The sequence below is a fragment of the Rattus norvegicus genome, chromosome 7 (assembly GCF_036323735.1).
Source record: "Rattus norvegicus strain BN/NHsdMcwi chromosome 7, GRCr8, whole genome shotgun sequence".
NCBI lineage: Eukaryota > Metazoa > Chordata > Mammalia > Rodentia > Muridae > Rattus > Rattus norvegicus.
This window is the reverse complement of record NC_086025.1, coordinates 21178208-21322386: the sequence shown is the minus strand read 5'-3', so window position 1 is coordinate 21322386 and position 144179 is coordinate 21178208. Positions and strand designations below refer to the sequence as shown.

The window sequence follows — 144179 nt, the reverse complement described above, 5'->3', positions numbered from 1 at the left end:
CTCAGACCTCACCCTCACCCCACACCCACAGATGTCTGATAGAATGTGTTGTGAAAGAGTTATTAATATTGTTACTGTTACAGAATACATGGAATAACTTAAAAGAGGAAAGATATATTTGGGTTTATGGTTTTAGAGGCCTCAGGTCATGGTACAGCAAAACACAACATGAGCAATTCTGTTATGGGGGCTCTGGGAAAGCCTGCAGCCTTCAGACAGCCCATCAGGGAAGGAGAGAAAAGGAGAGATGAATGAACAAATTCAGGTCCCACTCCTAATTTAGCCAACCAAATCAGGGTTTCCTCATCTCATGGGGAATAACCCAATGGGCAAAATATATGAAGTATATCACCCTCTGGTACTTTGGCCTCTGGAAAAGTGGGACAAAACTTCTCCCATTTTCTTCATGAAAACAGGAAAACCACGAGGGGAGTGTCTTCTAAAGTCCTGTTGGGTCAAAGCTTCCAACTGCTCATGGTTGAGTAAAGATTCCTACCGACCTCACCGCGCACTGATGAGAGCAAATGTCCCTTATTGGCTGAGATCTCCTCTCAGAACTGACCCACAAAAATGTCCTGTGGGGCTGGCACTGTGTGCAGTCAGCATTCTTTACATATCTCTCTGGCTTAGTCCACTTAAGTATACCTCAACTCCTTTGAAGGGAAAAGTTTATAATTTTAGCTACAATTTCCCCCCCTACCCGGACTCAGTAGCAAAATGAATCTTTAGCCACTCCATACTAAGACACAGTGATCGGGAAACTTAGCTGCTACCAGAAACCTCTCAAGGAGATCTAGGAGCCCTGGAGAACCGGGGTACCCTAATAGTATGTCCCGCCGACAGCCAGACTCCCCCCCCCTCCTCTTTCTCTTCCCCCTCTTCTCCTCCTCCTTTTTTTCTCTTCCTCTCCTGCTCCAAGGAAGATACATAAGTTACCTTTGATGAAACAAAATATCTTCCGAAGAACAACGTAACTGCTAGCTCACAAGTTGAGGTCCAGCTTATCAAGGAGGGGAGGATGTGGTGTGGTGGTATGTTGACGTATGCTGGCCAGGTTGCATGCACATTCGGGAAGCAAAAAAAGATGAACATTCTCGTGGAGAGAGGTCATGAGATGAAGCCAAAAGTTCACCCAAGGAGACGATGGAGCCTGGCTGTCAGCAGCTTTGTACTCTGGGTCATTTGCTCAGGAAGCAATGGAAACTCACAGACACACAGATTAATGAGAGATTCTCACTGACTGTATTCATCCCCTCTTCTCCCCAGGACAACTAGCAAACTATACTAGGAGTATTGAATTAGCCACAACTTAAAGCAGATGCCGAATGCCTGGGCTGAAAAGTCTGTTAATGGCTTCCCGCTGCACTTAAAAGATCGCCTTATCTTGGTAAGGGGCCCCCTGTGGCCGTATCAAGCACACCTGCAATTCTGAAGTTTCCTTCTTGCATAGCTGAGGTCCGAACAGGTGTCTCTGGTCAAAGGGGCAGCGCCCCTCCAAGTAAGGACACCGAGATTTAGCTTCCCGCCATCTGCAGCTCTGTCACCTCAAACACACTGATTCTAGTGGAACCATATTGGAGAAAGAACACGCTGTGCTGTGACGGGGGCAGGGAGGGAGTACCATTGGCTTAGAAGCCAATCACATAGCCATATATGGATGCAAGGAATGATGGGAAATATGACTTTGTGTCTAGGAGGGTGAGGACAGCTAACAGGTTCTGTCCTCTGGTTGTGGCTTTTCTCACAATGTGGTTCTTGTTTACATCTTTTACCTCATCTACCTCCACTCCCACCGCCCACCCCAACTTCACTCAGGCACCAGCTTGCTTCTGCTTCTTAAATACACAACCTTGACCTTCTGCACGTTCACCTCCTGTAGAAACTGTGTACTTGTTGACCCTTATCCTAGGGGGCTATGAGTGACTGTTCTCCCAGCCAAGCAATCACCATCTTGGGGAGCCCCCTTTACAAAGGGATTGTTCCGGCTGGGGTCATTCATTCTTCCTGTTCTGTCATGGAAGGTTGGGGAGAGTCTCATCTGAGTATCTAGCTGCTGTCACCACCTATTGTAGTATGGAACTCTATCTTCATTGCCCTCCCAGACCTTCATTGTGGCCTGGGGAGCGAGGCTACAGTATTTAGGTAGCAGAGGGACCACGGCATAAGACTGGGAGTTTTATCCATGTCTGGATAAATCCACACCCTTGTAAGTAAGCCACCGACTGTGCTCGGTAAGGAAGCCAGATAAGGTCACTGATTCCCGAAGTGAATACCGTAGTGGAGTTTTGCCTTGATCTGTCATTCATTGTGACCTTAGGAGAAGGAGTGGACATTGTTTAAGTCCTCCCTGGGAAGGAATTTTAACAACAGAGGCTCTTCCCCAAACCCAGCAAGAGATAACATCTTATAAACATGGCCCCCACACCTCAACTTTCTTTTCTTTTTCTGTTTTTTTTTGGGGGGGGCTGTATTTTTTATTTTTTCTCTCACATATTACATCCCAACTGCAGCTTTCTTTTCTTTTTAAATTTATTTAATACTTAATAATAATTCTTTGGTTTCCGGGCAAACATCCCCCTCCCCTTCCTTATGGGTGTTCCCCTCCCAACCCTCCCCCCATTACCGCCCTCCCCCCAACAGTCTAGTTCACTGGGGGTTCAGTCTTAGCAGGACCCAGGGCTTCCCCTTCCACTGGTGCTCTTACTAGGATATTCATTGCTACCTATGAGGTCAGAGTCCAGGGTCAGTCCACGTATAGTCTTTAGGTAGTGGCTTAGTCCCTGGAAGCTCTGGTTGCTTGGCATTGTTGTACATATGGGGTCTCAAGCCCCTTCAAGCTCTTCCAGTCCTTTCTCTGATTCCGTCAACGGGGGTCCTATTCTCAGTTCAGTGGTTTGCTGCTGGCATTCGCCTCTGTATTTGCTGTATTCTGGCTGTGTCTCTCAGGAGAGATCTATATCCGGCTCCTGTCGGCCTGCACTTCTTTGCTTCATCTATCTTGTCTAATTGGGTGGCTGTATATGTATGGGCCACATGTGGGGCAGGCTCTGAATGGTAGTTCCTTCAGTCTCTGTTTTAATCTTTGCCTCTCTCTTCCCTGCCAAGGGTATTCTTGTTCCCCTTTTAGAGAAGGAGTGAAGCATTCACATTTTGATCATCCGTCTTGAGTTTCATTTGTTCTAGGCATCTAGGGTAATTCAAGCATTTGGGCTAATAGCCAATTATCAGTGAGTGCATACCATGTATGTCTTTCTGTGATTGGGTTACCTCACTCAGGATGACATTTTCCAGTTCCAACCATTTGCCACGAATTTCATAAAGTCATTGTTTTTGATAGCTGAGTAATATTCCATTGTGTAGATGTACCACATTTTCTGTATCCATTCCTCTGTTGAAGGGCATCTGGGTTCTTTCCAGCTTCTGGCTATTATAAATAAGGCTGCGATGAACATAGTGGAGCACGTGTCTTTTTTATATGTTGGGGCATATTTTGGGTATATGCCCAAGAGAGGTATAGCTGGATCCTCAGGCAGTTCAATGTCCAATTTTCTGAGGAACCTCAAGACTGATTTCCAGAATGGTTGTACCAGTCTGCAATCCCACCAACAATGGAGGAGTGTTCCTCTTTCTCTGCATCCTCGCCAGCATCTGCTGTCACCTGAGTTTTTGATCTTAGCCATTCTCACTGGTGTGAGGTGAAATCTCAGGGTTGTTTTGATTTGCATTTCCCTTATGACTAAAGATGTTGAACATTTCTTTAGGTGTTTCTCAGCCATTCGGCATTCCTCCCAACTGCAGCTTTCTATCCCTTCCCCCTCCCTAGTCTCCCCCAACTTCCAAACCTACCCTTTCCCCCAGATCCACCCCCCTCTGCCTCCACTCAGAAAGGTGCACACCTCCCAGGGTCATCCACCAGACATGGCATAAGAAGGTACAATGGGACCAAGCGACACACCATCACATCAAGGCTGAGAGAAGCAACCTAGCAGGAGGAGAAGGGTCCCACAAGCACCAGACCTCAACTTCCTACCCTTTCCTGTCCCCTTATCCCACCGTGTTCTCCTTTAAAACAGTGGGAATTGCACACAATTGTATCATTTGTCCTGTTATTGTCTGTCCCACCTGTTAGGTGCAAACATCACAAGCATGGAAATGTGGTATTGTCCTACACCAGAGCACACAGTAAGGATTCCATAGAGAAGTAATGAAAAACATCAGAAAAGACTAACCCCAGGGTTTCACCCAGCCAGCATTCTCCCAGGGCAGCCTGGAGCAAGAGTCAGGAGCAAGGTTTGCAACCAACCGGCCCAGGTCCAAATTCATTTCCATGTGCCCTAAGAGAGTAAGTTACTTCTTAAATCTCGATAATCATAACTCTAAGATGAGGGTTCTTCTTAAATCAGCCTCCTTTGTTGTGGAGGTTAGGAGTGATGTCAGTGGACTTTTTAAGAGTTCCAACAAACCAATGGCAGCTGCCTGGTATAGGCAGACTGTGTAGGTTTTCTTGGGTAAAGACTTACGCTGTACCAAGTCTCCTGCTAGTGACAGTCCTGAGTGACTATAACCATTGCACTGGAGTCATGAGACTCCATTACTTTCATTCTTGTGGGGCAACCCACAGAGTCTATGCTGCTGTGGTAATAAAACTATACCATGGGACGCCGACCTAAATTTGAATTTCAAACAAACAAACAAAAAAAAGGAATTTTCTCTCAATTTAAGTGTATCCCATGCACTATTTTACACAGTGACTCTGGCCTTTTTGTTTTTTAATGGTGTAAAATGAGAAAGTGTGGTTTACACTGAAATGTGTATTGTACCCCTAATAGGAGCCAGCCCTCACCACAGTGAGCGGAACTGATAAACTACAGTCCCTGCCTTCCTGAAGAGACCTCGGCGACATTAGCAACTGACCTGACATCTCACTCCACTGGGACTGGCTCAACCACAAATGCTTCTCCTCTGTCACAATGGCTAGGAAGAGGAAACAGCACAGATCCCCTTCTGTTGAATATATATAACCTTCTGTTATATATATATATATATATATATATATATATATATATATATATATATATATATATATATATATATAACCTGGAGTAGCTAGAGAAACAAGGACATTGAAAGGGAACTGTGGGGGGCATGAGAGTGTGGGGACAGGGTAGTGCAGAAGGGAATAGTGTGATATAAGTGGGATAAAGGAGGAAGGGGAAAACCAGGGGAAACTTCAATTGGGGGGGACAGAGAGAGAGGGCAATTCAGGAGAGAGAGGAAGGAGGGAAAATCACACTAAGGATGTATGAAAAGATCTCATTTTCCGGATGATCAAAATGTGAATGCTTCACTCCTTCTTTAAATGAGGAAAAAGAATACCCTTGGCAGGGAAGGGAGAGGCAAAGATTAAAACAGAGACTGAAGGAACACCCATTCAGAGCCTGCCCCACATGTGGCCCATACATATACAGCCATCCAATTAGACAAGATGGATGAAGCAAAGAAGTGCAGGCCGACAGGAGCCGGATGTAGATCGCTCCTGAGAGACACAGCCAGAATACAGCAAATACAGAGGCGAATGCCAGCAGCAAACCACTGAACTGAGAATAGGTCCCCCGTTGAAGGAATCAGAGAAAGAACTGGAAGAGCTTGAAGGTACAACAATGTCAAGCAACCAGAGCTTCCAGGGACTAAGCCACTACCTAAAGACTATACATGGACTGACCCTGGACTCTGACCCCATAGGTAGCAATGAATATCCTAGTAAGAGCACCAGTGGAAGGGGAAGCCCTGGGTCCTGCTAAGACTGAACCCCCAGTGAACTAGACTATGGGGGGAGGGTGGCAATGGGGGGAGGTTTGGGAGGGGAACACCCATAAGGAAGGGGAGGGGGGAGGGTGATGTTTGTCCGGAAACCGGGAAAGGGAATAACACTTGAAATGTACATAAGAAATACTCAAGTTAATAAAAAAAAAAAAAAGAAAAGATCTCATTTTCAATAATACTTGAAAATAATATTCCAGGGTTTTTTGTTTACTCCAAATTACATGTAAGTATATATGTATAACTATACATACAAAATGTAAATGACATTAAGCCCCTTGGGCTGACAGAGTTTCCCCGTAGACTACCTAACAAAAGACTCCATGCCAGGTGTGAGAAGCTCCCTGTTGAATGGTTGGTCAGGCGAGTCCAAGAGACTCTAAAACCAACACAGGCTATCGCATCACCATTGCCTCTGGCTGTCTTCCAGAGGCTGAAGCCAACCTCTTGCTGAAGACATCAGCACTGTGGACAAGGAACTCAGAGGATACAAGCTGGATCTGACCTGGAAGCCTCTTCCCTGAAGACTCGTTTCCATAGTCATGTCAGGGAGGTGCTGTGTAAGCTGGCAAGAGAGAGAAGCAGCCACTAGTCTCCCCCAGTTATGAACCACAAGGACAAGCATGGCGGTGTGCTCTTAAAGAAGCAATAATAGCACTCCTATCTTGGCAGCAGTCAACAGCTCTCCCTTAGACATTCGACAGCAGGGAAGCACGCACAGCACTGGAAAGAAAGTCAACTACCTGGGGCAAGCGGGATCCTGAATCTTAGAGAACCTACAACTGCCGCTTTACTAACCCAGCCTCATTTCTAACCGCATTCTAAAGACAGAGAGAGAGAGAGAGAGAGAGAGAGAGAGAGAGAGAGAGGTAGCTCTCACCCCTCATTAAAGAAGCTTCTCTTTGCAGCAGACAGAAACAATTACAGAAAACCATAATCATAAGAGTCAGGATACATAGAAGAGTGTGGATGGGTACCCAACCCCGACAGGTACAGGTAGAACACAATTCCTACACCAAAGGCTGGGAGAATATCGCAGAAGAGGGAGGGGAGCAGGAAGATGGTAAAACATTAAGCACCAGTTAATCCTGCTGTGAGGGTGTCTCCTCTGAATGACATGGAAGCTTCTCCAACATCGCCTCAACAATATGACTACCTCAACGAGACCGGAGCAAGAACAACACCAATAAACACGCTAACACGGAAGGAGGAAATATCCCGGGGCTCCACCCACAGACAAAAACAAAACAACACAAAAACAACACAACGACAACCAAACGACAGAGAGCGAAGGGATTCTGAGAGCAGGGCAAACAGCCATTTTTCAGGAAGGAGCCCCTGATTCAGTTGTACAATACCAAGTGGTCAGTCCTGAAATGATGGAGATACAAGTATCACTGACCAGACTCAGCAGGGTGTGTGTGTGTGTGTGTGTGTGTGTGTGTGTGTGTGTGTGTGTGTGTCTGTGTGTGTGTGTGTCTGTGTGTGTGTGTGTGTTTGTGTGTGTGTGACAAAAACAAGAAAGAGGAAGTCAAGAATGTTAGCAGGAGACATGGGAGGAGCTAGAAAAAGAAAAGAGAATGGAGGGAAATGTTGAAAGTATACTTTAATAAAAAGAGCATCTTTCTTTCCCCGGATGTACTGTAAATAGTAACCAATGTCAGAGCCCTTACTGCACGTCTTCTGTTTTGTTTGCCCAATAGACTACGATCACAGAAATAAAACAACCAGTACCTCTCTCAAGATATATAAAGAATAAGTCATGAGAGCAAATGCCTTCGCAATGTTGGTTGTGAATATTATGAGTTGAGAGCTGTGTTTTTTTCCTGCCGTGTGAACTTCTATGGAAAGGGAAGCACCAACAAGAGTTTGAAGACAGTCTCCACAGAGACAGTCAGGTGTAAAAGCAGTTGTGGTGGTAGGCACTAATCTGATGTGGCCATTTCCTTTTGTTTATGATTAACTATTCTCGTTCAGAACTCTGAGAACTGTTCCAGTATAAACGCACTGGGACACAAGGGAAACCTGGTGCATAAAACAAGATTTTTCTTGCCTCTTGTTTACAAAGAAAGAGTGTGGAGTCACACTGACTGTGTTCAAGCACTCATTCTGTTCCTGCTGTATCACCCAAATTAGCCTGCCCTAGACTTAGTGTCTTCATCTCTAAATTGAAGAATGATAATAGTAATTCCCACCTCGTAACAACCCCCTGTTCCTAAACCTCTCAGGGTTGTAATGAAGCTCAAGTGAACGGCAACATATAAAAGCATAGAATGACACATGCATGAGGAAGGCCTTGGAAACATTCCAGCTAACAGCGCTAGCTGGATGCCATGGGTGTCAATAGACATCCATGTGTCTATATATGTGTGTCTATGCATAATGTGCGTGTGCATGCTTTTGTGTGTGTGTGTGTGTGTGTGTGTGTGTGTGTGCATGTGTGAAAACACAAAATTCCTAAAAAGTAAGCCAGGATTCATCCTGGGTAATAGGATCACAAAAAGCTTCCTATTTTTTCCTTTTGTTTATAGTCACAAGCTACTACATGAGGGCCCTGCATGGCTTGCTTTATGAGTTTTTAAATGCTATTACATTAGAAATATTGAGTTTTTGACATCCTTACAACTGTCTTGCGACACAGTGGTCTAAAAAGATTTGATTGGCAGCCAGCTAACCAAAGAGCATTCTCATCCCAGAGGTAGGGTTCGGACTTTAAGGTTCAGGACACCTGCAAGTGGCTGAGCTGAGCAGTGGCTATCGCTGCTTAGATGGCCTTAGTGACGCACTATAACCTTCACACATAGATGTTCATAAAGGAATATATTATATACATTTCTGCATAAGTATTTGTGGGGAGATGGGCTAATTATACTGGTAGCCTAGCAAGGATATACTTTCATCAGAAAACAAGGGGTGGATATGTTGAATAGATATCATAGGACAGAGAATGCCTCAGCTGTGAGAGCATTCTCTGTTATTCCACAGGACCCAAATTCAGTTACCAGTACACACACTGGGCAACCCACAACTGCCCATAACTCCAGCTACAAGGCATTGACAGTCTGCTTCTGGCCTCGTACACACATGGCATTCACTCACACAGACACATGCTTTGAATGTACATTAAAAAAATATTTTAAAAGATACATTCTATACATGTATACATTTTTCAAAGAATAAATATAAAATAAAAGCAAACCAGAAGAATGTCTTCCCTTTGTGAGACTGAATGCTATCTGTTCTCAGAAGTCTCGCTTCCTCTCATTTGCAGGGTATCATAAATATCAAAGGACAAAATGTCGCTCAATCATGATACCTGAAGTGGTCTGTAAGGAACATAGGCTTCCCGTAACCTCTAGCACTTCTAATCACCTCTAGTTGACTTGTAACAGGATGAACGTTGCAAAGAGCTTGTCAAGAAACTTCTAGCATAACACTAAATTGCTTGTACGCCTGTGCCATGCTTAGTGATAGTACTGGCTGTTTAAGCAAGAACCTCTTCAAGAAAGCACCTCTCCTCAAAAGCTCGCAGCATGCTGGGTTGATCTGATATGCCTCTCATCTCACTGGGTCCTTTCCTAGTCTACAAGAAGGGCCAAGGTTGTGCTGAGGACACTTCATTCTGTTTGCGCACTCAGCAAAGCACAGGGAGCCGGGCATGCACGATTACAAAGCATTTCAGCCCCACAGAAATGCAAACAGTTCCCTTTTCTGACGCAGGTGTTCTCCTGCCAGGTTACTGAGGAGTGGCTAATGGACGAGAATTGGTGAAGCTCTTGGCAAACTTGATAAAAGAGATCACAAAAGACCCATAACCCCACCAAGCGAGCGTCTCAGGCCTTGAGCCAAAGCAAGTCCACCGCTGCAAGCCCTCATCTCCCACAGGCCCTGACTTCAGGAGACTGAGCAGGCCCTCTGCAAGCTTGACCAGCAGCTGGTCTTTTGCAACCTACCCAGGATGATATTTCTCGAACTATTTACTGTGTGGCCTGGGGAAGGGGAGAACTCTGGTGCTGAGGCAAGCTGGAAAGAAAAACAAATCTGAAGCCTGAGAAGGAGACTATCAGTGAGTTCATGGCGCCTCCGTCACTGTCACCATCACTATCACCATCATCATCACCATCACCTTCACCATCACCATCACCACCATCACCATCTTCATCACCATCACCATCATCATCACCTTCACCTTCACCATCATCATCACCATCACCATCACCACCATCACCTTCACCATCACCATCACCATCACCTTCACCATCACCATCACCATCACCTTCACCATCACCATCACCTTCACCATCACCACACTCCTTTGGGAAATGTCAAACATCTGCGTGATGCCAGGCACTGGGAACCCAGCAGGAGTCACACAGAAGTTTCTGCCCTTTGAACACCTCCATCCCTGTGATCCCAGCATTCAGTGGGGTGAGCATAGGAAGACTGTGAGTCAGTTGCCTGGGCTACACAGTCAGATCTTGTTTTCCCCTTTTAAATCAGATATTTATGTCTGATACTAAAGGGATAAAATGAGGTTGGATGTTGGGTAAACTTAACTCCTGAGAACTGAAGGGAAACTTCCTCAGAGGTGAGAGTCAAGCAACGAAAGAAGCTCTGAAAGACCCTCCCCCCACAACCCCTGCACAAAACAAGGAACACCACACACAGAGGCTGTGGATGGAGAACCGGGTAGGGAAGCAGAGGGGTGAAAGGCACTCCAGCCAGGCCTCTGTGTTGTGGGCCAGGGAGAGCATGAGGCGAGAGACAGGATAAGGCAGCCCACATAGGACTTGTGTGCCATGTTGAGGAGATTGGGTCTTGCTCATACATGCCCTTTGTTGAGCATCTATCATGTTCCAGGCATTTACAAACACTGTTTTCATCCCCACGATAACCACACAAGATGGCTGACGTTTTGTACATAGAAATGGATCGTGTTCTAAGACTTGGTGTTTCCGCCAACGGACGCTTTATTGGATAATACTCATACGGTATAGTAAAGAGATTTCTGGAAAAAAGTTGGTGTGTGGGGAAAAATATTTAAAAAATAAAAAAATAAATAAACGATCTTGTTCAAACTGAGGAAATTCTGGCCCCTTTCTTGTCCTGCTAGATGGAGTCATAGGCTAAATGCAAATACTATATCATTTCACTTTTTTAATGGCTAGTCCATGTTTTTAAAAAGAATTTATTCCATCTTTTATTTGTTGAGATTGTAACGGACAGTCTCACCAATGTGGCGGAACATACACTGAACAAGGACAGCAACAAACAGGCTAAATACGCAGGGAAGGCCTCAATGCAAGATGTCAGCCATCTTGTGTGGTCACCATGGGGACAGAAAAGAAAGCACTAGGGCTGTGGCAGAAAGAACACATCACATGGCTACTCCATATCAAATGGTCAGTCCGGAAAACCAACATATAAGTAACACATACAGACTGAGTGGGCTGTCTTTAGGAAGATGTATGTATTTGCATTTATTCTCTCTCTCTCTCTCTCTCTCTCTCTCTCTCTCTCTGTGTGTGTGTGTGTGTGTGTGTGTGTGTGTGTGTGTGTGTGTGTGTTTTCATGTGAGTACGTGTGTGTTTGCAGATGCACATGGACTTTTTTCACATGCATGTGGAGGTTGGAGAAAAACCTCTGGTGTTGTCCGTCGAGTGCTGCCCACCTTGTTTTTAAGGCAGGATCTCTCACCGCCCTGGTATTCACTAAGTAAGCTAGAGGGACTGGCCAGCAAGCTCCACAGGAGGAGTCTCCACTGTGGCTCTCCACCACAGCTCCCCGGCACTGAATTACTATGCATTTTGTCACACCTGTCATCTTAGCTTGTGTTCTGGGGATCTAACCCAGGTCCTCATGCTTCTGCAATAAGCAGTTTACCAACTAAACTATATTTCCAGCCTATACCAAGTCATTTTATAAGTGTGAGGTCTGGGGATCCACAGATTTGGATTTCTCTAGAGGACCTTGTTCCCAATAGGAGTATATACAGAGAATCAGAAATATGGGTTCTGAGAAGGTTTTCTTTCTTTTTTAAATTCACTTTACATCTGATCACTGTCCCCTTTCTAAGCCTCTCACACACAGTCCTTCCCTCCATCCTCCTCCTCTGAGAGGGTGGAGGTCCTCCTTGGGTTTCCCCCAGCCTGGCACATCAAGTCTCTGCAGGGCTGGGCACATCCTCTCCCACTGAAGCCAGACAAGGAAGCCCAGTTAGGGGAGCATATTTCACAGACAGGCAGCAGCTTTAGGGATGGTGCTCACTGGGGAGACAGGAGAGAGGGCCAGAGGGCCAGGAGAATGAATGAAAATCTATAGCTGGCCAGGGTGGGATGGGAGGGCATCTTAAAGACATGCTGGAGACCTGGGATGGGGAAGGCTCCCAGGAATCAATGGCGGTGACCTTAGCTGAGACTCACAGCAGTGGGGCTATGGAACCTGAAGAAGCCGTATCCTATAGGCAGGCAGGAACCTCATTGGACTGAGCCATAGGTACATCAACCCATCCATAAAACTTCTGACTCCAAATTTATTGTCTACAAGAAATGCAGGGATGGGGCATAGAGCAGAGACTGAGGGAATGACCAATGAATAACTGGCCCAACCTGAGAAGTTTATCAATATTGGTAAGGTCTATGGCTCTGATTCTGAACGCCAACTATCCCACCTTGATTATAGCATTTGCTCACTGGAATCTCTAATTGGCTACCAGAGTCATCATAAAACTCCCGAAAATACAACTTGTATTTTATGTTATGTAATAAAAATATTTATTATCCAAGTAGTCATACTTAGCACGAAAAGAAAATTATTACTTAACAAATACATTGTTCAGAAGACAACGGAGAAAACATGGAGAAAAAAGAAGTGACAGACTGAGAAGTGTGTGGCCCTGCTCCTGTCTGCCCTAGTTGCTTTCCATAAAGGCAGATGAGTATGGGAGACAAGTTGGTCAACTCCGTAAAAGGAACAACTCCATTTCCCTCAATACACATCAGAAATAGCCCCAGGCCAACTCCTGAGGAAGAGGCGTTGATTTCCACTGACTCTATGTGGACTGAGCTTTGCAGAGAGCATCTTGGAAGACCAGATGGTTGCCTAACATCTTCAGATTTAGAAATACTCTTACCGAGACTCATTAAAGTGAGCTTGTAACCAGTAGGGAATAGCTGAAGAGAAAGCCACCAGATCACTTCATCCTGCTGAGAACTGGGCAGAGTGGGAAGAGCAGACTCGGCCAGAGCACACAGCCTATGGGACATATGCAAACTTGCTAAGGAAGACTGGACTCTCACTGTATCACCTATGTCCTCAGCTTCACAGTTCAATACCCTGATCTCTTTTATTGCTTCTCCAGGGCCCACCACCCACCTGGCCATCCAGTAAGCGCCTTATAAAGGTTGACTTGATACAATTCAAGTCAACTGATTGGTTTTATACAAGAAAACAGTATTCAACGATGTTTATGGGATTAAGACGGACATGAACAGCCAGGCTTCAAGTCCTGGCTCTCGTCCCCTCCTTGCGTGGCCCCGCCCCCATCAGTGTTCTCATTTCCTTATCTGTGAAGTAAGTAAATTCTAAGCAAGAAATCTGAGGCCCTGTTCGTGGAAAGACAACTGCCGACATTTCAAAAGATACATCAGTGGATTAAATGTGCACATCTCCTCCCGGGTGTGCACACCAGAGAAAGTCTCTCTCCCTGTGACTTATGATAGTGAGAAATGCTGGAGAAGCAAGTAAGTGAAAGGGAACAGATGCGGTGTGGGGGCTGCATCTAAGTGCTGGGGGGCAAAGTGGGCAGACACAGAGCCTGAGAATAGAACATAAAGAGTCACACTCACGTGCAAAACAAATAAGAATCCTTAATAAGATCTCCAGCTAAACCTGTTGTGTTTTATAAAAATGAAAAAGAAGCCAGGGATATGTTCGGTGGAAGCACTGTATGGTCTGGGGGAAGGGGTGCCTCTGAGGGTCAAATGCTGAGCGATCCCTTCCCCCTGAGGTACCAACTGCAGGACAGTATAGTAATAGAATAGAGTTTATTTAGAGTGTGGGGAGAGGAGTTGAGGGGGTAGTAGAGTCAGAAAAAGGCAGAGAGAGAGAGAGAGAGAGAGCAGAGAGAGAGGGAGAGGGAGAGAGAGAGGAGAGAGAGAGGAGAGAGAAAGAGAGAGAGAGGAGAGAGAGAGGGGAGAGAGAGAGAGAGAGAGAGAGAGAGAGAGAGAGAGAGAGAGAGAGAATAGAGGAGTAGAGACTGGCCATGAACATGTGGAGGGAGGGAAGGGGAATGAGGAGAGAAGAAACAGAAGGGGAAAAGAGTAACAGAGGAAGAGAAAGAGAGTGAGGAGGGGGCAAGCAGCCCCTTTTATAGTGAGTCAGGCATACCTGGCTGTTGCCAGGTAACTGCGGGGCGGAGTCTAGACAGAAAGCCAACAAAACCCATGCCAAGATACCTACCTACTCTTGCCTGTTAGCTTGCTAAGACTATGACAGTTCTACTCCCCTCGGTGGGCAGACATGGATAAGCATATGTCTTATCCATCACTGAAGGGGTGCAAATGATAGAAGCTCTGAGAGTGCATTCACTACGTTTCTGACTCTGACAGAAACAACTTACAGGAGGGAGGATTTGCTTCGCCTCCCAGTTTGAGAAAGAAATCAGACAGATAATAATAAAATAAAATAAACATATTTGAGTGACAGCTAAGGTTTCACCTACCTCTTAAGTTTTAAAAAAAGTTGGAGAAGACCATAGGCTGACCTTCTTTTGTTCCCAGAACACACAGTATATTTCTATAATTGATGCTCGTTGAATGTTTATTAAATAGATGTGTGTCATCTATGGATTGCATTTGATTATTACGAACAAGGCCAAACTAATTTTTCTCATCAAGAAAAAATATAAATAAAACAACAAACTAAAGAGTCTAGTGTTGGGGTGTGCTGATGTATGCCTATAATCCCAGAGTTTGGGAGATCATGGCAGGAGACCGTGAGTTCTGGTCTAGCCCAAGCTACACACAGAGTGAAACGTGAAAAAATCCAAACGGACAACAAAGAAGAGTTCGTCCTTCTCCCTTTAAGAGCAGTTCCCCAAGCTTTAAGATACAGAAAGTAGGGCCAAGTCTGGAGTCTAACTGCCAGCATGCATGCAAATTCCCAGCCATATGACCTTGAACTTGCTTGGTCTCTGGCTTATGTATCAGTTTTCTACCATGGTAACAGGAAAATAACAATAGCTTCCATCTCTTAGGGCCAGTTGTACATCGTTAAAGATGCAATGTGCTAGTCGGTTTTATTGCCCTTGCAAACAAATAACCTGAGAAAGACAACTTGTAGAGGGGAGTTATTTGTTCGGCTCTCTGAGATGTTTCAGTCGGTGGCCATCTGGCTCCACGGTGAGTCAGAACGCCATGGCGGTAAAAACATGTGGTAGAGCGTGTTCACCTCACGATGGGGAAAGAGAGGAGGGAAGGAGGGAGGGAAGGAAAAAGGGAAGGAGGGAGAGATGGAGGGAGGGAGAAAGGGAGAGACAGAGAGAGGCCAAAAGTACATACGCTCAATAACCGTATCTATTTAACTAACCCTCATCTCCTGTTCTCCATCATCTTGCAATCATGATGGATTCATCCAGGGATATTAATTGAGGATTATGTCAGAATGATGGAGTCCTTGTGGATTATGTCAGAGTCTAAGGGCTCCCCAGAAGCCTATCAGCTCACAACCAAGCCCTAACCTGAGCTTGTAGCGATGCAACATTCAAACCCTCACATATAGGGACTGGGTTTGGATCAAGGGGTAGCCCTGATGGTGTGTTATCATCCATCCATCCTCCTCCAGTTATTAATAATACTAATTCAACTCATAATGACAGAAATTGGGATCATCCACATCTGTATTTCATAATGTACGGAACAATCTCTCTCACTGTCTCTGCCTTCAGTCCCCATTTATCATCTCGAAAATAAAATCAGAGGTGTCCACCACAGAACCTCAGAGGTTAGCGAGGGCTGCGTAGATGGCTCAGTGGGCAAAACACTTGCCACACAAGCACAAAGACGTGCCTTCGGGTCCCCAAAGTCTACAGAAAGTTGGTGTAGTAGCATGCATCCATAATCCTGGCACTCCTATGGGGAGAGGGGGAAACCAAGCCAGGAGAATCTCCAGAAGTTCAGGGGCCAAGTAGCCTGGAGTACATAGCAGAGAACAAGAAGAGGCCATGGCTCAAAGGAAGCAGAAGTCAAGTACCAACATGTGTGGCTGCTCTCTGCCTTCCTCAATAGGTATGCCATGGCGTGCACTCACACATGCATACGCACAAACATATATCATATGTGTCAGGTACCCACCAAATAGGAGGTGTGCAACAGTATGTGTGCGTAATCCTATACTCCACTGCATAGCCTTAGGTGCGTGCAGCAAATGTCAAATATTTACACATTCGACATTTTCTGTTTGGATGGCGAATGTCCGTGCAGAGTCTGTATTTTGCACATTACCGCACAGAAGAGGCTCATCGCCGAGACACTTTGTGAGTGGGTTTTCCCTACTATAGCTTAAAACTCCCTCTGCCCGGTGAGTCCCCTCTGCTCTCCTTACTGGCTTGAATCAGATCGTCTCTGGAAGTCTGATTCAGGAATAAGTTCCACACTGGGGTGTATTTTCTTCTGTCTCTTATGCCTGGCTCAAAGCTGGGGAGAGCAAGGGCATGAGAGGGGAAGTAAGTCAAGGACGCTAAGTGAGCCCAGAACAGAGTGTACCAGGTAGGTCCCCCTGCTCACCCACAGCTGCAATGTGTGCCCTGTGTGGCCAAGTAGAATCCTAGGCAGGCAAGACCGCATTTCTTTGCATTTCTTTTCTGCATGGGTAATTAAAAGTTGTTTCATGGGCTAGAGAGATGGCTCAGTGGTTAAGAGCACCGTCTGCTCTTCCAGAGGTCCTGAGTTCAATTCCCAGCAACCACATGGTGACTCACAACCATTTATAATGGGATCTGATGCCCTCTTCTGGTGTGTCTGAAGATAGTGTAAGCGTATGAATAAAATAAATCATTTTTAAAAACGTGTTTCGCATTGTTTGCACTTGAGGGCCATGCTGGGTGCAGCAGTCTGACAAACTTTCTGTGTCTGAGCAGCTACAGTAGACAGTGTGTCCTGATGTTCTTCCCAGTCTTCTATTTGTATTTAAAAAACTGCCAGAGCAAAATGCTACAAATTCACAGGCTTTAACAGCAGTGAGCCAGTGACATGGCTCGGCAAGTAAACTACGTCGGCCTGATGACTAAGTTCTATCCAAGAACCCACAGTGGAAGGAGATAACTAAGTCTCAAGAGCTGTTCTCTGGCCTTTACATGTGTGCTATATCATGAGCACATACACACACACACACACACACACACACACACACATACACACACACAGGCTCACACACATGCTACACACACACACAAGCTCACACACATGCTACACACATACACACACACACACACACAGGCTCACACACATGCTACACACATACACACACAGGCTCACACACATGCTACACACATAGGCTCACACAGGCTCACACACATGCTACACACACACACACTCTCACACAGGCTCACACACATGCTACACACACACATACACACACACACTCACACAGGCTCACACACATAGGCTCACACAGGCTCACACACATGCTGCACACACACACACAGGCTCACATACATGCTACATACGTTTATACACACACACAGACACACAGGCTCACATACATGCTACATACATTTATACACACACACACACACACACAGGCTCACACACATGCATATTTGATACCTCCCAGGTCTACAGTTCACAAATCTAACTCAATCTGACTAAATCATGTGCTCCACATCCATCTCTTAAGGCTAAAGTCAAGATGTAGTAACAGCTTATTCTAGTTTGCCTTCCATTGCTATGATGGACACCATGAACTAAAGCAGCTTGGGATGGAAAGGGTTTATTTCACCTTGCGTCTTACAGTCCATCGGGGAAGGAACTCCAGTTGAGAACCCGGAGACAGGAGCAGAAGCACGGGCAACGGAGTAGTAGTGCGGCTCACTGGTTTGCTCCCCATGGCTCGCTCAGCTGCCTTTATGATGCACCCCAGGACCACCTGGTCAATGGACTGGACATCCCCTTATCAATCTCAATCGAGGAAAAAGCCCCCACAGACTTCCCACAGGTCAATCTGACGGGTGCAATTCATTCCCCAGATTTTCCAACACGCAGCTACATTCACTCCAAGCCCTGGGGTAGAGCTCATGCCTAAGTTGATTGAATTATTAGCAGAATTCATTTCAAGACTGTAGAACTTGACACGCACGCCTCTTTGACTTTGGGGGGGCCCCTGTGGTAGTTGGTGTGACTACGTGAATAGGTGACTGTGACTGGCAAACCACACATCCGTGTGATTATTGTGAAGGAGACTGATGGATGCCAATGTCTGGGAATAGACAAGACCAGCCCTGAACAGGGACAGAAAGCAACTTAAGGAAGGAAGAGTTTATCCTGAGTCATGGTTTGAGGGAACAGACCATCACAATAAGGAAGGCACGGCAGTAAGAAGAAGGAAGTCGGTCACACTGTGACTATGATCAGGAAGCAGAGAGAGAGAGAGAGAAAGAGAGAGAGAGAGAGAGAGAGAGAGAGAGAGAGAGAGAGGAATGCTGGTGCCCAGCTCCTTTTCTCCCCTTTTCCTTTTTATTCAGTTTAGAAGTTCTGCCTACAGGGTGGTACCACCCACATTCAGTCTTCCCTCCTTAGTTGAACCGTTCTGGAGAATCCTCACTCACAGATGAAGAGGTGCGTGTCCTACGTGACTCCTACGAGAGTCAAGTTGACAGTGAGAATAGCCAGGTCAGCCTGAATCAGCCGGTAACTTTGATAGGCTGTAAATGAGTCCCCACCTTGCTTCCCAAAGACACTCCAAAGTGATTTGACTTTTCTCCCGTTGCTAAATCTGGTAGTATCCTCTAGTAGATGTTCTTAAAGTCCAACCTACCAGAATGTGCCAGAGGGAGAGGAGAGAGATGGCACAGCGGAAACTCAACTCGGAGAGTCTTTGATCCCAAGTGGCAGCTGCTGTGGGAGTAAAGGAGGTGCTGAGAGCTACGGGGAAGAAGGCCAGTGATGGGGGGGTGGGAGTGGAAGTGAGTCTAGGAGCAAGGTTGGTTCCTCCCGAATGTCTGTTCCTAGCATTTGATACAAACCAACAGAATGAGAAACCGAAAAGGAGAAACAGGTGTGGTGGGTGGGAAGAGAGTGATTGAACTTGGGACGCCTGAAGATAATTGGAATAGAAATTCATCCCCATGCCCATCAAAGCAGCAGAGGGAATTTGAGGAAATGGAAGGTTTAGTTAAAAAGGAAAGCAAGGAGAGAGGAAAAGGAAGCCACAGAGTAAGTACCCGGAGGGAGCAAATGCGAGGAGAGGCATCCCCACTGACAGCCTGCAAAGGGATCAGAGTCTGTCTGCCTCTGTACCAAGCACATGATCCCAAGCTCCCCTCTGCCTCATAATCATCCACCCCAGCTTCAGCTTCCAAGGCACAGGCTGCAGGCATCCTTGTGAGTCTGCAGCCCTTTGTGGGCCTGCTGTCCTCATTTTGCAGTAATAAAGCAACCCGGTGATATTATGAGACTCCAGATGGCACTCTGGGCTTCCTGCCCACATGCCTTATGCTTCCTCAACCCAAGAAGGGCACCGCCACCTGGGGCCCTCTCTATTTCTTCCACACACGGCCCACGGCAGCGTCTCTCTTCCTCTTCGTCAGCACACCCTTCCTCTCCCTCCTCACACCTCTGTCCTAGAATATCTTGGAAAGGTCACAGGCTGTGGAATCCCATAGACCTAGGCTAGTTATTTGGCTTTTCTGAAGTTCCAAATACTTCATGACATGCAGAATGCAATATGTAACAGCCTAACTGAGCACTTGGCACGAAGTAAAAGCCACATTGGCATTAGTCTGGGCACACAGAACTGCAAACATCTTTTCAGAATCTAACAAATCTGTTGGGGGAGATGGGTATGATGTCAGTCAAAAGGAGAGAGCTGATTTTGCCACTTAATTGTGTAATTTTAGGCCAGTTAGTCATGTGACTTCTTTGAGCCCTGGTTTCTTCATGTATAAAAATGAGGCTACAACTCGATTATCCTTTATTCAAAATGCTTAAGACCAGAAACATTGAACTGTAGACTTTTACAAATATTTTAGATTTTACATAAACATAGTGAGCTATCACTGGGAAGGGACCCAAGTCAGCACATGGGGTCGTCACACCAGCCTGAAAATAAGCTTACACTCAATGGCCTTGCCTCCTACGGAAACTCGTCACATGAGCCTTCTTGATAAACCTTGCCCAAGTTGTGTCCCCAAGTGTCATGTCTTTGTTCTTGATGTCCTGGCCTTAAACTTGACCTTCCCTAATATGATCAACATGTGACTTTCATTCTATTCAGATCCTTTGAATGTCCTTCCTGTGTCTAAAGAAGTCACCCATCTCAAGATGCTTACTACGAGGTGGAGGTTACTATGGAAACCCTATCCTAGGAGTACAGACATGTGGCCAAATCTCCAATTAGACAAACCCTGGCCTAGCTCTGACATGAATTCAGATCCTACATGCAATCCATTCTAGGAAAGTCAGTTTTCAGAGTCAGCCCCAACAAATGTACATTATTAATGTTCAGTCCTCACCACCCCATCACATGTTGGCAGGGCATGGGACAAAGTCTGTGACCACTAGTGCTGGATGTGAGGTCTCCACCCAATCAGTTTTATAGTTGGGTTTTGGTTCTATACCTGGAGTCTCAATGACTTGTCCTGATGCAAGGCTCCATGTTTATAATGAGCCTTAATGATTTCCGTCCCTATTGAAAGGGCCTGACATTTTCTCCCAGTATTTGAGGCTAAGAACTTTGACTGGCACAGCCAGTGAAGTGATCTCTCTCTTGGACCATGAACAGAATGAGAACAGAAGCCAAATTTGCCTTCATTAGCATTGAGTTTCTTAACCTTTATCTCGTGTGCTCAGGATCTAGGTCAGTTATGAATCCTTCTGTTGCAAGATGACAGATGACCAAATCCAACAAACGGAATCCAATAAGGGAATGTCCTCTGCCCCAGGAAGCCTTCGTACTCGCTTTAGACAGATGGACTCAGAGAGACAACGAGGTTTGCACTACACGCTGCCCCCCAGGCCCGGTGTTCAGCTCATTCTCTCTTTGACTCTCGTTCAACTCATCTCTTTTCGGCTCTCGAGGATAAAATCTGCCACCCAAAGTGACTCTAGGTTGCCTTCATTTTCATTGAAATACAGAGAAAGAAAATGAAAGAAGGGAGGGGCAAGGCTGAGGAGAAGAAAAGAAGGAGAGAGAAGAAAGAAGGATGACCACTGTAAGTCTCTCCAGCTCCCCGACTTCAGTCATATGCGACTTTCTTCATTACATGATGCAGACCTCTGTAAAACCTTATCATTCTCAAATAGGACTTACGCTTTAGGAGCTGCAGGAAGTTGTCGTTAAGACCTCTTACAGGGACATGAATAAAGGTGAGAGAAGCAGGCCGTGCAATGGTAGAGGCTGCAAGAGACAACAATACATACTGCTAGTGCTGACCTTCCCAACTCACCCTACCCCAGGCCTGGAACTGAACCATCCCGACGAGCCAACAATATTATTCCAAAAATCAAAAAAGAAAACCTGCCAGACATTCCTGACATATTACTTTTATCGAATGATTATCTAGTTGCAACCTTAGAAATAAAATCATGGACAGGCAGGAAATGTGGTGATTTCATTAATTCATCTAGCGCTAATTTTAGGCCTGTTCATTCCAGGAGCAATAAACCTCACCACAGATCATCATTTGATTCGTGCTTCTCCTTAAAAGCCCTTTCTCTGCAGTTCGGTTGCCCAGAAGTTGTGCAGAGCGTTAAGAGTCTATCTCCACAGCCTCAAGTTAGTCATCTCCTGGTCTTCCAGGCGGTAGCTGGCCTGACTTCCTTGTTGACTCTCATTCCAATCAACAGACCACGATGGGGAAGTAATCAGCCCAGAGCTGGCAGTCAACATCTGGATAACATGCATAGAGTCCAAATGGCCTTGGACACAAACCCCAGTGCTCTGTGGAGGGCTCGCACATGCAGAATGCTTAATCGAGAGCAGCAGAAATGAAGACAGAAACCATTTGGTCATAGCAAGCAAGTTTCCATGCTGGGATGACAAAATAAATTAGGACCAGAAACTCAGGAGGTAGGAAGCCCAAGTTTAAATTCCGACTGTGTACTTACCAGCTAAGTGACTTGAATTCATGACGTTCCTTCTCCCAGGATCTTCACCATTTCCTAAGAAGTTAATGTTGTTTTTCCATTCTTTTTTTTTTTTTCCGGAGCTGGGGACTGAACCCAGGGCCTTGCGCTTGCTAGCTAGGCAAGCGCTCTACCACTGAGCTAAATCCCCAACCCGTTGTTTTCCGTTCTTAATCCTCGATGATATTCACAGGGATGTGGTGGTCCTTCCTACTGCCGTCTTCTTGATTATTGTAAAATTGTAAAAGGCGCCATCTTTTACCACCACTAGATCTGGCAACACAGTGCCCCAAGATATCTGGTAGCTATCTTGCCAGAAACACACATCCCAACTCCACGGCGACCCAGTGTCTCTGTCGCCACACACTCTCCCAAAGTCAAATCGCCACAAGAAAGAACACACAACTCAATAACCTTTGATCCCATCGATAAGATATAGTTGCCCACCTAAACATACAAAGCCCTGTACATATCTATCCCTTGAGAACATTCATAACAACCTGTAAAGGTACAGCATGGAATCCTAACACCAGCCTCCATGTTCTCTCAGCAACTCTCCTGCGGTCTCCTCCAGTTTCCCGTCCTTTCCGTTCCCGTTTCCTCCTCTTCCCTCAAACTTTTCTCCCACCCATCCTTCCGTCTTGCCCAATCACAGGCCTCATTCTATCTTGTACCTGCCTCACCTGTATGACGTAATCCCACACTTCTTAATCTCAATTACCAACTTGGTCAAATCCAGACTTTAATAATCCATTTCTTCTAGGGGAAGCACTGTTTGCCCATGCAGGGGACCTGTGTTCCAACCCCTCTTTTATTATATATTTTAATTAGTTTACAAAGGGCTTCCATAAGGGTTTTTCATACACTCCTAGTTTTGGTTAGCTTCCTGCCCTCCTCCTACCCCTTATTCATGAACCTTTAATCTCCAGCATCACCCCTCCATTTTGAAGTCAGGTGACTACATCTTCAACTAGATTAAAAGCAATGCCAATACCCAAGTAGACACCATCTATAGAAGCCTGTTCTAAATATAAAAATCCAAATCAAACATAAATAAAAAATAAAAAAGTTACGGCAACACTAATAATAAGTGTTAATGGCTACTTTATTACTTTACTTCATTCTAAGTAGTATTATTAATGGAAAGAAGAATAATTTATGGTATTGAAGTTCTTATGTCAACAGGACACCATGACCATGGTCAGTAATGCCTTTAACAAGTGAGCTTCAGCATACATACAGAAGACTCTGATTAAACAAATATTGACATGGGCAAGTCTATAGGAACAGGTGCTCCAAAAGGTCTTCCTTGTGTTTACAGACTTGGCCAAATTTTGAAAAGGTATAGTAGACCCAAACAGTGCTATCAACTATCTTGACTTCATTAATATTAATTAGAACGACTGATCCAAAACCACATGGATATTTTCTACTCTACATGAACCATCCACCAAGGTAAACCAGACAGTAAGCATTAAACTAGTCCCTCAAAGCTAGAAGGGTTGAAAGTAAAAAATATGTGTGTTCTCTGACTATAGTCAAATTGAGTTAAAAATCACAAACAAAGTCGTCTGGTAGAAAAACACTAAATATGTTTAAATTAGGCTGTATAATTATAAATAACCCAATAAGTGAGTTTAGATGATTGGAAATAAAAGCATAGCATATCAAAAATTTTAATTAGGGCGTTAGCAGTTACCAAAGTACACAGCTTTCATTGTTGATGTGTGAAGAGAATAAATGATCAAAAGTCATGGCCTAAGTGTCTAAAATTCTGAGACAAAAAGGAGCAAATTAAACCTAAAGAAAGTAGGGAAAATAACCAAAATCAGATTATCACCACCATCCCCAAAAACACAAAACAGAATTTAAGGACAGATATATCTGAAACTATTCTTTGAGAAAAAAAATTAAACAAAAAAAGATTAACTATTAGGAAGACAGTCAGGGAGAGGGGAGAAGAGAGAAGAAGAAGACAGAAAAATTAAGGCTAAAAGAAAAATCATCGCTAGGGATCCTATAAAACTTAAACCAACAAACCAGTGAGCTATTAGGGAACAAATGGCACACACACACACACACACACACACACACACACACACACACACACACAAAAACAAAAACAAAAAAAAACTGATTAACCTGGATGTTATGAACTACTTCCTTGAAAAAGATAGGTTTCCCAAAGTAACTCAAGAAGCCAAAAATCTATGTAACTTTGTGTGGGGTGAAGAAATTAAACTCCTAATTTGAAACTTGTTTATATAAAGGAAACTCCAAGTTCAAGTGGCTTCGCTAGTATGTTAGTTATCTCACTGATAAAAACCAAACCAAACCAAAGCCTGGTCAAAGCAGCTTAAGAAAGGGGGAGCTTTTTCTGGCTCACAAGGGCATATAACCAATCAAGGAAAGGACCTCAGGAGCTGGTGTTAGAAGTGTCCCGTTGGGGTTGGGGATTTAGCTCAGCGGTAGAGTGCTTGCCTAGCACGCGCAAGGCCCTGGGTTCCGTCACCGGCACGTTGGTGCAGCCACAGTTGGGAAAGAAAGGGTACAGCTTGCTTTTCTCATTACTCAGAGCAGTTACAGGTGGGTCTTCTGACTTCATTAAGCCTAACCTAGAAAAATATGTCGAAGTCATTCTCAGAGACTAGTGCAATCTACGTAATCTCTCACCCGCAAGCCTGGAGGCTTGCCTCCATTGTGGTCCTCTTAGTAATCAACACCGACTATCATGGCTGATGAGCTACGTCAGATATTTAATGAAGGCATGACAGCTGTCCTACACAAAACTTTCAGAAAGGAGGAGACTATGTCCCAACGTATTTTATGACCAACATTTCCTGATTAATAAAACCAGATGAAGACATACAAAGAAAGAATGAGAAAAATGGAAAAACTGAGAGAGGAGTTGAGAGGGGGAAGTGGAAAGGAAAAGGGAGGTGAAAACTAGAAGGAAATTTTCTGTCTATTAAAATTCATAAATACAGAGGAAGGACAATATAAAACAGATATGATGTAAATTATACCAGGAAGGCAAGGTTGGTTTAACATTTAAGAATCAAACGAAGCTGTCATCATTTGAAGGCAGTCAAGGAGGAAAAAAACACAATTAGCTTAATAAATTCAATAAAAATACTTGCCAAATTTATAAGCCAATTATAATAATAAAGACAGAACGCTGCCCAGCAGTCTAGGGAGAGAAGGGAGCACGCTCAGTCTAGCTGAAGGCATAGAGAGCTAGCAGTTTTAATAACGAAAGTCTAGATGCTATCCCTTTAGTTCAGAAACAGTCAGAGACTTTTGTCTCAATCCCAACATTATACCAGAGGCTTTAGAACAGATTTGGCTGCTCTGTTTGCTGCTGCATCTTCTGCACCCATAGCAGGGCATGAGACGACCATTGATTACGTTAACAAAAAGGGACAAGACGTGCTTCCTTTCGAAAGAGTTTCTGGTGCCAGAGTCAACAGGAAACAATGTTAGGAAACATATCAAATACATCTAGATGGTGAAAACCCCCAAGACACAGTGTGGCTATTTCTCTGTGAGTCTGTATCACTCCGAAAGGTAACTTTGTGTCTCGAGCTTGCTCAGAGTTAAGCCCAGGGCTCCAGCATGACTAGACAAGTACTCTGTAAAGATACTGTACCCCTGACCCACGCACGTGCCTGGCATTTGTGAAAACCAACACAATAGCAGAGGACGCTCAGACGCAGTGGGCCATTCTTTTAGATTTCCAGAACCTCCTGTTTGGGGTTCTACTAAAATTGGCTCTGATGGGAAGATTTTCACCACAGAAATTGGTAAAAGCCATTGTTCTCTTCAAAGGTTTCTTCTTGACTCATGTTAGGAGGACGTAATTTAAATATCCCTGTTTCAGCGAAGCCCCTCTCTTTGCCCATGAGGAAATGAAGTCCATAAAGGCTAAAACAGGATTAAGGTCACGAACAGTAAACTGGCCAATACTTGACTCTTCTGCCCGGGCATCCATGTTGGGTCCCATGCCATGACTTCTTTGAGTTTGAAAGGATAATTCTCAAAGGAGCCACTGGGTCAGACAATGTGTCCAGCGCCACCAGAGAAGGGCAGGTTGTTCCTTCGAGGTTCATGCTAAGGAAGTCACATGGAGATGACATCCATGCAAGGCAAAAAGTTCAGGGCCAAGGAAGGGCAGAGATGGTGTGGCAGGAGGGGAGTGGGAAAGGGGCACGGTGTGGAGGTTCTAGGCGTTGCCTGTGAGCATTGTGGTTGGCAAGGAATATGAAGCAGGATCCTGGGAAATCAGCCCAAGTGGAAAGTTACAGGCCAGGAAGACCTCAGGTGGAACCCCAATGATGTATAACTCCTGGATCCTTAGAGGATGTTCGGCTTTTTGATATGTTCACTCTGGAATCTTCCTCTCTGTGTAGAACCAACTCAGCCTCGTGGGCAACACGAGTCACCAGTCCAAACACCCAAAGTGCTCCAGTGTGTGCTTATTGATCATTTCTCTAAAGAAGCAGTTCGTTCCCCACCTCCTTACTTCATCATCACATGTTGTCTGAGGAGCCAGCTCAGGCTGGGCCCACTTCCAGGGGCCCTCTGTACTTCACAGAGATGGAACCCACAACCAGAACCCCTTTGGAGCAAACCAGCTGGCTAGCTCCGAGGTCCGCATCTGGCTTCCAGCTTTGTGCGCATGCTTTGTCTGGGCTCCAAAGACGGTCAGCCGACGCTTCTGGAATGCCGTAGGCATTGCTGAGTCAGATGTTTTTCAGCTTCAGTGATTCACAAATTCCGACGTGCAGAACATTCCTGGAGCAGCTATTTTTCCGAAGCCCCCTTTCTTTTGCTGCCTCCAAAGTGCAGTGTCCTCTGGGCCCGGTTTCATCTGACAGTAAGACCTGACTTGAGAGAATGCTTGTGCTGACTCCAGCACTATCCCAGGGCTCTGAAGACGTTCTGCCCTGATGTCCACACGACGGAAGTCACTTTTGTAGCACTTGACGCCAGGCTGGTCTGTGAAGCACATTCTGGCATCTTGAGCTTCTACATGACTCCAGGCAGCTTGTTGTAAGTTCTGGGGTCTCTAGGACCTCCGGAGGGCCAGCCACACAGGAAGAAAGCCTGTCTACCTGCCAGTGCTGACAGTTGTGAATGGCACCTGGCCACCAAAGGCCTCCTGTCCCCACCCTGGAGTTCTGAGCAACTCGGCAAAGAGAATGGCGGATCCCTCTATCCTGCTCTATACTAGAAGAGTTAGGGCATTTGAATCATCCTATGTTTCCCATCTCTAGAGACTGGATGTTCTAGAACTTGACATCAATGAGGAACTGGGCAGGGTTGTTCTCTTCTTCATATTTGAACAAGACACTGACCTTGGCCTGTGTCTTCCTTCCTGATGACATCTAGCTGGGTTCCTGCAGGGATCTAACTGTGTGTGTGTGAGTACGGTGCTAAGGAGTCTGAGTTCCAGATGAATTGTTGTTAAGTGACCAATGGAGCAAAGGGCGTAAGCTCAGAAGCCAGGCAGCCAGGCCCATGTTGGAACTGAGCTTCATAGTTTCACAGTTGGGTGAGTTAGACAAGCTATTGACATCCCCCCCCCCAGTCTCTTCCTCTATGATAAGAAAGATAAGGGAACATGGGAAGCATTAAAAGATGACAGACGGGGTTGGGGATTTAGCTCAGCGGTAGAGCGCTTGCCTAGCAAACACAAGGCCCTGGGTTCAGTCCCCAGCTCCGGGAAAAAAAAAAAAAACAGACATGAAGGATGAGAACATAGGCTACTTCATAATTTCTTGGTTAACACTGTAATTCTCCTCCTTGCCCGGAGCTCCTCATAGGGAGAAGAAATGAGTCGTAATGGAAATGCTGCCGTGAATTCACCTGACCCAATTTACGCTCTGCTTTTAAATGACTAGCTACTCAAAGACTATCCATGATGGCATGTTGGGGTCAGGTGACTGAGTTCTAACCAATGGGAGGGGTGGGCTTAAAACCTGTATACCCTATCAGGCCCGGTATTTGCAGATGCTCACCTCTGCTCTCTCTCTCATCTATATAGTCAGGAATAAAGAGCTCCAGGATGTCAAAGCCATAGGGTGGATGCAAGAGTCTTAGCTTGGAGATGGTATAGAAGAACAACTGCCCAACCTGTGCTGGCCAGAGAGGCAGATCCAACTATCTTGAGCCACTGACCTGTCAGCGGTTACTTGTTACTTTGGCATAACATAGTTTATTCCAGACTAATTCAGGAACAAAACCAGGCAGACAAGCGGACCAAGGAGCTAGTTGGTCAATATACAGTGAATAGTCTGAAAGAGAGGCTGATGTATTTTTTGATGTGAGTTGTTCCTCTTCCAGGCTTGTGTTGAATTGCTAGTCCCCAGTTGGTGGCACTATCTGGGTAGCTGGGCCTAGCAAGAAGAACTAGATCAACGGGAGACATACCTTTGAAGATTATCCCCAGTCCCTGGTCCCTTCCTCTCTGCTTCCTGTCTGCCAGGGGAGGGGGAGAGGTCAGCATCCTTTCCTCTATGACTGACTGGAACTCTAAGCTAAAATACACAATTCTCTTCTTAAAATTGTCCTGCCAGGATTGGGCCATCGTTGTGGAAGGCTAGTGTACATGGGCAGTGTACTTTTTCACCAAGACGAAAGTAATTGTGGGAACCATCAAACAAAACTGACTGCTAACTTCTTGCACCTGTTTCTGTTGGACGCAGATAGCTATGCTGGCATGGGGCAGGCCTAGGGACAGGAAAACCTGAGCGTGTAGACCATAGCATTCAGACGTAGACTCACAGCCAGTCCACTTCCACACCCAAAGTGTCGCACGATCCTGTGAATTAAAAACATCTCCATACGTTTCAGTAAGTGGCGGTCAATTTCTGTAGCAGAACAATATTCTCATTCAAAGCGGCACTTCACAGCATGTGTTGTGTCTGGGTGCCTCCTGCAGAAGGATGCAGTCATTTGTAATGAAGGAAACACACAGTTATAAATGATCACAGCCAGCCCTTGTTAGGATATGGACACACATGTTTAGACAAACACTACAGTCCCTGGCCCATGGTTGTCCTATGCCAATGGGCCAGAAACTGATGCTTTGTTGTTTTTTGAAGACCCCAGGCCCTTTGCACATCTACTGTCCTCTGTTTGGAATAAATATGAATGCTCACACTTCCAATGGCTAGCTCTTTTAGTTCTGTTTTCTTCTGCAAGTGTCTATGTTACCCAAAAGAGTTGACGTTTCCCCGGGGTCACCCTGCATTTCCTCACTAGGTGGGTTGTTTATGTCACTTCTGCTCCAGCCTCTAAGTCATGCGCATCCCACCCCTTCTCTGTGGGTACAGATTCACATATTTCCAAAAGGTCCCACTCCTAAGTTCCAACTTAGCTCCTCCCTCTGCAGTGTCCTCCGTTTGTTAATGGAGTCAGGGCCTGCAGCAAGAAGCAAGAAGCAAGAATCATCGGGGCAAACGCTCCCTGAGAATGTCCTATTTTAAAACTCCCTGGAGGGCTGGGGTGTATGCAGAACAGCAATCATTAACCAAGAGCTTATGAAGCAGTAGTCTGCATTCCCATCATTCATGCTTGTCATGCCCTGGGTACTGCTAGAATATCTCCAGTGTGACTTGAAAATATGTTACATGAAGAAGAAATGGATAAAGGCTGACGGATACTGCTCCACCAAGAAGGGTCTGTTGTTTCCCATGGAGTTTCACATTCAATATAATTTCATAAGAGCTACCTCACCCTTCCTCTACAGCTGTCAGAGCTGTGCAAGAAGGCTCACAATAAAGCCAATGGAGACCAGGGAGATGGTTCCGTGGGTAAAATGCTTATCCTGCAAGCAGCAGACCTAAATTCAAGATCCAGAATCCATGTTGGAAAAAAGGCCAGGTGTTGATGACATGTTTATAATCCCAGCACTGGGGAGGGGCGAGCAGAAGGATCCCTGGGGCTCACTGGTCAGCAGCTGAGTCTAACCAGATTCCCTCGGACCAGCAAGAGACCTTTGTCTCAAAAAACTAAGGAGGGTGATGTTTCAAACATGACATCCAAGATTATCCTCTGGTTTTCACATATACATGCAAACATGTTTGTATAAACAAGCACTTGTGTCTCCAAGCACACACTAAATAAATAGGAAGGAAGAAAGGAAGGAAGGAAAAGTCAGGTAGACAGACAGACAGACAGACAGACAGAAGGAAAGAAAGAAAGAAAGAAAGAAAGAAAGAAAGAAAGAAAGAAAGAAAGAAAGAAAGAAAGAAAGAAAGAAAGAACGAACTTAGAAAACTTGAGGTCCAAGGAACAGTGGGTAGCAGTTTGACTCAGGAGCAATTATCAAGTCCTGACTGGAGTTGGAATTTCTCCATGATAGCCTGACCTGAGAGGTGTGGTGGTTTGGATGAGAATGAGCCCTATAGGCACATACGTTTGAATCCTTGCTCTCTAGTTTGTGGAACTGTTCGGGAAGGATTAGGATGTATGGCCTTGCTGTGGGAGGTGTGTCAGTGTCTTGAGCTTTATTTACAAGTTTTAGGTCAGGTGTGAGCTCTCAGCTACTGCTCCACTACCATGCCTAAAGTGTGCCACACCTCCTACCATGATCAGGGACCCTCCCTCTGAAACTGTAAGCCAGCCCTCAACTGAATGCTTCTTCTATAAGCTTCAGGCTAGAAGCATCCATTTATCCACCTCTATGATACCCAACACCCACTCAGTTTAGCCAGTGACGTCCCACCCAGTACAACACAGGATGCTAATACAGTTAAATGCAGCTAATCTTGAACTTCAAGTGATATATTTTAAAAGATACAAACATGGCCCAAATGTGGGGCATCATGGGCCACACACTGAACATCATCCTGGTGTTTATCTGGAGCTCAAATTCAATTGGGCATCCTGTTTGTTTTTATCATGCGCTTGTATACACAAGTGTGTGTGCGTGAATACAAACGTGTTAACCGTTCTGTTTGCCAAGCGAGATGGTTCTACCTGAGGTTCTTCCTGGTCAGAAGGCCTCTCTTATATGCCCAACACTGCTCTTGGGCTCTCTAAATGTTCTATACTCAGGTAGGACTTAACCGCCACTTAATTTTATGGCCAGGATCCAGGAACTCCTCAGTTTGCCTGATTATTCATCTCTCTTTCCAAGAGTAGTCAGATGGGGCACAGGGGTGGTGGCTGCTTGTGGAAGACACCATGACAAGACAGGAATCACCAGATGCCATAAGCTGGGCAGTGGCCTTCCCATTAAAAAACAGTAGCCATTGATCTTGGCCCTAATCAACCACATTAGCTGTGCGACACTGAGGTGTACAGGAAGACTGAAGCACAGAGAAGAGGTAGCACAGTGGTTAGCCCTTGGTGACATCTCCACCCCAGATGGGAGAAACCTGGTCGTCAATCTCCTATAGAAAACGATGGCTAATATGTGGATTTGGAGCCTGTGGCCCTGGGAAGGTGGGCTGCACAATTAGGGAAGAGATATAAAAATGACAGCCACGCCCAAATCCTCCAGAGCATCAGAAAAGCTGCAACAGCAACTGCTCTGCAAAGTCACTTTCCTCAATTGAATCTCATGCCAACTGTGACGTGCTGGCCAGTGAGAGATGCTGCTCCAACAGCGACTGAGGTAGCTCTTGAGAAACAGCAGCCAAGGCCGTCCTCTGGCCTTCACACACACACACACACTCACTCATACACATACTCATACACATACACACTCATACACTCATTCACACACTCACACACACTCACTCATACACTCACTCATACACACACTCATACACACTCATTCACACACTCATACACACACTCACTCATACACACACACACTCATACACATAATCACTCATACACATACTCACTCATACACACACTCATACACATACACACTCATACACTCATCCACACACTCACACACACTCACTCATACACACACTCATACACACACTCATACACACTCTCATACACACACACTCATACATATAATCACTCATACACATACTCATACACACACTCATACACATACACACTCATACACTCATTCACACACTCATACACACTCACACACACTCACTCATACACACACTCATACACATAATCACTCATACACACACATACTCACTCATACACACACACTCATACACATAATCCTCATACACACACTCACTCATACACACACTCATACACATACACACTCATTCACACACACTCATACACACACACTCACACTCACACACTCATACACACAATCACACATATACTTACATATACACACTCACACATACACACTCACACACAGACACACACTCACATACATACACACTCATACACACATTCAAATATACTCACACATACATACTTGCTCACTCACACACAGTCCCTCACTCACACACTTGCACACACACACTTGCTCACACTTATTTACACACTCACACACTCCAATGCAAGGAAACACAGGAAAATAAGCCCACTTATCTCAGGTCCCACTCATAGGCCTCAGTTCCAATGCAGTGAAAGCCAATGTCCCCTGGGTGTTTAGACCAGTATGGGCACAGCCCCTGGCACCTGTCCCTTATGTGTTACTCATTTGACTAAGGAAAAACAACCAAGGAAACAAGGCCCCAGTTAAGTTCATCGCAATTTATTTAATTTAAAATAAAAACAGAAACAAAAATGACAAAAAAATCATTTTCCAATGAAAAATTAACACTTTGGGTAATTAGCCAGCTTTTCTCTTCCTCTCCTGTAGGCTGTTCTCAGACCAATCAATTTGACTGGAGCCCATAAGGCATGCTGCACCAATAAAATTACACCAATATATTATTATAATACCTTTGAAATGCCTTTCAGACCAATAAATAAAAAAGACAAATTCAAATTAAAAAGTCAACTTTTTATTACCAAAAAAAATATAGAAATTAAATAAAAGTCACAACATGGATTTAAAAAAAAAAATGTGCAGTCAAGTTTCTCTCGCTCTCCTGCCCCTTTTTCTTTTTTTCTTTTCTTTTTTTTTCCTTTTTCCTCTTTTTTTTCCCTCTTCTTCTTCCTAGGAATGATACCATGCCAGTAAACCCCTACAGAACATTTCCAGTTTGGCAACAAGCAGTCAGTCCACCATTCACATTTGTACTCAAGACAGCAGGCCTGGGCATGAGGCGCCTGAATTTCATCCTGCAGCGTGCTCATCTGATAAAGAGCGCCCTGTAACAGAGACTAAAATTCAGAGGGAACTGAGAACTGTCATGTTGCCTAGGGTCTTGAAGCACTTTCTTAAAAACTGATTGTGCCTTGAAATTTACCTGTAAAACGAAGTACGGTTCCACCCCCTTTGGCAGACGTGTAAACGAAGACAATGAAAGGGCCCCAGAAGCAAACGAAGGCCCAGGAGAGCTCACGGAGACTCTCCCACTCTGCCCATGGGGTCATCCGTGTCTCTCACTGGTGACTCCATGGAAATTGAGTCAAGCATCCCTTCTTTGGCTGAGGATTAGCTGACAGGGGCAACAGGGCTTCATTGGGAAACTGCTTCTGTAGGGCTTTATTCTCCATTCTAACTCTTTCCCTGCAGGGACAGTCAGCATCTCAGCTAGACGCAGGGGTCAGAACTGAGCAGGGCCCTTAAGAAACCACTCGGCCACGTCTCCAGCCTCTACATGTGGGAAGCAGCTCTCACAGCCACTGCAAGCACCTGAGACCTCCAGATCAAGGCAGACCTGGACTCGACTCAGTGTCAGCCCTGGAACGGAGGACAACCAGAGCCTCTCTTCTGGCTGTGAAACATTTGGTTCTCCTTTCCCAATCCCTTGTCTTTGAGAGTTCCACCAAAAGAGAACACACGGGTGACCCCGGTGATCGAGAAGGAGAGAAAGCGGAAGGGGGTGGTTTTCCTAACGAAGTCATCTGAACAGTGGGGAAATACTAAACAGCACTATCAGCTGGCCAAGGGGGAAAATCCGATTAGCCAGTAATGGCTGGTATACCTGAGACCAGCTGCCTGCTCAGGGGCCAGCAGTGTAGCAGCAGGGGCTGTTCACAAAAGGAGGCAGGGAGGCGGAGGATTCGGAGGCTGCAGTCTACAGCCAACGCTACCAAGGCCAATTCTCCACCTGTAGATTTTTCTCCCTTTCAGCCCCTGCCAGAGTTCAGGTAGGAGGTGAAACCAAAGGAAAGGAATCGAAGGGCATCCCACCACATCCTGCTCAGCTCAGCCCAAAGGAAAGCGCAGGCCCAAACCCAGAGATGCGGAACAGCTTCCTCCCTTGGAGAGAGCAACATCTCCCTGACAACTGTCCTCAGTGCTGTGACATATTTCGGTTTTCCCAAGGTGCATCCTCCCCCACCCCTTTTCTGAGAGGCTCTCAGAAGGCAGCCACCTTAGAAGGAGGATTCCAATTTGACTGAGCCAGTGGATTCCGCGGTCAGCCCAGAAAGACCATTTCAACCACCCCGCCCCACCCCCAGCGTCCCCAGGGTCCCCTCCATGGGGATGATGTCACCTGTAACCTTAGTATTCGGAGATTAGATAACTAGCTGGAACATTTTTAAGCATCCTGCCGCCCCCACACACCTCCTTTCTGCCTCCTCCAGAGCCATCTGGATGGTTCCCGAGGAAGCGTCCCCAAGCCTCCCCACAACACTCTGCTCTTTCAACTCTTATTCCATGGATGGATGGATGGACGGAACTTGTTTTCTCTCCCAAAATGAGGACGATCAAAACCACGAGACAGAACTAGCCTGAGGAGACTAGACCTTCTGTCAAACCAGACTTTTCCTCAGCCACGTACTTCACCTACACACCAGCTCCCCAGAGGCAACTCGTCAATGGTTAAGGCTCCACACTTGTGGGTGAATGGGGCCTACAGCTGAGTCAGGGATGTCTTGGAGACTGAATAGAACCACGTCCAACTAAATCATTTGTGTAGGTGAGAAGCCAAGAGGCAGGGTTCCAGTTAATACTGAGACATCTAAGAAAGCGACGTCACCCCTTGCCGGCCTGCCTCGCGGTCCATTCAACTGTGCAAAGACCCCAGCAGCTCTTTTGCCCTGTCATGCACCAAGCCCTGGCCTCTCACACTGCCAAGTATCTTCCTGCTCACCTTCAGAAGGTCCCACCAAAGAAGAAGGCAAGAAAGAGGAGGAGAAGAGGCAGCTCCCGGGAAAACAGAAAGTTAACCGCCACCAGACTATTCCCCTATCAGAGTTCAATGCATTTGCTTTCTACTCAAAGTCCAGGAGCAAATTAACATGTCATGCTGTGCCAGGAAAGAGTTAGCCTTTTTTCTTTTAAACAGGGTGCTTTCACCTAAGTCCCAGGTCCTAGCAATGGCAGGTCATGCTGTTGCCCCCATTCCTGATCCCCTGGCAGTTACTGGTACTCGATCACTGCTCCCTGGTGTGCCTGGTCCACTAAATTCAGACCGCAGTGCGGACATTACCAGTTGATCCCCAATTCACACTCAGGTCGCTGGCATCTTGCTAGCCCCTACATAGCCAGACCAGGCTCGCTAACCTATTCACCCAAGGCAGATGGTCTCAGTCTTTCTTGCCCTCCTCCAGAAACACCTAGATGACTTCTAGGAAACCCGCCCCCCTTACCCATAATGCCCCTTCCCGTTTCAGGCTGGCCAACAACCACCTTCCCTGTGAGATGCCATATGGGAATGCCAGTTAGGACCCATGTTCTGACTGGCGGCTGGCAGAACTGGTAAAGAACAGTTTCCGTCCCCTTTAGGTGCTGACTCAAGGCTGCGAAAGCTGGCCGGGGGCCAGACGTTACTAGTCTTTTCCCAGTCGGTTGCCATGACCAGCAAAGAGGTAACCAGCCTGCAGGCTGAGTTCTGTTCCCCTCGTCCCTTGGGCTCTCCCACCCACCCAGCCCAGCCTCGGAGGGCTAGTTGAGCTTGCTGCAGATCTCCAGAGCCTTCTTATACACCTGAGTCACGTCGTCCATATCAGCAAGAAGGGAGAAGCTACTGTCTGCCAGCCGGTTCCGGTACCGCTTCAGGTACTGGGGCCGGGGCCGGTTGTGGGGAGTCTCAAAGTCCTGAAGCTGGAGGAAGTTTTCCGCAGAGACGCAGCTGCGGATGCGCTGGCGGGCCGGCCGATTCTCCTGGAGATCTAACAAGTCGAAAGAGTCGCTGGACAGGACGCTGTCGTCACTGATGATACTGGACGGGCGACTGTAGCTCCGAGAGATGCCATCGGAGGGGACACCGGGAGGCGACAAGGATTCCAGTGTGGGTATTTCGGGGCCGGTGAGGGCAGGGTCTGTGGCACCATCCGAGTACCTGCTGCTGTGTTTCAAGATGCCCTTCCTCCGGCAGGACAGGCTGTGGGACGTTCCCCTGGCTGGGTCTGGGGGAGGGGAGGAGAGGCCACTGCTGATGATCACATTGTTACTGTCCAGCAGCTCTGAGGACTCGCTGCGCTCTGGGGACGAGTAGTAACCAGATTCTCTCTGCTGGGTCTTTTTCAAGATGCCTTTCTTGGGCATGGTGGCAGACTGTTTGAGGCTGAGCTTCCCTGAGCTTCCCTGCGCCTCGGGGGAGCCGGGGAGGGGGATGGCAGTCCGGCACAAGTCTTGCTCCATTTTGAAAGGGGATGGTAAGGCGGGGCCCACGATGCCTTCGATGAAGCCAGTGCTGTGGGAGCGATGTTCACTGTTGCTCCGCTTCTTCAGGATGCCCTTGGGCCTCTTGGAACTCAGCTTGGATGGGCTTTCAGGCAATGAGTCCTGGCCAGACTGGGGAAAGTCGTTCTCTTTCTTGGACTTCTTCAGTGACCGTTGCCGCTCCAACACAACCTCCGAGGCCCCGGGCTTGGCCTTCATCTTGGCGTCAGCCTCAGCCTGCAGCCCGGTGGAGCGGTGATGCCAATCAATGATCCGAGCCAAGAGCGGAGACTCGGAGTCGGGAAGGGCATCGCAGTCACAGACGCTGCTCTTGTAGCCCCAGTTCACCCACCAGTGGTTGGCGATGTCCTCGATGGTGGCCCGGCGGTCAGGATTCACCATCAGCATCCACCGGATGAGTCCCCGAGCATCTAAGGGGTGAAAGACAAAGAGAATCAGGCTCTGTGTGGGAGCTTTCGGTGGGGTGACTTTCCACAAATGCCTAGAGCTGTGCTCACTCCAGGCAAAAAGAAAGAAAGGCAAAGGATCCATTTGTAGTGTCCCAGCTTCGTGCTCAAGCAGAAAGTCTTTAGACTGTACAGCAAACGCCTAACCAAGGCTCAGAGCCACGAGACACAGAGGTTTCCTTCTTTTCATGGTACACACAAGTACACACGTGTGTTTGCTGGTGCATATGGACATCTGTGTGTATGTGGACACCACAGAAAAACTTCAGGAATCCTTCCTTAAGCCTCCCTCAACCCTTTTCTTTTAAGACAGGGTCTTGCACTGTCTGTCAGCTGGATCCTGTACCGCTTCAGTTATTAGGATGCGTGCGGTGCATTCTTAGGACCAAACTCATGTTTTCACGACTACAAGGCAAGCATCTATCCTCTGTGCTACCTCTCCAGTCACAATCTGGTTTTCCACAAATAAAAAGATGTCCTGGAACTACTGACCTCCCTGTCATCCCAGATGTGCATCAAGTACAGAGGCCAGGTAGTAGAGGAAGAATTCAGGCTAAATCTCACTATTGTTTTGGTCAATAGCATTCTTACCAAAACAAAAAGCAGGTGTTCATCGGTAGCCTTGTAGGTATGCATAAACACATGGTGTCAGTCCCTTGGAAAAGGTGCCAGAGGCAGAGTACTAGAGACAGAGGAGCTCACCTGTGTCAGTATGGCTCTTACCCGACACACCTGGGCAGGGAAAACTGCCACAGCCATGGCTGGCCCCACTCTCAAGGCCTTAGCCACGCCCAGCAAGAGCCACGCCCAGTGAGTTCACCTCCTGTTGTTGTCTGATGTAATCATTATTGGTATCCACCAAACTGAGAGCTGATCTTTATCTGCCCTCCAGGTGGCCACAACCACCTCTCTCCCTCTCCCTCTCCCTCTCCCTCTCCCTCTCCCTCTCCCTCTCCCTCTCCCTCTCCCTCTCCTCCCTCTCCCTCTCCCTCTCCCTCTCCCTCTCCCTCTCCCTCTCCCTCTCTCTCTCTCTCTCTCTCTCTCTCTCTCTCTCTCTCTCTCTCGTGTTTGTGTGTGTGTGTGTGAGAGAGAGAGACAGAGAGAGAGACAGAGAGAGAGACAGAGAGACAGAAAGAGAGACAGAGACAGAGAGAAAGAGAGAGAGACAGAGATGGGGGGGGGAAGATCTGGGAAAAGCTCCAAGAATGCTGAGGAAGCCACCACAGGAGCCAGCTTCACAGCTGAGAAAGTGACTTTCAGTACCAAGCTGTTCCCTGTACCTTACCTATCCTGGGAGGATGCCTTCTCCCCTCAGCCACTTAGGAAGGCTGATAAGAGCTGGTGGAGGCTAGCAATGGGGACAGAATGATCACTCCTGCGAAGGGACATGACAGTTGGTCACTTGGTAAGGATTTCCTGGACTCATACAATGTGCCAGGAATTTTACTGCACCGGTTAGTGAGTAAAAGGTCACCACCAGTCTACTGTCTGTCTATCATCTATCTATTATTTATCATCTATCTATCTACCTATCTATCTATCATCTATTTTTTTATCTATCATCTATCATCTGTCTACCACCTACCTATCCACCCCTGTTAGTCTACATTGTCAAGTTTACCTAAACTTGTTCGTAAGCCCCAAGTCAATCCCACAGCTCTTTTGCAAGCATCCTGTGTGCACGGAGCACTGAAGAGGGCACGTCTGGCTCTCTGGCTGGGCTGTCAGACTGGAAATAAGCAGCCCTTTCTCCATCTGTCTACTTGTGTTCCTCCTGCTAGACACCTGCCATTTAAACTGGCCCCACACATCAGTCAGAAGTTCTCTATACTGCCCTCGAGTGTAAGAAGACCATGGTGGACCTTCAGGAGAAAATGTGTGGCAGATAAACTTCATTCCGACATGAGCCATCGGCTACTGCGTTTGAGGTTTGAGGGACGTTGAAGAAAAAAAGCCTTTCCAGAGCTGTAGTTCATAGCGGAGAGCTGGCTGGCCACATTTTATGCAGCATATAAAAGCAAGAGAGGCTTTTGTCTGTCCTGGAGATCATCTCACCAGCTTTCCAAGAGCTGAAGAGAGAAGTGAGGAGGAGTAGGTGATGCCTTGTAAATCTAATGTGAGCTGGGGCAGACAAACCAAGCCTTCTCCCATCGACCCCCAACCTCATCGGACACGCACCTGAGGGTTGTGTGGGCTCCCGGTACTCTCCACTGCTGATCTGTCGGATGAGGTTTTTGTGATCAAAGCCATCGAAGGGCATTGTTCCATAAATGAGAGTGTAAAGCAAGACGCCCAGGGCCCAGCTGTCCACCTGGAGCAGAGAGACAGGACATTTAGGAGAGAGTATACAGACCGCAGATGCTTTCCAAACCACTGACATTGTCGTGTGTAATCATCTACCCATAGCGCTCCCAGGTATCTGAACCTGGAAGGCAGATCCCCCAACAGCCTCACAATGGACAACGCAAGTCTACCCTATTTCAGAGCACTCTGACGTGCTTACTGCCCCAGGGCCTCAGAATGATCCCATGAGACAGGTAGAGTTTGAATTACTTCCAGCTCAATTTGAAAAGTGAGAATACACCTGAGAGAGGTTGGGAGGGGAGAACATCACTAAATCTCTTCCCCCAGAAAAGCCCTTTCCAGGAAATGCAGGTAGAGCTGAGGTGCAGGGTGCCTCCTGGCTAACACAAGAACCAGGTCCTTCCTTCACCTCCTCAGAAGGCTCAGGGGTTTCAAAGTCAAATCCTACCAGTGCTGGGCAGATAAGAAATACAGAGACAAAAGCTGAAAGATCTTGGGGTGTGGACAAGGAAAGTTGGGGACAGAGACAAACGGCAGAGTGCATTCGCCTATCTCAGGCAGGCAGTTTCTTCATCCTTGTAGCACCAGCGCTTCTACAGAGAAGTCAGTGATATGACTTGCCTGTGGAGTCTCCCAGCTATTAGACGTTTGTTCAGTGTTTTTTGTTTGTTTGTTTGTTTGTTTGTTTGTTGTTTTGTTTTTTTATGGAGATGGACGAGGCCAAATGAAGTGTGTTTGCTGAGTAGACCTGAACGCCAGAGTGCGACCCTAGACACTAACCACCGAAGACCAGAGGGGCATTCGACGATAACTTATAGGGCGGATTCTAACATTTTTCCAGGTCAATCCCTAAGCTCATCTCTTATATCTTAGCTTTCGAAGGTCTTCTCTTTACTGTAGTTGTTAGTGACTCCAGGCCCCCTTCCCTTTGTCCCAGCCCTGCCACCAAAACACTCTCAGTTGGATAAATATTTGGAAGGAAACACTTCTACCCACCAAGCAGCTTCTATTCAAAGGGGAAGGGGTAGATGAACTCCTAGAAGGAGAAGTTCTTCTTTTAAGAGAGCAGTTCCTAACTCATAGTTTTACAGTTAGTTTTGGGTGTTTGTTTGTTTGCTTGTTTGTTTTGTCAATTTGACACAAGGTCACCCAGAAAGAGGGAACTTCAGGTGAGAAAAAGTCTCCTTCAGATTGGCCTGTAGATGACTCTATGGGCATTTTCCTGGTTAAAGTGACATGGGAGGGTTTGACGCTGGCAACAGTGCCAAGCCTTGGAAAGTGGCCTGGGTTCTATATGGACTCAGGCTAAGTGAGCCCAAGTCTTCCATAACAGTGATCCTCCACAGTCTCTGCCTCAGCTCCTGCCGCCTGGTTCCTGCCTTGAGGTCCTGCCCTGATTCCCCTCTCTGTAGACGGTGAGCTGTAAGATAAAGTAAACCCTCTCCTGCTCCAGGCTGCTTTCGGCCAATGGTGTTCATTATAAATATAATATATTTACATATATTACCATATAAAATGAACTAGGACAGATGTATAGCACTGGCTGTGGAAACTCTCTATGGCCTATAATGGAACACATTTGTCATAAAAGAGAGGATGTCGTAAAAATTTATTCTCTTAAATATAAACACCATCACAAATATGGGCAAAGGAGATATACACTGATAAGAGTTTTGCTTATTCTGCTTATTTTGATAAAATAGGGGGAAATTAAGTGCCTAAAGCCAGGGAAATTATTAAAAAATATAATAGTATATGCATAAAAACAAGATGATGTGTGATCATTACAAATCCTATGTTAACAACAAAATAATTGACTGACAGAAGACCTCTGTGTGTGTGTGTGTGTGTGTGTGTACGAGTGTGTGTATGTGCATGCATGTGTGCATGTTTGTGTATATGTGTGTGTGCATATTGTGTGCATATGTGTGCATGTGTGTGCATGTGTGTAGATATTTGTGTATATGCATGTGTGTGCATGTATGTATGTATGTATGTATGTATGTGTGTCCATGTGTGTATATGTGCACTCATGTGTGCATGTATGTGTGTATGTGTGTGTATGTGTGACATATACAGGGCACATAGCTTGCCCTTTACTGAGTTGATCTCAGTTATTGTCAGATGATCTCAATCATTTCTAAAGTCTTACCTTTGAAAATTCTAAACCAAAAAAGGAAGAAAGAAAGGAAGGAAGGAAGGAAGGAAGGAAGGAAGAAAGAAAGAAAGAAAGAAAGAAAGAAAGAAAGAAAGAAAGAAAGAAAGTGGGGTTGGGGATTTAGCTCAGTGGTAGAGCACTTGCCTAGCAAGCGCAAGGCCCTGGGTTCGGCCCCCAGCTCCGAAAAAAGAAAAGAAAAAAGAAAGAAAGAAAGAAAGAAAGAAAGAAAGAAAGAAAGGAGGGAGGGAGGGGAATAGAGAGGAATGGGAGGAAGGAAGGAAGGAAGGAGGGAGGGAGGGAGGGAGGAAAGAAGGAAGGGAGGGAAGAAGGGAGAGAGGGAGGGGGAGGAGGGAGAGAGAGGGGGGAGGGAGAGAATCCTAAGCTGCCCTGTCATAGAAACAGACATCTTTATCTCCTGTTCTCCAAGGCTTACTAAGGCTTCGCACATCTTCTCCCTGGTCTCTATATTAATGTTCCTATAAATCAAATGCAGGCAAGTTTTCTTTGGCCTTTGGGGGTTTTAAGAACTTCCCAAGATCTAGTTCTTGCCCCCCTCCTCCTCCTTGTCCCTGTAGCTCTCTGATCCCCTACATCAGCAGTCTGCTCACCTCTGGCCCCCGGTAAGGCCTGCCATTGACAATCTCGGGTGATGCATAGAGTGGGCTCCCACAAAATGTTTGCAAGAACTTGTCCTTCTGGTACAGGTTGGAAAGCCCAAAGTCAGCGATCTGTAAAGAAAAGAGACCCACGGAGATCTGTTAGAGAGAAGTCGCTAGTGTCTGCAAACAGATTTGAACTGCCCGGGGTGAATGAGAACACTTGGGCCGCCACTGTCTGTCTAGTCCAATTTCTGCATCAAACGAATGTCTCCCACGGCCGTCAAAAGCATCCAATACCAGTATAGCTAAAGTATAAAACATCAAAGTCCTTAATGACCCACTTCCTCCCCAAACTAAACCACCAACTGGGGACCAAGTGTTCAAAAACAGGAGCCTTTGGGGGACATTCCTCATGTAAACCAAAACATCCCAATAACAACAGCTTCCACGAAAACCACCACTTGATGCTTCCTACAAGCACTAAAGTGCAGAGGAGACCTTATTTACGGATTGTGTTCCAAGGCTGCAAAGAGATGCTTGAAACTTCCAAGAGCACTGTCTTCTCTATCTGCTATGGTTTTTCTTTTTTTTTTCTAAACATGTCTAGGGTAATTTACAAATCAAAACAGTAAGAGATTAGCAATAATAAATAACAACAAAATGAAACAATTATAACAACTTACTTCATTGCGATAAAATTGGCAGGCAGTATCCTTGTCCCTGCCCTTTGTGTCAGAAGTAAGTAAAATAAGGTCACCTGAACTCAGGTACTATGGTAGACAGTTTGATAAATGGGCACTAGTAATGGTTGGGTGGGTAGCATATACAACTCAGATATGCTGGTCCAATATATGATTCCCTTCCCATCACACGTATCATAATAAGAAGAAAACCATCAATTGCAATAAGGTAGAACAGGCAAACCACAGCACCTGGCACGCACATCGTGTAATGTTTGATCTAACCTCACTTCCATATTGCGCTCACTGCCTTAAGTTTTGTAAAGGGCTTTATGTCACACCCTTTAGAGCAATGCTGCTGTACCTGCCCATATATAGCATATGCACACACATAGAAACGTAGACACATCTGTGCATACATGCATCTACGTCTGCCTTCTCTACCAGACTCTGAGTCCCCTGTGTCCGGTTCCACATTTTTGTGCCACCCTCTCCTTAGCAGCTGCCCCTGGCCAAGAAATAACTTGTCACTGAAACAGGCATTTGAGTTTGAAAAGTATATGGAATGAATAGTTATATAAAATGATAATCCAAATCGCCGTGTATCAGAAACTCCCAATTATCCAGTACTATTGAATTCTGTAATCCAATGTTATCAAAAAGAAAACTGCATTCATAAAAAATATAAATATATTTTATGCCCAATGTCATAAGAACACCTAATTAAACTTAGATTTAAATCTTTTTACTGCTCAAAACGGTCAACTTTATGTTATGTCAATTTTACCACAGTGTTTGAAGAACTCCGCTTAACAAACAAGGGAACAGATTCTGGAGTTGAAGGGATGTGAGCAGTGGGCAGCCGTGCGCATGCGTGCCTCTCACACTTTGAGCACTGCCCTGGGAGGGTCTGTGGAGAGCATCAGTCTCAGCCAGCCTTGTAAGGTGAAGCCCCTGTGTGCTACACTATCCCCAGCCCGATGTCCACTCCAGTGTTAACCATCCACATGCCTGGGGACCCTCTGGGGCTGAATGCCACAGAAGCTGTTTTGAATGAAGCCCCTCGAATAAGCCTATTTTTGTTTAAAAAAAAAGGCATCCTTGGATGAATGGAATGTCATTCAAAGCAGCTGGGCACAGCCACCCTCAGAAAAGGCATTCCTGGGGCTCAGATTGCACTTAGGCTCTGAATCCCACTTGCTTATCAAGGCCCCCAGACTGCCTTGCAGGAAGTTGGTGGGAAGCTTTTCAAAGCTCGCCCTGTCAATCAAAAGAGTGGACCAGCTTCAGCTCTCCCTCTGGCTAAGGCTGCACCTCTGCTCAGTCACAGCACCAGAGAATGCACTCAACAGTGCCAGTACCTTCTGGGGTGTTGGGAGCTTTCAAAAGCATGTGTGCAAGCACACCCATTGCGCGTGCACACAGTGGACAGCCCCAGGAGCTTCCAGCCCGGGGTTGGGTGTCTCTGCCTGCTATGCCAGCAGTCTAGAGAAGTGTGTTTATGTCTCAGCCCATTCCCATCCTCCCAGACTGATGCTTATCAGCCTCCCTGTAAAACTGTCATTGCTGCGGACACAAGATTAATAGAAATCCAGATTAGGCCGTGTTCTTGGCACTTGGACGGAAAAGCAATATTAATCAACACACACTCGGCGTTCTCAGACTCTGAGTCGCTCAGCTCTAGGATTTTCAGTGCCACATGGAGCTTCTGTCAAGTGTTTCTAGGTTAGGAGACACTACGGGGTCTGAATCCACTACTGCTAAGTGGGGAGATACAATAGGGTAGGAATCCACTCAGAAGCCTCAGTTCTCTCATCTGTAAAATGGGGATGAACATCTCTGCTCCTGTGGGGTCATGACAATTAAATGTCATAAAACACATACGACAGTAGTGGCACGTTTGTCTCTAAACCCGGAGAAGCGACTCAGAAAACGCGTCTTATGATGCCAGGGATGGTCAGTAGAGAACAGAAGGTCAAGGAGCCAGTTCTGCAAGTGAATTAGTATGAATCACAAAATAAAGAAGTTATTCTCTTCTTTGGCATGAGTCAGGGAGGTGGTAGGCCACATGGGTCTAATTAAAGCATTTCCACATTTACCAGAGAGAACCAACTGGCCTTGGGCTCACAAACCAACATCAAACAACAGCAAAAAAGCAAGGTGGCCCTTTGGTTTGTATTATTTCACTCTCGAGCTTTTCTATGGTTCATGGCACTAGCTTTCCACCAAGTGCCATCACTTAAGGCTTCCTTCCTAAATAAATACTACTCTACAAAGAGACCCAAACTAAATACAAGCACCAGCAACCTAAGAAAAGGCAAAAGGCATAAGAGTGCACGGGGAAAAAAAAAACGAAATATGTAAGGGCTAAATTTAAACACAACTATGTAAAAATCATTGTGCCTTAGAACCGATCTCTGTGTGGAAGAGACCTGAACGGCAGGAAAGGAAGCTGGTGAAGGCTCAGGGCCCTAAGATGATTTGCTGACGATCACAAAGAAAAACAAGATACGTGGGGTCTCCACAGACAAGATACATGGGGTCTCCCCAGACTAGATACATGGGGTCCCCCCAGAAAAGATACATGCAGTCTCCCCAGCTGCCCAACTCTGTAAAATAACACTTCCACCCATCAGTCAACTCCATTTCTTACAGAACCCTAATGGAGGCAGCCAGTCAGTCTAGGCTTACTCCTATCTGGTCCTCCAGCCTGTATCATCAGCATCACCTCATAGCAATCTTAGAAGACATCTTCCAGCTCCTCCCCAGGACCTTAAGAGTAGCTCTTCCTGACAGGCTGTTAAGCTTTGGAGAAAGAGGCCCACTGGGTTCTGGGGCTGACGGTTGTTTGTTTCTTTGGTTGGTTTTTTGATTGTTAATTTGTTGTTGATGATGACTGTTGTCCTGCCCCATACTGCATCAGACCCACCCTCTGATCTCACACTATAGATCCTGCAGCTCAGCCTCCACTCCAAAAGGCATCAGAGAACATAAATCTTATGAGTTCAATTTGGACCATCTGTGTAACTGTATAACGCCTTCCGAAGTGTGTGTGCCCTGCTGAGTGAAAAATCAGAGTTAAAAGGATAGATTTGGGGGGTGGGGGATCACTCAGATGTCAGCAGGATTAACCCCACTTCAACTCAGGCGAACCCTGGAGGCATGTGTGATATAAGCCAGGCACAAAAAAGACACTCACCGTCTGATTATATTATATACGGTCCCTAGTGTAGACAGATCATAGGAAGGAGAACGGTAGTGATGGCCAGGGCCTGGGGACAGGAGAGGCCAGAACGGAATGGGCAGGGAGAGCTGGGTGTGGAGTAGGGCTGCAACTGGGGGCTGGGCCTCTACAATGCTGAGACTGTTCCCTGCCTCTGTGCTAGACACCCAAGTACAGCAGGCTTTAGATTACACACACTATGCATATTTTGGCATCCTCCAAAAAGCACTAACCCCAAGGTCACTACGGATAAGAAGCTCCCGTGATGGCAAAGGGGGTACCAGTTTGTTGACTTTAACTGCTTCCAAAGGAGGCTTATGGCAAGGACAATTAGGAGCGTCTGCCACTCCCTGGCAGTGTCTAAGAGCCCTGCACTCAAAGATCAGAGGCTTGGGAGTGGTAAGAATCGGGGCCAGACTTTGACTTTGTCATTACTAGGTAATAATTGGTGGGTGCCACCAAGCCGCTCAACTCGTCTATCTGCACGGTGGTCTCAGAACTCTCCTCTACAAAGTCGTTAAAAGGACGGGAGACTACGAATTACAGGCATCTCCATTAACACCCGGAGGCCATCTCAGACGGGAAAGCCAACCTCTGAGCCAAGGGAAGTGATCTTGACCTAGGTACGAAAGGGGCGTGTCCAGTGTGAGGGGCAGCAATCACAGGGAGGAGGAGAAACCAAGGCAGGTAGAACTTCTGTATGCTAGTTCTAATCCCGCCTCGATCTCTTTCCAGTTCTGAGGCATGCCAGTCAGTCTAGCCTTACTCCTGTCTGGTCCTTGAGCCGACATCATCGGCATCTCAGAAGATCTCAGAGAGCAGAGCCTCAGGCCTGCTGAGCGGTTTCCCTTGTACTACAGCCCTCTTGAGCCTGAGACTATTGCCTGTAAAATGTGGCTGATGGTGACACCATAGTCCACTAGGAAGGGCTGTTGAGAAACCAGATTAACAGGCTCATGGGCAGTGTGAACCCCTGGTCTAGCATGTAGCGTGCCTTCAATAACAGAACTGTGACACTCCTACAACCATGAGTCTCAGTTGCTAGGAAACGGATCCACAACAGTACTGACGGGTGCTCCGAGAACCAAACTCAGTGGGCAAGAACTGTATTGATCACAGCAGCACAGCTACGAGCCAGTCGGAAGGAAGGCAGCAAATAGAACAATAAGCCGTAGGGACGCAACTGGCTTTCATCTTCAGAAGAATTACTTCTCGAGACCAGTAATCACCAATCACCGGGAAGCTCTTAATAGAGGCTGTGGCAAGGGCTACCTTGCAAAGGACGCCAACACACAGCCAGCGCTGCTTAGCTGCACACGCGTCTCCACAGTGACTCGCTCAGCTGGTCACCGCCTACTAGAAGCACTTGGAGATTCTCTCCCAGGGACAGCTGTCTGCAAGTCAACAGCACTCAAGATAAGAGACTGTGAAAGGCTCGTTGGATAACTGTCCCTCAGACAGAAGGCAAATCTTAGGGTTGGCAGTGAAGAATGGCCTAGAGTGGAGTGGGAAGACGTTATAGACAGCCTCATTCCCGAAGAAGTACTTGGTCCCACCCTGGTAAGGGCATTCCAAAGACTAAAGGAGACGATACATGGAAGGTCTGGCCCAGGCTCTGGCTTCCAGCAGGAGTTCAGCAAATGTACTTCCACTCTTCTGTTTCCCTTCCTCTGCAAGCTCATCCTGGGATCTCTCCCCATCAGACCCTTCCCTGGCCTTCAGAACTCTGCCTGTCACCACTTCCCCCTCAAAGGCTTTCTGCTCCAGCTGCCTAGACAGACCCACCCCTTCCTGTTTAGCACGTCCAGATGGCACGGGGGCAGCTGGCCCGCTGAGGGATAAGGAAAACTTTCTGGAGGAAGACCCCCTAAAGGACAGACAGACAAGGGGGAGTGGGCAGGACATTTGGACAGAGGGAGCCGTGTGTTCCAAGGTCAGGAAGGCAGAGAAAGCTCTGTAGATTTGAGGAGTCCAAATGCAATGCAAAGGAACCTTCCTGGACCAAGCTCACCATCCCCACCATCCAGGCTCTATCCCCACCCTAACCAACGTCCTTCACTGAACAAGTGGATTACACAGTCCTTTGTTTATTGGTCTCAGCCCCAAATTCACTGGGGGGAAGGGGGTACACCTTATCTTCTTTGCCTTCTTAACATTTGGTGGCTTGTTATCACTACTAGTAAAATGACCACCAGACTGGGAGCTCCGAGACAAGAGGGACCTGGCCATCAGACTCAGCATTAAATTCCCCAACGCCCAGCACAGGACTACAGACGTAGCATCTGACACTTGGTTAAGTAATTTATGATCAAAGAAATACTAGATATTCAGCTCCTGAAAAGGATGGAAGAATGACTTCGGGCAGCACAGGTAATCTGTGATATAAATAGCCCCACATGTACACATGTGCACGCCGGATGGGTAAATGAACTAGTTAACGGAAGACTACAAAGTTCTCACACTCCAAAGCCCAGAGGTCCGTGATCCCGAGCTTCGCCTGGCTAAGCTGCCAAGATTTCTATCTCATCTTGTCACTGCCATTCATAGCGTCTCTCTTATCCACAGCAGCCATTGTCACAGGGGCAGCGGAACATCTCCCCTCTGTTCCTCTCCCCTGAGCGCTGGGAGCTCAGCAGATTCCCAGCCCTCCGAGAGGAGGTCAGCTGACCCGGGGGCCGCCTGGCCCTCTTCCGGGGAGGCTCTTTTACAGGAGCCTTCTCTGGGAATGGTCAGCATTCCATTCTCCCAGAGGGTGGGAGGTGAAGCTGGCCCGTTTTCATTAATTGCAAATTAATGCTAGGCTGGGTGCTATTTTAGTCCGCCCCGCTTCCACAGAGGACAGAATGCGATCCGAGGCAGCACATCGCACTCATTCCTTCTGCCGTTGGACTGCAGGAATATTTTTAGAAGCCGCACCCTCATGCCGTGGCCAGATAAATAATTCCCGAAACCAGATGTGCACTTTGCAAATCAGCATAAGGCACAGAAGGGAAGAGGAACCGGTCACGCAGCTCACACCAAAACTGCAGCAACATCTACCGCGTTTAAGCCAGAAGCATCTTTAGAGACCCCCACACACACACAGGAGAGGTGGACCCACAACCTGACAACCACTCCTCCTGCTTTTAGGACAGAAGATTGTGCCACTCGCATCCCATTGGTTGGTAGTACCTCAGTACCCACCGTCCCCCTTGGCCAGGCAGTGAAGGCCTTTCATTCACGCAGAGGCCAGCTTGTGGCCATGTGTGTGACTGCTTCTGTCAGCAACCGTCCCTTCTAAATATGCTTCCTCAGAGTGCTGAGTCAGGAAGAGTGGAGCCCATACAGCCGGAAGGCAAATCAACCCCAGCTGAAACACGCTTTTAAAAACCCTTGGATGTGGGTGCAAGAGGATGCAGTCTGCCCTGCCCGGAAGTCAAACACGGGAGTTTTAACCCTGGTTTGGCACTCCTTTGCCCACAAATCAAACAGATCTAAGTGTGCCAGGCACCATGGGGTGCTCTGGGAAAGGAGAGACGGAACAAACTACTGATCTCAGGCCCTTAGACATTATAGGTTGGAAAACGACTCTCTCTCTCTCTCTCTCTCTCTCTCTCTCTCTCTCTCTCTCTCTCGTGTGTGTGTGTGTGTGTGTGTGTGTGTGTGTGTGTGTGTGTTTGTACATGCACATGCATGCCTGTCCCCACCCTGGGAAGTGTCACCAGCAGGAGCAGAGATGCCTAAGAAAAAAGACAAAGAAAAATAAATACATGACCAGCGTTGACTTTTGTAAAGTACTATGCGCCCTACTTGGCTGCAAACACAGAGGATCCCAGGTGGAAAACCTGGTCCCCAGGAGCTGCTGCGGGAAAGTCGCTGCTCTGTTGCATTTCCGAAAGAGCTGTCCTTCCAGGCTACTGCCCCATTGTCCCCTATACAATTCCTCTCTGAATTCTGGCCATTCTTCTGCTCCTTTAGGGAATTCTATGACTCCACAGGAAGCTATGCACCTTATCAGTTCTGGGACTACACCATGGGACCAAGAGGTCATACTGTACCACAGAACCCGATCCCCAGGCAAGAGGCTCACATTCCAGACTTGCAAAGACTACATTTAGTTCTGAGGGCTCCCGGCGACAGGTGGCAGGAAGAATCCGGACAGAGCCTCAGGGAGATCAGTAGATGGTATAAAACCCTTAGAAGGCAAGGGTGCAAATTTACAGCAGGCCCGACCACCACCCCCAGAACCATTTTCCCATGGCTATACATGCACTCCTCCTTCCACTTAGGCAAGATCTTGGGATGAACACAGCTAAGCGCCATCTCCTCTGACTGCATTTTTAGCTATTTTCCCATCTGTTGCCAATGCCTAGAACTGGGGGATTGCCCACACAAACTCTTAGAAAAAGATTAACTGGAGAAAATAAACAAACAGTAGACAGCACTTCTTCCTACTTAACAGGCAAAGCTAAGTTCAATGGGTAAGAAATTTATCCTAAACCCTGACATCGGCAGGAAACAGAGCTGCAGCACAAACCTGGGCTATCCAGCTCCTGAGTCTCTAGTCCTAGACGGGACCCATTTGTAGACAGGTGATTCCAACGGTTTAATTCTGAACACAGAGAATATCTTGTAAAGGCTCTAGAGCACGTCTGTGGCTGTTGCTATTACCTATTGTGCAACGGAAGGAACTGGTGTGTGTGTGTGTGTGTGTGTGTGTGTGTGTGTGTGTGTGTGTGTGTTCAATGTCGAGGAGCTGGGAAGCCCTACAGCCAGCCCATAAGTTGGCTTGACTTTTTGGGTTTTTTTTTCTCTCTCTCTGTCAATACTAGGGCTGAACCAAGAGCTTCCTACATGCTTAGCAAGTATTCTGAACTCTGAAACACAATCCCAATCCATAATTTTTGAACTTGATAGTCAGTGCTCCTTCTAGAATCATCCAGCCACTTGTTAGAAAAGGATTTGAGATTTCACTTCCTGTTCCTAAGGAGAACTGTTTCAACCCATCATTTTCACCAGACTCTACAGACTGGACAGACATATGTAACTGAGGTCAACTCTTCTGTGAGTAGCAGGCCATGGGGATGTGTCTCTCACAGGATACTCATGACTAATGGTTGACAGTCACGTTCTATAAACCCTAAAACAGCTCTATCCTTCCAAGCAAGGATGTGGTCCGTCACACATCCACTGACTGACAGCAACGGGCGCAACAAAAAAGGAAGACGTGAGAATGTTGCTAGGCCTCGTCTAGGGAGCAGGGTCCCATTGGAGGGTTTCGGAAGTGTTGGGAGTCCTGAGGCTTTCATAACGAAACCCGCACAGTAAGCTCCGTTTATTTTGAAATGGTGTTTGCTTATTTTGCGGCCGTGGTCTAAGGGACATTCAGAGTGCACCCAAGAAGGCCCTTGAACCCTGGAGAGCTTCCTCCAGCTCCAGCAGCCTCCAGAAATAAATGCAAACTCCACCCCTCGCCCTTTAAGATTGATTTTTATTTCTAATGATGTGTGTGTGGTATGCGGACCTGTGCACATGTGCGTGCAGGCGTCCTCAGAGGCCAGAAGAGGGTGTAGGGTCCCCTGGAGCTAGAGTTATGGGTGTTCGTGAGCAGCCCAACATGGACACTATGAACTAAACTCGGGTTCTCTAGAAGAGCGGCAAACGGTCTTAATCGCTGGGCCATCTCTCCAGGTCCCAATTCAACCTTTCTGAACGACCATTCTTTTTATCCAGCTCTCAATTCCAGAGCTGGTTCAAGTGTGAGACGGTGAGGAGGGAGAAACAGAGATGTGGGGTGGGAAGTCACGGCGGCACAGTGGCTAGGGAAAGGCTTCTAAGTTGGGTGTGAATTGTTTGTAGGGAAAGGCTTCTATGTTGGGTATGAATTATTTGTAGGGAAAGGCTTCTAAGTTGGGTGTGAATTGTTTGCCCATAGTCACAGCACTTAAGGAAATAGAGCGATCGAGGAGGACCACCTGTTCAAGGTCATCCTCAGCTACATCACAAGTTTGAAACCAGCCTGGCCTATATGAGACGCCACCTCAAAGACAGAAAAGTGGGGAGGCTTCTAGGTTTAAAATATTCTGGGGCCCTTCTGGCACATTCTGCAGAGTGGTGTGAACTTACCTTTATATGCCAGCCACTGTTATTACGGATGTGCTATCTAATTTGTCTATGCCTCAGTTTCCCTACGGGTGCATGAGTTATAAGATGAAGAGTGCCCATCTCCTATGCCGTCTGAAAGAGTCATGTATGAAAGTATCAAGCACACGGGGACTGAAATACACATGAAATACAAGTGTTACTTTTATGGTAAGAATTCCAGATTGTGAACTTTCTGAGGGCAGGGACTGAGTGTCAGTCATTGTCCCAGCAGGGAGAAGAGAGACTGGTAGGCTATAGGGGACTCCTTAATGCCTGCTGAAAGTAAACTGTTTGGATGAGCCTTTTGCTGGCAGTCTTTCCCAGAGCCTGTCTACCAGCAGAGGGAGAGGCTGCTTCAGATCCGGGCTACAGGGGAGCCACGCCCACCAGCCACGCCCACCAGCCACGCCCACCCACCATACCCAGGCCCCCATCTGAGTTTTACCTTAATATTACAGTTGTCATCAAGCAGTATGTTCTCCAGCTTCAAGTCCCGATGGACCACGCCATTCTGCAAAGACAAAACGGAGGAGTTGAACAGGAGCGTGTGAAATGACAGACAAGAGAGCTCTGGGGAGGGGGGAGGGGAGGCCGGGCACAGGGAACAAGTCTGACAGATGAAAGAAATGCACCAGCCAGCCCCGGTGGTCTTCACCTCTATCCTTCAGTCCTGCTCTCACTGCCAGGACGCTCCCCAGACAGCAACCAGCGACAGGACAGCATTAGTCACTTGCTGTGCGGTTAAAGGAAAAATGACTGGAATTCATTCCCCCCACCCCCAGAGCCTGTAAACCAGCAGGGGGATTCTTTGTGGGAATGTAATTCCACTGTGTCTGAGACAGGGTCTCTCAGATACAGCAGACATCTCAGCTGGTGACTCGGAGCATAGGGCTCCAGGGACAGCCTGCCTGACTGCCTGCCTGCCTGTCTGTCTGTCTGTCTGCATCCCTCGTGCTGGAAAGAGGCCTGACCCAGTCTCCTAAGCTTTGTCTTAAATACTTCCTAAGCAGCCAGCTGGAAAGACTTGAAAGCCCCTCTCCACTCTGCAGGACTCAGGGCTGATGAAAAGGGTTTGCAGGCCAAGGAGACCAGAGCCACTGGGAACTGTTATACTGTGTGACCTTTTCATTCAGGCAAACGCTGGCCAATTGGGAGGCTGGACTTGAGAGCAGCCCCGCCAGCTGACGGGAAAGGACACCAAGGACACCGATGGGCTGGGGAGAAGGTTCTGTCCAGCTGTAACACCAAGCCTGCTCATGTTTCTTAGGGGTGGGTGGGCAGAGTCAACTGAAAGACGTGCTTGGGGGCTGTGTCGGCTGTACATGGGGGAGTGGGTTCCCAGCATCACGCTGCATACATGGCTTCTGTGGAGAAAGCTACTGTGTTGAGCAAACGGGCGAGCATGCCTGTAGCTGGCTCTTTGAGTTTGTTTTCTTTTCCCTGTGACGGCTTCTAACATCTACGCAGCCACCAAGTGGAGAGAGGTGCCGCGTATTCGTAATCGTACTACTGTTTTTGCTAATCCGAGCTCTCAGGAGGTGTCCGGAGACTCAGAAGTGCCCCCCAAAACACATATCCCAGAGGAGGGATATGTTGAAGAGGAAGGATTCTGTTTGGCTTTAAATGAAATACTGCAAGAAGCTGGTTTCACATGGTCGCATTCCTGGCTGACATAAGAAGATGGAGTGAGTCTAGGAACATCCCATTCATACAAATTCACACACTCCAGATAACGGAAGGAGACTGTGGTGCTTTCCAGCATTACTTGAGGAGGAGTCACAGAAGGCTTCGTGGTCTGATTGGGACTGTCTTTTGGGCCCACAGAGAGGTCAACCAAAGGTTGTGGGTGTGCACATCCATCACCCTAACACGGATCTACAGAGACAGCCAGGTCCTGACGGCTCACTGGCAAGCCAGCCCAGTGGAACTAACTGGTAAGCGCCAAGTTCATGAGAGACCCTGTCTCTAAAACGATGGTGGGAAGTGATAGGTACACCTGACAATGACCTCAGGCCTCTACATACACATGCACAAACACACACACACACACACATGCACACGCACACACACACACACAGGCAAACACATGCATGCAATCACACATGCACACACATGCACACACAAGCACACACACATGTAGGCACACACACACAGGCAAACAAATACATGCAATCACACACACACACACACACACACACATGCACATGCACACACACACGCAGGCAAACACATGCATGCAATCACACACACACACACACACACACACACACACAAAAGCATGGGATTTGGATAGGGGAATTTTTCTCACCCTAGTCTGTAACGTCTCCACACACTAACCGAGGCCGTACCTTGTGACAGTAATGCACGGCAGACACGATCTGCCGGAAGAAGTGCCTGGTCTCCCTCTCGCTGAGGCGTCTCCGCTCACTGATGTAGTCATACAGCTCTCCTTTGCTGGCATATTCCATGATGATCACAATCTTATCTTTGTTCTCAAACACTGTGGGGGCGGGGAGAGAAATAAACAAACACTCCGTCATCCAGCCGGACCAATGACGACCGCAGAGATGGAGCAAGGAAGACCGCGCCGGAGACGCCACTGAGCCGGATGGAGCTCAGGGAACAGGTTGCACAGCTATGCATTCAGCATCAGGGGTGCTTGGGACAATGGTAGCTTCTCTCTGTCCCCGCACCCGCCTTGAACAGTTGAGCGAAACATACCAGGACCTCACTCCCATTAATAAAATCACCTCTCCCAGTCCCCTCTCACCCCTGCGTCCTAGTTCTCTGTAGAGAGAAGAGAATTAACAAACACAAGTATAGGGCTGTGGAGACAGCTCAGGAGGTGAAGCGTTAGCTGCCCGGATATGAGGACCTGAGTTCTGAAAACCAAGCAAAAGCCAAACACAGCAGCATGACATGTCTGTGATCTCAGTGCTCCCATGGGTGATCCCAATGCTCCCATACATGATCCCAGTGCTCCCATGCATGATCCTAGTGCTCCCATGTATGGTCCCAGTGCTCCCATGCGTGATCCCAGTGCTCCCATGCATGATCCTAGTGCTCCCATGTATGGTCTCAGTGCTCCCATGTGTCATCTCAATGCTCCCATTCGTGATCCCAGCGCTCCTATGCAGGGACTGAGAGGTGGAGACAAGGAGAGTCCCAGAAGCTCCATGAGCCAGACTGGCTTACACAGCACCAAATAAAGGAGTGTTAGGGACAAGGCGGGTCTGGAGGGCTGACAACAGAGGTTGTTCATTGACCTCCACGTCCATGATGGCTCACATGCACACACATGCACTTCCTAGATGCACACACACACACACACACACACACACACACACACACTGCTGCTGCTGCTGCTGCTATTGCTCCTCCCCCTGCCCCTGCCCCTGCCCCTGCCCTTGCCCCTCCCCTGCCCCTGCCCCTGCCCCTGCCCCTGCCCCTGCCCCTGCCCCTGCCCCTGCTCCTGCTATTCATCAACCATTTGATGCAGACAGGGTACCATATCACTGACAGAGCTTCTCTGGCCCCCATCCTTTTTATCTCTTTGCTCATTTGTACTCGACAGTTTCAAACACACCTTAATGTATTTCATCACATCCTACACAAGCTGATGGCCCTTCTTAGACCTGCTTCACTCATTTCAAACTTACAACTCACCCCCAGGGAATATGTGAGATTTTACCAGTCAAAAAGGAGCCTGACGCGGATGGCCCTGGAGGTCGTGAGACCTGCAGAGCCTGCAGCCAGTTACTACTTCCAGGATCAAGTGAGGGTGCACTCAAGGAGGAGGTTTCCTAAACAGCTAACCAGAACCAACTTAGCTCTGGTTCTGGGAGTGCCCCAGAGCCAACCCTGGAATGGAATCAGGACCCCTGCAGCCCTCTGGAGCTCGGTGTCTCTGCCTGCAGCCCAGTCCCTTCTCACTCAGTTTCCATGATGTTTGTCAAGGCCCTCTCGCCAACTCTGCTCTCCAGCTGTTACGATCAAACTCGGGGTCACAAACTGACAGCCAAGGCCAACACAGGGGCAGAAGAGAAAAGACAAGGAAGAGAGAAGGTTCTAGGTGCTCAATCCCACTTCAGCCACTCACTCCACTGCCACAGAGCCTTAATTCAGGCTGTCATGTAAGGTGCCTTTAACTGTCTGGAAATACATCCTTCCTAGAAGCTACAGAGAGAACCCCGGCCCTCCTTCTGCCCATGTCTACTGTATCAGTTCCACTGTTCCCGCCTACTTCCGTGTCCAACGGTACAGAAAGAGCTGTCAGTCATACATGTTACTCACGTTTACACACGTGCTGCTGTCTCCACCTCCCTGCTCTCCCCTCCCCCCCGCCTCACCCCTACCTACCCCTGACAGGTGTCCATCAACAGAGCCTCCACTCACACATATCTGCACGTCACATGCCTTCAGCCTCCTACTTCCTGGCCCATCCATGCCTCGTCATAACTTATTTCCTGGTTACATACCCATTTTTCCTCTGCCTGGAGGCAGAGTTTGGGCTGGGAGAGTTAAAACCTAGCCTTCTGTCCTCGCTGTGTGACTCTAGGAAGTTGCTTACCTTCCCTGTGCTTCTGTTACATCAAATACAAAAACGGGAATGATGTTAGAATATCGCATTTCAACGTGTTTCATAGGACTGTTGGGGGGACGGATTGATTACAGGATGGCAGATGCTTAGAACGAAGCCTGAATGCGCAGCCTTCAATAAAAATGAAGATATTATTTATCTTAATATTATTGGACCCCCAGGGTCTGGCACCAAGACAAACATTCGATAAGCAACTGAGTTGAACTGGAACCTGACTGCGGCCTGGGCTCCCTGTCCTCCCACACCTTGTCACTGGCAGCCAGAAGGACACCCTCCCCCCAGTTCCTTTTTGGCTCCTTCCAGTCCAGTGACTCTCTCTGATAAAATGAAGGGGAAGGCGATAGGAAGGGAGAGGGAGGGAGAGGGGACAGCCAGATAAAACTGGCTGCTCGGGAGTCTGCTGGCCTCTCTGTACCCAGCCACTTGGGCTCCTACCAGGATTTCTTTCTGGGTTGGACTTTTCATTAATTTAAACTCTGGGAAGTAGGAAGGCCTTGGGACGTACGGCTCAGGCTGCAAATGTCAGGGAGTGATATATATGCCCTCAGGAAGCCATTGGCTGTTTTTTTGTTTTGTTTTGTTTTGTTTTGGTAGGGAGAAGGAAGAAAAAGTGCACGCACGCGCACACACACACACACACACACACACACACACACACACACACACGTGCACACAAATAAACAAGCACCTCACATCCCAGACTCTGGAGCATCCTTAAAGGAGATCAAAACTCATCTGAATATCAGGGGCACACCTCCCCACAGACAGGACCATCAGAGGCTGGCTCCTCCCTTTTCAACTGTACGTTTCCGCTGGCCTCAGTGTGACCGGTGCTTCACTAAGCAACTTCTGCTGGCACAGCCTGACACTCTGGGTCCATCCACCTGCGTCACCCCTCACTGGCTTCCCTGTCACCTCACTACCAAATGCCTGAGAGGCAGAACAGCTGCAAACAATCCTGCTTCCTGGAGCAGGCGGATCCTGCAAGGTACTCTGGGAAAAAAAAAAAAGACTTGGTGACTAAACGGATGAACTATTTGGAAAATGCTCACACCTGGACTTGGCTGCCTTTGGTCAGCAGGCTTTTCTCTCAGGCTCTGCAGGTGAACCGGGGGAATTCCATGTCCCTACTCATTCGCAGAGGAAGGAGTGCAGGAAACAGGGGATTCAGATACTGCGATGGTATCTGAATAAGACTACCCCCTTGCTGTCATGGGCCGTCAGCGGGGCTGCAGAACTCTCCCTGTGGCCAGGCCTGGCTAGGGGACACCATCTGCACCCTCTATAGGAGGCAGGCCAGGTTCACAGCCAGCGCTTGAATCTCACAGTAGATGAGCTAGCTAACTGCCAATGAGAATTCTGCATTTGGAGACCGTAAGGACCTGTCAGGGAGGCTGTTGGAGACTCCAGTTGTTAATTAACAACAGTGGCGAGTACAGTGGGCCTACTATGTGGCAGCCCTGTGCTCAGAGGCATTCTATGTGAATGGTATCATGTGGGTGTGGCCCTTTAAGCCGTTTTATTCTGTACGAATAAACAGCTGATACCCCAAGGTTTAGAACAGTCTCCATGATCAGAAAGCCCAGGCAGGGCTGCTCTAGGCTACACGATCAGCCTTCAGGATCAAAACTCAGTCTCTGTTACCATCCATACGCACCAATCCCTCTGGCCTGACTCTCATCACATGATGAGGCTGACAGAGTTTGGGGGTCAGGATCGGTGAGCTGACCTTAACACTGTGTCTCAGTGCTTGAATAATTTTACCCCATCTCTTAGGGCAAGATGGCCCTAAGACTTTCCTTGCCAATGTGTTTCTTTGTACCACATCACAGCTACCCCAGACGCTCAGGGTCTTTGAACAGGAAGGAACCACAGATCACCTTACTTTGTCCAGCATAGCCCGGTATTCATGGTGGCTAAGGTTAAGGTCTTGGTAGTCAGTACTGAGGAATGACTGGCTTCTGCGTTCTAGGCCTGAGGCTTCTTACCCACGAATAAGGTCACTAACGGAGAAGCGGTAGGCATCTCTGTGACCATTCTTCTCACAAAATGGGCTGTTCCCCTTGAGCGCTTTTTACAACTGGTTATTTATAAGCCCAGAAATCTTGTCTGTGTTTATGTTATTAGTCACTGAGCAAAAGCTTATTTTCCATCACTTGGGAAGGGTTTCCTTTCTGAAAAATGAAAGCCTGTGTCTCTTGGCCAGACACTTTTACCCAGAAGCCGGGTGGCTCCAAGATGGTAAGGAAAACTGTGGCCCTTGACATGCCTGCCAGGCCTACCAGGAAACTGCAGGCCCTGAATAGAAACTTAGCTCAGATTGAGTCAGCCCACTGCACCGTGCCAGGACCCTGCGCTGCCCAGCCTGGGTTTCAGTAAAGCAACAGAGTCGAAGAAAGCACCTACTATGTGGATGGCATTGCGGGTAATTAAAAAAAGATGTGGCCAACTCAAGAGAGGGAGTGAAGACAGACAGATGCCCCAAAAAAGCTCCCGGGCAGCCAGGCAGGTAAGAAAACGTCGCTAAGGCAACAGAAAAGAGAGAAATGGAGGGCAGAGTAGCATCTGGAACCCTGGACCTCTAAAACAGCCCAAGACTCACCCCCTCCTTCCCTCTCTCTTCACCACTGACTGTGTGTCACAGACCCTGCACTGACAGGTCACAGTGATCCTGTGAAACCAGTACAGGGACCAAGGGTATGACTTCCATGGGTTCTGGAATATCTGCATCTACATAGGGACATTCACCGGGACCCCAGTCTGGTCAGGGTGTTCACTTAGGTTTCATATACATCTGGCACAAAACGGCTGAAGGCACTGGAGCTGGTTAGTTGACACAAAGTCAAGAGACACCAGAGAGGGATCCTCAGTCGAGCAATTGCCTTCATCCTATTGGTCTGTGGGTGTCTGTGGGTGTGTCTGTGGGTGTGTCTATAGGTGTGTGGGTGTGTCCATAGTGTGTGGGTGTGTCTATAGATATATCTGTGAGTGTGCCTGTGGGAGTGTCTATGGATATGTCTGTGGGTGTGTCTGAGGGTGTGTCTGTGGGTGTGTCTGTAGGTGTGTCTGTAGGTGTATCTGTAGATGTGTCTGTGGCTGTGTCTGTAGGTGTGTGGGTATGTCTATAGGTATATCTGTGGGTGTGTCTGAGGGTGTGTCTGTGGGTGTGTCTGTAGATGTGTCTGTGGCTGTGTCTGTAGGTGTGTGGGTGTGTCTATAGGTATATCTGTGGGTGTGTCTGTGGGAGTGTCTATGGGTGTGTCTGAGGGTGTGTCTGTGGGTGTGTCTGTGGGAGTGTCTGAGGGTGTGTCTGAGGGTGTGTCTGTGGGTGTGTCTGTGGGTGTGTCTATAGGTGTGTGGGTGTGTCTATAGATGTGTGGGTGTGTCTATAGGTATATCTGTGGGTGTGTCTGTAGGTATCTGTGGGAGTGTCTATGGGTGTGTCTGAGGGCGTGTCTGTGGGTGTGTCTGAGGTTGTTCTGAGGGTGTGTCTGTGGGTGTGTCTGTGAGTGTGTCTGTAGATGTGTCTGTGGCTGTGTCTGTAGGTGTGTGGGTGTGTCTATAGGTATATCTGTGGGTGTGTCTGTAGGTATCTGTGGGTGTGTCTGAGGGTGTGTCTGTGGGTGTGCCTGAGGGTGTGTCTGTGGGTGTGTCTGTAGGTGTCTGTGGTTGTGTCTATAGGTATATCTGTGGGTGTGTATTTGTGGGAGTGTCTGCGAGTGTCTGTGGTTCTCTGTTGGTGTTCTGTGGGGGGCATTTTCTTTTTAGGTGATATAGAAATGTGAGTGGTGTCACCCCTGGGAAGGTAGTCCTGGGCTGAGAGACAGCCTGAAAGCAAGCCAGTGAGCAGCACTCCTCCATGGCCTCTGCTTCAGTTCTGTCTCCAGGTTCCTGCCATGAGCGCCTGTCCTGGCTTCCTCCATGACAGACTGTAACACGTGAGCTGAAGTAAGCGCTTTTCTTCCCTTCTGTTTGTTTGCCTTGTTTGTCATGTTGTTCACCGTCCAGAGTTAAAACAATAACCCCGTGTTTTTAATACTGTAGGCGTGAAACAAAGTTTCACGGTGTGAGACTTTCCATGTGTGTTCTCTCACACTGATGCTCATCTTAGACTTCTAGTTTCTCAATCAGAGACACTCAAACTGTGTCAACACCGTCCCACCTCATGATTGGAGAACCATTACTCCCTCCAACGCACAACACTACCAACTCCAGTCGCCCCACTCAGAGCTCCCAGACACTAAACAGCTCCCTGGCTTATAAACAAAGCATAGTAAGTTGACTATAAGCCAGTCAGGAGCATGAGTTTTGCTTCTTCTGAAGTTCTTAAACAATGGACTGTGTAGGGTATATTCTTTTGTGTGACTTCAATAACCACAAATACTGAGAATAATCCGTTCTGTTCTGTGTCATTGAAGAGGCTTCGTTCATGCTGGGAACTCTTTACCATACAGGCGTTGTGCCGGCTTATTCATTCTACCTCAGAAAATCATTGGGCCATTTCCGGCTGAGGATCCTCATGAGCAGAGTTTCTGGGAACATTTATTATTGCTGCTGTCTCTCTGATAACTGATTTTATTTTTCTGTGTATGAGTATTTTGCCTACATAGATGTACATCCACTGGGTTTGTGCCTAGTGCACTAGGGCTGAGAAGAGGGCATCGGCTCCCCTGGAACTGGAGTTATGGTTAGTTACAAACCATCATGTGTGTGCTGGGAACCGAACCTAGGTCCTCTGCAAGAACAAGTACAATTACCTATTGAGCTGTCTCCCCGGCTCAATTGGAAACATTCTTGCATATCACATGCCTTTTGCTGTTGCTGCAGACCTATGTGCACTGTTGTTAGACGGATACCTAATAAGACTTTGAATCCAAATTTGTGAGACTAGAAAAACTATTCATGGTTTTACTATGACTCTTCCCCCCACCCCCTGCCTCCATTCATTCATTCTTCCTCCTGTCTCCATTCATTCATTCATTCATTCATTCTTCCTCCTGTCTCCATTCATTCATTCATTCATTCATTCATTCTCTCTCCACCTCCATTCATTTATTCCCCCCTCCATTCATTCATTCATTCCCCCACCTCCATTCATTCATTCATTCCCCCACCTCCATTCATTCATTCTCCCCCCACCTCCATTCATTCTTCCCACACTGTCCTCAGCAAAGTTTCCTCTTGATGGAGTCTAACTCTCAGCCTTTCCTGAAAACCATTTATCAGTGTATGAACTCTCTGGGCGCTCTGCTATGTGTTAAAGCTCATCAAACAATATAAATCATAACCTCTGCCTTCAAGAAGTCATGTCCTACTTGGAAATGAAGGAGCCTAGCAAATAATCCACACGTCAAACTGTACAGCTCGGACTCCAAGCATCCAGAGGACAGGGAGGAAGGACCAGTGAGGTAAAGCTGCAAGAGTCCGAGGAGTTTCCTAGGGGAAGCAGGCATGGAAGCCTGCAGGCCAAATGCCTGGGGGTTTGCTTTAATTGGGTACCACTGCTACTGTTCTGCCTCACCACAGAGCATCCAGGCAGTGCCCTTTCTTCTATCAGTGTCTTGCAACTTCCCAGAAACCAACTTAGACCACTTTTCTCTCGTGTTCTGTTTATTTTCTATTTCAGGGGAGAGAGGGGCGGACTGGTTGCTATAGCAACAGCTGCATCTCCACATTAAACCTTAGTTTTATCAGATGCCTGCTCTGACACTTCACTTCCGACTTCTGATCTTCTGACTTTCACAGCCACACTCTTGGCAAAGCTCCTAACGATTCCCCTCTGCTGCCCCCCCCACACACACACCAAGGTCAATAACACTGCCTGTATAGCCCGAGGGAGCGCATAACCTAAAAACCCTGGCCTGGGAGAAACACTGAGGAGGAGGGCATCCTGGGATTTTAACCATCCATAGGCCATTTGGGAGACAAGTACACCAGGCCTCTTAGCAGGAAAGTAAAGTGGGAATCAATTTACAGGATGCTCTAGGTGGAGGTAGATGGTTCTGGAAAATGGAAAAATCTCTTCCCGTGGAAATGGAGGGTAGCTTTTGGATCACATGGACTCCCAAGGGAGGAAGACTCTTTGCTGGTTTTAAGCAAAAGGAGAAAGGGCTTAGGAGGGGGCTGGCCAGAGTTCTCAGCATGGGTTGGATTCTCTCTGTCCAGGGTACCTCCACTCACGCTCATGCCAGAGAGTGTTTCCATTGATGTCCTCAAACTGCCAGAAGCACCTTTGCGCTCCCAGGGGGACTCACTTTTATTAAAGATGAGGACGATTCTCACAGGAACCCCCAGCCTGCTTTTCATTTCAGAATCCCAAGAATATCTTCTTGAAAGAGTCGGCTGCCACCTAATTAGTCATTGGGTCAGTCAGTACCGGATTAATTCTTCAAAAGTATATTCCCAAGAACTAAATTGCAAATACCTCGGGGGCCCATGGCTTTACAAAATATTCCTGTGAAGTCTGCAAGGCACCCGCCCCTGGTAAGGGTGAGAAAATACAGCTAGACTAACAGCTCCCATTGTCCACGGGGTGGTCAGAGCTGAATCACGGGCAGGCACTTCCCAGTTTGGACAATGGAAGGCTTTTTGGCTCACACTTGTCTTACAATACACCAACACGGGGGATGTTGGCTGGAATGCTTAAGGAGAACCATACCCAGCCTGGCCACCCACCCAGTCCAAAGGCCTTCACAGAAGCCAGAGGGAATCAAAGTATAACTGGCTGTACTGGTGTATCAGGAGACTGGGGTTACAGAGACCTGGGGTCGGAAAAAAAATCAAACAACTAGGAAATAAAACAAGGTATGGGCTCTGTCTGAGGAAGAGAAAATACAGCAGGCTCACTGAAATTTTCTTCCCTATGTCAGAGTTATATATGCTGGGGAAAGGGATAACACCAACCTCTGGGAGGGCAGAGGAGAAGGCTAAGATAGAGAGAAGAGAGGTCTCGAGGACGCCAGGCTGGACTAGGCACTGGATTTCAGCTCCCTAAACTGCTCCTGGGGAGGGGGGTATCTCCATGGCAATTTAGCTGGGCCCTAAGGTGGACCAGGCTCCATATGTACCATCACATGCACACATGTGCACACATGCACATAAACACACCAAAGAAAGAGAGGGTGGTGGGGGTAAGGTGGGGTGGGGTGGGGTGGGGTGGGGTGGGGAGTGCATACCAGTCACCATGAGACTTTGAGTTTCAGTCAGCCATTATCCCTGCTAATGATCTGAACGCTCACAACCAACCACCCCAAGTAGAAGGAAAGGCCCCAGACTGACAGTCCGTTTCCTTAAACAAGCATGGACCCAGCAGTGCCTGGGATACAGAGACAGCCTTGGTTCCTCTTCCACAACCTTCAGCAAGAGCTTGGCTGGGGGCTTGGCTCACCCCAGCCACCTGGCCAAGGAAGAAAAGACCGGTCAGTACCCTCCCTCTGTGCAGCTAAGGAGTGACCCTCGGAGCAGGGCCGAGCCTTTCTGCAGAGCTTGCCACTCCCGATTGCGGCCTCATTGTAGAGACTGTGACAGCGCACGCCACTGCCACCACGGACAGCAAGAAGAAGGAAGATGAGCCAGGGTACAGCCATATCTGCCCTGGGGTGCGTGCTTGTGTGTGCGTGCATGCGTGTGTGTGCGTGCGTGCGTGTGTGTGTGTGTGTGTGTGTGTGTGTGTGTGTGTGTAAGAGAAAGAGAGAGGGGGAAGGAAAGAGAGAAAGATGAACAAACAGACACACAGACAGACAGATGGACGGATAGGTGAACAGAGACAGGAGGTGAGAGGGCAATGATACAGGGAGTGGGTTCACTTGTACAGACATTAGACTCCAGTGACCCCCCTGCAAAGTTAAGTGCAACCCTCTCCCTTCTGTCTCTCTTATCAAAGATGTTTACTATAGGACACATGTATGTGCGTGTGTCTATGTGTGGCTATGAGCTCGTGAGTGTGGTACTTGCCGAGAGGAGGATGTTGGATCCCCTGGAGTTGGAGTTATAAAAGTTTATGAGCTACTCTGTGGAGGTGCTGGAAACCAGGTCCTTGGTGACAGTGGGAAATGTTCCTAACCACTGAGCCATCTCTTTATCCCTATACCCAGCTCTCTTAACCAGGGACCCTGTTTCAGTCCCTGGTTGCCAGTTGGCCATCAGAGTTAGAGTACAGTGAGATTGATACAACAACAACAACAACAACACAAGTAACAGTTAAAGAATGAGTTCTCTGTTAGAATTCATGGAGGCACTGGGGAAAAGCACAAACCCTCCAGTCAAGTGGGCCCAGACTTCTGCAGGTAGAAGTTAAAGGTCTCCAGTCTTCCTTCAGGCAGTCACATATAAGGCTGCTCCTGGGGGTTCACGACCCTTCCTTCCTAAATGCATGCTCTTGAGGATATAAGCAAATGATTAAATGACTCCAGTTCATCTCAAAAGTCCCTGTATTGAACACAATATAGTCTCATTTATTCTTTGAAAAAAAATCAGCCTCCAGTATAAGTGGCATTATTTAAAGCACTAGAAAATATTGAATTGCAGGAAACTCAGGAGGGCGAGGCAAGACAATCAGGGAGAAACATTTGTTTTTTATTTGTTTTATTTCTAATCTCCGGCCTCTAGAAAAAAAATGGCTTGGATGTAATCAAATGAAAATAATACACTCGAAGGCCAAGGAGCTAATTTCACAGGAAACATTTAAAATGTGGTCGCACCGACATACAGCTGAGACGCTCGCTCCTGCAGTTAAAGTGAGGCGTGCCCTGGGGGACTTGTGAACAGAGATGGACCATGCAGTTGGGCCCAGCCTGCAAGGATTTCACTTGGAACTTGTGGGGCTGGCAGCAACGGAGTGAAATAAATCAGCACTCAGCAACTCTCCATAGGTTCAAAAGACCAAACAGAAGGCCACGCGCCGCATTGCCACGCTCAACAGTCTCATGGTGCTCTGAGGTCCCTGGGGAGGGTGGCATCCACGTGGCTTATGAAGTCAACCCAAAACTAAAGGCGTCACTCGCTGCTCTTTGGTGACTGTGGCCTTTTGTGACTCTTTGATGACAGATGATTATATCAAGACTGGTTTCAAGAGTAATGTTTGTCGTCCTCTTGGTTTCAGGGGTCACTCCATGTTTCTCAACCTGACCAATTCGATCAGAAGCCTTGGGGTTGTGGGGTTTGGGGTTGTCATGACATGAGAGTCACAAATTTGCCACGGGAGTATCCACATGCACCTAATATGAAGAACCATGGCCTGGGGAGTATGGCCTCAGCCCACCGCCCACCCGGTAAGTTTCTATCCAACCAGAAGGGCATCTCATGTCTCCCTAGATAGTATAGTCATAGTAACCAGAGGAAGAGACAGCTCAGTGGGTAAAGTGCTTGCCACAGAAGCATGAAAACTGAAGTCTGAATTCCCAAAACCTATGTAAAAGCCAAGTAGGGATAGGTCCTGCCTGTAATCCCAGTAAACAAGAGACAGAAATAGGCTCAAATAAGGGGGTTCTGAGTTTGAATGACAGACCCCACCTCAATATATGAGGTGGAAAGCAATCAAGGATAACTAACATCAACCTAGGAACACACATATACACACACATACACATGCATGCACACACAAACACATGCATGTACACACACATACATGCACACACAAAAACACATAATGTACACACGCATACTCCTACACAAATGCAAACACACACATGCTACATACATACACACACACACACATGCTACACACACAATACAATAAAAAGCAATTCTCCAGTGTTTACTAAGCAGACCCCAACACATGTCTAACAGTTCATTTGCACGTGTAATCCTATATGGACAGTGACTTTATCTAAAGTGCCTTATGGGAGGAACACAGAGAACACAGGCCCCAACATCATCTCCAGAACAACAGACAAGAGCTCACAGGCAGGGCAAGAGATTGGCACGTTTACCAAAAGTTTAACTATTTCGTTCCTTCTTTTTTTGTTAGGTATAATGATCATTTTTTAAACACTCTTATAAAGAGAATGATCAGCTGGGCAGTGGTGGCGCACGCCATTAATGCCAGCACTAGAGAGGCAGAGGCAGGTAGATCTCCATGAGTTCGAGGCCAGCCTGGTCTACAAAGAGATCTAAGACACTCAGGACCCTCTCTTGAAAAACCAAAAATAGATAGGTAGACAGACAGATGGACAGACAGACAGACAAACAGACAGACAAATCTATCATGGGTGATGAATACTGATAAGCCTTTCTGTGTTTCAGGAAGCCAGGATTCCCCTGATCTAAGATGAAAGGAACGAAGGCCATCCCTCTCCAGCACATGGAAATACAAAGAGTAAAGTGATGCAATCAAACAAGGCCAGGAAGCGAGGCTTCCAGAACCCCAGACAGCACACACATGCAGACTCAGGCTGCTGCACGGCCCCCACACCCAACCTTTTTTTGCTACGACCAGATGGGAGGCTGGATTCTCAAGCCTTGTGCTGTGCAGTAAAGATACTAGTCTCCAGAGGGTTTGCGGACAGGGTTTCCTAGGCTCTCAAAGGGGAAGTGGGGGTAAAACATGCCGCCTTTGATGTCTGAACCCAGTCCTGAAATCAGAACCGCAGACAAAGTTCGTTTTTATCTCTCCCATTCTGGGCGACCGAGTTGGACATTCCTGTACTTCCCTTCTCTGCTGCTTTCCATATTGTCAACTGCCTCCCTGCTGAGAGAATAGGATTCCTCTGAGTGGGAACCAGGGGTCCGCCCTGAGATGCAGCCTGAGGTTTCCCTCTAAGATTCGATTCCACCAGCATCACACAGCCAGAAAGCACACGCTTCTTCCCTTATTAATGCAGCAGTGGAAGCCTGTGGTGGTTTGGATCTACACACAGTTGACAAATTTGAGGGTAAATCACCCTCACTGGAAGGTCAACAGGACAGTTCACCCCAGAGGCTGCTTCCCGGAAAGACACGCTTGAAAGCAATCACGTTTAAGTACCGGCGAATAGCGGAACTGAATGAAGTTATCATTTCGTGGGCCTGAGAGTAAACAGCTTAGAAACCACCTGGCCTGGGAGCCCGCAGGGGTGGGCCACAAGCTTCTTCTCAAGATGGTGAGCAGAAATGTTGCTGAGCATATATCCACTTGCACTCCCTTCACCTGCAAAGCCCAGCTCTCTCAAGGGTGTAGACCCTGCTCCATGAGGCCTCCTCTCAAAAACTAGGTTGTCAGAATTCACTCAGCTCCTTTGCTCTTCTGTTTAAGGATGATGGGGCCTTGGGCACAGTGGGTTCTTGAGCCCGCCATTTTCCTCTGAGACTACAATGCTCTGATATCGCCCTTAGAGCCAAACAAGACGCTCCTTCCCTCAGGAGAACCCGAAGCTCACTCAACGGGGATAGACGCAGTATTGTTTTATCATGCTGAAGCCAGTGGTGTTGGTGGATCTCTGTATGTGTGTGTCTGTGTGCACATTGACATACACATATGCACACAGACACACGCACATGCAGATGTGTGCACAGGTTGGTTCTAAAGGTCCTTATTGAAGAAGAAACTGTTAAGCATTCTTCTAGCACCAATTCACTTGGCGAATGCCCAAATGACCACTTAGGCGAGCCACTAAGCAAACAAACTCGTTGTCCACACTCCACACAGCCTCCTGGTTCGCCTGTCATCCTCTCAGTCCGTGCGTCGCAGAAGACTGGCACACAATCTCCCAGCCGTGCAAACCCTCACCTCTGCCCTCTGCTGCCACTACCCTTCTCTGCCAAACTTCAGGCCTGAACGGGTAGCAAGGTCAGGGAAAAAAGGCCAGTCGGAGTGGCCACAGAGCCAGCAGGGCTAGGCATGAGGTCAGAAAGCAGGGTGAAGGCACGACTGAAGAAAAAATGCAGTCGGGGGACCCAGTGTTAGGGCCACCAGCCAGTGGCGTGACCAGCTAGATTGTGTCCCCTGCTCGAAGCTCAGGTTGAAGTCCTAAGGTACTCTGCATATCAAGACTCCATCTGCATGTCCTCTCAGAGATAATTAAGTTTAAATGAGGCCATTAGCACGAACCCTAATCCAGCTAGAAGATTGCACCTGCATGGGATATAGGGAAGGCTTTTTGAAGGTGACCTGAGAAGGTGGCCTTCTAGATGCCCAAGGGAGAAGCTCGAGATAGCCCTGGGAAGGAGCCTCAATGCCATCAGCTCGAGCTTCAACGTCCAGTCTTAAGAACTAAAGGAAACGGTTTTTTTCCTTTTCAAAGCTATCGCCCTGAGGAGCTGCATTACGATAGCAAACTAGTATACCCAACAAATAATGATTTACCCTTCCAGGGTCTCAGTGTCCACATCTGCAAAATGGGCACACCTGACCTGCCCAGATCACAGATCTGCAGTGGGGATCCAGGGAGAAATCGATGGTGCCCAAGCTTGCCGAGCCCGCAGACTGCCTGGCCCTAGTGTGTTCCGCTCTGTGGTCCCAGATAAGGACCTAACACTCGTCTCTACTCATCTCTAAATGACGCTGAGGCTGCTGACCCTGTCACAGCACCTCAAAGGCCACTGCAAGAGGTGTATGTGACTGAGTGAGTGGATATTTCCCTTTAAAAAAAAAACAAAGCGAATTCTCAGGCAGTAGAAATGGCTCAGTGGTTAGGCACACCGCTCTGGCAGAGGACGCAAGTCTGACCCCCAGTACCCATGTAGGAGCTCGAGATCACCTGTAACTCTAGCTCCAGGGGACCTGACACCCTACTTTGGCCTCCAGGGGTACTGCTTTCCCAGGAATATACCATGCAAATAGAGTCATGTGATTAAAAACCAAAATAGGAAAAGTTTTAAACCCCATCTCGAAGAATATTTGAAAAAAGAAAAAAAGACTGAAAGGGCGGAAAAGGTGTTGCCAATGTTGACTTTCAGAGGAGGAGTAACAAAGAGAAAAGAACGCGGTGATAGATTTTTAAAAATGATAATAATAAAAATAAACTAAACTAATCTGGGGCCACCACCTTATTTCCTTTACCTGATACACTTTTATGGATCGGAAATGAAAAGAAAGCTCATTTTTAAAAGAAGTTCATTTTTCTGACTTAACCATATATTTAAAAAGTATTCTGGAGAGGTCAAGGTGATGGCATGTACCTTTAATACCAGCCCTCGGGAGGCAGAGACAGGAGGATTTTTGTGAGTTCCAGACAAGTGAGACCCTGTCTCAACCCCCCTCCCCCAAAACTAATAATATATTTATATTGATATACAAACATATTTTTAAATGAATTTAAATTTTATTCACATACATTTATATATAATAAGGAAACATTTGGACGCAGTATGTTTTAAAGCAATACTTTTTCACAAGAAAATAATCAAAAATGAATATATACATGGAGGTCAATAAAGCCTTGTGTATAACAGTCAGAAATCTGGAGTAACAGTAATGTTCAGCAAAAAAAAAAAAAGTTAGACTCCATAAATTATGGTATGCCTCTGGTAAATGAAATACTATAAAGCCTTGTAAAATGTCTTTATGGGAAGTCTTTATTGGCACAAATATACATGGTATAAAATGAGAAAAGCTAGCAAAAGAGCCTGAGTAGTATAACTGAACCCTGAATTTTTTAAACCACATAAATGTATAGAGAAATTGGGTTTTCTTTTAAAAAAAAAACAATCTTTTCCAGCTTTCCCCTGCCTGCCCTGCATTTTAGGAACACCAGCTATAAGCTGGACTCCATGTGGCAAGGCTCGGTGGCCTTCATCCTCAGTGCCTCCTCGTCTGCATTTACTTCCGATTCAAAGAGAATCACCTGGAAGACCTGTTCATCCCAGCGTGGCCATCAGGTTTGAGGGTTGGTGCTGGCAATGTGTCCACAGTTGCTGGTCACCCAGCAAGCAGCCTTTTTTGTAAAGAAACCTGTCTTTCTCAATGACTGGCGTTCAGTAAGACAGGTTACTTAACAACAGCAAAAGCCAAGAGGGAAGATGGCGGTGGCCAGAGATGTTTTATGACTCAGATGAGCTGCCCTATGTGTATCTGGTTGCATTCAGCGTAACCAGATAGGAGATAACGCTTAACTATTTTTAGATCATGAAGCGAAATATTTGGCTCCTGCCCAGAAGGGCAATTACCTCAAAGTCTTGGCGAGGCCCCTGTGGTATGTGAAGCGGTAACGAATACAGAAGTAGAGGAAAGAGAGCCACTGACCTTCATAAATACTGATGATATGAGGATGGTTGAGGGATGACATAATCTCAATCTCTCGTCTGATGTGAACCATGTCTAGCTCATCCTTGATTTTGTCCTTACGGATGGATTTTATAGCAACCTATAAAGTCAGGAAATGAAACGTTACTCAGAGAACTCAACAGAAGCAAATCAGCCATTGTTGGTGGGGGTGGAAGACAAATACAGATGTTGCTTGTTGGCCAAAATGACAACCACCACGACAGCTCCAGAACAACCCCTGCAGTGGCTCCCATCTATAAACAGCCCAGGGGTCGGGTCTTCGTCCTCTTCTTCTTCTTTAAGCAGTGGCTGTGTAACTAGCCACAGTTCATTTATCGATCCTTTAGGGGGAAAGAGGGGGCAAAGTTGAGGTGACTCACAGGGCGACCGTGAAGATGCAGCCCAGCCCCTGCTTACACATGTGTCAATCCTTCCTCCAACCTCCTGACCGAGGAGCATTCCAGTACAAAGCGTCTGACAGACACCTTCAGAGACAAACCAGGACAAAGCAAACATTGGGACAGCCTCTCTCTGTGCCCAGCCCATCAATTCCAAAAGCACCAAGTGCCCATGAACCCAAACTTGTTGAGGATAGCCAGGGCCAGTCCGCAGACTCCTCAGACAGGAAGAGAAGCCATTAGACAGCAGCAGCAACAGCCTAATGAGGAAATGTACTTTTGGATCTGTCTCTGTTCTCAAACAAGTTGGCAAGGGACAAAAACAGGGAACCTACCAACTGCTCAGATGCCACACGGTAAGTCTGCTCAGTTCCCCAAACGTGCCCTCCCTGGCCCACTTTCCTCACATGCGCATCCTATCCTAGGTGAGAGGCAGCTAGCCCATCCCTCTAGGTAATAAGGCATGGTGTTATCTGCAAAAGAACAAGTCCGCATGAGACGCGGTCTACGACCGACTGCATCTTGACAGGTGCTATCACAAGGTGGCTCCCAGCCCACCACAGTAGGAACAGATCCACACCCTTGAGCATCTTCAACTCCTCCTGCCCTGCACAGCTCCTGTCAACTATAAATAGAAAAATATTGTAATGAAAGCACGTCTGAGATCTCTGTCTCTGTCTCTGTCTCTGTCTCTGTCTCTCTCTCTCTCACACACACACACACACATACACACACACACTCATGCCTCATGCACACACATGCACACACATGGATACACATCATACATGCACACGTACACACACACACACACACACTCATGCACGCACATACCACACATGCACACACATGGATACACATCTTACATGCACACATGCACACACACTAAAATAAATGAATAGATAAAAGTATTTCTAAAAGGAGGGAGCAGAAGTAGAATGATGCTGTCCAACAATTGTGTGAAGATGATCCCTGAACTCTCTGACATCCTGTCCCCTTTTGGTGGTCAAAATCGGCTAAGACATAGCGCACAGGAAGCACAGCTGGGGGGCCCCATCCTCCTTAGCTCCCGGGCGGACCCTGGAGCTGGTTAAAGGAAACTGCACTGAGAAGAATGAGTTGTCCGGCTCCAGGGCCTCTCGTAATTACAGTGCCAGGCTCAGAGCTACCCGGGGCCCTCATGACAGCCCCATTCAGTATGCAGCCAGAAGAGCCTCCTCTTCTTAGGTCAGATGGAAAACCAGGACCGGGAAGCTTTATCTTGGCTGGGTGAGGCCTATATCCTGGGAGCTGATTTCTGGATGAAGCAGACAGTGAACACACACAGGCTCTGGAAGACGTGGGTGGCTGCTGGACCAACTTCTACATTCCTCCAAAAGACTACAGACGGGCCAAGGTCAGAAACCACCCCTCTGGGTGCGCTGCAAGCTGAGCTTGGTGTCAAGGAAGCCCAATGGTCAAATCGCCATAGCGATACATGCCTTCGTCATCCAGGGTCAGAGAGCTAAGGACAGTCTAACACGTGAGAAAATGAGCCCACTGTCCACTCCCTGCAGGAGTCCAGCGATGTGGCCAAGAGCCTCCTGGTGCCCCTGCCAAGGCATGCATCCAGCTGGGCATTAAAGGAAAGTGCCCACATTCCCATCAAGGCCCGCTCAGCACTGCAGAAACTCAAAGGGTGCCACAATCGTTAAAAACCTGGGTGACTGTCCCTCCAACCAAAAACTTCTCTGGGAATGCACTGCATCTCCCATTGAAAATACCAGGGGCCCATTTCTGTTCCCGTTACAAATGGACTGGATGGGGAGTCAGGGGAAACAAAAGCCAGGAACCACTGAACGGAGTGTAGCTGCCAAAGCAGAGGCTGGCCTCCGCTGTGGAGATGACCCTTCCAAGGTCAGCCAGCCAGCTAATGGCAAACCAAGAAACGGTCCCAAGAATCCTAAGAGTCAGCACTCGTTAAGCATCTAACTTGCAAGACGGGTTCTGTGAAGAGCTCTGTGGGCTGTGGTACAGCATCCTTCTCGTGCCAGCCTCTGCTACATGCCTTCCCTCCAACTGGCACGGCCACGTCACTCCCTCTAGACCCTTCCCACTCCACCCACTTCAGGACGTTAGATAACAACCGATGTCCTCTTTCTTCTTGTTTGCTGCACACCAGGCCTATTTGTGTAGGACCCAGACATCCAGAAAGGGCGTCTTTAAAAGGTTGTTAAGAACAGAGGCCCATAACCACAAACCCTCAGTGGGTATCTGCCTCTAGCAGCCAAAGGATACCGCTGGACCAGTGCACAGATACTGTGAGGTGAAGGTTAGAAACATGGCTCCATGCCCTGACTAAAACCATTCGCTAGCTGTGTGGCCTTAAGTGGTTGCATAAGCTCTCCATGCCCCAGTTTCTTCCTCCATTAGTAAGGAACTAACGGAATCTGCCTCGTGGGCCCTGCAAATACTACATGGCAGATGCTTATGACCCTGCTCGGGCGAGGTTAGCCGCTTTAACTCAGAGCGAGCATTCCGTGAGTAGTGCCTTCCTCTGTTCCTCAAAGCAAACCTGAATTCCTGCTGGTTCCTCAAGACACAGCAAATGGAGCGCTTACACATGGAGGTCACATCTGTTTGCCTCAATGCACAGGCGGGACCAGAGAGCACCTGGTCTTGTGACGTAATCTCGCCTCAAACTACTGGGAAGCTCAAACTAACTGAAGCCGCCATCATTGCTGGTATGGTTGGTGTCTGCGTCCTTAGATTCAAACAAGGCAGGAAGGTAAACAACCTGAACCCCAAAAGCAGCCCCAGGACCAGCCCAACTCCCTTCTTCTGAATCCCCATCAGCTAAACACAGAAATGCAATGGGCGGGCCCTGACTTCAGCCTTCATGACTGGAGCTGTTCTTTTTTTTTTTTTTTTTTTTTTTCTCCTTTTTTCTCCTGAGCACCTGTCCCTGACGAGGGGAGGACACACATCCACCGTGTCCTCAAGGCAAGAGACAGAAGGGAAACACAAACAATGAGCAACAATTACAACAAGAAATGATGTCACTCCTCCCGTGGCCAAGCCATCGAAGAACTTATACAGCCTTGTGTATTACAGCCTCTGACATTATAGAGGAAAACTCCTTCTCTCTAGCACAAGGCTGAGGGTGAGCTTGGGGCAAGAGGCACAGGGGTGTGTGTGTGTGTGTGTGTGTGTGTGTGTGTGTGTGTGTGTGTGTGTGTTAAACACGCTACAGCCACATTCATAAATGTTCCCCAGCTTGCAAGAGGCTCAGGTGTGTGTGTGTGTGTGTGTGTGTGTGTGTGTGTGTGTTAAACACACTACAACCACATTCATAAATGTTCTCCAGTCTAGACAACACTATGCCACGTATAAAACAGCCTGCTTTTAAATAAGACCACCCTACAGTTTAATGCAGAAACCTTATGTAGTAGCAGCAGGCGTGGCTATGGAGCTGTGAATTCTGCCCAGTGCTGACTCTAGGGTCAGCAGACTTCCTTTCTTTGGCTAATCACCACATGCCACCTGCTCTGTAGCCTGCAGGGCATCCTCTTCCAAGATGGCTGCTCAATGGATGCTGAGATCCTGGTGACAAGTAGGACAACAGCATGAGAAAGAAGGACAGAGGCCGGTTTGCTCAGGCTTGTTCCTGGAGGGGTGTAGCTTTGGGTAATCCCAGAACCCACAACTCTCTCTATCCTCACCTGTAAACGGGGTTGAAGAGCTTGCGCTGATTGGGAGTGTCTACAAAGCAGGCCCGGCTGAAGGTTTCCGAGATGCAGGTTCTGACCCATGGTCAAGGAGTCGTTAGCAGCAGCAAGACACAGCATGGGCTGTTCCTCACCGTTCTCCTCACCCTCATACAGTGGCAAACGCAGGTGGGAGACGAAATAAATTTCCAGAGAGACCGTGGAAAGGTTGCAAGTGCACCAGGGCATGAAGGAGATGCTGCTCTAACCCAGGTAGTGAGGGCCCTCTGGTTTCCCAGTTTCCTCACAGGAATGCATAGCCATGCACTGCCCTATATTGGCCCGCAGAGACTATTCTGAAACAGAACCTCCTCAATACGACACGCTTGGGCTTCTTGTTAAGTTCTGGATCTAGAAGTGTGGGGTAGAACCTGGGATTCCGCATTTGTAGTGAGCCTCTTAGTAACGCAGTGATGCTATCTATCCAAGAGACCACAGGTTTGGGGAGCCTGCTCTGACTGCTTGACTGTGGTCTGGGCACAGGAACATTCGTAATAGCTAAGATTGTTTTTCTCTCTTTTGCTGTACTGGAGATTGAAACTGGGCCCTCAGGCATACTAAGTAAGCACTCTCTCTGAGCCACATGATCCACTCTGTTTTATTTATCCTTAAAGACACAGGCTCTCCCTGACTTGCCAAGACTGGCCTGGAAATAGGTCCATGGCTCAAACGGGCCTTAAACTTGTCAAGTGCCAGTCTCAGCCTCCTGGGTGACTAGGATGCAGGTCTATGCCATCAGGCTAAACTCCTGACGGTGTTCCCAGTGACAGCGATAACGGACATTCAGCACGTGTTCCCAGAACTAACTTCATTCAGTCCTAAGTACAACATTTTATAGTGAGACGCTGAGCCCGGGGGCTGTGCATACAGGAAGGATCGAGTATGGTTGAGGATCAAAGATGGCGGTGCATGTCTTTAATCCCAACACTCCACAGCAGAGGCAGAAGGATTCCTGTGAGTTCAAGGCTGGCCTTATCTATATAGTGAGTTAGGGAGTTAACTACAGGCCAATCAGGGCTACAAGCTTTTCTCAAAACGTAGAAACAACCCAAACCGAACTAACAACAAAGTCAGAACATTGATACTAGCAAGTGAGTGTTGAAGAATCCCAAAGTCTTCAGAGGCCAGGAAGATGTGGCCCCTCGGAGATGAGGGAGAAGTGCTATGCGGTGAAGACTCTGAAGGGAGAGGGACTGGGGCAGTGAGCCTCCCAGGAACAGGCAGGTCATAAGCATCACTTAGAACAACAGTGCATCTAATCCCAGCAACGCCCGCTGGCAGCCATCTGGCCTGCCGTTCACAAGGTGTGAGCTCACACCTGCCACGTTCCTGTTCCACGTACCCCCGAAGGAGCCGCAGGCTACTTAACCAGAGGCAGCCTAGAAGTGAGCGTGGTCTTCCCTCCTTACCAAGAGCCCAGGCTCCCCAGCAGGGAAGCAGGCAGCCCAGTGGTAGAGGGCGGTGTCTGGGATTGTCACCGTGAGCTCGCTAGACAGACTTTAGGGCAGAACCCTGCTCCATATGGGCCACACACACCCCAGATTCCCCAGATCACCAGAAGGCCTTGATTCAGAAACCCCTGCCTGGATCCCGGTAATGCCACCCAGAAGCCTATGTTGCAACTCAAACCCTAATCGATTCAGTGACCCTACGCTCTGTGTGGAGCAACTGGCTGCCAGGATTCAACAGGCCACATAGGGCCTGTGCCAACCCTGCCCGGGGCAGGGGGCTCCTCGGCCTTCTCCCCAGCTTGTGTATTCATGTTTCTACACGGGTGTTTTTGCAGACAAGGGATAGAGGAAAGCCAAGAATTGTGTGTGTGTGTGTGTGCCCTGAGGCAGCCCACCCCTGCAAGAAGTTCTGAGAAATACAGGCCTGTTCTCCGCCCTGCCTTTCCTAAAACTGTCATTAGAAACAAAATAATTCCTTGGGTGATTTCAGTTTTTCTCCTGCTATGAAAAAACAATGTGGTTTAGTTCCAGATTCTAAACAGTGAAAGTGTGGTCTGGCCTGGGCCAGCTCAGAGCAATTACTGGGGACATCTTTGTCTACTCAGTCTCCTTTCCCTGCTCTGTGTCCACCTTTGCCCCCCTCAAGGGCTGTGCTAAGAATGTTCAACACTGCAAGAAGGGGAACTAAGGACCAAGAAATCTCTGGGCAGATTTACACTTCCAGTGTTGTGTCAGGGTTTATGAACACAAGCTAGCGGCCATGCCTGACCTGGGAGGAACCAAGGAGGGCAAACAGGAAACACTCGGGAAGGTAGTGTTGGGCGACGGTGCCAACCGTCAGTAAGGAGTCGGCCTCGAAAGGGCAGGCAGGGTCTCTGAACCAGTGATCTGTCAACGCAGTGAGTGGGGGCAGGGCAGGGGAGGACTGGAATCACAGGGGTTTGGGTTTTTTGGTTTGGGGGGTTGGGCGTTTTAGAGGGATTGGGGGGTAATGAAGGAGAAGCTTGCTTGTTTTAAGAATAGGTCTAACCATGCTTCCTTAGCTGGCCTGGCACCCACTATATCAAAGATTTCCTATCTCAGTCGAGTTTAACTATATTCCAGGGTTTAAGAATTGTAATCTCGCTAGGCTCACGCCTTTCATCCCAGCACTCTGGAGGCAGATGCCGGCAGATCTCCATGAGTTCGAGGCCAGCCAAGGCCACACAGAGAAACCCCATCTGGGAAAGAACAAACTGAACCAAAGAATGGTCAGCCTAAGTGGCCAACCCGTTGGCTCTTATTGTTCTTTAACTTAAATATGGCGTAGTCACGCTACATACCAAATAACTGACAGAAGCAATGAGCTACCTGTGTACACAGAGGGCAATTAAATGGGGGGGGGGGGTTGCTTCCTACAGGAAGCCCGTGGCTGGGATAATTTACCCCTGGCCTATGGAAACCTTGCTGCCAGGAAACATTTCGCTTGTCCTGGCTCAAGGTGAGCCCGTGGATGACGCAAGGCCACAGAAGGCAAAGCGGATGGGTGACTTCACGGTCTGCACACAGCCTGGGGCGTTTAATAACCCGCTGTTAACATCAGAGAGGCTAACTCAGACATTGTCAGACACACAAAAGCACTCGAAATGCGAGGCTGGGAGCTGTGCCTAGAATCACTGAACCCCTGTTTATTTTTAGCTCTGCACATTTCTGAAAGCCAAACACGCTGTGGCACAATTGGCTTATGTTAGTGAATATGTGTGGTATGTATGTATGCATGTATGGGGGTGGGGGAAACATGGGAGACGTGCACATGTATGCGTGCGCAGGCCAGAGGTTGCTGTTGTCTGCCTGGGCCGCTCTCCTGCATACACATTGTGGCAGGGTCTCTCCCTTGAACCTGAAGCCCATGGCATAAGCTAACCCAGTTTGCCTATTCTGAAGATCTACCTCTGCCCGCTGTGTGTTGGGGTTACAGGTGGACCAGGACACCCACGCAGCCTTCTGTACGGGTGCTGGGGACCCTAATTCAGTTTCTCACACTCACACAGCAAATCCCACTTGCACCCACTCCTCCATTCCCCAGCCCACGAAGTGTAGCTGGTTTTCCCCCAGCTGACAACAGTCTTGAGAAGCCGGTAGAAGGCATGAGCCTGAGGCTAGGTGAGCGGATAAACTGGAAGACCTCCGCCCAATTCCCCTGCTGCTATTTAGAGCATGGCTGTAGTCAGCCAAGGCTAGACCCCTTGTATTTATGGATCTCTGAACCCAAGAAAGTTCTAGGTGGAAGGGCTGCGAAGCCAGAATCAGTACTTGGGCCCATCAGTACGTCCAGGAACTTGCTGGGGCGTCCTAGGGTGATAGAGTCACATGCTGTGTCCCCATCTGAAGATGAGGCTGACCTCAGGTCTAACCTCTGGAAGCCACTCTGGGGATCGCATCAGGTTGTGCAGAGGATGGAGAAGGGGAGAAGCAAAGAGTAAGTGTTCCATGCCCACCTTCCTACTGCACGGGGAGGAAACTGAGTCCCAGGGGAGGTTAAGTCTAAGGCGAGGTTCCCAAACCTCACAATAATAGGCTACGAGAGACGACGGACTAACAGTGTGAGCACCCAGTCCTGACGTAGAGCCCTGCGCACAAAGATGCGTTAACATTTACAGGTGAGGCAGCCTCCTGCTGCAGGACGCTTGCATTATTAACAAACTGGGAAAGGAAATGACAGCTCTGTCTGAGCACACTGGCAAAATATGAGTTGTTTCACAGTCTGATGCAGGCTTTTAACCTGCCTCTAATGCCAGGGCGGTGCCCTCAGAGCTGTGGGAGCAATGGTTTGGTTTGAGGGGTTTTTTGTTTGTTTGTTTGTTTTTAATTTTTAGTTGAGGATTCCAAACCTTGCTCTAATTTCTGAGGCCTGATTTGTTGTCAGAGGTGAAGGGTACTGGGGGTGGGACTGGGGTGGGACTGGGGCTTGGGATGGAGTGAGGTTGGCCTGGGGTGTGTGTGGGGTGGGGCTGAGGTGGAGTGGGGTGGGGCTGGGGTGAGGTTGGGGTGGGGCTGGAGTTGGGGGTGGGATTAAGATAGGGGGTGGGGCCCATCCTTGCCTAATTAACTGCAAATGCTACTTTTCTCTTGTTTTCTTTACTTTATTTATTTCTTATTTTGTAAACTTATTTTTCCCCATCTTTATTAAATTGGGTATTTCTTATGAACATTTCAAATGTTATTCCCTTTCCTGGTTTCTAGGTCATCAGCCCCCTAATCCCTCCCCCTTCCTTTCTATATGGGTGTTCCCCTCCCCATCCATCCCCCATTATCGCCCCCCCAACAATCCCATACACTCACTGGGGGGGGGGCAACCTTGGCAGGACCAAGGGCTTCCCCTTCCACTGGTGCCCCAACAAGGCTATTCTCTGCTACATATGCAGTTGGAGCCCTGGGTCAGTCCATGCATAGTCTTTGGGTAGTGGCTTAGTCCCTGGAAGCTCTGGTTGGTTGGCATTGTTGTTCTTATGGGGTCTCAAGCCCCTTCAAGCTCTTTCAGTCCTTTCTCTGATTCCCCAAAAAATGCTACTTTTCAATATGAACTTGGGACAGCTACTGAATCAGTGACCTTGGAAACCATGGGCAAAGGACGCAAAAGACCAAAGAGGCCAAGTTCAGTTTCCAAAGAGAAAGGAAATTAGTCTACTAAACCGACCCTGGCTGCGGGGTCTGAATAAAGTCCTTAGGTTCTGAGGTTGGTGAAACACAACAGGCAGAGGCAGGGGACAGACACAGGAAGCTACAGCAGAGTTGGCCCATGCCTTGGTCTGGATGCTGGGCAAGGTGAGTTGCAGATGCTGCACAGTGGAACACAGGACAGAAGAGTGCTTCCAGAGACAGGAAGCCCACTCCTTCCAGCAAAGCCTTGCTTTCTGTCTTTATCGTGGACGGTCTTGCTGATAAGTAAAGGAACAATTTGTCAGAAGTTATTTTTAATCCTGACAGAAAACCCTGCTATTTGGAACCATTCTGAGTAACAGCTACAGCGGGCAAGGCCATAGTGTGTTGGGGGTGAAGATGTCACGGGCTTCCTCTTTTCACCTCAGCCTCACCCTCCGGCCCCAGCTCCTTTGCTCCCTGCAAAGGGAGGCCCTTGCTACTCCGTATTGAGAACAAATGGGCTCATCCCAGCTCATGCCCCTTTCAGAAAGGTCTTCGGGTTCCTCAGCTTACCCAGAAATGCTGGTGGCAGCAAAAAGCCAGTGACAATGTGACCTCCACGGAGTGCACTCCTCTTGGACTGGCATTTCCTGAAGTCCCATCCCATGGAGACTTAACCAGAACTACACCCTTCTTCCCATCCCTGAGAAAATTAAGGAAGGGATCTGTAATTTTCCTGGGGACTCAAGGAATGGCCCGGGTGAAAGAGCGTGACCACGTCTCTCTGGACGCCTGCAACTGACTTTTCCATCTTGTCAAGTGCCCTCCATCCATCCTGGGACACAGCCCTGTGTTGGATACTGGGTCCCCTCTCCCCCTTCACCTCCCTCACCATTATTCATAAACTCTATTCACACTGAAGCCAGATGTGGCAGTTTGTATATGCTTGGCCCAGAGAGCAGCACTATTAGAGGGTGTGGCCTGTTGGAGTAGGTGTGTCAATGTGGGCGTGGGCTTTAAGACCCTCATTCTCGCTGCCCGGAAGCCAGTATTCTGCTAATGGCCTTCAGATGAAGATGTAGAACTCTTGTCTTTGCCTGCACCGTGCCTGCCTGAATGCTGCCATGCTCCCACCTTGATGATAATGGACTGAACCTCTGAACCTGTAAGCCAGCCCCAATTAAATGTTTTCCTTATAAAACTTGCCTCGGTCACCGTGTCTGTGCACAGCAGTAAAACCCTAACTAAGAAATCTCTACAGCATATCCAAACAAAATATAGCTCATCCAGGATGGAGCAGGTACCCAGTGGGTAGTCCATAAAAGAGTTGCCATGAACATGTACTTTAAGAATTTTAGAAGACAGGTTAAAACACACAAAGCTCTAGCCGGCCGGTCACCTCATTCCTTCAACCCAACCGCAGCCACCTGCCGCGGAGTCTTCCGTGATGCGTCTCTGAGGCACTGAACGCCCTGTTACTCCCAAATCACTTGACTGTGAACTTCCCATCTTTCCAATGGAGATGAGAAGAGACTATGCTTGGTGGGGGGGAAACGCTAGGGTGACTCACAGTGATTAGGAACAGTGATCACAGTAATTACCAGTTATCATGGCCTTAGTATATGCCTGACCCCGGGTCCCACTCAGTTTAACCTCTCAGCCTCTTGCCCATTGAAGTCTTGCAGCCACATTATGCTTCCTCAGTGAACGTAAACAAAGCCTGAGGAAGGGAACTGCTGGTACAGTTAGAGACAACTGGTAAAGAGCAGAAATGTATGTTGCTAAGGCCAGGGGCCATATTCTTAAACAGTGACCCTACGATTGGCACAATTCCTGCCAACAAGTAGCAGGTGGTCAGTAAGTGAGCTCAGTCAGAATGTTTGGATGTAAAGACAGACGCGCCTGAAGCCTTTGTCCCAGCTCATATTTAGGCCACTTCTGTCTTAAAATACGTATCCGTGGGCACCCCTTTCCACCACCCATCTGGCTGGAGAAGGCAGGTGGGCACAGTCGCAAGCAGAAAGGGAGACGTGGGAGTCACGTCTCCACAACACAATGGCAATGAGCCCATCCCTCAGCAAGCCACTGTGGGACACCCTTCAGGTGGCTCGCTCACTCTCACGCTCTGTAGCACACCAGGCCAGTCTGTGTTAGAATGGGCTGGGACAGTTCCACTTGCCTGGTACTGGCAACAATGCCACCTATAGAACTCATCCGGATTCATCAAACTTCCTCTCATCCATACCTCTGAGGATCACGTCCATAGGACGCTCCTGTGGGATTTCCTTAAGGAAGAAAGGTCAGAAACGGTGGTTTTGACATGCAAAAGGTGCAAGATCCTACATTCCCTGCCAAATCTCTTTCATACCTACAAATGTCTGCCCATCTTTATGCTACCCACATCACAGCTTAAATATAATCTAACAAAAAGAGAGGGGATATTCATGGTCAATACCTCTGGCATAGCAAGCAAACTACTAGAAGGACCATCTTTGTTTTGACTCCTGCCTCATTAAAGTCTATAAAAGTGTCTGGAACTTTCTATCGATGAATGAGCTGGGATGGGTCAGTCAGGATGGCTACCCCATGTCTTCATTTTTACAAGAATCAAAACCTTTCCTATTCAACCCCGCTGTCACCAACCTGGCCCAAGGACTAACTAGCATTCGCTGGAGTCAGTCTTCCCAGATCCCTGTGCAGTCTCCATTCATTGCTTTTGTCCTTGTGATTAAGGCCATGTTGTATAAACAACCCACTGAGGATACATCAGCCCACTGTGCCTTACAGCCCCTTCATGAGATCGGCTATTCTGCAGGAGGACAGTCTAAAGAAGGGTCACCTCATGCTTCCACAGGTCATCCGCCAACATTACGGTTCCAACCCAGATCCTTGGACTCTGTGGCCAGTGTTGCTTCCCCTGGGTCACATGTGTCCCGTGGTATTTTATCCAGTCTACAGAGCCACCTGGTAAAGGGGGTATTGGCATTCTATAACACTTCTTTTCTCTGGAGACCAGGACTCAGAGGAAGGGGTCAGGCTATCAAACCGTTCTTAGGTTGCGATGATCTGGTCAGGAAGCTAACCAGTACACTTCAGAGTGTGGAGCCACACGGAGACACTCTACCCTGAGCAATGCCTTTGTGGCAGTGCTTTATAAGAACCAGGCCACCACAGCACAACTGTTAAACCCAGACACCAGGGGCCAGAGACAGCCCAGCGGAGCCCCAGCAAGCTGCGCTCAGATGTACCAAACACACAAATACCAATGTTCCCCCAGATGTTCTCCATGTAAAACATTTGGTTTGAGACATAGCTCTTCTCTCCTCCTCAAACGCTTACATTTGTTTAATGGACTCATACAGTTGGGCTAAAACATCCTGGAGCAGACATCTGAAGCCAGCCTGTCTCTGATGTGAACACCCCATCTGCAGAGAAGAGGAAGAAGTAAATAAGACAGTTCTTCCCGAGAGCTGGGCTCTAAGCAGGTCATAAAATGTAAGCTATGTACGGAGAATAATGCAAGTGCCTTTCAAGGGTATTTCTGAGTCCATCTCAGAATTAATCTAAGACTGATGCTCCAACAGAGACTAGTCGGGCAAGCTAACAAGGACAAATTCTGTTTATCACTCCCTCAAAACAACGGCAGTTCAAAATTCTGTCAGTTAAGCATCCCAGACGATGGAAGAAGGGGAAAGACTATTTTTTTCTGGTTTCAATTTTGCAAACAATCATGGCTCCTTTATTCACAAACTACTTATCCTGTAACCCACAGCCTAAGTAAGACACAAGTAACAAATAGAGAAAAGGAAACACACATGACCTGGAGTCATGTGACCCAAGCTCAGCCACATGCTAACCAGCTGATGACCCCAGGAGCCCTGTTCACCACACGTTGGCTCACCCGGTGATTCAGAAACACCAAACTTCATTAGATTCACCCACAGAACTGACACGGATCTGACGACTAAACAAAGAATAGAAAATGTCCACCCAAAAGAAATGTCCCAGTATCCATGCACTGGGCCCCTGTAGACAACAGTTTTCTCAATAATGCCATTCCAAAAGGTTTAGTCACAGCCAACAATGTAGAGAAGCTGGAAAGTGTGATCAGACACAGCATTTCTGACAGAATCAAGACATGGCAGCTGCAGGAATGAGGAGATGCTCAGTAGGTGAATTGTTTGCCACACAAGCATGAAGAAGACCTGAGTTCAGATCCCCAGAGCCCACGTTAAGAAGATGGGCACGGTGGTTTTGGTTCTGTAAGCCCAGGACTGTAGAGGTGGAGACAGGGGAATCCTGATAGAACAGCTTAGCCTAGTCTGTGAGTTCTGGGCTCATCGAGACACTGTCTCCAAAAGTAAGGAGGAGGGATCTAGAAAGAGAAATCAGCAGTTAAGAGCAAATATTGCTTTTGCAGAGGACCTGAATTCTGATCAAGGCACTCTTGTCAGAGAGCTCACACCCCACTCTAACTCCAGCTCCAGGCACTGGATGCCTACAGCCTTCTTGGTTACCTGCACTTGCATGCACACACACACACACACACACACACACACACACACACACACAATCTACACATGAGCGTACATACAGAAAAAAGCCCACGCATGAAACTTGAGACCTGTCAGCTAACTTCCCTTTGAATCCCTAACTACTCTGCCCCATGAACATTCAGGGTCAGAGCTGACAATTTCTTTTCATACAAGGAAAGGAAAATTTCACCTTCCAAACAGGTCACGAAAAAGGAAGAAAAGTGGACACAGGAGACAGATGAACTGTTAACAGACAGGAAGTTTCCTGAACACTGCCAAGGGCCATTTAGAAGTGAGCTGAAGGCACCAAGGAAAGGGCTCTGGCTGGTTCCCCTGCCAAAGGCTTCCTCCAAAAATGTCTACAGTTTTGAAGAGACTCGGTTCATCTACAAGTGGGCTCCATCCTCCTGGAAGACACACGTGGACAGGCATGCATCCAGAACGCTCTATTATAATTACTATTTCCACATTAAACATCCGGTCCTCCAGCTCCTCCTACATCTCCTGGCCTGCAGCTCGGGGCAGGCCGAATGCTCAAGGGCTGTAAGGCTTCTCTGCCTTCCTCATTCGCTTCCATTAGGTTAGCACTGAGCCGGGTAAACGGCCTCAGACACTGCAGTCTCTGTGCCATGAAACGCAGCATCCTCTTCGGCTGGGAAATGGTTGTGTGATCACCACTTCCCCCTCATAAGGCTAAAACGCTGATTTTAGACTTATGTCTACCCCCACAAGCAGAGGGCACTGAGCTAAGCATTAGAAAGCACCAGGGCCCCATTCGTACAGCACTGAAAGCGTTCCAAGCGAGCTTATGGCTATACTTATCAGTGCTGCTAGCAAACAGAACTATGAAGACATACATCTAAGAACATTACGACAGGCTTCAAACACTGAACCTCAGAGGAAGATGTCAGAGGGCAAAGCGAGAAGGGGCTAAGAGAAAGGAAGCAGCTGCCACCTCCTTTGAGAGGCCGTTTCAGGCCACCCTACTAAAAGAAGCCCCTCCAGACATGCTTCTGCAGGCCCCAGGGAATCAAATGTTTGCCGGATGGAATTATTTCCCTGAAATAAACAGACAGGCAAAGGTCACTACTTCTGGGGCCTAGAAAGAAAACAAGCCAGCTGCCGAATTACAGGCAGCCCATGATGCAACAGGGCAAAAGGTTCCTCCAGCCCAGGCCCTGTGGAATGGCTCGGACAACTAGGTCCCTATGGGGGAAACATATGGGAGGCAAATCCTGCTGGGAGCAAGACCCCAGTGTCACCAAACCTAGATGGGGACATCTTCAGGAGTTGCGGGCCCCTGAGCTTTGGTGACACTCATGCTACAACTGGTATTTTCCAATGAGGGGAGTGAGGGGGAAGGGCACAGCGATCTGGGGTCACACCTGCTCAGACAGTCTTTACATGTGTAAGTTATATGCCTTATGCACTAAACAGGGCTGGCACACAGTAGGAATATTCTCCAAATGCATTGATTACGTTTGAGGACAGACAGTGATCCAGAGGCCGAACACTGTAGGTTATAATGCCTATATGCATTATTTCCCTACGCAAGCCCTTCCTAAATATACCTGAAGCAACGTCTCTCAGCAACGGGAAGGAAGAGTGCATCCGGCGTTCCAGAGAGTTCAGAGAGTTTACGTGAGGACAGAGGGCGTGAGGGGCAGTATCAGAGAGGTTCCACTCACAGGCATCTATGTATAAACAAGGGTCTCCCTTTTCTCTGCCTCAGATTGCCCGGATGTCAAATAGGAGTCCCGATGCTGTGTTCTTAAGGTGCCCACGAGGATGATTGCAGATCAGCGACTTAGTGTGTTTGGAACGTCAATTGCTCTTAAGTAGCTGTTCCTATTGTCACATCATGTTAGGATAACATGGAAAGAGAGGGCAGCTTCTATCCCGAGACAAGACCCAAGAACTCTGCTTGTTAGAAAACACAGACAGGAAAAAAAAACAAAAAACCTGGGCTGTGTCCCCAGACAAGACAGTCAAGAGCTGTTCCTCGAAGCCCCAACAGTAGTCAGCTCCCTCCTCCTCCAATCACTTGATTATCCTAATTAGCATGCAAACGCTACTAAGTGTCTCAGAGGCTACCCCAATCCTGCTAACCAGACTCTTATGGGCAGGGGTGGGGGTGGGGGGAAATCACAGAGAGTCTGTGAATGATCACAGCTGCACCCTGTCCCCTGGCTTGTCCCTCCAAATTTAAAATAACTGTTTGAGATAAGCACCCTGATTAAGAGGAACCCCATCGGGCTGGAGAGATGGCTCAGGGGTTAAGAGCACTGACTGCTCTTCCAGAGGTCCTGAGTTCAAATCCCAGCAACCACATGGTGGCTCACAACCATCTGTAATGGGATCTGATGCCCTCTTCTGCTGTGTCTGAAGAGAGTGACAGTGTACTTATATAATAAATAAAAGTCTTAGGAAAAAAAAAAGAAAAACTGTTAAGAGGAACCTCATCGCTGTGTCCCCAAAGGCTTGCACAGTGCCTGACACACAGGACAGAGTCAAAACTATCAGATAACTCCAGTCAATGGTAACCCTAGACGTATTCACTGAGTTGTTTTGGAAGGTGTGACACACACAGCACACCATATTGACACAGACATTGTCTCCGATATCTAAAAGTTCATGGAGTATATGGTCTTTGCAAAGCTCCCAGGCAAACATGGTTGGGGGGTGGATACAGCAGAGGGATGCTTACAAGGCAGTACCAGAAGTTATGGCCATCTGTCCCTACCTCATTACATAGCATTAAGTTCTGCCAAACAGAACTACCTGGGTTGGTAGACTTGACCTGTCTTGTGCTATGTTACGGTAGATTCCAGACTTAACAGGGCTACTAAAACGTGGCTTGTGCCACCAACAAACTGAATCTATCACTAATTAATTACTAATTATTAATTAATTATAACTAATTAATCTATTATTATCTTAATAGCCACAGGTATCCCCATTTGGCAGTGCTGGTCTAGGGCAAACAAGAAAGGAAAGGAAACAAGCTGTAAACACCGTGGGCAAAGGGAAGACAGCACACCGGGTGCTATCGAATGCCTCTCACCCACTTCCGGGATGCCCTGACGCTCGCTGGCAGAGTCAGGTGCGAGGCACTGTGCTCCGGCTGCAGTTTCTACAGCTCGTGATCACTTGGAAGTGGTAAGCAGCCCAGCCAAGCCCCAGGGACGGAAGCCAAGAACACCCCACTGCTAGCCAAAGCTGACGGAGATCTCTTTCTCCCCTGTCATTCTACTGATGACCCTACTGATGGCCACTGGGTCCTTGGGGACCACATCTCACTGGGGCCAGGATACTGGGCAGATTTTATGAGTTTTCTTTGTATTAAGCCTAAGCACAAATACAAGACTCTTTAAATTCCTCCAGTATATTGGTGGCTGATCCAAACATCTCATCAAATTAGAGTTCATTGTGGGGCTGGAAGGAATGTCAGACTGCTGCGACCAGAGAAATGCTAAATATTTATTATAATTTTTTTTCCTTCGTGAGCTGTTTTAAGAAGCAATTGCTTTTTCTACTTGAAGCAAGGGGGGGCAGGAGGGAGGGTCTGTTTTGTTTTGTTTTTTATTGTTTGTTTTTGTTTTTTTTTGTTTTTTTGGTTTTTTTTGTTTGTTTGGGGGTTTTTTGGTTTTTGGGTTTTTTTTGTTTTTGTTTTTTTGTTTTTTTGTTTTTTGTTTTTTTTTTTTTTTTGTTTTTTTTGTTTTTTTTTGGTTTGCTCTGTTTGTGGTTTGCAAATGGCGTCACCAGATAAGGCAGCAAAAAAGGCCGGACCCACTCCTTCTTTAGCCAGCAGTGGCTGCTGCACTTCCATTGATAAAAACAGGAGTTTTCAAAATAAATAAAAGTAACTTTTAAAACCTTTAAAAAAAAACAGTGTTTTGTCTGGAAAAATGGGGGCTTGAACAGCTTCATGTTTTTCTTCTTTGGTTTCACTTAGTTCCAGAACATTCACATCCTGGGATTTATTCTTCCCAGTGCCAGGCATTGAACTCTGGGATTTGCAACTGCTAAGCCAGTGGTCTACCACCCAGCTACAGCCCCAGCCTTTTCCTGTACCTTTTGCTCTGAGCCAGAGTAGCACTGAGTAGCCCAGGTAGGCCTTGGATTTACAGTCCTCCGGCCTGGATCTCCCAAATAGCTTGGATTATAATCAGGCCTGGCTTTGAGATTTCACTAGCAAAACAGATCCTGCAATAACCCACACAGGTGGGTTGCCCATACTTCTCGGCCACATGGGATGCGTTAGAAAAGAAGGCTGGTGAGAGGCTCTGTGCAGAGGAGTGTGTCTCATGCTGGAGGAGGATGAGCAGAGGGGACTCTGGCTCCTGCTGCTTTGATGTGATATGTGAGCAGGCTAAAAGCCCCACAGCATTTGGCCAGTGATAAAGGCTGGTTTCATCCATCTCAAAGTCACCGTACCACTGTAACTGGGGGCAGGGCCTGACCTCACCCGTCCTTCACAAATAGAGACCGTGACTCCCTAACTCGTGATGGCCTCACCTGAGAATTCCAGCTCCGATTTGGGGAGAGTCATTCATCATCGGTCCCTCCCTCCGAGTCTCTTGCAACCCTGACTGCAAGAGGACCGTGACAATCACACAGATTCAAAGACAAGAAAGCAAGGTCGAAATAAGCCACGGGCTGGGGATGTTGCTCAGAGGTGGAGAAGCTCTAGTCTAGCCTGCCCATGGCTCTGGGTCCCAAATCCAGTAACCTCCTCCTGTCATACACATAAAAAAAAAGAGGAGAAAGGAGGGAGGGGGCAAGGAGAAAGGAAGTAAGGAAATAAAATTTAAGGACTGAAGGGAAATGCAGTTTGTGTGTGTGTGACACAGGCTTGTCACTCAAGGCTTCTTGACACCAGAATCTTCCCTCTGCCCTGGACCAGGCTACACATCCAAGAAAAGTGGCTATCACCCAGTGATATTGATTTCCATTTAGTCCCTGTCTCTCCAGAATTCCCGCCACCAGCTTGTGAGTGCCCCGCTGGATTCTCCTGAAACGCTCCCTGTTCTGAAGACAGAGTGTGTGTGGAGTGTGGCTCTGCCCGCCCAGGGCGAATGCTTCACCTAGGGCGAAGGCATCCATGTGCTGCACTCAGAACTCCCCAGACAAAGGTCTCTTAGCCCCTTCTGCCCACGACTGGCTAGGTGAAGACGGTTTATGTACTTCTGAGTCTGTTAGGAAGTGCTGCCCGTGTAGAGGCCCTCTGCAAGCTTCTGGTTTGCTAGCACCTCCGTCCACTAACACTGCGCTCGGAGGAAGCCAAGGGAGTACGATGGATATCTCACAGGCAGTGGTGAGGTCCTGAGAGATTGGATGAAAGGGGTCAGGGCAGAGAATCAGTCCTCTTAAACAGACCAGCAAGGAGAGATTGGGATGGAGCGTAAAGATACGGATCTAGAGACAGCAAGGGTTAGACGCACATTCTAGAATCAGGAGATTCGGAGAGCTTCTTTGGGCCTAGCTTGCTCCCCACTTGCTCCTTCCCAGCGTCCAGTATCGGGGCCTAGCACACAAAAGGGCTCAACAAACATTTGAAGAAACATCTCTAACCTGTTGTCTGAGAGGGACTTGACACGAGAAAAAAAAATGACAGAGACATTCCTACTCCTTGGGAAAGCAGCGAAGTTCGCCGTTTAGGGCTCAGGTGGACGTGGGTGGAATTCTTGCCCTCACAGCCGAGTGATAACTGGTGTGGCCCTGGGTTCCGGCTCCCTCTGTGGCCACATCTCTCTGACAGTGTGGTAATGTCACTCAGGTACTGAGCACGGGGCCTGAGGAAGGACAAATGTAAGGAACGACTGCCACCCGTTCACCCCTCAGGGTGAACTAGTAGAAAACCTATTGGTGAAGTCTTCAAGATGACCAGAAGGCATCCTTGTCTCGGAGATCGCTCCCTCAGCCCTGGGTAATCTCACCTATTTGCCACCAGCAACCGAGGACGGAACACTGATGTTCCCCACCCCAAATCACTCGCTAAAGCTGAAGGGGACCACCAGGGCATCCACATATCCAAACTCAAAGGCAAGATTGCCACAGCTTCCAGTCTCACTCAGCTCAAACCAAAGACCCTCTGGGCTCGAAGAATATAAACAACAGTGACATTTTTTCCTGGCTCCTTGGCAGAATGTGAGCACAGCCCCGGTGAACCCCACCTAGTCCCAGTCCACACTTAAGAGCTGGGCATCATTCTCAGCAGATGTCCTGTCGCTAATTCTATGTCAACAGAGGCGGTGCGTCCCACTACGGACATGTCATCACACTGAGGGGAGGTGGAGGGCATGATCTCGGCGTAGACCTACTAAGAAAGCCAAAGTCATTCTGTCTCTGCCCTTCCATTTGCAGGTGAAGCAAAGGCGCTATTAGGGCACCTACTGTGTGCACTAAATTGTATGCTGGCTGCCAAAGGTGTGGAGGCAGCTGGGACCTTATCTTACATTCCCTGAGAGCATTCCATACCCCCCTCAAAAACAGCCACACTCTAAGGGGTACAGATTTCCCTCAGAGCTCTACACTCATCTCCTTAACTTGCATGGCTGTTTCTACTTCACAGGCAAAGAAAGCGTATCCAGACTCTCTACAGGTTACCAAGTGCGCTTCTTATGACAATGAGATCATCGGCCTCCCTGCCACCATCTGAGCAGACTGGGTTCCCAATGGCATCCAGCAGGAACACAGTCTAGCCTCTGCAGTCAGAGGCCTGAGTGGGAGATGCGGCAGCGGCTCAGCCGTTAAGCGCACGGGCTGCTCTTCCAGAAGACCCGGGTTTAGTTCCCATCACCCACAGGAAGGCTCACAATCATCAATAACTCGAGCTCCAGGGGGATTCGGCGCCCTCTTTTGGCTTCTGCTGGTACTGCACACAGGTAGCATACAGGCATGCATGCAAGCCCTCCATATACACACATATATGTTTTTAATCTTTAAAAAACCATTTTTAAAGGTCCCTGTAGCCCTTGAGCCACACTGTTGGTCAGACCCTGGGCACAGGCAGGTTGGGAAAGAGGACCATTGAAAGTATTAGGTCCTTTTCTAAATTGCCATCCAAAAGAATAGAAGTTGAACCACTGAGTCCCAACTCCGCCCCCTCACAAAAGGAGCCAATAAAATCTCCCACGGCCTCTTCTCAATGCCTTCCCGATAGGAGTCTCAACATCACTAACTAAAGTAAATGGAGGGCTGGAGAGGTGGCTCAGTGGTTAAGAGCACTGACTGCTCTTCCAGAGGTCCTGAGTTCAAATCCCAGCAACCACATGGTGGCTCACAAGCATCTGTTAATGGGATCTGATGCCCCCTTCTGGTGTGTCTGAAGACAGCTACAGCGTACTCAAATACAAAATAAATAAATAAATTTTTAAAGTAAATGGAGTGGGATTCTTCTCTAGAGCCGAAAGGCTGGCCATGATGGTATTTTTTCCCAGACACCCACTAACCAACCACAATCCAGTCAGTTTAGAGCTCTCCAAGTGCTTGGTTTACAAGCCGGGGAGAGCGTTTTGGAAACCTCAAAGATGACTTCTTTTGTTTTTTTGTTTTTTTTTTTTTTTTGGTTTTTTTTTTTTCCGGAGCTGGGGACCGAACCCAGGGCCTTGTGCTTGCTAGGCAAGCGCTCTACCACTGAGCTAAATCCCCAACCCCTCAAAGATGACTTCTACACCTAAAGCCCGCACGCTCCACGGAGCTGATGAGTGGAGCTCCTCAGATGGGCTGGGGCGGCAGAAGGCTGTGACCTCCAGAGGAAGCCTGGCAGCTGCAGGAGCCACCCAGACAAGGGGCGTGCAGAGCTCGCAAGGAGTGAATAACGGAGAAAATGGAAGAATGCTGTAGACAATTCAGCCTCCTCTCTCCAGCCGCACAGAAGCAGAATGCAGGGCCATGCTGCCGTCCTGAAGGGTCCACTCTGTGCATGGTGGCAAGAGGAGGGTGATGAGGCCCCAGGGGAACCTCCTGCTGCCTCTGGCCTTCCCAGACTGTCCCTTCTCAGGACTGTTGATACAAGACTCCTGCAGTTCTTCGTTCATTCATTCTCGCAGGATGCCTACCGCACATATGCCATTGGTTAGACAGCATCCTGCCTCTGCCCTGGTAGATGATGAACAAGAGGCTCTCTCCATACCAACGTCCAACCTACAAACGCTGAGCTGGGGCAGAGGAACAGGGAAGGAATCTCAATGGCCACAGCGAGTGGTTCCTGAGTCCCGGGAACCCAGGAAGGATTTTGACAGAGAGAGTCAGCGGCCAAGCCAAAGCCTTTGGGTTTTCCACAACAGCCGCTCCCAGGTAATAACAGTTTCAAGACCCTGCTGTCTCAAGCCTCGGGATCAGGGATGTGCACCACCACACCCAGTTCAACCCGTTTTCAATACAAAGCTTCAACCCAGACCTTACTGGTAACCTACCTTGCCCCAGGTCCTAAAAGGCAAGCTTCCAAGTCCCACCCATGATGTTGATTCTAAACAATAAGATACTGGGAGGTGCTTTCGATAACCAAGCAACGTGCAGCTCTCCCAGGAGCCTGCAGCTACTGAGAAGAAGGCCGGGTGTGGACCTAGGTCTGTCTACCGCATGGCTGGGATTTCCTACTCAACCCCTTAATGGGCGTCTCTGGTGATCGCAGATAAATTACTTTACATACTCTGAATTCTAGGTAAATGCTAGGTATCTCGGTGGCACGAGTTAACCACAATATCCCCACAGCATTGGTAGGACCCACTTTCAGTACAGCTGAAACACTCCAGGCAATGACTGTTAAGGGAAGGAAGAAAGGCCCATGAGTTCCACATCAGCCAGGGCAGGGAAGCAATCAGGCTGGATCAGCTACAACTGCTTCCTGGGTTCTCCATGCAGGGATGTGCATGCCCTGCAGGCGCAGGGTGCCAGGCAAATGAATAGAAGGTGTCTCTTAGAATGACACTACCCTGGAGGTGTGGATGGCACCGTCACGGTGCCACACAGTAGTAGGCTTAGCTGCATCATCTCACTGAATCCTCTGAAAATGCCATCAGATAAGACCCATCCTGAGGTCCTGCTGAGTAAGAGAGAAGCAGAGTAGAGTAAGTACCAAGGTCACCTTGCTGTCTAGGACTGAGGTGAGATATGGGGGAAAAGGATCAGACAGTCTGGCTCCAAGATGTGTGTGTGTGTGTGTGTGTGTGTGTGTGTGTGTGTGTGTGTGTGTGTATGTGTGTATGTGTGTATCTATGTGTATGTGTATGTGGGTGTGTATGTGTGTATGTGTATAGTATATGTATGCATGTATGTGCGCATATATGTGTGTCTGTGTATATATGTGTGTGTATGTGGGTATATGTGTATATGTGTGTATGTGTGTGTATGTGTATGTGCATATAGGTATATGTATATGTATTGTATGTGTATGTGTGTATGTGTGTCTATATGTATATGTATATATGTATGTGTGTATATATGTATATGTGTATGTGCCTATATGTATGTGTATTGTGTGTATATATGTATGTGTGTGCCTGTGTGGTGTGTGTGTGTGTATGTGTCCCAAGGCAAGCAGGATGCCACCGTCCACTTTTTAGATAAAATGAGAGTCTTGCAGGTTTGACGTCTCAGACAACTGACAGATATGGCCTTCCCCAGTCATCACCACCCCTACCCCAAAGTCCCATGTTTTCCGAACAGCAGTTTTCTTGAAACTGCAACCCACACATCCTTCAATTCCCTCATTTTAAAGTACACAATTCGGGGCTTTTTTTTTTTTGTCTATTCTCAAAGTTTGTGCAATTATCATTACCATTGTAAAATATCTTCATAACCCCCCCCCAATAAACATGCCTGCTAATGGCTACTCTCCTTTCCCTGACAGGCCCACCGGCCCTGACAGTCCCTAATCTTTCCGTCCCTGTGGACTGGCTCACTTTGGAGATTTCACAGACATAGGGTCATGTGTTGCATGGTGGGCTTCCTCAACTGGCTTCTTTCACTTAGCACAGTGTGTCCGCAGCTGCTCCACACTGCAGCATGAAGCCCTTTGTTTCTTTTCATTGCTGAATTCCACAAATACTCAGTAGGTGGGATTACTCAAGAGATCACGAGACTATCCTATGTAAAGTGAAGGTGCCACATTGTATGCACCCATTCATGGGGTGGGGACCTTTTGTGTGCCTTCCACTTAGGGCAGCGTAGGGATGATGCTGTCCCAACCCTTTGTGGACACGCTTTATGCGGACATGTGTTTATGTTTCTCCTGGGCAGACCTGGGAGTGAAATCGCCCAGCCCTAGTTTTTACACACAGTCAAAAGTTTACTGAGGAATCTCGCCGTGAAGCCAACATCTGGCTGCTCCTGGGCTGTTTCCAGGGAATTTTATCAATTCAGCCAGACTCCACTCACGGGTGGGTCATCTGGCCCGGCCCCTCCTCTCCTGGGGCCTCAGGTCTTCTCGATGCTGCACTTGCCAGTGTCGTCTGGACCCGCGAGGTGATAAATGCATTCCGCTTTAAAGCAGATACTTCACAAATCATAACTTGCAGATGCTCCGAGACTTTCATGTGGGGAAGACGAATGAGAGCTCGGCTGTCTGACTCTGGAGCCGCTGAGGACAGGAAGCCGCAGCCAGGAACCCGACAAAGCCCTGGATATACGTCTCTCCCTGACGAATGCGGGAGCAAATGTAACAGCAAAGGAATTTGCGGGAGGGGTCTGCCTGTCTTTGCAGACTTCTCTGCTCAACCATTCATCTCCAGTCTTGTGACTCCTTGCCAACTAATGCAAATGTTCCTTGGGGTCAGGGGAGATAAGCCTCAGTCCTACACCTCTCTGGTATTCCTTGTTCCATCCCATAAGTCTTGGTGGGGGGGTGGGGCGCTCCTTCGAGCTTGGCTCTCAGCGAGGCCTCTCTGGTGGGCGGCAGTGTGAGACAGGTTCAAGGCAGTTAGTCGGGTGTAACACAGACAAGAAACCTTGACTGGACTGCGTATTTCTTGCCACATCCTGGCAAGAAATCCTGGCACAACGTTGATGTTCTTTTCCCTACAAGCTAAGAAAGTGAACTTGTTTACCCACTGAAACACCCCCCCTCTCCGAGCCTGGTATTCAGAAACGGGGCTATTTGGGGCACAAAGAATGCAGTGCAGTGTCCAGGTGAGGCGTCCAAGAAGCAGCACCTCATCATGGTTGGGCCCATCTCTCTCCCAAGATGTTTCCAATTCTTATCTCCTCAATGCCAAACTCTCCTGAAATTCTCTCTGCTCCGTGCTAACACCCCAACACCCCAGGTCTCCAGGCATGCAATCCTTCTGTGACCTGTATCAGCTTACTTCCAAAAGAGCTACTGGCCAAGGTGTCTGGGTACAAACACTGCTCTCACTGCTGAAGTTGGATAACCTCACTAGGCCTCGTCTCCTCCTTCCATTAAATGGGGTGGTAAGATGTGTAGGGGGAGTTCATCGGTCGGTACATACCTGGCACCCCCCAGTATACAGAAGTACTAACTGCTACGATTATCAATTCTCATTGCCCCAACTACCTGACCAATCGCGCATCCCGCTACACTCCAGAATAAACCTCGCATTCCACAGCACGCCATCTGCCCACCTGACCCTGGGACGCTCCCGGGTCCCAGGCTCCTGAAACCCAAATCCAGGGACGGCTTCGGCAGCACTTGGCTTTCCCTCCTCTGAGCTGGTAGCATATACCAGCTAAGTACTTCAGTGAGGGACCTGTGCAGGGCGGGTCTGCCTGTCTGCAGACATTCTGCTTCCCTTCACTCCTTACCAGCCTCGCCTTCTGTTGCCAACAAATTCCAGTGCTTTCTGAGGTCACGGGTGCTAACTTATTATCTCTACCCTTTCATGATAGTCCTTTGCTCTGTGACTCTGCCTTTGGGGACATCCTAGAAGACAGCTGTCACAGCCCTGCCTCTGCATTCACTTCCTGAACTACAGTGAGATCCCGCCTCATAAAAGAGTCAGCCCACAGCAGATCTGGCAAAGAGGAATGTCCTGAGTCCCCAGCTGTGTGACATAAAGAAGACTGCTGATGTCTCCAGCAGTTTCCCAATAGACAGGCTTAGGAGATGCTGTCCAGCTGTGACTCTCAACTCTTCACTGACTGATCCGTTATTTTCTCCAAGAGGTGAGGGTCAAACTAGGGAACATGTCTCTAAAGTTCTAGGCTCAGTACGACACACCCCGTGGTTTCACAAACACCAGCTGGTGGCATCTGGGAGGTAGCTCGGTTGATCCACTACCTGTGCAGATAGGAGGACCTGAGTTTGATCCCCAGGTTGGACACACTCTTGTGATTACAGCACTAGAGAGGTAGACATCAGGGAAGACTCTGGGGCTGGCCAGTCAGTCTACCAGTCTGCCAGCTCCAGGCCAGTGAGAAGTACCCTCAGACAACAACATGACTAGCATCAAAGAAATGACAGGGGGGGAGGGAGAGCTGAACCTTCAGAGAGGCAGACACGCCTGGGAGACCAGAGGAGGCTGCACTCTGTGCACATCCGGACGCCAGAGGAGAACACCAAGCATCAGCTGGAGCCCAGGTGCGCGGAGGCTCCCGGAAAGAGCAGCGCAGATCTTCCCGGTTGCTGCTGCCGCAGAGAGGACTTGGGCAGTGCCCCGCGAGCAGACTTGAGCCTTGGAACCACAGGTGGGACCAACTTTTCCCCTGCAGGAAACCTGCCTGGTGAACTCAAGACACAGGCCCACAGGAACAGCTGAAGACCTGTAGAGAGGAAAAACTACACGCCCGAAAGCAGAACACTCTGTCCCCATAACTGGCTGAAAGAAAACAGGAAAACAGGTCTACAGCACTCCTGACACACAGGCTTATAGGACAGTCTAGCCACGGTCAGAAATAGCAGAACAAAGTAACACTAGAGATAATCTGATGGCGAGAGGCAAGCGCAGGAACCCAAGCAACAGAAACCAAGACTACATGGCATCATCGGAGCCCAATTCTCCCACCAAAGCAAACACGGAATATCCAAACACACCAGAAAAGCAAGATCTAGTTTCAAAATCATATTTGATCATGATGCTGGAGGACTTCAAGAAAAACGTGAAGAACTTCCTTAGAGAACAAGTAGAAGCCTACAGAGAGTAATCGCAAAAATCCCTGAAAGAATTCCAGGAAAACACAATCAAACAGTTGAAGGAATTAAAAATGGAAATAGAAGCAATCAAGAAAGAACACATGGAAACAACCCTGGACATAGAAAATCAAAAGAAAAGACAAGGAGCTGTAGATACAAGCTTCACCAACAGAATACAAGAGATGGAAGAGAGAATCTCGGGAGCAGAAGATTCCATAGAAATCATTGACTCAACTGTCAAAGATAATGTAAAGCAGAAAAAGCTACTGGTCCAAAACATACAGGAAATCCAGGACTCAATGAGAAGATCAAACCTAAGGATAATAGGTATAGAAGAGAGTGAAGACTCCCAGCTCAAAGGACCAGTAAATATCTTCAACAAAATCATAGAAGAAAACTTCCCTAACCTAAAAAAAGAGATACCCATAGGCATACAAGAAGCCTACAGAACTCCAAATAGATTGGACCAGAAAAGAAACACCTCCCGTCACATAATAGTCAAAACACCAAACGCACAAAATAAAGAAAGAATATTAAAAGCAGTAAGGGAAAAAGGTCAAGTAACATATAAAGGCAGACCTATCAGAATCACACCAGACTTTTCGCCAGAAACTATGAAGGCCAGAAGATCCTGGACAGATGTCATACAGACCCTAAGAGAACACAAATGCCAGCCCAGGTTACTGTATCCTGCAAAACTCTCAATTAACATAGATGGAGAAACCAAGATATTCCATGACAAAACCAAATTTACACAATATCTTTCTACAAATCCAGCACTACCAAGGATCATAAAGGGTAAAGCCCAACATAAGGAGGCAAGCTATACCCTAGAAGAAGCAAGAAACTAATCATCTTGGCAACAAAACAAAGAGAAGAAAAGCACACAAACATAACCTCACATCCAAATATAAATATAACAGGAAGCAATAATCACTATTCCTTAATATCTCTCAACATCAATGGCCTCAACTCCCCAATAAAAAGACATAGATTAACAAACTAGATACGCAATGAGGACCCTGCATTCTGCTGTCTACAGGAAACACACCTCAGAGACAAAGACAGACACTACCTCAGAGTGAAAGGCTGGAAAACAACTTTCCAAGCAAATGGTCAGAAGAAGCAAGCTGGAGTAGCCATTCTAATATCAAATAAAATCAATTTTCAATTAAAAGTCATCAAAAAAGATAAGGAAGGACACTTCATATTCATCAAAGGAAAAATCCACCAAGATGAACTCTCAATCCTCATCTTCGGTTGGTTTATATACAAGTGTGCAATTTCTAGGCTTGAAAGTAAAATGATGCTATCTGGTGCTGGATAGAGGAGCCTTATTTTTTATTATGGCAGCTTGCTATTTTTGTAACATGGTGATTTGGTTGAACACAATAAAGTACAGTAGTAACTGAAAAAAAAAAAAAAGAAATGACAGGGGTTTCCTCCAGTCTCCCCAGCTTCATCCAGATGAACATGCAAAGCCACATATACACTGTACACACAGACATATGGACAAAACACACACACACACACACACACACACACACGCGCGCGCGCGCGCGCGCGCGCACGCATGCACACACTTACATAACTTCTCTCCCTCTCATACACACTCTCACACCGAGAGACACACGGAGACATACACATTCACACCAAGAGACACACAGGGAGACATACACACCTCTTTCTTACACATTCTCTTACACCTGCGTGCGCACACATACTGTCATATTCTCTTACACAGACTCTCAAACACACTTTTACAAATTCTCTCTTACATATTCTCTTTCTCTCACACATTCTTACCAATTATCCTTTCTCTCTCTCTCTCACACACACACACACACACACACACTCTGTCACACACACATATATGCACACATACACGTTCATAATCTCTCTCACACACAAACACTCTTGTCACACACACATATGTGCACACATATACTTTTATAATCTCTCTTTCTCATACACGCACATACACACACATTCTTACATACACACACACACATTCTCTCTCTCTCTCTCTCTCTCTCTCTCTCTCTCTCTCTCTCTCTCTCTCTCTCTCTCTCTCCTGGATGCACCAGCAGGAACGAACGATTCTGCCTGGGATCAACTCATTTTAATGAACTAAGCTCCATTGAGTTTGCTCATCCCCTGAAATGCTGACGGCCTCCCGGGGATGGGATGCCTGGCCTAGGCTCAGTTTCCTCTGTCTCTTCTGGCAGACAGGAAGCTCCTTCTCACACCTGGCCCCACACTGAACATGGTGAACGTGTGTGGCGGACAGTCTGAAATCTCAGTCCCACCACCTAACAGAATTCATTCACTATTTTCAGGTAGGCTTCACTGCTGCTACTGTATGTCCCGGAGGAACAAAGACCGTGTCTTTAAACAAAGAACGGCATCCCCAAATCAGGTTTCTTCACCTAAGCTCAGTGACTTCGGGTGTGAAAAAGTCACTTAAAATTTCTGGGGCAGGTTGGGATGACACATTGGCCAAGATCTCTGATGCTCTGGAAACTGGGCTGGAAATGTAGCTCTAACAGGGCCCCTCAGCCACTGTGCCCACATGTAGCCTGGTTTGGTAGGCCAACCTGTCTATACAGCTCTCAGGTGTGCAGTTTGTCATTGCTGGGCTCAGGGAGTCGCTTTCGGCGAGAGTTTACACTCGTGACTTTCACTCTAGTCAACTCCCCCAAAGCTGTCTGTGTTTGGGCTCAGTTTGTTGTTTGGTTGCGTTGTTTGTTTTAGCAATGCTTTATGTGCCCTAAAGGTCTGAGAAATTGGCTCCCAGAAAGTACATGCCCTACCATAACCCAGAAGTTCATCCCACAGCCTGTCCAAAATTTCACCCAAACAAAGGTTGTGCAAGAAAGGGGGCCCAAATTCAACCCTGTAGAAACACATTCAGATCCTATCTGAATCTGGTCGACTATCTTGCCCTCCCTAATTAATCTAATTACCCCGGCCAAGTGAGTAGCTCCTTTGGCCCCTTCCCCTAAAGATCTAAGGCTAATCGCCCAGTGCAATCTGTCTCTCGGACAGCCTTAAAATCTAGATGAAATCAGAAAGGAGAATACGAAAGACAATCCACCAGGAGGAAACACTGGAATGTTTCATTTTCCCCCTTTGATACTTGATATTGGCTACTTCTGCAACTCCCAAAATCCAAGAAGTTGGTACGGTGGGCATCTTACTTTCCCAGCTGGGAAAACGGCTTCACGGATAAATAGCTTCCCTAAGGCTTCAATGCCAGTAAGGGCTCGGTCACGGTTTTGAATGTCGGCCAGGGCTCTGAGCTTTACCGTAGGACTGTCCCAACATTGGGCTTATTGTCTTGAGCAGCTGTGAGTCCCTGTCCTCCATGCTTAAGCTGTGGCTGCAAGACCACGTTTGGGGATGAAGAAAAGGAGAGGCGTGGACCATGCAAGGAGTTGAAGGTAATGCCATCTATTGAGCTACAATGACCCTCCTCTGTGACCAGGACCCCTACTTCAAGCAAGAATGCTAATTTCCCAAGCATTTCTGACTGGTTGATTTGCACTGATACCCAGCACCTGATTCAGGATACAAGAACAGGTGAGCAGCCCTGCTCCCCCTGGGAGCTGCTCTCAAAGGGGCTGGATTAAAGCATCAATCAGACATCCACCCAAAGACAGAGCAGGCAGAATTAAGTCAGTGTTTTCTGAGCCTCCTCAAACGGAACGCGCAAGTCAAGGATGTCACACTCATCTCATTTTTTTTTTTTTCTGCTCTTGACACTGAGTCACCAAGCGCTGAATGGGCAAGCACAATGCTGACCAATAGTTTTCTGTCTTGTTTTGGTCTTGCTCCTATTATCTTCTATTCAGCCAGACGTGGGGAATTTTCCACCTGACAATTTTCATTCTTCACTTGAGCTTGTCTGCCATCTGTGAACAGTGCATTCATCAGAGGAGGGTGTAGGCCCCAGGAGGACTCCTTCCCCCTTCCCGCCCCCACGCCCCGCCCCCAGACCTCAGGTTCCTATCTGTTAAAAGCAAGGCGTTCAGTAGAGGGTCTTGCTAACATTCTCGACTTAGCTCTCAAGTAGAAAACAAACCCATGGAGAAGCGAAGCCGTTTGGTAACTCTCAGTTCCTGGGCCTGAATTCTACTGCCAGCTCCAAAATCTTTACATAATTTTTGAATAAAACGAGAGGTTTTTGCTGAAATTAATAGCACAATGGGAGGTTGAGCCAGACAGTACCAGCTGACTGGTCTTGCAGAAGAGAAATGAGCCTCCGTCGTTCTCTCGGCGCCCCCTAGTGGCCGTGAGGCTAAATCCTGGCGGAATGTTTCCAGACACCCACCAAAAGAGGAAGGCAGGCGCCTGCCTATGAATGCTAGTCTAACCCAGCCTGTGGATCAGACATGTAGAAGAACGCCTGACTGGAAGCCACAATGGAGCTCAGCGGGCAAGCATATGCCCCCAAAGACTCAAAGCCCCGGTCAGTGGACTCACGAGCGCTTAGGTGTGAGGGTCCCCACTACGGATTCCAGAACCGCCCTCCTCCGCACTCGACCCCTCACATTCTTGCATCTTCAACCTGCACCTCAGACTGCGTCTGTTTTTCATTATCCCGCTTTCCAACTTCCCAGCGCGATTCTTCAGCCGCTATTAAGGCAATAAGGGAGAGGAGCTACACTAAGTTTTTGCTTATTCAACAGCCAGCCTGGGGAATATCACCTCGGAAGGAAAACGTGAATGAAGCGTGCTTCTCAGACTCTTCCATCATCAGAGAATACCTTTGCAACCACACACACACACACACACACACACACACACACACACACACACACACACACACACACAGAATTCTCAGCCTCTAAAGCAAAGGGCACCTGCGCGCCGTTGCTCCACAACTTGCCATAGAATTCATGTATGACAGAGCACTTGATATTAAGAACACAAACCCCGGGGCTGGGATTTAGCTCAGTGGTAGAGCGCTTACCTAGGAAGCGCAAGGCCCTGGGTTCGGTCCCCAGCTCCGAAAAAAAGAACCAAAAAAAAAAAAAAAAAAAAAAACACAAATCCCTCTCTCCAACACCTTGATAGCAGACTTTTTTAAAATGATAAAGCACATCAACCTGGACCATAAGTCTGAGAAAGGGAGGGGGGTTTATACAGCTGGTCACATATTTGAGATTACAAGAGCAAACCTTGCTGGCTGCAATCAGTTTCCACAGAACCATCTCTATACAAATATAAAATCAGACCAATGTGCTGACAGTTCGCTGTGCCCTTCCCTGTAGCCACTGGTTAGGTTTATAAGCAACAGCATCGTCCCCCGCCCCCAACCGTACCCCTAAAACTGCACACGAGAAGCGTCACAGTTTTTGACTTTGGCCCTAAATCGATTAAAGTACATCTGATAGGCTTTAAATCAAAGAACCACGTTCATTTCTGCCACACGCCACACAAAACTCTTTTCTGCAAAAGTCAGTCACTTTGAACCCAACTCTAGCCACAAGCAGTGTAGATTTCAAGGGCCTGATCTGCAGAGGGGGAAGGAAAAAGGACAACAGTCCAAAGTTGGGACAATACTGAGCCCCCGAGGCACCCCAGCAGAACTTCAGCTGTTGGGGGAGGGGGGCTCGCCAGACCCCTTGAACAATTTAGTGGTCCTGCAGCCAGGACCTGGTAAGGCAAGGGAGCCTGCTGCAAACCAGCTGTGTGTCTGAATGGCCACCCCTACCCTGGATATGTCATGCTTGCCAGAGGCCGGAATGCAAACTGTCAGAAAACCTCAGACATTCAGTAGTGCCATTTAGGTTTGATAGGCAGGAAGAGTCTGTCGTCTTTTGCAGCAAGAGCAGCATCGGGGTAATCAAGCATACCAGTGAAAAGACGCGGAGAAGTGGGACTGTGGGTGGATGGGAAAGAAGCGAGGGTCCGGAGCAACTACAGGACACAAGGCTTGAGAGTCCAGCTTCACCGCTGACGATACAAATAAGGAACTCCCGGGCAAGGTCTGAAGGTGTGTCTTTGGGGAAGACCCCTAAAGTTGCGAAATGTTGGTGAATCCTAATCACTACTTTGCTAGCTGGGATTAGAAAGGGGGGAGGGGGAGAAGCCCCCAAAATAAGTGCAGACAGGATGTAACAAGTGTTTTCCGAGATATACACCTGAGTCACGGGGTGCTGAAAGGAGCGTGAAGAGTCTGACTAGGGGACTCCTGCCAAGGCACCCCTTGGTGGAGAGATCCCCGGTGATGTGGTGTCCACAGACCGTCTCCCCCCTCTTGGTCCACCACGGAACTAGCCCGATCCCCTCCAGGGATTTCCCTTACTCACCACTCGGCCTGAAAACCTCTCCGTGGCTCTCTTGACTTTGCCGTAGGTACCTTTGCCCAGGGTCTCTTGCAGCTCATAGCGATGCTTCAAGTTGTGTTTGTGGTGATGTCGCTTCACCCCGTGCGGCTTCCTGGGTTCCACTGGAGCAGCAGTCGCCCCGGCCACTACCTCCCGCGGAGAGCCGGGCAAACCCGTCTCCACAGCAGGGCCATCCCCTGCCGCGGACACTGCCGCCCCTTCCATGACCAAGCGCCAGGCAAGCCGAGCTGGAGAGGGCTGGACCCGGCACGGGGGCTCGGGGTGGTCCCTGCCGAGGGAAACCGGGGTGCGTTCAAGGTCGCCCCCGCAGCAGCATTGCTGAGACGACCCGACCTGGCTCTGGCTGCCGCCGGGGCACTAGCGGCGGCGGCGACTGCACATCTGGAGTCCCGGGCGCGCACGCTCCGCGCACCGCCCCCTGGCCGGCCGCGGCAATCTGCGGAGCGTCCGGCGAGGTGGCAGCGGTGTCGGGGGAGGCGGTAGTGTTGGCGAGAAGGAGGGAAGAGGGTGGCTCCGAGCGCTGGAGGGGAGTGTTATGTGGGGCGCCGCGCCCCCCGCCCCCTCGCCGGGAGAACGCGCAGACGGGGCGGGGCGAGAGGGGAGCGCGGGGCGGGCTCCCGGGTGTCCCCACCTCCGCGCTGGGCCACCGCGCAGGGAGGGGGCGGGGTGCGTGTCGTCGTTCACTCTTTGTGCGGCGCGGCGCAGGCCCGGGCGGCGGCCAAGTCGCTTTGTCCTCGCCGGGTGGGGACGCTAGGTCCCGGGTGGGGTCGAGGTGGAGGGGGGCGGTCGTCAGTGCGCTTGTCCCCTCCCTGAGAGTCCCGCACTCACCCTCCGGAGCTACTGCGGGCGTTCCGCAGCTAGCTTAGGCCTATCGGCCTCGGATAAAGCTCACGGGGCCCTGAGGCCGCAGAGGCGACAACGCACAGAGCCAGGCGCACGCTCTGTGACCAGAGGCTGCAGCCTCCCGGGCCACCCTTCTTAATGTTTGTTCTGGTGTGGCAGAGGCCGCCAGGCCCGCGGGAGCTGGGGGAGGCCGGGGAAAGGAGGCCCAGAGGTGTTGGGTTACCGGCGGTGAGTCACGGTCCGCTCCAGCAGCAGAGGCCCTGCAAGCCCCCAGCTCCGGCACGGTCAGGGCAGCGCCCTCCTGGAGCAACCGCAGGGCCTGGAAAGTCCCCAGGAGGGATGCTTCGGGACCCCCGGCTCTCTCGGGGGGAAAAGGCGGAGTCAGGAACGAAGGGAGGCTCGAAGGAGGAACCCGGCCCTTCGCCAGGGCGCCCATCTCCCGGTAAAGTCCGGGAGTCCGACAGGGACAACCACCGAAAAAACCAGATGTAAGGGCCTGGATGGACCTGGGTGCCCTGAGCTGCCCAGCACCATAGAAAGGCCCCTTTCTGAGGCGGACAAACCATGGCTGGGATAAGCCAGGGCCTAGGCCTACTGAGCTATTCCTTGTCCAAACCAGAGGCCACTTGCTGGCCTCTTGACCCCCTCAGGCGATGGAAATTTTCCTTTGACTAAAAAGGCTAGATCTCACCCCACCAGGTGAAGGTCAGGCAGGAAGGCCTCCCAGCAAGGCTGCCCTGGTTCTCCTAAGATGAAGGGAAGGAAAAATAAGGCGTTGAGGGGGAAAAAAAATAAAGGTATCTTGAGACATTTTTCAAAGTAATTTCACATAAATTACATTGTTCCAGACTAGGATGGGAAGACCTGACAGGAAGAGCGTCTGGTGTATTCCCGCAAGTACTGGAGCTTCCTTCTGCAGCTCTCGGGTTCCTCCCGCCCTCCGAATTCCTTCTGTCTTCACTCCTGTCCACTTATCACCTTACACTGGACTCAGGCAACAGCCTGCCTGCACGAGACCCTTCCCCCAACCCCCCAAGCCCCTGCTGTCAGAGTCGTGGCCTGAAATACACCTCAGTACCCATTATCGGCCCTCACTCCTCTGCTCCGTTCTGGACTTGATAGTGGTCTTATCTCCAAACGTTATTTACTTGTCTTACTGATGCCTGAAACCCCTCTGCCCGTCTCTGCCTACCTTAAAAGCACTCACATAAGACAAAACGCAAAGGTCATGTTTATTCCTATCTGTTCGTTCCACCAGCCTTTTCAGGGACTCCCTGCGCCCCACCCCCACCCCCAATTCCTGAAACTGCACTGCTGTTAAACAGTCTGTAGACATCCGTGCATGTAGATTGAAAGAGAAGTTAGTGACCTGCAACTAATTTGAGTTAGTCAGTCAGTCAGTCAGTCAGTCAGTCAGTCAGTTAGTTAGTTAGTTAGTTAGTTAGTTAGTTAGTGTCCCCGGCCCCCAACTGGATTGGCTGGGTGACTTAACCTCTTAAGAGTTTCATTTGCTCTTCTTAGAATATGCATCTTGGTAGGTCTAATTGGTTTTAATTTTGGTTTGGTTTTCAGGTAAACGGATTGTGTCTACACTAGTCATTAAACTGCCAAGTGTTCTGGTCCCTTCTCTCCCCCAGGATGTGGTAGGAAATGATTACCCCGCTCCCTCCCTCAGGGTCATATCTGGCTGTATAACTTGCCTAGGCTGAAAGATTCCATGCAAGCATGACCTGTGTCTTCCACTCAGGAACTTAGCTACAGAATAAGTCACCATGTCCCCAGTCCTCGTCTTGACAAGCAGTGCAGAGTGGGAGCAAGCTGAGACCCCCTGGAAAGGGGACAGAAGTCCCCAGGAAGGCTGAATTGGAAAGCAATGGGAGCAAATATTCTTCTGATGTCTTCAGCTAGTGAGATGATAGGTGTTTGATAGGGCAGCATAGCCTGTCCAGGCAGGGCTGCTCTTGAGTGCAAGGGGCCTCGTCCCTATCTGTTGGATGGACAGAACTTACCATATGCAGGTGACCATTTTATAACAGCAAATTCTGTTGGCAGAGGTAGCTGCTGTAATTTCTGTGTTCGTTTGGGGCGGGTTTAGAACGTGGCTGACATTTCTTAGCTTGTACTGAGTAACATCAACACTGAGACTTAATCCCCACCTGTCACCCCTCTGCTCATGCCCAGTTACCTACCCCCTCCTTAAGTGGGAAGGAAGCGAGACCCAAGTACAGTGTGTGGCACACGGTCATGTCCCAGCACTGGGAACTCCTGCTCCGTCTGAATTCCTGTAATAGTGATAATTGAAACACAAAACATTCGTGTGACTATGCGTGTGGGTTTTTTAATTACATGTATGTGTTCTGTGTGTGTATATGTGTGCAAGCGTACAGATAAAAGGGCAACTTTGAGAGGTCACCATTCTCCCTCAAACTTCGACCACTGGGCCTTGATCGGCTGAGCCCACATGTGTTTATTTTACACAGAGAGACTATCTCCTCTAACTTTAAATGGGTGGCCGGGGAAACTGCAGCCTCAGCGGAGCCCAGGCTCCTCCGATCAGAGCTGGAGTTCTAGAGTCAAACAAACTAGGTTCAGATCCTGAACCGGAATTCATCGTGATTGCCTGCTGGTTATTTCCTCCTCTCTTTGTGTCACTGCTCTGCCCTGTCAGTGGTGGTGGGAACAACTGTGTCCCCACCAGTGGTCCAGTGATAGCAGTGTGTGTGTTCCTCAACGTTGCTGTGGATTCCTGAGGTATCCAATGCATCCTCAGTAGACGGTGGCTAATACTGTCCGGTTTACTTGTACTTCTCTCGAGGTTCCTACCAGAGTTCTGAGGAATTATCAGCCGCTTGATCATACCGCCTGATAGCTTCTGGCTCCGAGCTGGATCCTGGACAGATGTTGTAACATCTGTACTCAGAAGCATCCACACCAGCTCACAATTTCTAGTAAGCACAAGGTTTCTCGCTGGCCCTGTGTTATATCGCTGTTCTCAAAGCAACGTGAAGGAAAGTGTTCTGTTCCCCTTCTTGAAAGAGCTTTGTTCGGAAAGTGGGTGTGTGTGTTTGTGTGTGTGTGTGTGTGTGGGTGGGTGAGAGAGAGAGAGAGAGAGAGAGAGAGAGAATGGGGTTCCCATTTCACTGTTGAGAAAAATGAATGTCAACAAAAGTTGGCTACATTACATGTTCCCAAACAGTAACAGTTTAAGTCGGGATTTGAATCCAGCCCCATCTAACAAAGGCTCCAAGCTGCCTGCGGTCTAACTCACCAACTCATGTGGACTGTTAACTGGTCTGTATCGGTAGGTAAAGTTCAAGTTACCTAAAATCACGACATTTCTAATGGACACCGGACTTGGAAATAACCGTTTGAAAAGAGTTCATTCTTCACTGTGGCAGAAGAAATCTGACTGTCCGCCAAGAATTCACAATCCCCCATAATGAACTGTCACCTCTAGGTTCCCAGTTCCCAGGTTCTGGGAGGTTGTGGGATCTTTGGGAGGTTAGCCCCAGCTGGAGGAAATGGGTCACTGCAGGGAGGATCTGATAAGTCATTATAGTCTTGTCCCAGATCATCTCTGCTTCCTGCTCCCCAGAGGTACGAGTAATCCCTAACTGCATACTCCTACTGCCATGAACTCTGCCATGCCTTCCCCACCACCAGGGACCGAAACCTCAAACTGTGAGCCCAAAGAAATCAGAGTTCTCCTTAAGTTGCTTCTTACCAGAGGTGGTGAGATTTTTATCAATCTGTTTATTTGGCATTGCATGTATGAGTGATCTAATCAGGGAGGCATTGGACAGTTTTATTGAAATGGTACAAAAATTCATTCAGCAAGACCATTTCCCTACTCCATGGCCAACTTTGGGTCTAACAATGAGTAGGACAGCTCAGATTTGGTTCCTCTTCTCGAAGCTAACAGTCTAGAGCAGCAAACACAGTTACAGCCTCCAGCCAATCAACTTGGGAAGCACTCATGCTACTTGAATATGGGATAGACCAAAGCAAATATTGGCTCATGAATTGACACCGAGAGCCCTAATTCGTTCCCTCTGCTAAATGGCTTTGGAGCCCATAGCCATGACAACTGAGGGCACAGGCTTCAGGATCGAAAGCGGCCTAGTTCAAGCCCTAGCCGGGTGGTCCTGAGCTGCCTTCTCTTTATTTTTGGCTCTCATCTTTAAAGTAGAGGTGTTTTCAAGGTTTTAGTTAAAAGAATCATATAGTTTGGCCAAGTGTCCCCTAAAGGTGGGTATGGAAAAGTTTAGTCCCCAGGGTGGGATGGGTGGGTAGTCCTCTTTAAGGTGTGCTTGCAGACAAGAGGCTAGCGTGGCTGTCCTCCACCCAGCAGCTGACTCAGACAGATGCAGACACCCACAGCCAAACAGTAGATGGAGTTTGGGGACTCTTAATGGAAGAACAGAAGGAAGGATTGCTGCCTCTGAGGGGGTAGGAACTCCACAGGAAGACCAACACAGTCAACTAACCTGGTCCTGTGAGGCTCTCAGACAATGAACCAGCAACTAAAGAACAGACCTAGGCCTCCCCGCACGTATGTAGCAGATGAACCCAACCATAACATTTTACTTCTGTACTCGTAACTTTAAATCCTACCTTCTTTTTCTCATCTTCATGTGGATCCCAAACAACAGGAGCCGGGCCATCCCAAAAGCTATTGCCTGTATGTGGGATATGTCCTACCTGGGCTGCCTTGTCTGGCCTCAGTGGGAGAAGAGCCAAGCCTGGCAGAGACTTGAAGTGCCAGGGTTGGGGGGATACCTAGACGGGCCTCCGTCTGCCCACAGGAGAAGGGGAGTGGGAAGAATTGTAGGAGGGGGTGACCGGGAGGGGGCAGTGAGTGGGATGTAAAGTGAATACTTAAAATAATAATAAATTTAATTTTTTTCTGTTAAAAAAAATCGGGTGGTTTCCAGTGGGGGTGTGCTCATGGAGGGAACTGTGGGCTTCTTCCTCGTCCTTGCCACTCTCAGCCAGCACTGTCCTGCTCCACTGAATTCTCCCACAGACCGTGTGTCACCTGGACACAGGCCCAAAGCAGTAGAGGCTGTGAGTCAGGAAATGAAACCTCCGAAATGGTGAGCGTAAATAAATGTCAATGATCCCATGCATTTGTGCCAACAGCAGAAAGCAGGCAAGAATGATGAGTTAACGCAGAAAAACTAAAAGCAGCGAGAACAGTGAGACCCAGGCAGGAGCCCGCAATCCGCGTCAGATATCAATATTTTCTGCTGCTTTCCCACTGGGAGTATGTTTTGTATGTGCGAACATAAAAGGCAAGATCTGTCCGTGGGACTGGTAGGTGCGGGTGGGAGAGGACGTGGATAGAGTTCCCCTAACCCCAAATCAGAAACTTTAGGGACAGTAGCATCATGGCACAGATGGAGAATCCAGCAGCAGAACGCTCTGTGCGGTGTACTGCGTTATTTCTATGTTTACATAGTGTGTGTAAAGTAATAAATGAAACAAACAAAAAATGTCCTGTCTACTCTCCTCAAGATATGGTCATGCAATGCGGGTGGGGCTAGGGGGCTGGGAGGAGGCGGGGCTAGGGCTGGGAGGAGGCGGGGCTAGGGCTGGGAGGAGGCGGGGCTAGGGCTGGGAGGAGGCGGGGCTAGGGCTGGGAAGGGGGTGGGGCTAGGGGCTGGGAAGGGAGTGGAGCTAGGGGGCCTCAATGTCCCTGTCTTTTCCTTTCTTTAACGTTATATTGAAAAATAAAAGTGGTCGTCTCAAGAAAAGGGAAATGAACGCAGAGCAGACAGTACCCATTGCCACCCCAGGAAGAGTAGCAGTGGAGATTTGAAACAGGCATTGGAGGAGGTGCCGTGCTGCGTAGGAGGAAAAGTGCAACTGGCTGCAATGAAAGAGGCCTGGGGCTTTACTGGGAAGGCAGGGTACAAGGGAGCAGATAAGGATGATAAGGAAGGGGAAGGCTTTCTGATGAGGTGATACTGGAGCACAAGCCTCAAGGACATGGGCAAGTGGATAATCTCAAGTATCTAGAGGATAAGATCAACAGACTGGTATGAGCAAAGGCCCTGAGGCAGAAATACAGTCAGCATGATCTAGGAAGAAAAAAAAATAATAAAACAGGAGCAGAGTTGAGACCAGAGAGGGGACAGTGGACAGCATCCCTGTGGCTTCGTGGAATGACGTTAGCACTTTGGATTTCATCTTCTCAGGCAGACAGCCGCTGACAATCCTGATTTCAGCCCCACTACCTCCTCCTCCCGCCAGAGCACCCCGCATTCTAGAGCACTTCTCCACGGCCCGTGTTTGTAGGCCTTTGCACATGCTGCGCTCAGTTCTGGGAAATGCCTCCTGTCCTCTCAATGACAAGCTCCGGCTCATCTCAGAAACTGGCAGAAGACGTCACGTCTCTGACCTTGCACCAGGCAGAACTAAGGCTTAGTTCTCTGTCCCCAGAGCATTCAGTTCCCGGGTCTATTATAGACCTTAGCTCATGACATTCCAATGGTCTATTGTGTGCCTGCCTGGCTGCCCCCAGCTGCCTGCCGCTCTGGAATGAGCAGGTTTAGTGAAGTCAAATAGAAATTCGGTGTGAGCTACATATAGAAACCCAGCCTTAAAGGAAAAGGAACAAATTTTGATATTGTGTCTGATATTAGCAGATATAACAAAATATTACTTCAATATTTAATTTTTTAAGGCTCCTCATTGATGAAATAGCTTACATTCTTTTTTATGCTGTTTTCTCAAACTGATTGTATATATCAAGGTCATTTCAAGGCTAATGTTCAATAGTTACACTGGGATATGACCCTCATCAAAGCAAGGAAATTACATTTACCAGAAAATGCTTGGTTGCTTCTGGTTTGTTTCATCTAAATTTTAGCTTTTATATAAAATTTTAGCTCATTATTCTCTATATAAATAATGTTTTTATTCTATATATAATAAATTCTATATATTATATATGATTCCATAATATATGCATTTATACTATATATAAATTATATATTGTATATATTGTATATAAATTATATATATATATGTATATGCTTGTGTCAGGTAGCCACATCTTAAGAACTCAATAGCTACATGTAGCTAGTGGTTACTATATGTCAACATACAAACTTACGTCTTATTCTTATTTCCAGCAGGAGCATAGATCTGACTAGTACTGATTGGCTGCCTTACAAACATTGGTTGGTGGATGGATGGACAGACAGACGGACAGTTGGATGGACTGGCAGATGGATGAATGGAAGTGACGTAGAGATTGATAGACGGAAGGAGTGGATGAATTTATTTTATTTCCTTCATAAATTATTACTGTATTACCTATCCTGGAAATGCATAGCCCGGGCAAAGATGTAAAGAGGAACTCCAGGAAAGATGGATCCATAGAAATCTCCACTGGGTTGTAATCTGACCATTTGGCCCAGAAAGTTTGTCAGAAGCTGGGTTCTGCCCTCTGATCCTCTCAGCTCAGTGACCCAGCCTTCCCCAGATGTCAGCTTTTTTCCTTCCTGCCCAGGATGGCATCCCCTTCCCCTCCCTACCATCCCCCCATCACTCCTCCTCTCTGCCATTCTCCCTCCCCCTAACATATCCCCTCCCCCTACCATTCCCCCTCTCCTACCAATCCTCCTCTCCCCATCATTCCCCCTCTCCCTACTATCCCTCCTGCTCCTACCATTCCCCCCTCTCCCTACTATCCCTCCTGCTCCTACCATTCCCCCCTCTCTCTACCATTCCCCCTCTCCCACGATTCTTCCTCCCCCCCATCATCCCCCTTCTACCTACCCTCCCCCATCCTCCTACCATCCCATCATAAGCTTTGCTTCTTTGACATCTTGTCTGCACAGAGCAGGGATCTTGACGCTATTACTACTCTACACGAAGCCCTGGTGGCTGGTGCACAGTACAAGCTGGAAGGGAAAAAGGACCAAATGGACAGTTTGAGTTCCCCTCGCTAATTCTATGATCCAGGAAGTGGCTGACCCCTACAGCGGTAACAGGCTCTACAGGTGGCCGAGATAATCCAATACGGTTCATAACCACTTCATGGGGCTAATTAAGGTAAGGCCTGTGAAGTGCACGTGAGCACTGACAGAATAGCACTCGCCGTTATTGCTAGTTACATAGTAAAGTTACAAACAGAAAACTAGGTCAGGAAAACTAGGCTGAGACGTGACTTTCCTCCACCCTTGCCCGAATGTGTTTACCTAGGCTGTTTTTGTTTGTGCTCGTTAGCCATGGGAGACAGGTCTCAGCCCCAATCAGCAGAGATCCATGGCGTCTTAGTGTCAGGCCCTGCATCCGATATGTTTACTGTCACCAGGGACTAAGGCCTTCAAAATGGGACATTCCAGGCCGGTCATCAGACGCCTGTGATGATGACAAAACTCTAGGCCCACCTGCTGCGGGAGAAGTCACTGCCAACTGCCCGACTGCCCGATATGGCCTGAGCCCGTCAGCTGGGCCCAAGCAGAGCCAGGCTACCCCGGGGCCAGCTGGCTGGGAATGTGCGAGATGCTTTCCCTGCAGATGAGGCGCAAGCCCCAGATTCCTCTTAAGAGCCTGTGCCCGCTCCCTCTCCTGACCTCACCCTTCAAAGCCCTTCATTTGCCAGGCATGTCTCCAATCTACCCCGTGCTGCGTGGGCAACGGACACCCCTGCCCATTCACACATCAAACACATAGTAGGGGTGTCGGTGGTGATGTTTATTCGCGGTGCCAGACTTGAGATGAAAAGACCGGATGGATCTCTGCCCTCTGGGGGTTCCTGACACCTCCAGTGGAATTGTATTTTACAGTTTACAGGACACCTTACTACCAGTGATCTCTTAAGACTCGTTCGTGGTGGTATCTGACTGGGGATTTGCTGTTTCAGTCGTCCCTGCTTCTCATAGACAAGCAAAGAGGCTGAGAGGCCACAGTAAGGTCTAACAGCTTATGAATGAGCAGCCAGGGCTCAATTCTCCCCCTATTGCCTGTCAGTTAGACATACATCTCTCTCACAGTCATAGAAAAGTGTTCAAAACTCAGCTCCCATCGAATTGTATAATAGTGACTCCAAAAAGAAACTGCAGGGCAGATGGGAAACAACGGAGAAACTTCCAGAAACGTGATGGAGACCCCTGTCCCACTCATCTGGCCTTTCCTGTTTTCTCTTCAATACAAGTGCTTAAGGTTCATGAAACATCTGACCTCAGAACACAGCGTGCCCAAATTAGCAGGCTTTAAATAACAAACAAAAACAAAAAACCTAAAAGCACTCACTAAGACGAACAACACATGCCCCTACCACGGGCCCAACACTGTCTATCCAGCCTGCCCCCATTATGATGTCTCCACCACTTCAAATCCAAATTCTCTCAGAGAAATACGAATTCAGATGCCTTTACCAGGACAAATGTCTTCCCACAGCGCCACCCAGTGGCTGAGCCTTTTTACACCGCACATTCCCAACCACAGGGAGACCAGAGCTGAGTCCAGACACAAAACTAACAATAGTCAGAAATGAGCTGGCAAACGAGGAATGGGTGAGAATTCAGAGGAACCCCAGAGATGTGATGTTCCCAAGGCAGATACATGTAAGATTAGCTCCCCAGTTTTACAGTTAAGAGGGCTCACTACCTAACTATGCTAAAAAATAAAGGGGGGGGGGTCTCTTTGCTAGCATAGGGGAAATGAGATCAAATAGGGACAATCTTCGCTGACTTCAGTACCAATTTCAGAGGCAGAAGCAAAAATGTACAGGAATCTAGAGACGACCATGTATTTAGGAGCATCTGTGGCTGCTTCCGAGCTGGGGAAACGGATGTGCATAGATTCACAGAGCCCGCATCTATGTCCATCACAGTGAGGGAGGAAATGTTTAGATCCTAGGAGGAAGGCTCAAAGAACTTGTGAAACCAGGGAGAGCAGTATGAAGTGAAGCACTAATGACCAGATTTGCCGAGTGGTAAGTAAAAAAAAAAAAAAAAAAAAAGGTATACTCAGAATACCCCACCAATGGTGCAGGGATGTATGCCGCATGTCCACTGTCAGCTCAGAGCCAAGTTAGAGTCATGGTCCATTAACACTTTCCACCTTACCGATAACACAAACTGTTTGTGCTTCTAGAAGCAGGGACGTTAATAAGCCCTGGTGAGAGCAGTCTTGTTTGGGTCTCCAATATCCTTTTTATAATAAGTTAGAATACAATGAGAGTTTGACCTCTAGTTTAGAATACTATGAGCCAGAAAAATAAAGACAGGACAGAAAGCTCTGGCCCCACCTGGTCCCACCCAGCCCCGCCCAGCCCCGCCTGGCCCCTGCCTTTCCAAAAGGAGCAACTGTCTTGCCCTACTGTTCATTTTAAAAAGAGGTTGCTTGCCCCCGTTGAAGGAATCAGAGAAAGGACTGAAAGAGCTTGAAGGGGCTTGAGACTCCATATGAACAACAATGCCAAACAACCAGAGCTTCCAGGGACTAAGTCACTACCCAAAGGCTATACATGGACTGACCCTGGACTCCAACCTCATAGGTAGCGATGAATAGCCTAGTAAGAGCACCAGTGGAAGGGGAAGCCCTGGGTCCTGCCAAGACTGAACTCCCAGTGAACGGGATTGTTGGGGGGAGGGCGGTAATGGGGAGAGGGTGGGGAGGGGAACACCCATAGAGAAGGGGGTAGGCGTTAGGGGGATGTTGGCCCGGAAACCCGGAAAGGAAATAACAATCAAAATGTAAATAAAAAATACCCAAGTTAATAAAGATGAATAAAAAAAAAAGAGGTTGCTTGGATTCTTGGGGCCTTTGTTTTCCTGGAAAGGCAATCTGGGAAATCAACATTTCTGTGGAGTATTTCTACCCAGAAGTCCTTTCTTCCTCACTCAGCTCTCACCCTGACCACTTTAATTAACTTCGACTCAGTCTTCAGAGCCAGTACCAGCCACACCTATAAGACACACGCCGGGAATGAGTAGACTCTGGCCCCAAAGATCGAGTCTCCAAGATGAACAGAAGGGGCCGTGGGCACCACCCCCGGGTGGTCCAGGAGAAGAGGTGAGAAGCTCCTGCTGCAGTGGGAGGCTGAGAATCCTCTCTGCAACACTAGCAACAGCACAGCAGTGACCCAGAGTTCAGATCCCTCAGTAACTTTTTTTTTGTTGTTGTTCTTTTTTTCGGAGCTGGGGACCGAACCCAGGGCCTTGCGCTTCCTAGGTAAGCGCTCTACCACTGAGCCAAATCCCCAACCCTGATCCCTCAGTAACTTAATGCCCCGGAAGGACTCACCAAAATGCCTGGGCCATGGCTTTACCACACCTGCGTGTTGACCCAAAGGACTCATAGCCAGTGTACCTGGACATCCATTTTATTGCTGCACCATTCATAACAGTCAAGTTATGGAAACAAATAGCACCACAGAGACATGGGTCAAGCAAGTGTGGCATGCACGGCTGGAGCGTTGTTGGCCTCATGGTTCTGAGCTCTTTGCAGAGGACTTAGGTTCAATTCCCAGCACCCACATGGTGGTTCACAACCATCCATGACTCCAGTGGGATCTGATGCCCTCTTCAGACCTCTGAGGGCACCAGGCCTGCACACGGTGCTCAGGCAAAAGTATAAGAATTAAGTAATATTTTGTTTAAGGAAAATGTTATGTTCACAGTGGGTTTTTTTCAACCTTAAAAAAATGAAATTATGTTCTTTGAAAGAAAATGGCTGCAAACAGAGGGGATTGTATATTGTGGTTTGCCCTGGAGTTATCTGTAGTTTGATGCTAATTCCACTGCCCCAAGGACAGCTGCCTAGTCACATACTCAGGACTTAGGTCACTTCACCAGAACCTTCTCCCCCATTGAATTTGTAAAATACAGGTGAGGGGCAGGTACAGGATAGAAGGAGGCCTGTCATTGGAGGAGAAGGAAGGATGGGCAGGAGAGAAGTTTGAAGGAAGAGGAGGAGACTGGAACGAAAAGGAGGAAGAGACAGGAGGGCCAGGGAGAGAAGCTGTGGCGGGACAATATGGCAGATGACGTTAGGATTCCACGCTGGAGAGGTGGCTCGGTGGTTAAGAGCACTGACTGCTCTTCCAGAGGTCCTGAGTTCAATTCCCAGCAACCACACGGTGGCTCACAACCATCTGTAATGGGGTCTGATGCCCTCTTCTGGTGTGTCTGAAGACAGTGACAATGTACCCACATAACATGAAATAAATACATCTTTAAAAACAAAAGATTCCACACTGTACCTTTACAGGTTGTTACAAATGTTTTTAAGCGATGCATGTGTATTGGGCTTTGTATGTTTAGGTGGGCAATTATATCTTATCAATTGGGCCAAAGGTTGCTGTGTTGTGTGTTCTTTCATGTAGCGATTTAAGTGTAAGGGAGTGTGGGGCGGCTGGTCTGGGCCGCCATGGAGTTGGGATGTGTGCTTCTGGTAAGATATCTAGCAGATATCTTGGGGCACCCCGGTGCCGAACCTAGTGGGAATAAAAGACAAGCTTACTTTTTTTATTTATTATATTTTTACAACAATAATTATAGTATGCCAGTCTCAGAAAGACAAATTTACATAGTCACATAAACTCGTGTGTGTGTGTGTGTGTGTGTGTGTGTGTGTGTGTGTGTGTATTCAGAGTAAAAGCAAAGTTGTCTAGAGGAACTAAAGGGACAAACGACAGGGACAAGGTGAGGAAAGGGAGGGAATGGAGCAGGCGCAGCATATGTTCAACATGCAATGTGTTCTGATAAGGATTTTTCAGTATTTAGAACTTGAGTGCTGGGGTTACTGATCTGGCTGCCATCTCAGACCACCGCATGACTGTGTAGCCCCAGAGCCTGCGGCTGCAGCTGTGTAACGTTGAAAGGGGAACAGCAATGTTAATGTGGAAGATACTGCAGAATGCCGCGAAGGAAAGCTGAGTCAAACCCCAAGCCCTCCGAGTCTACTCGTGTGACCTTGGACAAATCGCCTAACTTCTTTGGGCCTCAGTTTCTGCATCCACAAAGTGGGAGTGATAGGCTGGTACGATGGCAAAGCTCAAGTAACGAGGTTTATTATGGTTTCTGTTGCTGTGAGTCATTGATTTCTCTGCATGCATCCTGCAACTTCGAAGCCGGGCTTCAAGGAACCACTAGCTAAATGTGAATAAAGGACTATGTGCATGATTGGATGGATGGATGGATGGATGGATGGATGGATGGATGGATGGATGGATGAATGGATGGAGAGATAGATGAGTCAATGGATGGTTTGATGGATGGGTAGATGGAGAGAGGGAGGGATGGAGAGATGGATAGATGGATGGATAGAGATATAGATGAGTCAATGGATGGTTTGAAGGGTGGGTAGATGAATGGATAGAGAGATGGGAAGGTGAACTAGCAAGCAAAGAGAAATGTGCACCATTAGGAGAACTACACATTATGTCCAATTTGCAGATGAGCAAAATTGAGGCCTGAGAACTTTCATCATCCCTAGAAATTTGCCAAGAGCATAATTTTAGTTTCTTTGGAGGCCTCCGTTTGCCCAGCAATAATCAAGTAAAATCATCAGACTTATATACTCTTGTCAGGGGCATCCATTGACAGGATGGGAATCCAAAAGCAGCCACTTCCTGGTTCGATGTGAAGCTGCACACTCCAGGTGGGAATGTATTTTAAAGTCTTCTTTATTATTTATGTGGGGGGGGAAGCATGATTATATATGTGTGGGAGCATGATTATATGTGTGCGCATGATTACATATGTGTGGGAGCATGATCACATATGTGTGCATGATTGCATATGTGTGGGAGCATGCTTGCCATGGCATGCATAATGGAAGTCCAAGGACAGCTTTGTGGGGTCAGTTCTCTCCGTTCACCTTTATGTGGATTCCAAGCACCAAACTAATGTCGCCAGTATTACTCAGAAATCACCTTTACCTGCAGAGCCATCTCACTGGGCCTGTATTTTAATAAGACTCAGGTAGATTCTCTGTTTGGCTTAACCAAGATATAAAGCTGGGACCTAGCCAGGTAAGCTTGCAAAGTCAGTGTGGGAGACAGAAGACTCTGCACCCCTGACACGTCAGTGCCTGATGGTAGCACAGGTGAAAGGCAGCCCCTTCAGAGGATGGGCTGCGAGAGTCCAGCCTGGACTGTGGCTCTGGTCTCATGAGTAATACCTCCAGATGATGGAGCTGCAGACGCCACGGTAAGCACCACAGAACCTATCTTATTTTAGCAGAAACATCTGGTAAGGTTCCTTCACAAAGTGCCAGGTCAAAGCCACAGGGATCTGAGGTGTGTAACAAGCCACTAGGGAGGCTCTGAAACTGGTATCTATTGCAAGAAATCTTTCCAGATCTCTCTCTCTCTCTCTCTCTCTCTCTCTCTCTCTCTCTCTCTCTCTCTCTCTCTCTCTCTCCCCCTCACTCACACACACCATACACACACACACACACACACACACACACACATGATCTTCTAACTTAGAAAAATCACGCACTATAAAAATTACCTAGGCTGTCTAAACAAAGCCGCCTCATTAATATGCACACACACAAACGTCCCTCTGTATTCTTCAGGGTTCCAAGACCTCCTACAGAGAACAAAGCCCCTCAAGCCATGCTCCACTGACTTATGAAAAAAGGCACAGTCTGGATTTAGTCTACGTCCAGCCTCCGTATACTTGAAATTGTCTCTAGATAACTTATGAGGTTTAATCAAACTAAGTAAACAGTCATTATAAAACAGTGTTTAGAGACTGATAACAGGGGGGCTGGTCAGGCCTGATCATTTTTAAACATTTGGAGTCTATGGTCAGTTGACTCTGCAGATGTGCAGCCCACAGATGGAGGGCTGACTACATTCCTTTGGGACCAAAGGTTCTATCAGTCCATTAATATCTAGGAAGGCGCTAACAAGAACCCTGCACTCTAGGATCTTATCAGAGCAAAAGCAGAAAACCTCTAGCCTGCAAGGGGAAAGTAGGTGAGGGGTGAGCATAGCCCATGGCCCTACCTCTAGCTGGCTGCTCTCATGGGGTCTTGAGCTCTATAATGAGGACTTTCTTTCCTGTGATTGGCTTCACTAAGGTTCACACTCCTGCTGTGATTGGCCATATGCAAATAAGCGCGCCTACAATGTTGTTCCTACTGAGCTTGTCTAGTGTCCAGGCTATCTCTGCCTCCCTGTCCGTTTCTTGTTATCCTACGGCTGTTTCCAGAGGGAGGGTTTATAGAGACGAACCTGGCTGACGTAAATATGCAGAGGCTAAGAGTCAGGAATCCTGGGGTTGGGGATTTAGCTCAGTGGTAGAGCGCTTGCCTAGGAAGCGCAAGGCCCTGGGTTCGGTCCCCAGCTCCGGAAAAAAAAGAACCAAAAAAAAAAAAAAAAAAAAAAAATTCAGGGATCTTTGTGTGGCACCAGGCAACCTGCTTACGCTGATGAACTTCAGGTTAAAAGTAGCGTGTCCTCGGGGTTGGGGATTTAGCTCAGTGGTAGAGCGCTTGCCTAGCAACCGTAAGGCTCTGGGTTCGGTCCCCAGCTCCGAAAAAAATAAAAATAAAGAAAATCCTTGAAAAAAAAGAAGTAGCATGTCCTCAAAACCTATACAGCCCAGAGTAGGTGGTAGTCTTTCTCCTCAGTTGACTTGTGTTGTACTCGGACATCTCCTCCCTATTTCCACACACCTCTGTCCTTTCCTGATTTGGGGGGAACTATCTGCTTTTTTCTTTGTCCTTCTCCTAAGCGCTGAGCGCTGACTGAAGCTTCTACTTCTGGCTTTTTCTCTGCACCTCCAGTGTCATGGTAGCCATTGACCAGGTTGGTACTAAGTAAATACGATCTAAGCTAAGTTGCCAACCAGAAATGTAATAACACACCAACAAGAGGAGGGAGCTAACGGCTGGTTTGTTTTTCAAACAAGCACACCAGAACACAGAAATCCGAAATGAACAGACTCAGTTCAAACTAGCCAGTAGAAAGCGGGGACGGAAGAGGAGGGTTTGAGGGCAAGTCTTTTTAGTGTTCAGAAGTTGTTCGAACAGCCTCAGGGAAAGTCTATCTTCCTCCCAAAGGGGAAAGATTACAGGAGAATGTTTTCGATTTCACGGAAGTTAACAAGCAGGTAAACACAGCCTTGAGCTGGGATGGCAGAAGGTTACCAAAGAAGGAGAAGACGCCTGGAGGTAAATTGTTTTGCAGTTACCTCAAGGATGTAGGAGTCTTCCCAGTCTATTCAGCTTTTTGAGGTTTTGTTTTGTTTTTAAACATTTTGGTTATCGCTCATGCTCACAGACAGCTGCAGGGGTACCAGATAGCACAATCTTATACCCTCCGTTTAAAGGGAAGGCCAGAAGACCAGTCAAGGGAAGAGGGGCTCATAAGTACTTCTGGAGACGCCACACCGACAAGCACCTGGCCACACAGCTGCCCATCCAGGTAAGCAGGCAATGTGGCCTGCTCTGGCTTTACAATCCAAGACAGGAAAGCAGAAAAGAGGTTAAGAGACAGCTGCTGGGGAAGGAACAGTGTTGCCCAGAGTTATGATTGTGTTCGAAACCCAAATTCCATTTGAGGCTGAGAAGGGGATCAGGCAGTGAGCCCCCTAAGTAACAAGCGTGTACTGAGTACCAACTAGCTTCCAACCTCCTAGTGAATCCTTGGCAAAGCACACAGTGCCATCATTAATCACTGAGCAGCCACACTGTGAGACTCGCCCCCCAACCCCCACCTTGGAGGAAACTGAAATCTAGAAAGGTTCGATTGTACTCACTCTAGGGTGAAGCCCTTCATGAGTTCCAAGGGAGCCTTCCAACCCAAAGGAGAAGCTAGGGACGTTCAGAGAAGGCTTTCGGACTCTACCCAGGCTCATTCCCAAGGCAGAGGTTGACAGTCTTTTTCTGCTTTCCCATTTCCTATGCCCCAAGCCATCGGAGTTTCAGAACAGCATGTTAGAACTGTTGGTCCAGAGCCAGCGCCAGGGCTCAGCGATGGCTTGCAGATAAACACACTTACTACCAAGTCTGCCCAGCTGAGTTTGATCCCCAGAATCTGCACTAAGGAGAGAACCGGTTCCAGCAAGTTGTTCTCTGATCGGGACACACAGGCAGTGGCACACACGAGTTACCTAACACACAAATGTTAAGTATAATAATTTTCAAAATTAAAGCAATTTTTAAAAGTCCCACAGGACTTGACCTACTCCAAACCTATGGCCACCTCTTCTCTGTGGTAACGTTACTGGAGCTGTTGCGGTCAGAGCCTGAACTCTGGAAACTGTCCCGTCTTTAACACACCCATTAAAGAACCTACTGAAGAGGAAAAAAAAATTGTGAAAAGTGTAAAAAGATTTATTCAGTGTGGCCTCATTTGAAAAAGCACGTACAGAGGATTGGGAAGTGCCCGAGGCTGTCTCCCAGGTACTAGCATGAGATTTATGTTTAAGTGAAGGACAGAGGTACATTTCCTGAAGGAGGCTTGTTCAAAGTGTGGTCACTTCTGCCCTGTCATTATCTCCGCTTCCACTCTGGCCTGCAAGATGTGTGACAGATTATCAGAACTGTGTGACATTCTGTCCTGGGAGAAAAGCTCCCCTTGGGCTGGCACTAGGCTTCAGCCTTCCCCTCCCTGTCACTATGGGGATCCTGGGGAATTCCCAACTCTTTGGGACCCCGTTATTTTAAGGGTCCCACAGCAAAAGGGAAGGGCACAATTGTTTCTCTTTAGAAAATCTTGGCTCCTGGCAGGACAGTTACAGTTGTAACTACTTGGCACCCATGACAGTTATCAGCCCCTTTGTCCCCCCCTTAGGGGAGAGCTGAGGTTCTAAAAGGTCTTCACAAAACAAAGATGTAACCTTTTCTCTTTGCCAGTTTTCTTTTATTTCTTTCATGTGTGTGTGTGTGTGTGTGTGTGTGTGTGTGTGTGTGTGTGTGTTGTGGGTGACAGTGATGGTGATGGTTATAAGACAGGCAGAGTCTCACCAAATAGCCCTGTGTGGACCAGGCTAGCCTCAACTCACAAACATCTGCCTGTCTCTGCCTCCTGAGCACAGGAATTAAAAGTGTGCCCCACCAAGCTGTGTCGTTTCTCTGTCTTACGAGCAGTCTTGAATTTTAGCTGTGCGAATGCCCACTCAGAGTGAAGACTAGCTTCCTAGGCTCTCCTTGAAGCTTCAGAGCCGTATGACCAGCTAAACAGCAAGGAGGAGGTGAAGTCCTAGGGCTGTGGACACTGAGACAAGAGCCAGATGGAGCTGCACCCGCTTATCATCCCAGAGCTAGGAGGCAGAGGCAGGTGGATCCCAATGGCTCCCTGGCAAGCCAGCCTGCCTGTATCAAGCAAGCCCCAGACAAGGGAGAGACTCTGTCTCGTGAAAGTGAAGTTCACAGAGTGCCTGAAGGAACACAGCAAAGTTTGTCCTCTGACCTATGTGTACGTGTGTGCATGTGTGTGCGTGCGCATACACACATACACACACACACAGAGGCACCTGTGCATACATACACACAGACAATAGTAAATGAAAAATAAACTCATTTTAACCACTCTACCTGTGATCCTGGTCAATCCTGTGGGGATTTATTCTAAGATATCCCTCAGGTAAATTTGGGGGTAGCCACCCATGCTTTTCACTCCCTATTTTACCCATAAATATTAGCTCCCCTCTTGAAATTTTTCTTCCATAACCTTGACCTGGTAGCCCATCAAGCAAGGAGTCCATACAGCCTTGGGTCAGCTTGTAGCTGCCCTCAGATACACCAGATGACGGATAGACCAGAAGACAGATGTCCCACCTCACCCAGATAACAGAAGCAAACAACACAATCTTGGAAGCTAAATGGATGGCTGTTGGTTTTAGCTACCATGTTTTAAAGTCCTTGGTCACAAGGCTCACTAACACTACAGGGAGCAAAGATCTGTACACGGTGGTGGGGACAGGGTCTGGGTGGGGTGGGGAATGGTGGACAGACTCACCTAGGGGTGAAGAAGAGAGACAGCCCACCTACTGCACTTGTGAAGGAAGCTACAGAACTCAGCCCTGCCTCCTCCTCTCTGCTTATTCTGGGGGAGCAGGGGTGGGGGTCACTTGTCTGCCAAGACGGGAAAGGACCAGGACCATCTCTTCTCTCTTCACTTCCCCCAAGCCGCACACTGTGAAAATAAACCACCACAAGTGAGCAAGACGCTCGTTCCTCAAACCTGAGCTGGGCCTTGCTGTACCAGGAAGTGACTATTATGTGGCCTGGAATTAGAACATGACAAAGGAATGTTCAGTGAAGAAAGCAAGGTACCAGGAAGTCTCTTGAATAATGCCAAAGGAATGAAGCCAGTCCCTCTGGGGGGGTGACACGGACCCTGGAGAGGACTTTGCATTTCTTTTTTTATTGTCATTAATGTATTTCATTATTCACTTTACATCCCGATCACAAACCCCTTCCTCCTGTCTTCCCAGTCCCACCACTACAAATCCCTTCCCCACTATCCTCTCTCCTTCTCTTTAAAGAGGGGAAGATCCTTGGGTACCCACCCCACCACATCAAGTCACAGCATAAGTGCATCCTCTCCCACTGAGACCCAACCAGGCAGTCCTAGGTGGACTAGGGGAAGGGGATCACAGGCAGGCAACCGAGACAAAGGCAGCCCCCACTCCAATTGTTAGGGGACCTATATGAAGAGCAAGCTGCACATCTGCTACTAATGTGGGAGTGGGTTAGATCCAGCCCCTGGATGCTCCTAAGTTGGTGGTTCAGTCTCTGTGAGTCCCATGGGCCCAGGCTAGTTGACTCTGTTGGTCTTCTTGTGGTGTCCCTGGCATCTCCAGCTTGCTCAGATTTTGTCCCCAACTCTTCCACAAGACTCTCTAGCTCTACCTGATGTCTGGCTGTGGGTCTCTGGATCTGTTCCCATCCACTGCTGGATGAAGCCTCTCAGGAGACAGTTATGCTAGATTCTTGTCTTCAACCACAGCAGAGTATCGTTGACAGTGTCAGGGGTGGGCTCTCTCACATGGGATGGGTCTCAAGTGGGGGCAGTCATTGGTTGGCTGTTCCCTCAGTCTCTCTGCTCCACCTTCATCCCTGCACATCTTGTAGGCAGGACAAATTTTAGGTTGAGGGTTTTGTGGGTGGGTTGGTGTCCCCCTCCCTCCACTGGAAGTTCCTCCTGACTACAGGAGGTGGCCACCTCCGTCTCTATCTCCCACTGGTAGGAATATTATCCAGAGTGAACCCTATAGACTCCCCATAGTCTTCCCTGTCACAGGTCTCCAGCTAGTCCCAGAGATGGCCCCACCGATTTCCATTCTCACTCCCAGCCTACTCCCGTCCTACTCGCCCCACACCTGATCCCCCTGCTCTTCCCTTCCTCAACCCTCCTCTCACCTACTCCTCTCTTCATCCACCTCAGATGACTACTGTGCTTCCCCTTCTGAATTGCGAATCAAAACAACTCTGAGATGGAAATCTTTACACCGATCAGAATGACTAAGGTCAACACTTCAACAGCACATGTTGGCAAGGATGCGGATCAGGGGAACACTCCTACGTTGCTGCTGAGAGTGCAAACTAGTACAACCATTTTGAGAATCAGTTTGGCTGTTTCTCAGTAAATTGGGAATACTTCTACCCCAAGATCCAGCTATGCCACCCCTGAACATATACCCAAAAGGTGACCCACTGTACCACAGGGACATTTGCACAACTATGTTCATAGCAGCTTTATTCATAATAGCCAGAAACTAGAAACAACCTAGATGTCCCTCAGCTGAAGAATGGATAAAGAAAACGTGGTATATCTACAAAATGGAATACTATTCAGCTGTTAAAATCAAGGACATGATGAAATTTGCAGGCAAACGGATGGAACTTGAGAACACCATCCCAGACCCAGAAAAACACACATGGTATGTACTCATAATCGGACATTAGCCATAAAGTGCAGGATAACCATGCTACAACTCGTAGACCCGAAGAAGCAGGGTATACAGACTTTGCATTTCCAAAACAGTCCTTTCAAATCAAGTCTGACTCCTCTGCCCAGAGCTTCCAGTTTCCCTACCTGGCCATCTTAATAAGCTGAAAGACAACTTCTGAAAGAGGAATGGTGGATTCTATTAGCCTCTTCATTGTTGCCTTCACAATTGTGTCTACACACCCTCAGTAAACCTAAGGAGCACGTCACTGGAGATAGCAGGGCAGAGACATACCTTGTCTCAGTTAAATCCCTTTTTTTTTCATTTGTTCTTTGAAAAGCTTCTAGCAAAAGCCATCATCTTACCATGGCATAAGTGTGAGATCAGAGAGTTCACACCTATCATTGGACACCCAGCATCACTATCCAGCCCCCTCCCCTGATCCATGGCAATAGCCATTCTGTTCTTGTCTGTGTGGATCTGACTGTCCTATGTGTCTGAGATAGTGACCTCAGTTACTATGTGTGCTTTGGGGCTGTTAGTTTCAATAAACAAAGTGTCACCCACATTATAGCAGTTTTTAGATCTCCATTCTCTTTAACAATGACATTTGTGTAGGCCACATCTTGTTTATCCATCTACCCACCCATCCATCCATCTGTCCACCCATCCATCCACCCATCCATTTATCCATCTACCCACCCATCCATCCATCTGTCCACCCATCCATCCACCCATCCATTTATCCATCTACCCACCCATCCATCCATCTGTCCACCCATCCATCCACCCATCCATTTATCCATCTATTCATCCATCCATCTACCCATCCATCCATCCATCTACCCATCTATCCATCTACCCATTCATCCATCCATCCACGTACCCATCCATCCACCCATCTATTTATCTGCCCATCCATCCATCCCCCATCCACCTATCCATCTGCCAGCATTTAGGTTATTTCTATGCATTGGCTATGATAAGCAATGCTGTCATGCATATTTGTGTAGAAATATCACTTCTGGGTCCTGCTGTCATTTCTGAAATACATCCATACCGAAAAGTTAAATTTCTGAATCATGTGAAGATTCTGTTTAATTGTTTTGAGACCCACAGTTCTATTTTCTACAGTGACAACACTATCTTACCATCATCCCACCAGTGATGCACAGAGGGCCTGAGTCCTCTGTGTCTTCATTAACACCTTTTATTCTCTATGTTTTTTAAATTATTGTTGAAATAATGACTATCCTGGTGGATTTAAAATGGTAGTCCATATAGTTTTATTTTTTAATATCAGACACATGATTAATTGTGTCTGGAGTATTGTCCTACCTTATTGGCCACTTGTAGATGTGGCAATTTCTCCATGGAAAAATGTCTGTCCCAGATCCTTGGTTTGATTTGTTATGACCACATTCTGTTCCACATTTCCTGTCAGGTGCCTCTGCAGCCCCACTGGGACATTAATCATTTAAATTTGCTAAAAGTAAGTGAGGAATATTAGTCCAATTTTTCAGCAAATTGAAATTGAGGGTTTTTGTTTTTTGGATTCTTTTTTAATGATTTGCCCCATATACACCCAGGTGGGGCAGGTTGGCTGGCCCCACTAACTCACCCAGCAGTTCAGACAGCAGGTTCTCTGGGAAGAGAGCCAAGGGAGAGAAAATTAGTGAATACTTGGCCCAAGCAGCTGATCTTTGTGTGTCCAATACAATATTCCCTTCAGTGATCTCCTCTTCCTCCTCCTCCTCCTCCTCCCCTTTCTCTGTCCTGTTTCCTCTCCCCAACCCCTCCCCCTCCTCTTTCCATCCCCTCCCCTTACTCCCTCCCCTTTCTCCATGCCCTCCCTTTTCTTTATCTACCCCTCTCTCTCCTTTCTGGATCTGGACAAGGTAAACAACTCCTTCGGCTACCAGGGTCTGGTAAATTCTTAGTATCAATGTGAGCATCGCTCCTTTTCCTGGAGGATTTCTTTCCAAGGCAGAACTGGAAAAGGATTCCCTGCCTACAAAAACAAAAACAAAAACCTTTCTCTTGAGTGACAGGAACTGCACACACAGAGTGACAGAAAGTGTCACTGCCTCAATATTCAGCAGTCTACTTAAGGCGACTTGTTGCTGTAGCTTTCTGCTATGTGCCACGCAGTGTTTCGAAGGTTGTTTACTCATCTAGGTCTCATCATGACATGAGAAAACGGAGCCTTAGATGTAAATAACTGTTCAAGCTTATATGATGGCAAGTGATCCCTTAGCACTTAGCTCAGACCCTCCTGATCTGGTTCTATACCCGTGCCTAATTACTAATCTACATTGCTTCAGATTGCCTTCTAGGATTTAGAGACAGATAACATGATAGAGAAAGAGGTAGATAGATAGATAGATAGATAGATAGATAGATAGATAGATAGATAGATAGACAGACAGACAGATAGATGATAGATAGATAGATGGGTGGATGGATGGATAGATAGATAGATAGATAGATAGATAGATAGATAGATAGTGGATGGATGGGTGGATAGATAGATAGATAGATAGATACATAGGTAAATAAATGTATAGATGACAGAATGATGGATACATATATGCATATAAGCATTCGGATATAGATACATAGATAAAATGGACTAGAATGAGTTTTCTCATCTCTGAGTTACACTTCCTTGCAGAACAGTCTTGCTATCCCAAAGATCCCCTCTGACTCTAAACTCACCCCTTTATCTCAGGAGAAAAAGACTCATCACATGACACTCCCTGCCCTCATCCATTCTCTGACCTTTCTCTTGCCCCAGAGGTTGATCTCTGTGGGCTATCTCTTCTGCCCTGGGCTCCGATGTCCTCTAGCTCCCAGCTGGGTGCAGCAAAGGGAAACTGTACCCCAGAGCACAGGGTGGGGCATGCCTTCTTGCCTGTAGTCTCTGAGTCCTTCCACAGCCCTATATCCTACCCTAGAATACTCCCAGGGTTCTCCAAGCATCCCCACAGGAGGCCGAATTCTTTATTGTTAGTTGCAGGGCCACTTCTTGTTTGACCCTTAACCTTCACAATAACAGTCATCCCTCCTCTTTATTTGGGCCCACTCTGCCCACGCTCTAAAGAGGCTCCCACAGTACACTACACGGGAAAGAGGATTGTTTTTGTCAGACCTTATGCATGCACACAGATGCCAACTATCGAGAGGACACATGCCCAGAAGTTACAGCGGTTAGCTCTAGGCAAGATTCCAGGGGCTTGGTTTTAATTTCTTTGGAAATTTCTGTATTTTTTGTCATAGTCATGAGCTTGACTTTGTCCTAATGTTCTTGTTTTAATACATGCTGATCCCTTAGTGAGAAGGCAGCTAAGGACACAGTTTGGGGCGGTGGTTCTTCTCCCTTTCTTTGGATGCACCTCAGAAATAGAGACTAGAGGGTCTTTGCAAAGACCCTCCCCAACCAGCCAACACAGCAGAGCCATGCCTTTGTTTGGTATCTTCTATGCCCCAGAAATGGCCCTACAAAGCAGGAGGCCCCCTGCCAGGGCCCTTACTCTCTAGCATCTTTGTTCCAGGGTATGGGTCCCATCCAGTCCTCTCATCCTCAGTTCACTCTCATCTGTGAGAGGAGTCAAGGAAAGCTTGAGGCTATCTGGGCTACCCAGGCTGCCTGAGCTAAGTAAAAGCCAGGCCAAGATCATCTGACAAGAGAGACAAATGTCCCTCCAGACAATGCCAGTCCTCCAGAAGCATCATCTGTCCATAGAGTTCACTCCCAGAGATACATTTTTCCCATAAGAGTCTAGAAGGACACTCCAAAGTGAAGCTTTAATGGAGGAACGCATTCCCCTGGGTTAGGGCAGTCTGCTGACTGTGACCATCTTAACAAGAATGAAGAGAGTCTGTGGAGACACCAATGTCACTCCCTTCGGCTAGCAAACCAGTGAAGCCATGGATCGCAACAAATTGGAATTTCCCAGGAATTTTTGGAATTTTCTGTGACGGGTAAAGGAAAAGACAGGAAGGGAGCCTGGTGCCAACCCAAGGAGGAACTTGTCTCCTGGAAAGAGAGTTCACACAGTTCTGACATCTGTCAAGACAGAGGCCTGAGCAATGGTGATGGCCAGGTACGCATAGCTGTGAAGACCTCTTGCCCTCTGCTTAAACATGAACCTCTTTCAGGACACTCAAGATAGGGCTGCCAGGGTTCAACGGACTTCTTTATTCCTCTTCCCAGTGTGACCGAATTGAATAAATTCCCCTACTCTGCTTCTCTTTAGTAATCGTGTCTTAAACGGTAGGTGACAGAAGGTGGCTTGTTAGGGTCCAGGCTCTCATCCTAACTCTGATAAGAAGACGGACTTCAACTTGCTGCTGCACATCTGCGTAAAATCATTCAGGCCACTTTCCCATCTCAACAGCGATGGCTGGGGAGTCGGGCCCATCTACCAAAGACCTAGCCACACCAGAGGGAGGAGGACCCTGTCACTCAAGTATGAAGTCAGGCCAACCTTCCCACTCCCTAAAATCATTCAATGGCTGTAATCACCAACTCTACAAAGGGATAAGTTGTCCAAGAAGCCGAGAGGTTGGAAGTCCCTTGCTCTCTCTCGGAGTTGAACAGGGTGATGTTTGTGAGTTCCTAAACCTCTCTGGGCTTTGGTTAGCAGTAGGAACGGTCGGATTAGATGGATAAATTTCCCTCTATGTCCAATCTTGTTATGAATCCCTCACGTCTTCCTCACCTCACCCCCAGTACTTGCCCTTCCAAAGACACATCAAGACGAAGACCAGGAGTTAGCTCAGCTCAGTCCTGGTATTCTGGGAAGTGTCATAAGCCTGCTTCTTACATGGGGTCTTTCGTGGCCAGCTGTGTTAGGGACTGAGAATATACCTCCTCCCAGGTCAGCTGAAGGTTCAAGCGGTTCAAGTGGGGATAAAGGGCCTGCCCTGTCTCTGCCAGTTGAGTGGCTCAGCCCTGCATCGTGGATTAGCCCAGGCTCCTCACTGGCTCTCCGGTTTCAAAACAAAACAAAACTTTGAAAGAAAGCTGCATTCAGTGGAAAATCCCCAGGCAAAGAGGCCCCTGGGAGCTTTTGGGGAGTGCCATCTGTCAAGGTTTAGCTCCACACAACCTGAGACCAAAACAGCCTTTTAACGTCAAAAGCAATCATGGTAATAGCACCTTGTGTTTTGACTGCGCTTCTGAGCTTTCTAAGGTCCTCATCTGGGCTCAATTCAGCCCCGTGCAACTTTCTGAAACAGACAGAACAAGGGAACTTCAGATAACCCAGCGGTGCTCCAGGGGTGAGGGGTGGAAGGTCCACGGTAGGGAGAGATGACATTGTGCTGAGTGTGTTCTGTAGCACCAGAGTGGCTCCCGCTGCATGCTAGACTCAGTTCCTGGAGCACAACCAGCTAGTTCTCCAGCATTCTGGGTAAAAGCCACAGACGAGCATGCTTTAGTGATGTGTAGACATGCTCTGGGGGCGGGCAGCGTGTATTATGCTGCATCCACAGAATCTGGAGATCTGGAAAATTACCCGCAGCAGGCTCCTTGCAGCCCTGGGGCACAGGCTCTCAGGCAGAGGGACAATCTGTGAATAGAAGCCGCAGGAAAGTAGAATTTCTTTCTTGCCCCTATCCCAAACCAACTGTAGATAGTCCGAGTCCCTGTGCTGGTTGGCAGTGTTAGGGACACAGGATGCTTCTCGGCTCTGGGTCCTCTGTGGTGTTACCCAGGAAGAAAACTCGAAGCTGACCTCCGGCTGATTGAGGATAGGCCTTAGGATTGGCATCAGCCCAACTGGAATAAAACATTACACAGAGAGAGCTGGGCAGTGATGCGGGTACAGATAAAGATTCAGCAGCCTCAGAAGTACCCTGAAGCCATGGTGGCCTTTAGGGTTACCCATGTTCAAACCCTTATGTTCACACACAGACGACTGACTAACCCTGGGAAGGGTTGTGATCTTGGATTCATAGACCCCACCCCCACCCCAGGAACAACATTGAGAGCTGCAAGCCGGCAGCTACAGAGCCAGCCTTCCGGCCCTGAAAGGTGATCCAGAGGTCCAGGCCCAGTGTCTGTCTGCAAAGTTTGTACCCTCCAAAAAGCATGTGGGCAGAAGTTCTAACCCACAGGACCCCAGAATATGATCTTATTAGAAACTGGGGTTCTTTTGCAGATGCAGTTAAGTGAGCGTGAAGCCATCAAGATGTGCCTGTAACACCCTCTGACCAGTATCCCTATAAGAGTGGAAAATCTGCACAGCCACTCACACAAAGGGACAATAACATGAAGCCACAGCGATAAAACAGTCACCCGCAAACCAAGGAGAGAGGCCTTGGACAGCTCATCTCCTCAGCAGTCCTTAGCACAGCCCCGATTGCTGGCTCCCAGCCTCGTAGACTGTAGGGTAATACATGTCTGTCATGTATGCCCCAGTGTTGTGAGGCCTTGCTAGGAACCCCCAGCAAATTGCTCCAGGGACACTGCCTAGGAAGGTGCACAGGTCAACATGGTCACTACCGTGTGATTTCCAAGTGGACAGAAAAAGGAGGGAAGAGAAAACAGGATCTTCCTGTAAGCGTCCAGAAGTCTCCATCCATGTGATAATGCAGTCATGTGAGAGGAGATTTAGCAGCTGTGGGCGACCATGTGCCCATGTAAAAACTCTATTACTATAGGCTGGGATCGTGGATAAAGCCATGCGAGCCACTCCAAGGAGACCACCATGAAAATGAACTTCTCTTAGAATCCCTTGTCAAGAGGACCCTTAGGAAGGACAATACACAACCTGTGGTAAACATGGAAGAAATTCGTTCTCACTCTGACTTGCAGCTGGGCAGGCTTCCTGTGAGAAGTGACTCAGGAGGACTGTGCCAAAGGACAGAGGTGACATTCCCCAAGGGTACCTGAGGGAGAGAACTTCCGGAGAGAAGACCGTATCTCAGTGTGTGGCATACCAAGCGGCATACCTCCTTTTTCTCATGAGCTAGTTTTCTCACAGAATATGGGGTCAGGGATTGAGTGTGGCCGCTGCTGAGTTCCCTGTTCAAGGTCCCACCAGGAGTCAAAGATGAGATACACACTGCCTTTCTAATTCCAAGTTGAAGGCCCTGCTTTGGGCCCAGGTATGAAACGGCCCCTGTGGCCCTTGCAGTCCATGAGTTTGCTGAGCAAACATACAAAAAATGTCAAGAGATGCTGGCCCGTCCCTGTGTGTGCACAACGCCGGGGACACATTTGCTCATGAGCTCCCATCTTGGCTCTCCACAGAAACCCCAAGATGTCACGAGCTGCTCTAGCTCATGCCAATGTCACTCCGGGTATGAAGGACACTTTACCTGCTTCCCAAATCAGTAAATAAAAGGTCCAGTCAGCAGAGACGGGAAAGGGATCACACCGTCCATATCTGACCATCTCCTGACTCCTTGGCCTAAGCCAAGCTCTACCAAGGGTCTGGGGTGGGGATAGGCACCTGTGGCTAATTTTGTGAGTGTCTGGCCCATTTAGACCACTCTGTGGTAAGGGATCTCCAAGTCTTCCACCATGCTTGGACTGAGAAACACAGCTCTGTTCTCATAAAGTTCTGTTTCCTCTGTTACCCCATACTGGGGACCAAAAGACAGCACAAAGGCAGACTGAAGCTTGGTAATGTAAGTGCTGTGTCTCCTGTTGAATGGGGAGAGTTAAGGAGCTGACAGACAAAGGCCCACGATGGGCTGGACAGATGCTCTAAGCAAGGACCCAGGAAAGAACATAGTCTGGTCAGAGCACACACATCACCACAAAGGTCAGGAGGCTCCCACAGTTCACAGCCATGATGGAACCAGAGCTCCTCCTTCTTCAGTTTTCTCATTAGGAGGAGTCTTATGCGCCTGTGTGCAGTGACGCCTGGTGTTTGTGTGTGCCTGCTCTGGCCCAGGAAGGAGCTGGTGCCAAGTCTTAGCCTCTGCCTCCCATGGCCTGCGTGTCTTAGGAAAATGGTTTAATCTTTTTCAGTCCCAACTTCCTCATATGAAAATAGAGGTTCGGTTGTATTTCTCTTAGAGTGTCTGCAAGGTGGAAATGAAATCATGGGTGTAGCCATCATACCTGGCCTCCGGAAATAGCAACGGCTTAAGTATACATTGCTTGCTGGATCCACATCACTCTGGCCCCATACGCAAGCACCGTACAGCACACGAGGCCAGATACCTTTCCTCAGATGTGTGTCTGACACTGCAGAAGTCTGGGTCCTCAGTGTTGGCATTTGATCCAAGATTCCATATAAGAGCCAAGGTGGCCATTCGGATCCTGTTTCCAGAAGAGGCATGGGAGCCTTGGTGGGAGGTCAGGGGGAGAAGGCAGTCCCAGGAGGGGGCTACAGGGTAGGGGGTGTAAATAAGAAGGGAAGACAGGAGGGAAGGGGCAGGAGATGGGGACAAGCTCTATCAGTATACACTAAGGAGTTTGATGGCCAGCACCCAGGCCATGCTGGACCACATGTGCCTGTACACTCACTCACACTGGGGAAGCAGAAATGGGAATCCCTGGGGCTTGCTGACCAAACAGACTAGTCTAATTAGCAAGATCCGGCCAGGTTCAATGAAAGCTTGCATCAAAAATAAAGTAAGGTGAGATGGAGAAATACAGCTGATAATGACCACACACACACTCTTTCTCTCTCTCTCTCTCTCACACACACACATACACACACTCACACACACATGTACATACATACTCATACACATGTACACACACAAACACACATGTACACACATATACACATGAGTACACACTCTTACACATGTGTACACACGAACATACACACGTACACACATACACACTCACACACACACACACATGTACACACACACAAAGAAGAGGAGGAGGAGAAGAAAAGGAAAAGAAATAGAAGAAAAAGAGGAGGAGGGAGAGGTTGAGGAGGAAGGAAAAGAAAGGAAAGGGAGAGAGAAGAGAGTAGGAGAAGCAAGGAGGAAACCACACACTTTCTTGAGTCTTCTCACCATCTCCCACTGAACCCACTTTTGGATAAGCCTGCTCTGGCCTCCTCGGCTCCCTGGCTCTTCTCTGGTCTTTTCCAGAGCATCTAGCTGCCCTGTTTGTAGAAGATGTAAGGTTTTTAGACCAGTGTTTCAGGACCCATCAGCCTGCTTCTCTGCAGAAAGACCACAGACAGATAGATCCCTTAGCTGGAGAGAAGGTGGAGCCTGTCCATGCAGGTGACCCCAGCCAGCTACCTAGTATCTCTGAACACTCTACTCACCTCTTCTATAAAATAAGGAGAGCCTGCTCCCCGCCTCATTGGGTGAGCTGCTGAAATCCCCTCTGAGCCACACTGCACTACACAAACCCCAGCCATCATGTTCACAGAGCTTCTCACAGCTTTGCGGGGCCCAGGAGATCTGGAAGTGGAAACTCCATAGACAGGAAGCATTCTTACCCAGATACCCCCCAAATATCAGAAGTCCTTAGGAATGGTAAGCAACTGGAGGCTGAGCTTGCAAATGCTTCCAAAGCACAGAATATGGATTTCAACACAACCGGTCTATTTCTTGATTCTCCTTTCACTCACTGGTTGTTCTCGGAAAATGCTATCGGGTGGCTTTCGGAGTGATCATCAGGGAAGAAATAATTTATGAGTGACTGCCTTGCCTCTTAAAGCAGCTGTTGGAAACACAACCAAACAGTACATGTTTTTCTGTGCTCATAAAACCAAGAACTGCAGAGCTGTTTTTACTCAAACGTTTCTAAAACAAATCACTCTCTGTGGTGGAAAGTGTTGCCCCCCAAGGAGACAGACTTCCAGGGAAAAAAATATGGGTGAATGAAAACAGAGCCTGAGACAGAAGTCCTTGTTGATGAAGGTGAAGGTTCGGGGCTGCCGGCTGCTTCCGCCATGGGGCTACCACCTGGCTTGTATAGTGGGAACAACTGTTAGAATTCAGCTGCGCCTGAGGTAACTGAGCATCTTCACTTACTGCTCCCCTCTTCTAAGTCTCAGTTTGCCCATCAGGAAAATGGGAGAGCTTCTAGAAAGTTTACGTGCATGAAACCATGTACCGAAAGTTCTTGTGATGTTTCAAGTACACAGTCATGCATCGCTGTCTGAGAGGAACACGCTCTAACTGTCCCCACCCTCACCCCTGGGGATCAAAAAACGGGCAGATGTTTAGGTCCCTGATGAAAGATTAGTGGCTATGAAGACAGATCAGTGGGTATGAGCACTTGCTTCACAAGTGTGTAACTTCTCGGCACCCACATAAAAAGCTGGGTGTGGCCATGCACATCTGTGACCTCAGTGCTGTGGGAAGGGAAATAGGATCACTGAGTCTAGCTGGCTGTCCACCTCGCTCCATGCTCCGCGAGACACCTTGTCTCAAGGACATAAGGTTGATCATGATAAAGCAGGCCACACAGCAGGCTCCTCTTCCCTCAGCACATGTTCATGCGGGTGCATACACCACACACACACACACACACACACACACACACACACACACACACACACATGCATAAGCACAGCATTTGCACACGACCTGTGAGAATCCTTCAGTGCACACACACATGCTCACACACATGCATGCACTGACAAAGACACACATGTGTACACATATATATACAAACATGAACACACACATGCATACACACACAGACACACATACATACACACAAAAAACACACAAATAAGCACATACACATGCACATGCAGAGAGACACACACAAACATGCACACACAGAGACATACACAGAGACACACATGAGCCCACACATGCGCACACATATACTTGCACACAGAGACATACACACATGTGTGCACACACTGTGAACATCTAGACACAGACACACATACATCTACACAGACACACACAAATAAGCATGCACACACAGAGATATTCACACATGTGCAAACACATAAACACACACAGATACACACACAGATACACATTAACACACAAACACACATGCACACATTTTAAAAACCAAGACCAATGTTTTTTAAAACCTGAGATTTTTAAAGTCTCTTGTTCTGACAGCTAAAAGAAGAAAAGTTGTGTTTAGAAAGAGAAATTATTTCATTCTTTGATGTTCTCTATTGTTTAAAATAACACTGTTAAGTATAAAAGACAGGGCGGAGACCACTGCACATATGTTGGTCGCTAGCTCCCGTGTCTGTGAAGTGATCGGTGCAGGAGAGGGGAGCGGGAGGTAGAAGTGAGCAGGGAAAATGAGACCTGGACTCAATTTTCATACTTGTTTTGGTTTGGTTTTCTAATTTGCTTTTTACATTTTTATTAATTGCATGTATGTTTGTGTGCAAGTGGGTGTTGTGTATGCATGTCCTTGCGTGCGCACATGCACGTGTGGGGTGTGTGTGTGTGTGTGTGTGTGTGTGTATGCCCAAGCATGCGTGCATGAGCATACATGTGTCACAGCCTGCATGTGGAAATTAGAAAACAAACCAACAACAGTCAGTTCCCTCCTTCCACCATGTAGATTCTGAGGATCAGAGAACGATCGTCAGGCTTCATAGAAATCACCTTTACCTACCGAGCCACAGAGCTGACCCAACCTTCAGTTTTATTATTTTCATGTGTATTAAAAAATATTTGGCTTGCCTAGCAAGCGCAAGGCCCTAGGTTCGGTCCCCAGCTCTGAAAAAAAAGAAAAGAAAAAAAATATTTGAAACAAGTTAGATAAAATATTAACAGTAGCTCAAAGTGACAGGAGGTTTGTTAAATTATTTGTGCCGTTTTCTTCTTTTTTTTTTTTCCTATTTTGTCAACTTTAACATTTTCAATCAAATGAATTATCTATCATCAGAGCAATGTCTGTCACACTGAGAATTTGGGGGTGTGTATCCTGTGGCTGTGTGCGTGCACGTGTGTGTGTGTGTGTGTGTGTGTGTGTGTGTGTGTGTGCATGTATGTGTGTGTGCATGTGTGCATGTGCATGCATGTGTGTGTATCTGTCTGTGTGCATACACATGCTCTCACATGTGCGTGCTTTACGTGTTTACACACACGAGCAGAGCTGTTCTTCAGAGCACACTATATAACCCATCTCTACTTAAGGCTTGCTAGGATGTCAAAGTGGCAGCCCCGGGGCATGAAACGAGATCTCCTGAGCAGAAAGGAAAGTGTTCCCCCTTCTAGAGGCAGGCACCTATGGCCTTGATCCCAATCAGCTTTGAAGGAGGTTGCCCCTTGTTTGGGCCAGCGTGGTCCTGGAGTGTGTGAGCTATTGTCTTTAGTTCTCTCTCCCCCAGTCACTGATGCCTGCCTTCATTTTGTCTACTGGACACCTCTATGAAAGTGAAAAGAAATGGAGTGAATCGGCTAGGTGACTGGCGCTGTACTGTCTCATCTGTCTGCTGGACTATCTCACCCTCCTGCATTAGCCCGCTTCCTGTTGCCGCAGCAAAACCCCTGTGAGGAAAAACTTAAAGGGTGGGAAGGTCTGTTTGAGATCCTGTTTTCAGAGATTTTACTCCATGGCCACTTGAAACTTTGAAATTGTGGTGGGTGCAAGTGGATGGCACGGTGAGAGCAACTGATAGAGGGACACCGTTCTCTGTCTGTGGCAAACACAGAGAAAGAGTCCAGGATTTCCACATCCCCTTCCGGTGCATCCTCCCAGCAACTAAAGCCCTCCCAGCTACAGCCCCACATCTCGAAGTCTCTACCACCCCCCAAGCAGGGCTGTAGGCTGGAGACCAAACTCTTAACATGCCTTCAAGGAGGATTGGGAACCTCAACTCATATCACCTGACTTTTCTGTTTCTCGGGTTTTTTGGATTTTTCCGTTACGAAGGTCCATGCCAGTCTAAAAATACCAAAAAGAAACATTTCAGATGTACTCGGTAAGTTTCAAAGTGCCATTCTGAGTAGCAAGACCATCCCTACCCCTACCATGCTCCACCTGGGATGAGGATCCTCCTGTGCAGGGCGACCACACTGTATGTCCTGATTGCCCATAAACCACGGGGTAGCCATTTCCATAATCATGGCCACCAGCACAGTATCCCCACGCTCATTCACAGGGCTGGGTGGCACTTAATGGTGGGCATACAGAAGGCACACGGGGCGACAAGGGAGGGTAGACAGCCAGGTTGATTCTCTTTAAAGTATTCCCGGGGGTACCTCCTGCCCTGTGGTGTCAACAGAGGCACTCCTGGACTAGTAAGGAGAAAGAGGAGACCGGTCTAGACAGGCGCAGGCGCAGAGGAAGCTAAAGCGAGCCAGACAACTGCTGAGATGGGTAATTGAGATACAGTCTAAAGGTCACACCGGGAATCCAGGTGCTTGGGAGTTGGGGGGCATGAGGGTCAGGAGTGTAGGGCCAACCTCAGCTACATGAGGCTCTGTCTCAAAACAGACACAGAAGCAAACAGAAAGTGCTCAGGACATCAGAGATGTCCACACGCCCAATCTGGTAATACCTTGAGGCCTGTGATTGTTCAGTAGTAACCACCCACCAGGCATGGTTCCGGCACTGGGCAGAAAGTCTGCGTCATTACCATGACGCAAGAAACTGGAGCTGCAGTTGGGTTTGTTACGCATTCAGGGGAGTGGGGCCCAGCAGGAGGAGGTGGGTCATTAGGGAACATCCATGAAAGCATCCTGGCTTAAAACACTCTCACCTGACAAACAAAAACATCGGTACCCAGAGGTTGAGAAGCATGTTCCCGTCATCCAGCTGGGTAGCGCCTCTCATCTTTACTCTGTCGTGGCCAGAGCACAGAGGCTGTAACTTCCGGCCCATTTCCCGTTCTTCCTTCTCTTAAGCCTCCTGAATTCCCTCCCACCTTTCCTGGAAAAGAACTGTTAGTCTCAGATGAGAGACAAACCATGCTTGTTGTCCCCAAAAGATTTAATTTCTAATACGGAATGGGTTAGCATAAATTACAACGGACATTATAAGTGACAATATAAAGTCACCGAAACAGCCCCAGGTAAAATGAAAAGTCTGTTTCCGAGAAAGTTGTTTTTGTAGAAATTAGAAAAAATAAAATAAAATAAACTACGGCAGAAAAAAATCACAATAGACCCAGAGGGAACAACACATGGGAGGTTGAAGACTTTGCCAAGAGCTGAAGAGAGCCAACTCCCTTCTACGGTCCACATTTCTATGTCCTAACCTAGGAGCTGGTTGCTATGTTATTGGTTTGTGTGTCCCCCCATTTACCTGGGCATCTCTTGAAGCAGAGCACTCCTGCCCTTCCTGTTACTTTTTGTTTTTCAGCATCTCTGGGCCCCGGGCTCCATCCATCCCTGCAGGAACACCAGCCTGGGAGTCACCCTGGCTACCTTGGATAGCTGAACTCCCTTAGACTCAGTTTCCCTGGCCAACAAAATGACACTTGACTTATCAATAAGTAACTATGGTCACATGACTGATATAATCTGTGCACAGTAGGTACTCACGCTATAAGTGCTGGTTTTATTCTCTGTGATACCTTCTGTGTCCCACACGTGTGCAGATACACACACACACACACACACACACACACACATGATCTGCACATACACACTACTGGTTCACATTCAACGTGTTAGAAAAGATTCCAAATACTTTTAAGTTCATTATATTGAAGTTTTTGTTTTGTTTTTTAATAAACTCTTCCCTTTAAAGAGATCTGAATTGATAGTCCTAAGACACATGGCAAGACACAAGACTGGAGATGGAGTTCGATGACCCAGAAGCTAAAGTTGCTGAGAAATCCTGCAGAAAGAAATCTGTATCTTCTGCTTCTGTAGCTTTTTCAACATGGCTTTGCCAAGCAGGGCTCATTAGCTCCCGAAGAATTGAAAGTATTTAACATACTTCAGGAGCTGTTCCTACCTTAGGAATACTCAGGGCGTCTCTGGTTGAGATGGTCTTGTACCCTACATGCTTCAGCACGCCCGTGTCAGCCCACACACGTCCAAGAATCATCTCCACCCTCAGGAAGAAGGGTGTAAAGGGCAGCCCTCCCGGGCTGGAGAGGTGGCTCAGTGGTTAAGAGCACTGACTGCTCTTCCAGAGGTCCTGAGTTCAAATCCCAGCAACCAGATGGTGGCTCACAACCATCTATAATGGGATCCAGAGCCTTCTTCTAGTGTGTCTGAAGATAGTGACAGTGAACTCATATAAATAAAAATAAATCTTTAAAAAATAAAAGAGCAGCCCTCCCTTACACACAGGCGACAGAGTGGTAGCCCATGACTTGTAACTCCAAAGTCAGCAGCCTTACCTATTCCCAACTCTCCCCCTCATGTGTACCTCACGCCCCTTCAAAGACAACTTGTCTCTCCCTCTAACACTACCAAATCTAACTTGGGGCAGGACTCACTCAGTCAGCAAATCTGCATGGAGACTCTACCAGCCTTATCCTCTAGATGCCTCTCACCCACATCCTAGGCAGGCTGTAGGCAATACTGACTTGGAAGCTTTGCTGGCAGTGATGTGACTTCAGATTGCCACAACTGGGGGAGGAGACACATTCTTCTCTTCTCTTCTCTTCTCTTCTCTTCTCTTCTCTTCTCTTCTCTTCTCTTCCTCTCATATATCACATCCCAAGTGCAGTTTCTCCTCCCTCCACTTCTGCCAGTCCCCCTACCCCCACACCTACCCTTTCTCCCAGATCCACGTCCCCCCATCCCATTTCCCCACAGAAAAGAGGGAGCCTCCCAGAGGCATCAACCAAACACTGTATCAAGCTCTAAGACAATGTGTATACGATCACATCAAGGCTAAACGAGGCAACTCAGTAGGAAGGAAAGGGTCCCAAAGACAGGCAAGAGACAGGGACAGCCCGTGCTCCCACTCTTTGGAATCCCACAAGAACACTGAGCTACACAACCATTGCATATATGCAGAGGACCTACGTCAGGTCCCTTCAAGTTCCCTGATCTCTTTGAGCCCCTTTGAGTAGCAGTCAGTTGATTCTGTGTGGTGCGTTCTCCTGGTGTGTCCCTGACCCCTTTGGTTCCTCCGATCCTCCCTTCCCATCCTCCGCCTGTCTCCCCAAGCCCCATCTAACGTTTGGTTGTGGGAGTTTGCATCTGCTCCCATCAGTTGCTGGATGACGTCCTTCTGCAGACTGCTGTCTCCTTGAACAAGTCTTCACCACTCTCTGAATTTTCCCACATCAACTTGGAATGGAGCAGGGTGTACCCGAGGGCTCAGGGATCGTCAACCAGTCCTTCCTCAACCAAAAAACAATCAGACTGGATCAGTTCACGAAGACTGATGTGAGAAAGCCCAACTGTCTGGGTAGGAATTCTGGCTTTCCCGCTTCCTGTGTGATGATAAGCAAGTTACCTGACCTCTCTGTTCCTTTGGTTTCTTCATCCGTCAAACAGGATTAAATCATAAAGGTTATTTTGAAAGACATAAATAGTACCCAGCACATTCCAGACACTTGCTAGATGGTAGCAATCAGCATTGCAGACAGAGATGACCCCTCATCCCCAAAGCTTCTCCTTGCCTCCCTCCTCCCAACCCTCTTCACTCTCCCTTCTAGCCTCAGAGTCGGAGTCACCCCCAAGAGTGGTCTCTACACAGTGTGAATGCAGGCCTCCTTGACTATAGCCAAGGAGCCTGACCTCCCCAAGCCGGACAGGCTCATGTGACCCATGGAGTCCATGGAAGGTCAAAGGCCACGGTGGGGTCACCAGAGCCCATTCATGGACACCTGGCACTCTGCTTACCCCAGGCTTCTGGGCCTCTGGGCTACTGTGGAGGAGGGGTCTGTCTGTTCCACCCTGCTCAGCCCCCTGGACCCCACAAAGACTGAGGCTGTCCAGAGCTGTCCCACGGAGCCTCACACCATGCATCTCTTTCTTGCATCTGGCCAGGCAGTGGCTGCAGACAGGGCAAGCAGCAGCTGCCTAGCCTAAGCGTCTACACGCAAGACCAAATGCAAACAGTGGGGAGGAAGCTGCTGAGCTCAAGTGAGACTCGACCACTGTGTTCCACAAGTGTTCTCTCATCTTGGCCCCTCCATCTCTCAGGTTATGGGGGGAGGGGGACTGAGTGAAATAGAATGTGGGAAACTGCTGTAAGAAACTGCTGGAAGGAAGATGCTTGAGAATTTTCCACCATCATGACAACCGATTGTGTGTGTGTGTGTGTGTACCCCCAACTGTCACACTGTGGGAGCTATCTGCCCTGTTTTTTAAGACAGAGTCTCCTCATTAGCCTGGAACTCATCAAGTAAGCGAGGCCGGCAGGAAAATCAACCCAGGCATCCCCCTGTCTCCAACTGCCATCTCTGGGATTGCAAGTATGCCTTCCCCCTTCTGTTAGATCCCCTTGTTCTTGTCTTCTGCCTTCGGTGCCCCCAGCTCAACCCTCACTTATGCTGCAGAGCACCCCCTCTGAGGTAGAAAAATCTCACACTTCCCCCCATGGGGAACCTGAGGGCCGCAGAATGCCCGACTTTTAGAGCTGGATTCACACAGAGCAGTGGCGCCACTGACCATGCTGCCGATGTATCGCCCCTGTCCTGAGATTTCAGGTCATCTCTGTCCACAGTTTCTCTGATAGAGAAAGTTGGAAGTGGCTCCCTCAGCAATGATGGGGCAGGCACAGAGGAAATGATGAAGAAATGGTTTGGACAGCAGCGACCACCCTGTCTACTCTCCCGACAGGTGCTCTCAGGGGAACGAAATCCCTAACAGGCGAACCCTCCACAGCTGTGCTGACTTAATCTGTAATGAATTAAAATTAAGCAAAATGAATAGTTCCATTCTACGTTCACCCAAGCCAAGGGCGACAAGTACACGGACAGCTCCCCCACTGTACAGCACAAGGGTGGTGTCCCTTTGTCACAGATGCTCCTGTGGGAGGCTACGACTTGAAATCACCTAACTCTAGGGTCGGGGAGTTTGGGTGCCAGCAGGCCTCCCAGAGGATGCTGCACTTGAGGTAGAGCAAAAGGATAAAGGACACCGGGGTGAAAGACTCCAGGGTGGGGAGCAGGAGTACCCAGGTCCCATGCAGGGAGGGGACCTCAGGATTTGAAGGACAAGGTCTCTGAGGGATTGGCTACCTGGGTGTCCCAGTCACCACACAGACATATGGCCCCTGGACAAGTCATGGCATGTCTTTGTCCCTTGGTCCCTCCCCCTGTGAGAGAGGGACTAATGGGACCTTCCCTCAATACTAGAGAAGCAAAGAGG

At 48.0% G+C, this 144179-nt stretch overlaps 1 protein-coding gene and 2 long non-coding RNA genes across 5 annotated transcripts; 1 reads left to right on the top strand and 2 right to left on the bottom strand.

Moving 5' to 3' along the window:
• Window positions 1–32778: 32778 nt before the first annotated feature.
• On the bottom strand, window positions 32779–104658 carry Nuak1 (NUAK family kinase 1). Of its 3 annotated transcripts, NM_001106774.1 has the most exons (7): window positions 104263–104658; window positions 71084–71204; window positions 54674–54825; window positions 52771–52836; window positions 42309–42428; window positions 39417–39549; window positions 35327–37202 (listed from the first exon to the last, which is right to left on the bottom strand). In NM_001106774.1, exons 1-7 carry the CDS (start codon window positions 104503–104505, stop codon window positions 36052–36054), a joined length of 1986 nt encoding a protein of 661 aa, NP_001100244.1. In that variant the 5' UTR covers window positions 104506–104658; the 3' UTR covers window positions 35327–36051. The 3 variants fall into 3 exon arrangements, with proteins under 3 accessions (XP_038934607.1, XP_038934608.1, NP_001100244.1); XM_039078679.2 differs by lacking the exon at window positions 71084–71204 and having other exon boundaries at window positions 32779–37202; window positions 104263–104397; XM_039078680.2 differs by lacking the exons at window positions 39417–39549; window positions 42309–42428; window positions 52771–52836; ... (1 more) ...; window positions 71084–71204; window positions 104263–104658 and adding an exon at window positions 38524–38839 and having other exon boundaries at window positions 32779–37202.
• Window positions 104659–104948: 290 nt separating this feature from the next.
• LOC120093542 (uncharacterized) lies at window positions 104949–110609 on the top strand. Its single transcript, XR_010053193.1, has 2 exons — window positions 104949–105632; window positions 105993–110609. It is a non-coding gene; the product is annotated as an uncharacterized LOC120093542 (long non-coding RNA).
• Window positions 110610–137573: 26964 nt separating this feature from the next.
• Window positions 137574–139533, bottom strand: LOC134479649 (uncharacterized). The gene is made up of 3 exons (XR_010053192.1): window positions 139454–139533; window positions 138780–138837; window positions 137574–137666 (listed from the first exon to the last, which is right to left on the bottom strand). It is a non-coding gene; the product is annotated as an uncharacterized LOC134479649 (long non-coding RNA).
• Window positions 139534–144179: the final 4646 nt, after the last annotated feature.

Coding starts and splice junctions, on each gene's coding strand:
- Nuak1 (NM_001106774.1), bottom strand. CDS start 104,505: ATGGAAGGGGCGGCAGTGTCCGCGGCAGGGGATGGCCCTGCTGTGGAG. Junction 54,826..71,083: donor TATCATCAGTATTTATGAAG/GTCAGTGGCTCT, acceptor CCGCCCCCACAG/TGTTTGAGAACAAAGATAAG. Junction 37,203..39,416: donor GGAGCCCACACAACCCTCAG/GTGCGTGTCCGA, acceptor TTCACCCCTTAG/ATGCTCGGGGACTCATCCGG.